The sequence below is a fragment of the Hemiscyllium ocellatum genome, chromosome 44 (assembly GCF_020745735.1).
Source record: "Hemiscyllium ocellatum isolate sHemOce1 chromosome 44, sHemOce1.pat.X.cur, whole genome shotgun sequence".
NCBI lineage: Eukaryota > Metazoa > Chordata > Chondrichthyes > Orectolobiformes > Hemiscylliidae > Hemiscyllium > Hemiscyllium ocellatum.
This window is the reverse complement of record NC_083444.1, coordinates 6,131,511-6,274,745: the sequence shown is the minus strand read 5'-3', so window position 1 is coordinate 6,274,745 and position 143,235 is coordinate 6,131,511. Positions and strand designations below refer to the sequence as shown.

Genomic DNA, 143,235 nt, shown 5'->3' with positions numbered 1-143,235 from the left:
CGCATATTCACATACTCACTCACACACTCACTCTCATACACACTCTCACACACTCACTCACACTCTCGCACACACTCTCACACACTCTCACACACTCACTCTCACACATTCACATACTCACTCACACACTCACTCACACACACTCTCTCACACACTCACTCACTAATGCACACTCACTTACACATTCACTCACATACACACTCAGACTCACGCACACTCACTCACACACACTCTAACACTCACTCACACTCACTCACTCATTTATACACACTCACTCATGCTCTCTCACTCACACTCACCCACACACACACACACTCACACACACTCTCACACATTCACTCACACACACTCACTCACACACTCACTCTCACACACACACACACTCACTCACACACACTCTCACACACTCACACGCTCACTCACACAGACCCATTCTCACACACTCACTCACACACTCACGCACACTCACAGACTCACACGCACTCACTCACACACACACTCACTCACACACACTCACACATACTCATTCACACACACACACACATACACACACTCTCGCACATTCACATACTCACTCACACACACACTCTCACACACTCTCACACAATCACTCTCACACTCACTCACACACTCACTCACGCACACACTCTCACAGACTCACACACACTCACTCACACACACTCACTCACACACACTCACTAATGCACACTCACTTACACATTCACTCACATACACACTCAGACTCACGCACACTCACTCACGCGCACTCTCACTAACACTCACTCACTCATTCACTTATACACACTCACTCATGCACTCATACTCACTCACTCACACTCACACACACACACACTCACACATACTCATTCACACACACACACACACACACACTCACTCTCGCACATTCACATACTCACTCACACTCTCACTCACTCTCACACAAACTCACACGCACTCACTCGCACACACTTATACACATTCACTCTCGCACATTCACATACTCACTCTCACACTCACTCACACACACTGTCACACACTCTCACGCACACTCTCACACACTCACACACACTCACTCACACACACACACTCACTCACACATACTCACACACACACACACACACACTCTCGCACATTCACATACTCACTCACACACTCACTCACTCCACACACACTCACACGCACTCACTCGCACACACTTATACACATTCACTCTCGCACATTCACATACTCACTCTCACACTCACTCACACACACTGTCACACACGCAGTCTCACACAGTCACACTCAAACACTCACTCTCACACACTCACTCTCACACACACTCACTCTCACACTCTCACTCACACACACTCTCACACACGCACTCTCACACACTCACACTCAAACACTCACTCTCACACACTCACTCTCACACACACTCACTCTCACACTCTCACACACTCACTCACACAGACCAATTTCAGACACTCACTCACACACACTCACTCACACACACTCTCACACACACTCACTCACACACACACACACACTCACACACTCACTCTCACATACTCATTCACTCACACAAACACTCATTCACTCACAAATACACACACTCACTCACACACACTCACTCTCACACACTCACTCACACATACTCACTCACTCACACAAACACACATACACACACTCACACACACTCTCACACACTCAAACGCTCACTCACACAGACCCATTCTCACACACTCACTCATACACACTCACTCACACGCTCACTCTCACACACTCACTCACTCACGCACACTCACACATGCTCACTCACACACACACACTCACACACACTCTCACACATTCACTCACACACACTCACTCACACACTCACTCTCACACACACACACTCACTCACACACACTCTCACACACTCACACGCTCACTCACACAGACCCATTCTCACACACTCACTCACACACTCACGCAAACTCACAGACTCACACGCACTCACTCACACACACTCACTCACACACACTCACACATACTCATTCACACACACACACTCACATAACTCACTCTCGCATATTCACATACTCACTCACACACTCACTCTCATACACACTCTCACACACTCACTCACACTCTCGCACACACTCTCACACACTCTCACACACTCACTCTCACACATTCACATACTCACTCACACACTCACTCACACACACTCTCTCACACACACTCACTCACTAATGCACACTCACTTACACATTCACTCACATACACACTCAGACTCACGCACACTCACTCACACACACTCTAACACTCACTCACACTCACTCACTCATTTATACACACTCACTCATGCTCTCTCACTCACACTCACTCACACACACACACACTCACACACACTCTCACACATTCACTCACACACACTCACTCACACACTCACTCTCAACACACACACACTCACTCACACACACTCTCACACACTCACACGCTCACTCACACAGACCCATTCTCACACACTCACTCACACACTCACGCACACTCACAGACTCACACGCACTCACTCACACACACTCACTCACACACACTCACACATACTCATTCACACACACACACACATACACACACTCTCGCACATTCACATACTCACTCACACACACACTCTCACACACTCTCACACAATCACTCTCACACTCACTCACACACTCACTCACGCACACACTCTCACAGACTCACACACACTCACTCACACACACTCACTCACACACACTCACTAATGCACACTCACTTACACATTCACTCACATACACACTCAGACTCACGCACACTCACTCACGCGCACTCTCACTAACACTCACTCACTCATTCACTTATACACACTCACTCATGCACTCATACTCACTCACTCACACTCACACACACACACACTCACACATACTCATTCACACACACACACACACACACACTCACTCTCGCACATTCACATACTCACTCACACTCTCACTCACTCTCACACAAACTCACACGCACACTCACTCGCACACACTTATACACATTCACTCTCGCACATTCACATACTCACTCTCACACTCACTCACACACACTGTCACACACTCTCACGCACACTCTCACACACTCACACACACTCACTCACACACACACACTCACTCACACATACTCATTCACACACACACACACACACTCTCGCACATTCACATACTCACTCACACACTCACTCACTCTCACACACACTCACACGCACTCACTCGCACACACTTATACACATTCACTCTCGCACATTCACATACTCACTCTCACACTCACTCACACACACTGTCACACACGCAGTCTCACACAGTCACACTCAAACACTCACTCTCACACACTCACTCTCACACACACTCACTCTCACACTCTCACTCACACACACTCTCACACACGCACTCTCACACACTCACACTCAAACACTCACTCTCACACACTCACTCTCACACACACTCACTCTCACACTCTCACACACTCACTCACACAGACCAATTTCAGACACTCACTCACACACACTCACTCACACACACTCTCACACACACTCACTCACACACACACACACACTCACACACTCACTCTCACATACTCACTCACTCACACAAACACTCATTCACTCACACATACACACACTCACTCACACACACTCACTCTCACACACTCACTCACACACTCACTCGCACATACTCACTCACTACACAAACACTCGCGCATACACACACTCACACACACTCTCACACACTCAAACGCTCACTCACACAGACCCATTCTCACACACTCACTCACTCATACACACTCACTCACACGCTCACTCTCACACACTCACTCACACTCACGCACTCACTCACGCACACTCACACATGCTCATTCACACACACACACACACACACACACACTCACACACACTCACATGCTCACTCACACACACTCACTCACTCACACACACTCTCACACACTCACTCACATACACTCACTCTCGCACATTCACAAACTCACACACTCACTCACGCACACTCACTCTCACAGACTCACACACACACACACACTCTCACACACTCACTCACACACACTCACTCTCACAGACTCCTTCACACACACACACACTCACAGACACTCACACTCACTCACTAATGCACACTCACTTACACATTCACTCACATACACACTCAGACTCATGCACACTCACTCACGCGCACTCTCACTAACACTCACTCACACTCACTCACTCATTTATACACACTCACTCATGCTCTCTCACTCACACTCACTCACACACACACTCACTCACACACACTCACACACTCACTCACACACTCTCACTCTCACACACACTCACTCACACACACACACTCACACACATTCACATACTCACTCACACACACACTCTCTCACACACTCATTCACTAATGCACACTCACTTACACATTCACTCACATACACACTCAGACTCACGCACACTCACTCACGCGCACTCTCACTAACACTCACTCACACTCACTCACTCATTTATACACACTCACTCATGCTCTCTCACTCACACTCACTCACACACACACACACTCTCACACACACTCTCACACATTCACTCACACACACTCACTCACACACTCACTCTCACACACACACACTCACTCACACACACTCTCACACACTCACACGCTCACTCACACAGACCCATTCTCACACACTCACTCACACACTCACGCACACTCACTCTCACAGACTCACACGCACTCACTCACACACACTCACTCACACACACTCACACATACTCATTCACACACACACACACATACACACACTCTCGCACATTCACATACTCACTCACACACACACTCTCACACACTCTCACACAATCACTCTCACACTCACTCACACACTCACTCACGCACACACTCTCACAGACTCACACACACTCACACACATTCACTCACACACACTCACACACACACACTCACTAATGCACACTCACTTACACATTCACTCACATACACACTCAGACTCACGCACACTCACTCACGCGCACTCTCACTAACACTCACTCACTCATTCACTTATACACACTCATTCATGCACTCATACTCACTCACTCACACTCACACACACACACACTCACACATACTCATTCACACACACACACACTCACTCTCGCACATTCACATACTCACTCACACTCTCACTCACTCTCACACACACACACACACTCACTCGCACTCACTTATACACATTCACTCTCGCACATTCACATACTCACTCTCACACTCACTCACACACACTGTCACACACTCTCACACACACTCTCACACACTCACACACACTCACTCACACACACACACACTCACTCACACATACTCATTCACACACACACACACACTCACATACACACTCTCGCACATTCACATACTCACTCACACACTCACTCACTCTCACACACTCACACACACTCACTCGCACACACTTATACACATTCACTCTCGCACATTCACATACTCACTCTCACACTCACTCACACACACTGTCACACACGCAGTCTCACACAGTCACTCTCAAACACTCACTCTCACACACTCACTCTCACACACACTCACTCTCACACTCTCACTCACACACACTCTCACACACGCACTCTCACACACTCACACTCAAACACTCACTCTCACACACTCACTCTCACACACACTCACTCTCACACTCTCACACACTCACTCACACAGACCAATTTCAGACACTCACTCACACACACTCACTCACACACTCACACACACTCTCACACACACTCACTCACACACTCACACACACACACTCACACACTCACTCTCACATACTCACTCACTCACACACAAACACTCATTCACTCACACATACACACACTCACTCACACACACTCACTCTCACACTCACGCAAACTCACTCTCACAGACTCACACTCACTCACTCACTCACACACACTCACACACACTCTCCACACACTCTCACACAATCACTCACACACTCACTCACGCACACACTCTCACACAGACACACACACTCACTCACTAATGCACACTCACTTACACATTCACTCACATACACCCTCAGACTCACGCACACTCACTCACGCCCACTCTCACTAACACTCACTCACACTCACTCACTCACTTATACACGCTCACTCATGCACTCATACTCACTCTCACACACTCACTCACACACACACACACTCACTCACACATACTCATTCACACACACACACACACACACTCACATACACACTCTCGCACATTCACATACTCACTCACACACTCACTCACTCTCACACACACTCACACACACTCACTCGCACACACTTATACACATTCACTCTCGCACATTCACATACTCTCACACTCACTCACACACACTGTCACACACGCACTCTCACAAGTCACACTCAAACACTCACTCTCACACACTCACTCTCACACACACTCACTCTCACACTCTCACTCACACACACTCTCACACACGCACTCTCACACACTCACACTCAAACACTCACTCTCACACACTCACTCTCACACACACTCACTCTCACACTCTCACACACTCACTCACACAGACCAATTTCAGACACTCACTCACACACACTCACTCACACACTCACACACACTCTCACACACACTCACTCACACACTCACACACACACACACCACACACTCACTCTCACATACTCACTCACACAAACACTCATTCACTCACACATACACACACTCACTCACACACACTCACTCTCACACACTCACTCACACACTCACTCTCACATACTCACTCACTACACAAACACTCGCGCATACACACACTCACACACACTCTCACACACTCAAACGCTCACTCACACAGACCCATTCTCACACACTCACTCATACACACTCACTCACACGCTCACTCTCACACACTCACTCACACTCACGCACTCACTCACGCACACTCACACATGCTCATTCACACACACACACACACACTCACACACACTCACATGCTCACTCACACACACTCACTCACTCACACACACTCTCACACACTCACTCACACACACTCACTCTCACAGACTCCTTCACACACACACACTCACAGACACTCACACTCACTCACTAATGCACACTCACTTACACATTCACTCACATACACACTCAGACTCACGCACACTCACTCACGCGTACTCTCACTAACACTCACTCACACTCACTCACTCATTTATACACACTCACTCATGCACTCATGCTCTCTCACTCACACTCACTCACACACACACTCACTCACACACTCACACACTCACTCACACACTCTCACTCTCACACACACTCACTCACACACACACTCACTCACACACATTCACATACTCACTCACACACTCACTCACACACTCTCTCACACACTCATTCACTAATGCACACTCACTTACACATTCACTCACATACACACTCAGACTCACGCACACTCACTCACGCGCACTCTCACTAACACTCACTCACACTCACTCACTCATTTATACACACTCACTCATGCTCTCTCACTCACACTCACTCACACACACACACACTCACACACACACACTCTCACACATTCACTCACACACACTCACTCACACACTCACTCTCACACACACACACTCACTCACACACACTCTCACACACTCACACGCTCACTCACACAGACCCATTCTCACACACTCACTCACACACTCACGCACACTCACTCTCACAGACTCACACGCACTCACTCACACACACTCACTCACACACACTCACACATACTCATTCACACACACACACACATACACACACTCTCGCACATTCACATACTCACTCACACACACACTCTCACACACTCTCACACAATCACTCTCACGCTCACTCACACACTCACTCACGCACACACTCTCACAGACTCACACACACTCACTCACACACATTCACTCACACACACTCACTCACACACACTCACTAATGTACACTCACTTACACATTCACTCACATACACACTCAGACTCACGCACACTCACTCACGCGCACTCTCACTAACACTCACTCACTCATTCACTTATACACACTCACTCATGCACTCATACTCACTCACTCACACTCACACACACACACTCACACATACTCATTCACACACACACACACACACACACACTCACTCTCGCACATTCACATACTCACTCACACTCTCACTCACTCTCACACAAACTCACACACACTCACTCGCACTCACTTATACACATTCACTCTCGCACATTCACATACTCACTCTCACACTCACTCACACACACTGTCACACACTCTCACACACACTCTCACACACTCACACACACTCACTCACACACACTCTCACACACTCACTCTCACACACTCACACTCAAACACTCACTCTCACACACTCACTCTCACACAATCACTCTCACACACACTCACTCTCACACTCTCACACAATCACTCACACAGACCAATTTCAGACACTCACTCACACACACTCACTCACAAACTCACACACACTCACTCACTCACACACACACACACTCACTCACTCACACACACACACACTCACTCACTTACTCACTCACTCACTCACACACTCACACACACACACTCACTCTCACATACTCATTCACTCACACAAACACTCATTCACTCACATATACACACACTCACTCACACACACTCACTCTCACACACTCACTCACACATACTCACTCACTCACACAAACACACATACACACACTCACACACACTCTCACACACTCAAACGCTCACTCACACAGACCCATTCTCACACACTCACTCATACACACTCACTCACACGCTCACTCTCACACACTCACTCACTCACGCACACTCACACATGCTCATTCACACACACACACACTCACATACACTCACTCTCGCACATTCACAAACTCACACACTCACTCTCCTACACACTCTCACACACACACACACACTCTCGCACACACATTCACATATTCACTCACACACTCACTCACTCACACACCTCTCACACTTTCACACACTCACTCACTCTCAAACACTCACACACACTCACTCTCGCACATTCACATACTCGCTCACACACTCACTCTCAAACACACACTCACTCACACACTCACTAATGCACACTCACTTACGCATTCACTCACATACACACTCAGACTCACGCACACTCACTCACGCGCACTCTCACTAACACTCACTCACACTCACTCACTCACTTATACACACTCAGTCATGGACTCATGCTCTCTCACTCACACTCACACACACCACACACTCACTCACACACACTCACACACTCACTCACACACACTCACTCTCACACACACTCACTCTTACTCACACACACACTCACACACACACTCACACACACACTCACTCACTCACACATACTCATTCACACACACACACACTCACATACACTCACTCTCGCACATTCACATACTCACACACACACTCTTGCGCACACTCTCACACACACTCTCACATACTCACACTCACTCACTAATGCACACTCACTTACACATTCACTCACATACACACTCAGACTCACGCACACTCACACACGCGCACTCTCACTAACACTCACTCACACTCACTCACTCATTTATACACACTCACTCATGCACTCATGCTCTCTCACTCACACTCACTCACACACACACTCACTCACACACACTCACACACTCACTCACACACACTCACTCACACACTCACTCTCACACACACTCACACACTCACTCCACACACACTCACTCACTCACACATACTCATTCACACACACACACTCACATACACTCACTCTCGCACATTCACATACTCACTCACACACTCACACACACTCTCACGCACACTCTCACACACACTCTCACATACTCACACACACTCACTCACTAATACACACTCACTTACACATTCACTCACATACACACTCAGACTCACGCACACTCACACACGTGCACTCTCACTAACACTCACTCACACTCACTCACTCACTTATACACACTCACTCATGCACTCATACTCACTCACTCACACTCTCACACACACACACTCACTCACACACACACACTCACTCACACACACTCACACACACTCAGTCTCACACACACACACACTCACTCACACACACTCACTCACTCACACACTCACACATACTCATTCACACACACACTCACATACACTCACTCTCGCACATTCACATACTCACTCACACACTCACTCACTCTCACACACACTCTCACACACTCTCACACACACACATACACTCACATACACTCACTCTCGCAGATTCACATACTCACTCTCACACTCATTCACTCACACACACTCTCACACACTCACTCACACACTCACTCACACACACTCACTCACTCACACAAGCTCTCACTCAAACACTCACTCTCACACACACTCTCTCACACACACACTCACACACTCACACTCACTAACGCACACTCACTTACACATTCACTCACTTACACACTCAGACTCACGCACAAACACACACACACACACTCACTAACACTCATTATTACTCTCTCACACTCACTTACACACACACACTCATGCACACTCACACACTCACTTACACTCATTTGCACACTCACTCACACACAATCACTCTCACACTCACTGACTCACCCACAGACCCTACCTGGGTGAAGGATTCCCTCAGGGTCCGGGCACTGTCCGTGTTCACCTCCTCGAGCTGAAACCGGGAGAAGAGGTGACAGTGAGGGGCCCGGGGACACCAATCACCCCTCACCCCCTCACCCTCTCACCCTCTCACCCTCTCACCCTCACCCCCCCCCACCCCCTCACCCTCTCACCCTCTCACCCTCACCCTCTCACCCTCACCCCCTCACCCTCTCACCCTCACCCCCCTCACCCTCACCCCCTCACCCTCAACCCCTCACCCTCAACCTCTCACCCTCACCCCCTCACCCTCAACCCCTCACCCTCTCACCCTCACACCCCCTCACCCTCACCCCCCTCACCCCCTCACCCTCAACCCCTCACCCCCTCACCCCCTCTCACCCTCAACCCCTCACCCTCACCCTCTCACCCTCTCACCCTCAACCCCTCACCCTCTCACCCTCAACCCCTCACCCTCTCACCCTCTCACCCTCTCACCCTCAACCCCTCACCCTCTCACCCTCTCACCCTCAACCCCTCACCCTCTCACCCTCTCACCCTCTCACCCTCAACCCCTCACCCTCTCACCCTCTCACCCTCAACCCCTCAACCCCTCACCCTCTCACCCTCAACCCCTCACCCTCTCACCCTCTCACCCTCAACCCCTCACCTTCTCACCCTCTCACCCTCTCACCCTCAACCCCTCACCCTCTCACCCTCAACCCCTCACCCTCACCCCCTCACCCCCTCACCCTCTCACCCTCAACCCCTCACCCTCACCCCCTCACCCCCTCACCCTCTCACCCTCAACCCTCTCACCCTCAACCCTTCACCGTCTCACCCTCAACCCCTCACCCTCTCACCCTCACCCCCTCACCCTCACCCCCTCACCCTCACCCCCTCTCACCCTCAACCCCTCACCCTCACCCTCTCACCCACAACCCCTCACCCTCACCCTCACACCCTCACACCCTCACCCCATCCCCCACCCCCCTCCCCCCTCACCCTCGCACACTCACCCCCTCACCCTCACACCCACACCCTCACCCCTTCACCCTCACTCCCCCACACTCACCCTCACCCCCCCTCGCCCTCACCCCTCACCCTCACCCCCTCACCCTCACCCCCGCACCCCCCCACCACCTCATCCCCTCCCCCCACCCTCACCCTCACGCTCACCCCCTCACCCTCCCCTTTATCCCTTCACCCCCTCACCATCATCCCCTCACCTCTTCATCCTCACCCTTACACCCTCACCCTCACACCCTCACTTTCACCTTCACCCTCTCACCTCCTCACCTTCCCCCTCACCCTCACCCTCACCCCCTCACCCTCACCCTCACCTTCTGACCCCCCACCCTCACCCCTGACCTCTCACCTCTTCGTTCTCACCCCCCACCCTCACGCTCACCCGCTCACCCTCACCCTCTGACCCTCACCCTCACACCCTCACCCCCCTGGGGGTGGGCTGAGGAGGATTGAACCCCCACCTCGATGAAGACCGGGTACATCACGGTGTAGAGAGCCATGGAAACCGTCGGCATGGCAACCGCTGCCATCCCCACGGTAACTGTTGCTGGGGAGGGAGAGGAAGTGATGGTTAAGAGTTGCATTCAGGTAGCGCCAGTGAGCGAGGGTGGGGTGGCCCACTTGCCATCTGGCCCCCCCCCCCCCCCCCCCACACCAGCTCCCCCCCTCCAGAAAACCCCGGCATCCGACGGGACGTACAGCAAGATCCCACGAGAGCGGCGATGCGCCCAGACGTCTGGGGCGCACCCCCTTGAGGGGTGGTGGTGAGGGAGAAGGGGGGTGGGTTTGACCTTCAGCCTCCCCCTCCCCCAGACCTCACCACCCTCCCATCCACGCCCCCTCACCCCCCGGGGAAGGACGGCAGTGCTGCACTCCCTCTGCGCCGCGCCCTTACCCCACCTTCCTCCGATCTCTCTCTCTCTCTTGCTGCGGGGGAGGGGGTGAAATCCTTTAACCCCTCCCCAGTCTGCCCCCACCCACCCATGACCCAACACGCCCACAACCCCCTCAATTCCACGATGGGGGGAGGGGGGAGGCGATGGGGAGTGACTGATAACCCGAGTTGGCGCCAGGGGTCAAAGGTTGGCGCGTGATCCCATCGGTAAACGCCATCTTGGGATGGACGCCACACTCCCCCCCCCACCCCCCCCACCAAAAAGAAACAGAAGCCCTCAACCCCCCAATTACCCTGCGGCCGTGCCCCTCCCCCCCTGCAAGGGGGAGGGTAACGTCATCGTGGGAGGGGTGACAGAGGGAGAGGGGGCGCGGAGTTGGAGAGGAGCTGCTTTGGGAGCGGTCGGCCTCTTTAATTTCCTGATGGCAGAGGGGGCAGGGCGGGTAATGAGAGCAGGATGGGGTGGGGGCACACCCCCCTTTCCCCACATCAGCCACCCCCCCCAAGACCCCCTTCACACCACCCCCCCCCCCCCCCCCCCCCCCCCCCCCCCACAGGAATAACACCCACCATCGATCTGGGATCAACTCAGGGAGAACTAGTGGCATCGGAGATTCCTGAGGTAATGGTGACTCCCGTCTGGCTCCTCCCCCTCACCCCAGGGGGAGAGGGGCTCCCACCTCCCGGGGCGTTAGGGTCGATGGAGGCTGGTTACCCTCCCCCTTCCCCCCACTCACCTTCCCTGGGGATTGATTCAGGAGCACGGTGCTGGCAGGGTGTAGGGAGGGAGGTGGGTGTGGGGCGGGGAGGGGGGTTAATCATTAACCCTTCGGACTTCGACCCCGCTGCCCAGGGAGAGGATTGCTCTCGGGAGCCGAGCCGCAGGGGTGTGGTGGGTAAACCCCGGGCGCCTCCTGGAGGGGCCAATCAGCTTCAGGGACACTACCCCCACACCCCCCCTCCCCATCTCCTCTCCGGACACTCACCACGTCTCAGATACACCAGGCCAGCTCTCACAAACCCGTCAGCTCAGGGCTCACTCTCCCTCCCCCCTCACTCCCTCTCTCTCCCTCTCTCTCTCTCTGCCTCACTCCCTCTCTCTCTCCCTCTCCCTCTCGCTCTCTCCTTCCTTCACCCTCTCTCTCCCTCCCTCTCTCCCTCTCTCCCTCCCTCTCCCTCTCTCTCCCCCTCTCTCACTTTCTCCCTCTCTCCCTCCCTCGTGCTCTCTCTCCCTCTCTCTCCACGTCCCTCCCTTCCTCCCCCCTCTCTCCCCCCTCCCTCTCCCGCTCCCTCCCTCTCTCCCCCCTCGCCCCCTCTCTCCCTCCCTCTCCCTCCTTCAATCTCTCTCTCTCTCTCTCCCTCCCCCTCTCACTTCCTCTCCCTGTCTCCCCCTCTCCCACACTCTCCCTCCCTCTCTCCCTCCCCCTCTCTCTCCCTCTCCCCCTCCCCTCCCCTCTCTCCCTCTCCCTCTCCCTCCCCCTCCCTCCCTCTCCCTCTCCCTCCCTCCCTCTGCCCTGATCCCTGTGGACCCTTCCCCCACTCCACCCCCCCCCCCCCCCCCCCCTCCCCCCGGTGCATGGTGACGGTGATCCCTCTCTCAGCCTTGCTGCACGTTTCCCTTCACAACGCCCAGGTGTAGCCGGGGTGGGGAGAGAGGGGGGCGTGACAGAGGGCCACAGGAGGCACGGGGAGGTACAGCAGGGAAGCGGGAAGGGTCGCGGAACGATGGCCTTCACTTCCATGGAGATTGGAGTCTCAAAGTCTTCCCGGGACAGGGTGAGGTTCTGGAGTTCCCCTCACTCCATTCCATTTCATCGGAGGAAGGCCGGACCAGGATACTCCCGAGGGTGGGGGGATGGGTGGTGTGGTGGGGGAGGTGGGGAGGGAGTCTCTCATGTACAAAGGCTGAGCAGATTGGGACCCTTCGGCCCAACCCGTCCATGCCGACCAGATATCCCAACCCAATCTAGTCCCACCCTCCAGCACCCGGCCCATATCCCTCCAAACCCTTCCTATTCATATCCCCATCCAGATGCCTCTTAAATGCTGTAATTGTACCAGCCTCCACCACTTCCTCTGGCAGCTCATTCCATACACGGACCACCCTCTGTGTATTTCCTTAGAATTAAACAGTAGATGGTCTCCCTAAACTCTCAAAGTGAGAGTGAGGGGATTGACCATCTGATCTCTGACACTGTATTGGCTCACTCACTCCACGGTCAATATCAGGATTGGGTCAAAAAGTTTTATTTATTGCCTAGATGTACTTCCTGTTTGGCTCCGTGTTACCAAGGGGCTGCTGGGGGAACCCAAGGGAGCGCTGGCCGCACAGACTTTTATCACCCCGCCCCCAGTTGCTCCCACCCCCGGGGAAAGGTGGGGGAGGTGAGCTGCCTTCCTGAACCGCCGCACTCCCATGATGCACCCACACAGGGCCAAACAGCAAGGGATGCTGGGTAGATTGGCGGCTCCTGAGGTACACCCGGGAGGAGCCCGGCTGAGATAAATCCCTCGGGGGAACGGCCTGCCGCTGTTAAACTCTCCCTCACTGGAGTCATCACGGCCGGTTCTCAGGGATTCCCCCACCTTCCCCTCCATCTTGGAAGGCAATGTCAGCCCATTGGTATCCACCCCCACCCCAGGACCCCCTATTCTGCTAACGCCGCATTTGGGGCATGACTCAGTGGTTAGCGCTGCTGCCTCACAGCGCCAGGACCCGGGTTCAATCCCACCCTCGGGTGACTGTCTGTGTGGAGTTTGCACATTCTCCCCGTGTCTGCGTGGGTTTCCTCCGGGAGCTGCGGTTTCCTCCCACAGTTCAGTGATGTGCAGGTTAGGGTGGATTGACCGTGATAAATTGTCCCTTAGTGCCCAGGGATGTGCAGGTTAGGGTGGATTGGCCGTGCTAAATTGTCCCATAGTGCCCAGGGATGTGCAGGTTAGGGTGGGTTGGCCGTGCTAAATTGTCCCATAGTGCCCAGAGATGTGCAGGTTAGGGTGGATTGGCCATGCTAAATTGTCCCATAGTGCCCAGGGATGTGCAGGTTAGGGTGGATTGGCCGTGCTAAATTGTCCCATAGTGCCCAGGGATGTGCAGGTTAGGGTGGATTGGCCGTGCTAAATTGTCCCATAGTGCCCAGGGATGTGCAGGGTGGGTCGTGCTATTATGAAATATTATAAACTAATTCTACTGAGAATCCCGAGCCTATATCTGGAACACCAACCCTTTTTTTGAGGATTGGGATTTTGATCCTGTATACCTGCTGAGGCCCTCACATCTCCTGATTGTCCCCAGCCTTAATTTAAACCACCCACTTATTCCAAACCTTTCTGTTAATGAACCATCCAGTCTTTGTGGCCGATAACATTGGATTCTGCCGCTGTCAACCATGTCCCATCTTGCAGTTGTTTGCGTGTTTTCTTGTGATTCAGAACGTTTCCCAGGAAATATCATTGGATGAACCTCTTGGCAATCATATCACCATCTTACAGTCGATTGGTCTTACTTGTAATTAAGTGTGCGCTCTAGAAATAATTTTAAATGATGTGTCATTTTCTAATGTAATTGCAGAGTTTTGCCAGAGAGCACAGAATCTTTAAGTTCTGTGTTGCAGGACAAATCTACACCTTTCATCATTAAACTTTATTAACATTGCTTGGAACAGACAGTTCTCAGGGTGAATGTTTTGACTAATTTTGAACCAACTCACCCCTTCTGGAGAGCTCCATTTCTTCAGAGAAGATCTGGACCACCCACCCCCACCTCCTCTCTCTCTCTCTCTCTCTCTCTCTAAAGGAACCCCTTGATTAGAGATCGACCCTTTTCAGGCTGGACTAGGTCAGGAGGCAACAAGGGGTCACTTCGGCAACTCGAATGTGAGGAAAACCAAACAGATAAAAAAATATATTCATGTCCGGCCGGCCGAATTCCTCAACACTCAGGAGTGAAGGGCTCTGACGCTGCTGTCCATGATCTGTCTGGACTGAGACAAGGGTCACGGCACCATTGCCCCAGCCTGTTCAGCCTCGCCCTGTAGCACAAACCCTCCAACCCTAGCAACATCCTTGTCAATCCTTTCTGAACCCTTTGAAGTTTCACAGCATCCTCCCGAAAGGGGCTGTTTTCCCTGGAGCGTTGGAGGCTGAGGGGTGAACTTATATGGCTTAATAAAATCATGAGGGGCAAGGTCTTTTCACTGGGGTCGGGGAGTCCACAACTAGAGGGGCATAGGTTTAGGGTGAGAGGGGAAAGATATAAAAGGGACGTAAGGGACAACATTTACACACAGAGAGTGGTACGAGTTCAGGGTGGTTTATATACAGAATAACAGATACCCGGGAGTGTGTTACAGACTGGAATCTAATCGAGGGGTTCAGGGTGGTTTATATACAGAATAACAGGTACCCGGGAGGGAGTTACAGACTGGAATCTAATCGAGGGGTTCGGGTGGTTTATATACAGAATAACAGATACCCGGGAGGGAGTTACAGACTGGAATCTAATCGAGGGGTTCAGGATGGTTTATATACAGAATAACAGATACCCAGGAGTGTGTTACAGACTGGAATCTAATCGAGGGGTTCAGGGTGGTTTATATACAGAATAACAGATACCCGGGAGGGAGTTACAGACTGGAATCTAATCGAGGGGTTCAGGATGGTTTATATACAGAATAACAGATACCCGGGAGTGAGTTACAGACTGGAATCTAATCGAGGGGTTCGGGGTGGTTTATATACAGAATAACAGATACCCAGGAGGGAGTTACAGACTGGAATCTAATCGAGGGGTTCGGGTGGTTTATATACAGAATAACAGATACCCGGGAGTGAGTTACAGACTGGAATCTAATCGAGGGGTTCAGGGTGGTTTATATACAGAATAACAGATACCCGGGAGTGTGTTACAGACTGGAATCTAATCGAGGGGTTCAGGGTGGTTTATATACAGGATAACAGATACCTGGGAGTGAGTTACAGACTGGAATCTAATCGAGGGGTTCAGGGTGGTTTATATACAGAATAACAGCTCCCCGGGAGTGAGTTACAGAGTGGAATCTAATCGAGGGGTTCAGGATGGTTTATATACAGAATAACAGATACCCGGGAGTGTGTTACAGACTGGAATCTAATCGAGGGGTTCGGGGTGGTTTATATACAGAATAACAGATACCCGGGAGTGTGTTACAGACTGGAATCTAATCGAGGGGTTCAGGGTGGTTTATATACAGAATAACAGATACCCGGGAGTGAGTTACAGACTGGAATCTAATCGAGGGGTTCAGGGTGGTTTATATACAGAATAACAGATACCCGGGAGTGAGTTACAGACTGGAATCTAATCGAGGGGTTCAGGGTGGTTTATATACAGAATAACAGCTCCCCGGGAGTGAGTTACAGAGTGGAATCTAATCGAGGGGTTCAGGATGGTTTATATACAGAATAACAGCTCCCCGGGAGTGAGTTACAGAGTGGAATCTAATCGAGGGGTTCAGGGTGGTTTATATACAGAATAACAGATACCCGGGAGTGTGTTACAGACTGGAATCTAATCGAGGGGTTCAGGGTGGTTTATATACAGAATAACAGATACCCGGGAGTGTGTTACAGACTGGAATCTAATCGAGGGGTTCAGGGTGGTTTATATACAGAATAACAGATACCCGGGAGTGAGTTACAGACTGGAATCTAATCGAGGGGTTCAGGGTGGTTTATATACAGAATAACAGATACCCGGGAGTGAGTTACAGACTGGAATCTAATCGAGGGGTTCAGGGTGGTTTATATACAGAATAACAGCTCCCCGGGAGTGAGTTACAGAGTGGAATCTAATCGAGGGGTTCAGGATGGTTTATATACAGAATAACAGCTCCCCGGGAGTGAGTTACAGAGTGGAATCTAATCGAGGGGTTCAGGGTGGTTTATATACAGAATAACAGATACCCGGGAGTGTGTTACAGACTGGAATCTAATCGAGGGGTTCAGGGTGGTTTATATACAGGATAACAGATACCTGGGAGTGAGTTACAGACTGGAATCTAATCGAGGGGTTCGGGGTGGTTTATATACAGAATAACAGATACCCGGGAGGGAGTTACAGACTGGAATCTAATCGAGGGGTTCGGGGTGGTTTATATACAGAATAACAGATACCCGGGAGGGAGTTACAGACTGGAATCTAATCGAGGGGTTCAGGATGGTTTATATACAGAATAACAGATACCCAGGAGTGTGTTACAGACTGGAATCTAATCGAGGGGTTCGGGGTGGTTTATATACAGAATAACAGATACCTGGGAGTGAGTTACAGACTGGAATCTAATCGAGGGGTTCGGGGTGGTTTATATACAGAATAACAGCTCCCCGGGAGTGAGTTACAGAGTGGAATCTAATCGAGGGGTTCAGGATGGTTTATATACAGAATAACAGATACCCGGGAGTGTGTTACAGACTGGAATCTAATCGAGGGGTTCGGGGTGTTTTATATACAGAATAACAGATACCCGGGAGTGAGTTACAGACTGGAATCTAATCGAGGGGTTCGGGGTGGTTTATATACAGAATAACTGCTCCCCGGGAGTGAGTTACAGAGAGGAATCTAATCGAGGGGTTCAGGATGGTTTATATACAGAATAACAGATACCCGGGAGTGTGTTACAGACTGGAATCTAATCGAGGGGTTCAGGGTGGTTTATATACAGGATAACAGATACCTGGGAGTGAGTTACAGACTGGAATCTAATCGAGGGGTTCAGGGTGGTTTATATACAGAATAACAGATACCCGGGAGTGTGTTACAGACTGGAATCTAATCGAGGGGTTCAGGGTGGTTTATATACAGGATAACAGATACCTGGGAGTGAGTTACAGACTGGAATCTAATCGAGGGGTTCAGGGTGGTTTATATACAGAATAACAGCTCCCCGGGAGTGAGTTACAGAGTGGAATCTAATCGAGGGGTTCAGGATGGTTTATATACAGAATAACAGATACCCGGGAGTGTGTTACAGACTGGAATCTAATCGAGGGGTTCGGGGTGGTTTATATACAGAATAACAGATACCCGGGAGTGTGTTACAGACTGGAATCTAATCGAGGGGTTCAGGGTGGTTTATATACAGAATAACAGATACCCGGGAGTGAGTTACAGACTGGAATCTAATCGAGGGGTTCAGGGTGGTTTATATACAGAATAACAGATACCCGGGAGTGAGTTACAGACTGGAATCTAATCGAGGGGTTCAGGGTGGTTTATATACAGGATAACAGATACCCGGGAGTGAGTTACAGACTGGAATCTAATCGAGGGGTTCAGGGTGGTTTATATACAGAATAACAGCTCCCCGGGAGGGAGTTACAGACTGGAATCTAATCGAGGGGTTCAGGATGGTTTATATACAGAATAACAGATACCCGGGAGTGTGTTACAGACTGGAATCTAATCGAGGGGTTCAGGGTGGTTTATATACAGGATAACAGATACCTGGGAGTGAGTTACAGACTGGAATCTAATCGAGGGGTTCAGGGTGGTTTATATACAGAATAACAGATACCCGGGAGTGTGTTACAGACTGGAATCTAATCGAGGGGTTCAGGGTGGTTTATATACAGGATAACAGATACCTGGGAGTGAGTTACAGACTGGAATCTAATCGAGGGGTTCAGGGTGGTTTATATACAGAATAACAGATACCCGGGAGTGTGTTACAGACTGGAATCTAATCGAGGTGTTCAGGGTGGTTTATATACAGGATAACAGATACCCGGCAGTGAGTTACAGACTGGAATCTAATCGAGGGTTCAGGGTGGTTTATATACAGAATAACAGATACCCGGGAGTGAGTTACAGACTGGAATCTAATCGAGGGGTTCAGGGTGGTTTATATACAGAATAACAGATACCCGGGAGTGAGTTACAGACTGGAATCTAATCGAGGGGTTCAGGGTGGTTTATATACAGAATAACAGATACCCGGGAGGGAGTTACAGACTGGAATCTAATCGAGGGGTTCAGGGTGGTTTATATACAGGATAACAGATACCTGGGAGTGAGTTACAGACTGGAATCTAATCGAGGGGTTCAGGGTGGTTTATATACAGGATAACAGATACCTGGGAGTGAGTTACAGAGTGGAATCTAATCGAGGGGTTCAGGGTGGTTTATATACAGGATAACAGATACCCGGGAGTGTGTTACAGACTGGAATCTAATCGAGGGGTTCAGGGTGGTTTATATACAGGATAACAGATACCTGGGAGTGAGTTACAGACTGGAATCTAATCGAGGGGTTCAGGGTGGTTTATATACAGAATAACAGATACCCGGGAGGGAGTTACAGACTGGAATCTAATCGAGGGGTTCAGGGTGGTTTATATACAGGATAACAGATACCTGGGAGTGAGTTACAGACTGGAATCTAATCGAGGGGTTCAGGGTGGTTTATATACAGAATAACAGATACCCGGGAGTGAGTTACAGACTGGAATCTAATCGAGGGGTTCAGGGTGGTTTATATACAGAATAACAGATACCCGGGAGTGAGTTACAGCCTGGAATCTAATCGAGGGGTTCAAGGTGGTTTTTATACAGAATAACAGCTCCCCGGGAGTGAGTTACAGACTGGAATCTAATCGAGGGGTTCAGGGCGGTTTATATACAGAATAACAGATACACAGGTGGGAGTTACAGACTGGAATCTCATCTACTTGTGCTCTCTGTCCCTTTGTCCCCCAACACTCACTGGGACCTTACCATTTCCTGTATAACTCCTACCTCGGTTTGAATTTGCAGCCTAGAACGCCTCACACTGACCTGTGTTGAATTGCATTCATCAATCCGCAGCCCACATCTCCATCCGATCTGTACTTTCTGATAACATCCCTCTCTATCAGCAATACCTCCTAATCCTGCATCAGCTGCAATCCCTCATGCTTTTACATCCACACCAAGATCACTGATCGAAATAATAAAGCTGCCAGCGCCGGCCCCTGTGGCACACCACTGCTCACACGCTCCCAGTCTGAGATAGAACCTCCCAACACCACCCTCTGCATCCTGCCCTCCAGCCCCAGCTTAAAAACGTGGATAAATGTACGGTTATCCATTTTGGTGGCAAGAACAGGAAGGCAGATTACTACCTCAATGGAATCAATTTAGGTAAAGGGGTAGTACAGAGAGATCTGGGTGTTCTTGTACACCAGTCAATGAAGGTAAGCATGCAGGTACAGCAGGTAGTGAAGAAGGCTAATAGCATGCTGGCCTTCATAACAAGAGGGATTGAGTATAGAAGCAAAGAGGTTCTTCTGCAGCTGTACAGGGCCCTGGTGAGACCACACCTGGAGTACTGTGTGCAGTTCTGGTCTCCAAATTTGAGGAAAGACATTCTGGCTATTGAGGGAGTGCAGCGTAGGTTCACGAGGTCAATTCCTGAAATGGCGGGACTACCTTACACTGAAAGACTGGAGCGACTGGGCTTGTATACCCTTGAGTTTAGAAGACTGAGAGGGGATCTGATTGAGACATATAAGATTATGAAAGGTTTGGACACTCTGGAGGCAGGAAACACGTTTCCGCTGATGAGTGAGTGCCGAACCAGAGGACACAGCTTAAAAATACGGGGTAGACCATTTAGGACAGAGATGAGGAGAACCTTCTTCACCCAGAGAGTGGTGGCTGTGTGGAATTCTCTGCCCCAGAGGGCAGTGGAGGCCCAGTCTCTGGATTCGTTTAAGAAAGAGTTGGATAGAGCTCTCAAGGATTGTGGAATCAAGGGTTATGGAGATAAGGCAGGAACAGGATACTGATTAAGGATGATCAGCCATGATGATATTGAATGGTGGTGCAGGCTCGAAGGGCAGAATGGCCTACTCCTGCACCTATTGTCTACTGGATCCAATCAGCTCGCTCTCCCTGGATCCCATGTAACCCAATCTTCATGACGAGTCTGGTGTACTCCCAGAAGGGAGGGTCTGTCTGATTGGTTCCCAAAACAATACTTTTCACTGTCTCTCGGTACAGGGGACAGTAAAAAATCACACAAACAATTCACACTTAGGTTTCTTTGGCAATAGTAACTCGATTGTAATACACTTAACTCCAACAGGAGCAACAAAAAGGAAGAATAAGCAACTTCAACTCTAACCCTTCAAAACCCCAAACTCTCACACACACACACACACACACACACACTCATACAAGCACACTTTCACATGCACACACACTGAGTCTTTCTCACACTCAAATGCACACACACACACTCTCACATGCACACACACATACTCTTTCTCATTCTCTCACACACACACTCAAATACACACACACTCTTTCTCACATTCACACACTCAAATACACACACACACACTTTCTCACACTCACACTCAAATACACACACACACACTTTCTCACACTCACTCAAATACACACGCACACACTGTCACACACGTACACACTCACACAAGCACACTCACTCTCATGTGTGCACACTCACATACACACTCTCAAATTCACATGCGCATACGCGCGCGCGCACACACTCACACACACACACACACTCTCACAATCACAACTAAGACTGACAAATGACAGGCACAGACACTACAAGTGGATAAAGAATCGAGACAGGATTAACACAAGTGCAAAGCCCAAAGCTGGAGACCGTGAGGTAGGATGCTCGTTTCCACATCCTGCTATCAGTCTCTGCAACAGCAAAGTCACGAGTGTTTGCAGAGCGATGGTCCCCCTTCAGTCTGACAGGCCATCAGGTAAACGTCGTCTTTTATCTTACTCATTCCTTCCAGTCAGCATTCCGGGTTGTTCCCACCTTTCGGACCCTGAGAGATGCGTGTGGTTTCTCTCTCTCTTTCTGCAGTCTCTTCAGTTATCTATGTCCTCTCTCTTAAAAACCCTCCACAGCTCAACCAATCAGTTGACTGTCGTCAGGCAGAATTTCCTGAACTCAGAAAGATTCCCATTGACTCGAATTCTCTATTGCTCTGTCTTCAAAATGCAACACCGCGCTGCACATCTCAACAACGTGCGATGTAGGCGGAGAGATTTTACGTATTTTATATCACTTCTTGTAAGTTTGGGGTTTTTTTTGTGTTCGGAACTGTGTATGTTACGAATTATGGTGTAAGTAGCCATGGTGATTTCTTTTCAGGGTGCTCGAGAGAGCTACTTGTACACCAATAACAGACTTATGTCTGCCCGAGACGGTTTTGCAACCCTTGCTCTTACAATTTCCATATGGTCTTTCATTTATTTGCTGGTCTCTTTTAAGCGTCTTTTATCATGCTTTCAGATCCTGAGTTCAAACCTCACTGCGGACATTGGCGAAACGTAAAAGTTTAATTAATTTAAAATCAGGATAACATTTCCCTCAGTGAGCAAACGTCGTCACTGGAAACCCATCTGGTTCACCAACGCCCTTTGAGGAGGGACATCTGTACCTGGTCTGACTCCATGGCTAATGCCCTGCTGAGCAGACAAACAGATGATAAAGGGGTCGCACTACTGGGGGGGTAAGGGGATAGAGACCCTCTGTTAGGGGCATTGGGGAAGGGGGGAAGGTAAGGCCCTACTTTTACACCCCAATAAGTTGGGGTGGGGGTGATCACAGCGACAGGGAGGGAATAAAGAAGGTATAGATTCCAAACAAGGTTTAATGGGGCACTCGAGATCGATAGTTCAGTTTGCCTCCATGTTAGCCTCCCACTGATGGTGGTTCCAGGAGGGGGTGGAGCAGGGGACGGAGAGGGGCTGATCGACTGCAGTGGGCCTTGCGCGGTCACAGGGCGGTCAGGTCGTCGCTGGAGGAGATCTCGACGAGCAGGGAGCCCGCCGGGGGCGAGCAGTCCGAGCGCGTCTGCAGCTGCAGGACGTAGCTGGACGCCATCTCGTTCTGGTCAGCAGCAACGGTGACCTCGCCCAGGAGGAGGTCACGGAGAAACCGCCTAGACCAGACCTGGGGGTGGGGGAGGGGAACGGGGGTGGGGGGGGAGAGAGGGAGAGAGAGGGGGAGCAGGGGGTGGGGGAGAGGGGGGGGGAGCAGGGGATGGTGGAGAGAGCGAGAGGGGGGGAGCAGGGGGTGGGGGAGAGAGGGGGGGGAACGGGGGGGGTGGGGGAGAGAGAGGGGAGCAGGGGGTGGGGGGAGAGAGAGGGGAGAGGGAGGGGGACGGGGTGGGGGAGAGAGAGGGGAGAGGGTGGGGGAGAGAGAGAGGGAGAGAGAGGGGGTGGGGGAGAGAGAGGGGAGAGAGAGGGGGAGCAGGGGGATGGTGGAGAGAGAGGGGAGAGAGGGGGAGCAGGGGGTGGGGGAGAGGGGAGAGCAGGGGATGGTGGAGAGAGCGAGAGGGGGGGAGCAGGGGGTGGGGGAGAGAGGGGGGGAACGGGGGGGTGGGGGAGAGAGAGGGGAGAGAGAGGGGGGGAGCAGGGAGATGGTGGAGAGAGGGAGAGAGGGAGGGAGGAGGGGGTGGGGGAGAGAGAGGGGGAGCAGGGGGATGGTGGAGAGAGGGAGAGAGGGAGGGAGGAGGGGTGGGGGAGAGAGGGGGGGAACGGGGGGGGGGGGGGGGGAGAGAGAGGGGAGAGAGAGGGGGAGCAGGGAGATGGTGGAGAGAGGGAGAGAGGGAGGGAGGAGGGGGTGGGGGAGAGAGAGGGGGAGCAGGGGGATGGTGGAGAGAGGGAGAGAGGGAGGGAGGAGGGGTGGGGGAGAGAGGGGGGAACGGGGGGGGTGGGGGGAGAGAGAGGGGGAGCAGGGGGTGGGGGGAGAGAGGGAGAGAGGAGGGGAAGTAGGGGGATTAGGGAGAGTGAGAGTGGAGCGGGGGGGGGGGGGGTGGGGGAGAGAGAGAGAGAGAGAAGGTTAAGGTTTAACAGCACACACTCCAGAGCCTCATTAATCTCAAACTGCTGCCTTCAAACTGGTGACTCAGTGAGAGACAGTGCCCAGTGTCCACACTGTACCCCAGTGAGAGACAGTGCCCAGTGCCCACACTGTACCCCAGTGAGAGACAGTGCCCAGTGTCCACACTGTACCCCAGTGAGAGACAGTGCCCAGTGTCCACACTGTACCCCAGTGAGAGACAGTGCCCAGTGTCCACACTGTACCCCAGTGAGAGACAGTGCCCAGTGTCCACACTGTACCCCAGTGAGAGACAGTGCCCAGTGTCCACACTGTACCCCAGTGAGAGACAGTGCCCAGTGCCCACACTGTACCCCAGTGAGAGACAGTGCCCAGTGCCCACACTGTACCCCAGTGAGAGACAGTGCCCAGTGCCCACAGACACTGTTCCCCAGTGAGACACAGTGCCTGGTGCCCACACTGTACCCCAGTGAGAGACAGTGCCCAGTGCACACAGACACTGTTCCCCAGTGAGAGACCGTGCCCAGTGCACACAGACACTGTTCCCCAGTGAGAGACAGTGCCTAGTGCACACACTGTACCCCAGTGAGAGACAGTGCCCAGTGCCCACACTGTACCTCAGTGAGAGACAGTGCCCAGTGCACACAGACACTGTACCCCAGTGAGAGACAGTGCCCACACTGTACCCCAGTGACAGTGCCCAGTGCCCACAGACACTGTTCCCCAGTGAGAGACCGTGCCCAGTGCCCACAGACACTCTTCCCCAGTGAGAGACAGTGCCCAGTGCCCACACTGTACCCCAGTGAGAGACAGTGCGCAGTGCCCATAGACACTGTTCCCCAGTGAGAGACAGTGCCCAGTGCCCACAAACACTGCACCCCAGTGAGAGACAGTGCCCAGTGCCCACACTGTTCCCCAGTGAGAGACAGCGCACAGTGCCCACACAGTACCCGAGTTAGAGACAGTGCACAGTGCCCAGACATGTACCCCAGTGAGAGACAGTACCCAGTGCACACAGACACTGTTCCCCAGTGAGAGACAGTGCCCAGTGCCCACAGACACTATACCCAAGTGAGAGACAGTGCCCAGTGCCCAGACACTGTACCCCAGTGAGAAACAGTGCCCGGTGCCTACAGACACAGTTCCCCAGTGAGAGACAGTGCGCAGTGCCCATAGACACTGTTCCCCAGTGAGAGACAGTGCCCAGTGCCCACAAACACTGCACCCCAGTGAGAGACAGTGCCCAGTGCCCACACTGTTCCCCAGTGAGAGACAGCGCACAGTGCCCACACAGTACCCGAGTTAGAGACAGTGCACAGTGCCCAGACATGTACCCCAGTGAGAGACAGTGCCCAGTGCCCACACTGTACCCCAGTGAGAGACAGTGCACAGTGCCCACACTGTACCCCAGTGAGAGACAGTGCCCAGTGCCCACAGACACTGTTCCCCAGTGAGAGACAGTGCCCAGTGCACACAGACACTGTACCCCAGTGAGAGGCAGTGCACAGTGCCCACACTGTACCCCAGTGAGAGACAGTGCACAGTGCCCACACTGTACCCCAGTGAGAGACAGTGCCCAGTGCCCAGACACTGTACCCCAGTGAGAGACAGTGCCCAGTGCCCAGACACTGTTCCCCAGTTAGAGACAGTGCCCAGTGCCCAGACACTGTTCCCCAGTTAGAGACAGTGCCCGGTGCCCACACTGTACCCCAGTGAGAGACAGTGCCCAGTGCCCACACTGTACCCCAGTGAGAGACAGTGCCCAGTGCCCAGACACTATTCCCCAGTGAGAGACAGTGCCCAGTGCCCACAGACACTGTACCCCAGTGAGAGACAGTGCCCAGTGCCCACAGACACTGTACCCCAGTGAGAGACAGTGCCTAGTGCACACACTGTACCCCAGTGAGAGACAGTGCCCAGTGCCCACACTGTACCCCAGTGAGAGACGGTGCCCAGTTCACACAGACACTGTACCCCCAGTGAGAGACAGTGCCCGGTGCACACAGACACTGTACCTCAGTGAGAGACAGTGCCCAGTGCACACAGACACTGTACCCCAGTGAGAGACAGTGCCCACACTGTACCCCAGTGACAGTGCCCAGTGCCCACAGACACTGTTCCCCAGTGAGAGACCGTGCCCAGTGCCCACAGACACTCTTCCCCAGTGAGAGACAGTGCCCAGTGCCCACACTGTACCCCAGTGAGAGACAGTGCGCAGTGCCCATAGACACTGTTCCCCAGTGAGAGACAGTGCCCAGTGCCCACAAACACTGCACCCCAGTGAGAGACAGTGCCCAGTGCCCACACTGTTCCCCAGTGAGAGACAGCGCACAGTGCCCACACAGTACCCGAGTTAGAGACAGTGCACAGTGCCCAGACATGTACCCCAGTGAGAGACAGTACCCAGTGCACACAGACACTGTTCCCCAGTGAGAGACAGTGCCCAGTGCCCACAGACACTATACCCAAGTGAGAGACAGTGCCCAGTGCCCACAAACACTGTACCCCAGTGAGAGACAGTGCCCGGTGCCTACAGACACTGTTCCCCAGTGAGAGACAGTGCCCAGTGCCCACAGACACTGTACCCCAGTGAGAGACAGTGCCCAGTGCACACAGACACTGTACCCCAGTGAGAGACAGTGCCCGGTGCCAACACTGTTCCCCAGTGAGGGACAGTGCCCAGTGCCCACATTGTTCCCCAGTGAGAGACAGTGCCCGGTGCCTACAGACACTTTTCCCAGTGAGAGACAGTGCCCAGTGCCCAGACACTGTACCCCAGTGAGAGACAGTGCCCAGTGCACACAGACACTGTACCCCAGTGAGAGACAGTGCCCAGTGCCCACACTGTACCCCAGTGAGAGACAGTGCCCAGTGCCCACACTGTACCCCAGTGAGAGACAGTGCCCAGTGCACACAGGCACTGTACCCCAGTGAGAGACAGTGCCCGGTGCCAACACTGTTCCCCAGTGAGAGACAGCGCCCAGTGCACACAGACACTGTACCCCAGTGAGAGACAGTGCCCAGTGCCCACAGACACTGTACCCCAGTGAGAGACAGTGCCCAGTGCACACACTGTTCCCCAGTGAGAGACAGTGCCCAGTGCCCACAGACACTGTACCCCAGTGAGAGACAGTGCCCAGTGCCCACAGACACTGTACCCCAGTGAGAGACAGTGCCCAGTACACACACTGTACCCCAGTGAGAGACAGTGCCCAGTGCACACACTGTACCCCATTGAGAGACAGTGCCCAGTTCACACAGACACTGTACCCCAGTGAGAGACCGTGCCCAGTGCACACAGACACTCTTCCCCAGTGAGAGACAGTGCCCAGTGCCCACACTGTACCCCAGTGAGAGACAGTGCACAGTGCCCACACTGTACCCCAGTGAGAGACAGTGCCCAGTGCACACACTGTACCCCATTGAGAGACAGTGCCCAGTTCACACAGACACTGTACCCCAGTGAGAGACAGTGCACAGTGCCCACAGACACTCTTCCCCAGTGAGAGACAGTGCCCATTGTCCACAGACACTGTACCCCAGTGAGAGACAGTGCCCAGTGCACACACTGTACCCCAGTGAGAGACAGTGCCCAGTGCACACACTGTTCCCCAGTGAGAGACAGTGCCCAGTGCCCACAGACACTGTACCCCAGTGAGAGACAGTGCCCAGTGCACACACTGTACCCCAGTGAGAGACAGTGCCCAGTGCCCACACTGTACCCCAGTGAGAGACAGTGCCCAGTGCCCACAGACACTGTTCCCCAGTGAGAGACAGTGCCCAGTTCACACAGACACTGTACCCCCAGTGAGAGACAGTGCCCGGTGCACACAGACACTGTACCTCAGTGAGAGACAGTGCCCAGTGCACACAGACACTGTACCCCAGTGAGAGACAGTGCCCAGTGCCCAGACACTGTACCCCAGTGAGAGACAGTGCCCAGTGCCCACAGACACTGTTCCCCAGTGAGAGACCGTGCCCAGTGCACACAGACACTGTTCCCCAGTGAGAGACAGTGCCCAGTGCCCACACTGTACCCCAGTGAGAGACAGTGCACAGTGCCCACACTGTACCCCAGTGAGACACAGTGCACAGTGCCCACACTGTACCCCAGTGAGAGACAGCGCACAGTGCCCACACTGTTCCCCAGTGAGAGACAGTGCCCAGTGCCCACAGACACTCTTCCCCAGTGAGAGACAGTGCCCAGTGCCCAGACACTGTTCCCCAGTGAGAGACAGTGCCCAGTGCCCAGACACTGTTCCCCAGTGAGAGACAGTGCCCAGTGCCCACTCTGTACCCCAGTGAGAGACAGTGCCCAGTGCACACAGACACTGTACCCCAGTGAGAGACAGTGCCCAGTGTCCACACTGTACCCCAGTGAGAGACAGTGCACAGTGCCCACACTGTACCCCAGTGAGAGACAGTGCCCAGTGCCCACAGACACTGTTCCCCAGTGAGAGACAGTGCCCAGTGCCCACAGACACTGTACCCCAGTGAGAGGTAGTGCACAGTGCCCACACTGTACCCCAGTGAGAGACAGTGCCCAGTGCCCACACTGTACCCCAGTGAGAGACAGTGCCCAGTGCCCAGACACTGTACCCCAGTGAGAGACAGTGCCCAGTGCCCACACTGTACCCCAGTGAGAGACAGTGCCCAGTGCACACAGACACTGTACCCCAGTGAGAGACAGTGCCCAGTGTCCACACTGTACCCCAGTGAGAGACAGTGCACAGTGCCCACACTGTACCCCAGTGAGAGACAGTGCCCAGTGCCCACAGACACTGTTCCCCAGTGAGAGACAGTGCCCAGTGCCCACAGACACTGTACCCCAGTGAGAGGTAGTGCACAGTGCCCACACTGTACCCCAGTGAGAGACAGTGCCCAGTGCCCACACTGTACCCCTGTGAGAGACAGTGCCCAGTGCCCAGACACTGTACCCCAGTGAGAGACAGTGCACAGTGCCCACACTGTACCCCAGTGAGAGACAGTGCCCAGTGCCCACACTGTACACCAGTGAGAGACAGTGCCCAGTGCCCACACTGTACCCCAGTGAGAGACAGTGCACAGTGCCCACACTGTACCCCAGTGAGAGACAGTGCCCAGTGCCCACAGACACTGTTCCCCAGTGAGAGACAGTGCCCAGTGCACACAGACACTGTACCCCAGTGAGAGGCAGTGCACAGTGCCCACACTGTACCCCAGTGAGAGACAGTGCACAGTGCCCACACTGTACCCCAGTGAGAGACAGTGCCCAGTGCCCAGACACTGTACCCCAGTGAGAGACAGTGCCCAGTGCCCAGACACTGTTCCCCAGGTAGAGACAGTGCCCAGTGCCCAGACACTGTTCCCCAGTTAGAGACAGTGCCCGGTGCCCACACTGTACCCCAGTGAGACAGTGCCCAGTGCCCACACTGTACCCCAGTGAGAGACAGTGCCCAGTGCCCAGACACTATTCCCCAGTGAGAGACAGTGCCCAGTGCCCACAGACACTGTACCCCAGTGAGAGACAGTGCCCAGTGCCCACAGACACTGTACCCCAGTGAGAGACAGTGCCTAGTGCACACACTGTACCCCAGTGAGAGACAGTGCCCAGTGCCCACACTGTACCCCAGTGAGAGACGGTGCCCAGTTCACACAGACACTGTACCCCCAGTGAGAGACAGTGCCCGGTGCACACAGACACTGTACCTCAGTGAGAGACAGTGCACAGTGCCCACACTGTACCCCAGTGAGACACAGTGCACAGTGCCCACACTGTACCCCAGTGAGAGACAGCGCACAGTGCCCACACTGTTCCCCAGTGAGAGACAGTGCCCAGTGCCCACAGACACTCTTCCCCAGTGAGAGACAGTGCCCAGTGCCCAGACACTGTTCCCCAGTGAGAGACAGTGCCCAGTGCCCAGACACTGTTCCCCAGTGAGAGACAGTGCCCAGTGCCCACTCTGTACCCCAGTGAGAGACAGTGCCCAGTGCCCACAGACACTGTACCCCAGTGAGAGACAGTGCCCAGTGTCCACACTGTACCCCAGTGAGAGACAGTGCACAGTGCCCACACTGTACCCCAGTGAGAGACAGTGCCCAGTGCCCACAGACACTGTTCCCCAGTGAGAGACAGTGCCCAGTGCCCACACTGTACCCCAGTGAGAGACAGTGCCCAGTGCCCAGACACTGTACCCCAGTGAGAGACAGTGCCCAGTGCCCACACTGTACCCCAGTGAGAGACAGTGCCCAGTGCCCAGACACTGTACCCCAGTGAGAGACAGTGCCCAGTGCCCACACTGTACCCCAGTGAGAGACAGTGCCCAGTGCACACAGACACTGTACCCCAGTGAGAGACAGTGCCCAGTGTCCACACTGTACCCCAGTGAGAGACAGTGCACAGTGCCCACACTGTACCCCAGTGAGAGACAGTGCCCAGTGCCCACAGACACTGTTCCCCAGTGAGAGACAGTGCCCAGTGCCCACAGACACTGTACCCCAGTGAGAGGTAGTGCACAGTGCCCACACTGTACCCCAGTGAGAGACAGTGCCCAGTGCCCACACTGTACCCCTGTGAGAGACAGTGCCCAGTGCCCAGACACTGTACCCCAGTGAGAGACAGTGCACAGTGCCCACACTGTACCCCAGTGAGAGACAGTGCCCAGTGCCCACACTGTACACCAGTGAGAGACAGTGCCCAGTGCCCACACTGTACCCCAGTGAGAGACAGTGCACAGTGCCCACACTGTACCCCAGTGAGAGACAGTGCCCAGTGCCCACAGACACTGTTCCCCAGTGAGAGACAGTGCCCAGTGCACACAGACACTGTACCCCAGTGAGAGGCAGTGCACAGTGCCCACACTGTACCCCAGTGAGAGACAGTGCACAGTGCCCACACTGTACCCCAGTGAGAGACAGTGCCCAGTGCCCAGACACTGTACCCCAGTGAGAGACAGTGCCCAGTGCCCAGACACTGTTCCCCAGGTAGAGACAGTGCCCAGTGCCCAGACACTGTTCCCCAGTTAGAGACAGTGCCCGGTGCCCACACTGTACCCCAGTGAGACAGTGCCCAGTGCCCACACTGTACCCCAGTGAGAGACAGTGCCCAGTGCCCAGACACTATTCCCCAGTGAGAGACAGTGCCCAGTGCCCACAGACACTGTACCCCAGTGAGAGACAGTGCCCAGTGCCCACAGACACTGTACCCCAGTGAGAGACAGTGCCTAGTGCACACACTGTACCCCAGTGAGAGACAGTGCCCAGTGCCCACACTGTACCCCAGTGAGAGACGGTGCCCAGTTCACACAGACACTGTACCCCCAGTGAGAGACAGTGCCCGGTGCACACAGACACTGTACCTCAGTGAGAGACAGTGCACAGTGCCCACACTGTACCCCAGTGAGACACAGTGCACAGTGCCCACACTGTACCCCAGTGAGAGACAGCGCACAGTGCCCACACTGTTCCCCAGTGAGAGACAGTGCCCAGTGCCCACAGACACTCTTCCCCAGTGAGAGACAGTGCCCAGTGCCCAGACACTGTTCCCCAGTGAGAGACAGTGCCCAGTGCCCAGACACTGTTCCCCAGTGAGAGACAGTGCCCAGTGCCCACTCTGTACCCCAGTGAGAGACAGTGCCCAGTGCCCACAGACACTGTACCCCAGTGAGAGACAGTGCCCAGTGTCCACACTGTACCCCAGTGAGAGACAGTGCACAGTGCCCACACTGTACCCCAGTGAGAGACAGTGCCCAGTGCCCACAGACACTGTTCCCCAGTGAGAGACAGTGCCCAGTGCCCACACTGTACCCCAGTGAGAGACAGTGCCCAGTGCCCAGACACTGTACCCCAGTGAGAGACAGTGCCCAGTGCCCACACTGTTCCCCAGTGAGAGACAGCGCACAGTGCCCACACAGTACCCGAGTTAGAGACAGTGCACAGTGCCCAGACATGTACCCCAGTGAGAGACAGTGCCCAGTGCCCACACTGTACCCCAGTGAGAGACAGTGCACAGTGCCCACACTGTACCCCAGTGAGAGACAGTGCCCAGTGCCCACAGACACTGTTCCCCAGTGAGAGACAGTGCCCAGTGCACACAGACACTGTACCCCAGTGAGAGGCAGTGCACAGTGCCCACACTGTACCCCAGTGAGAGACAGTGCACAGTGCCCACACTGTACCCCAGTGAGAGACAGTGCCCAGTGCCCAGACACTGTACCCCAGTGAGAGACAGTGCCCAGTGCCCAGACACTGTTCCCCAGTTAGAGACAGTGCCCAGTGCCCAGACACTGTTCCCCAGTTAGAGACAGTGCCCGGTGCCCACACTGTACCCCAGTGAGAGACAGTGCCCAGTGCCCACACTGTACCCCAGTGAGAGACAGTGCCCAGTGCCCAGACACTATTCCCCAGTGAGAGACAGTGCCCAGTGCCCACAGACACTGTACCCCAGTGAGAGACAGTGCCCAGTGCCCACAGACACTGTACCCCAGTGAGAGACAGTGCCTAGTGCACACACTGTACCCCAGTGAGAGACAGTGCCCAGTGCCCACACTGTACCCCAGTGAGAGACGGTGCCCAGTTCACACAGACACTGTACCCCCAGTGAGAGACAGTGCCCGGTGCACACAGACACTGTACCTCAGTGAGAGACAGTGCCCAGTGCACACAGACACTGTACCCCAGTGAGAGACAGTGCCCACACTGTACCCCAGTGACAGTGCCCAGTGCCCACAGACACTGTTCCCCAGTGAGAGACCGTGCCCAGTGCCCACAGACACTCTTCCCCAGTGAGAGACAGTGCCCAGTGCCCACACTGTACCCCAGTGAGAGACAGTGCGCAGTGCCCATAGACACTGTTCCCCAGTGAGAGACAGTGCCCAGTGCCCACAAACACTGCACCCCAGTGAGAGACAGTGCCCAGTGCCCACACTGTTCCCCAGTGAGAGACAGCGCACAGTGCCCACACAGTACCCGAGTTAGAGACAGTGCACAGTGCCCAGACATGTACCCCAGTGAGAGACAGTACCCAGTGCACACAGACACTGTTCCCCAGTGAGAGACAGTACCCAGTGCACACAGACACTGTTCCCCAGTGAGAGACAGTGCACAGTGCCCACACTGTACCCCAGTGAGACACAGTGCACAGTGCCCACACTGTACCCCAGTGAGAGAAAGCGCACAGTGCCCACACTGTTCCCCAGTGAGAGACAGTGCCCATTGCCCACAGACACTCTTCCCCATTGAGAGACAGTGCCCATTGCCCACACTGTACCCCAGTGAGAGACAGTGCCCAGTGCACACAGACACTGTACCCCAGTGAGAGACAGTCCCCAGTGCCCACACTGTACCCCAGTGAGAGACAGTGCACAGTGCCCACACTGTACCCCAGTGAGAGACAGTGCACAGTGCCCACACTGTACCCCAGTGAGACACAGTGCACAGTGCCCACACTGTTCCCCAGTGAGAGACAGTGCCCAGTGCCCACACTGTACCCCAGTGAGAGACAGTGCACAGTGCCCACACTGTACCCCAGTGAGAGACAGTGCACAGTGCCCACACTGTACCCCAGTGAGAGACAGTGCCCAGTGCCCAGACACTGTACCCCAGTGAGAGACAGTGCACAGTGCCCACACTGTACCCCAGTGAGAGACAGTGCACAGTGCCCACACTGTACCCCAGTGAGAGACAGTGCACAGTGCCCACACTGTACCCCAGTGAGAGACAGTGCCCATTGCCCACACTGTACCCCAGTGAGAGACAGTGCCCAGTGCCCACAGACACTGTTCCCCAGTGAGAGACAGTGCCCAGTGCACACAGACACTGTACCCTAGTGAGAGGCAGTGCACAGTGCCCACACTGTACCCCAGTGAGAGACAGTGCCCAGTGCCCAGACACTGTTCCCCAGTGAGAGACAGTGCCCAGTGCCCAGACACTGTTCCCCAGTGAGAGACAGTGCCCAGTGCCCAGACACTGTTCCCCAGTGAGAGACAGTGCCCAGTGCCCACACTGTACCCCAGTGAGAGACAGTGCCCAGTGCCCAGACACTGTACCCCAGTGAGAGACAGTGCCCAGTGCCCACACTGTACCCCAGTGAGAGACAGTGCCCAGTGCACACAGACACTGTACCCCAGTGAGAGACAGTGCCCAGTGCACACAGACACTGTACCCCAGTGAGAGACAGTGCCCAGTGCACACAGACACTGTTCCCCAGTGAGAGACAGTGCCCAGTGCCCACAGTCACCTACCTGGATTTTGATTGGTTTCTTCTCGTGTTTCCGGTAGAACAGTCCTTTCAGGTCGAAGTCCGGGTTCGATTCCGCCTCATGGACCTTTGACTTGACACTTACCCCCTCACTCTGGATCACCGCGTAGGCATCCGGCACTGGGCATGGGGGAGGGGGGGAACAGAGAAACAGAGCGGGCACCACACCCAGTGAAGACCCTCACGTACACGGGATACTCCCCCTCCTCACACTTCACCATCACCCCACCGTCACACCTAACCCACCAACACCCAACACTCCCCACACACACCCCCTCCCCCACACGGCCCACACTCTCCACCCCACCCCCACAGGGCCCACACTCTCCACCCACCCCCACACGGCCCACACTCCCCCCCCACCCCCACACGGCCCACACTCTCCACCCCACCCCCACACGGCCCACACTCCCCCCCACCCTCACACGGCCCACACTCCCCACCCCACCCCCACACGGCCCACACTCCCCCCCCACCCCCACACAGCCCACACTCCCCACCCCACCCCCACACGGCCCACACTCCCCCCCACCCTCACACGGCCCACACTCCCCCTCCCCCACCCCCACACGGCCCACACTCCCCCTCCCCCACCCCCCACACGGCCCACACTCCCCCTCCCCCTTCCCCACACGGCCCACACTCCCCCTCCCCCTTCCCCACACGGCCCACACTCACCCCCCACCCCCACACGGCCCACACTCTCCCCCCCACCCCCACACGGCCCACACTCCCCCCCCACCCCCACACGGCCCACACTCCCCACCCCACCCCCACACGGCCCACACTCCCCCCCACCCCCACACGGCCCACATTCCCCCCCCCACCCCCACACGGCCCACACTCCCCCCCAACCCCCACACGGCCCACACTCCCCCCCACCCCCACACGGCCCACACTCCCCACCCCACCCCCACAGGGCCCACATTCCCCACCCCACCCCCACACGGCCCACATTCCCCACCCCACCCCCACACGGCCCACATTCCCCACCCCACCCCCACAGGGCCCACATTCCCCCCCCCACCCCCACACGGCCCACACTCTCCCCCATACCCCCACACGGCCCCCACTGCTCCCACCCCCACACGGCCCACACTCCCCACCCCACCCCCACACGGCCCACACTCCCCCCCCACCCCCACACGGCCCACACTCCCCACCCCACCCCCACACGGCCCACATTCCCCACCCCACCCCCACACGGCCCACATTCCCCCCCCACCCCCACACGGCCCACACTCCCCCCCCACACTCCCCCCCCCCACCCCCACACGGCCCACATTCCCCCCCCCACCCCCACACGGCCCACACTCTCCCCCACACTCCCCCCCCACCCCCACAAGGCCCACACTCTCCCCCCCCCCACACGGCCCACACTCCCCACCCCACACGGCCCACTACCCCCCCTCACACACACCCACTCCCCATTCCCGGTGGAGACCATCCCCCGTTCCTGTTCCCATTCCCGGGATCTTACGGCTGGGAGAGTCTGGAAGGCGTAACCCTGCGGCGCTGTGCACGTGGACGGAGGTCACACGCTTCGGGTAACCAAGGCAACAGCTCCAGAACGAGGGCTTCGGTTGGTCCAGAGTCAACTCCCTGTCAGTGTGAGTGTGCGTGTGAGTGTGACAGTGAGTGTGAGTGAGTGTGACAGTGAGTGTGAGTGAGTGTGACAGTGAGAGTGTGTGTAGACGGGGAGAGAAACAGAGACACTTATTAACCAATAGTGTTTGATCAAGAGAGGGGTTGGCGATGGGGGAGTGAGGGGTTGGGATGGGGGAGTGGGGGGTTGGGATGGGGGAATGGGGGGTTGGCGATGGGGGAGTGAGGGGTTGGTGATGGGGGAGTGAGGGGTTGGGATGGGGGAATGGGGGGTTGGCGATGGGGGAGTGAGGGGTTGGCGATGGGGGAGTGAGGGGTTGGGATGGGGGAGTGGGGGTTGGCGATGGGGGGTGGGGGGTTGGGATGGGGGAATGGGGGGTTGGCGATGGGGGAGTGAGGGGTTGGGATGGGGGAGTGGGGGGTTGGCGATGGGGGGTGGGGGGTTGGGATGGGGGAATGGGGGTTGGCGATGGGGGAGTGAGGGGTTGGCGATGGGGGAGTGAGGGGTTGGCGATGGGGGAGTGAGGGGTTGGGATGGGGGAATGGGGGGTTGGCGATGGGGGAGTGAGGGGTTGGCGATGGGGGAGTGAGGGGTTGGCGATGGGGGAGTGAGGGGTTGGGATGGGGGAATGGGGAGTTGGCGATGGGGGAGTGAGGGGTTGGGATGGGGGAATGGGGGGTTGGCGATGGGTGAGTGAGTGGTTGGGATGGGGGAGTGGGGGGTTGGCGATGGGGGAGTGGGGGGTTGGCGATGGGTGAGTGAGGGGTTGGCGATGGGGGAGTGGGGGGTTGGCGATGGGGGAGTGGGGGGTTGGCGATGGGGGAGTGGGGGGTTGGCGATGGGGGAGTGGGAGGGTTGGCGATGGGGGAGTGGGAGGGTTGGCGATGGGGGAGTGAGGGGGTTGGCGATGGGGGAGTGGGGGGTTGGCGATGGGGGAGTGGGGGGTTGGCGATGGGGGAGTGAGGGGGTTGGCGATGGGGGAGTGGGGGGTTGGCGATGGGGGAGTGGGGGGTTGGCGATGGGGGAGTGGGGGTTTGGCGATGGGGGGTGGGGGGTTGGCGATGGGGGAGTGAGGGGTTGGCGATGGGGGAGTGAGGGGGCTTGGCGATGGGGGAACGGTTCGGAAGCCGGGTCAAGGGTCAGGGATCTTCCGAACCCACCTGAGCCTGGAGGTTGTCTCCGTGAAAAGCCGGAGGAGGAATTTTCCGGACTGGCCGGGGTCGAAGGTGCTGGGAATGACCACGTATCGTCCCTGCTTCAGCTCCGACCGGAGAAACACGCTCCGAGAGTTGGAGTAGGTCGTCCCGGTGGCTTGCTGCTGCAGAGCGTGCATCCGGTATTTCCGGTTCTCCTCCACCTGTGGGAATGCCGAGGAGAGTCCGGGGATCACTCACCAGCCATGATAATAAATAAGATTGGGATATGTGGTCGGCATGGACAGGTTGGGCCGAAGGGTCTGTTTCTGTGCTGTACATCACTATGACTCTATTAGCAACAATACGCTCACTCATTCACTCTCCCACTCCCTCACAGTCCACTGGCGGAGGGTCAGTGCTGAGGGAGTGCCGTACTGTCGGAGGGTCAGTGCTGAGGGAGTGGGCACTGCTGGAGGGTCAGTGCTGAGGGAGTGGGCACTGTCGAAGGGTCAGTGCTGAGGGAGTGGGCATTGTCAGAGGGTCAGTGCTGAGGGAGTGGGCACTGTCGGAAGGTCAGTGCTGAGGGAGCGGGCACTGTCGAAGGGTCAGTGCTGAGGGGGTGGGCACTGTCGGAGGGTCAGTGCTGAGGGAGTGGATACTGTCGGAGGGTCAGTGCTGAGGGAGTGGGCACTGTCGGAGGGTCAGTGCTGAGGGAGTGGGCACTGTCGGAGGGTCAGTGCTGATGGAGCGGGCACTGTCAGAGGGTCAGTACTGAGGGAGTGGGCACTGTCAGAGGGTCAGTACTGAGGGAGTGGGCACTGTCGGAGGGTCAGTGCTGAGGGAGTGGGCACTGTCGGAGGGTCAGTGCTGAGGGAGTGGACACTGTCGGAGGGTCAGTGCTGAGGGAGTGGGCACTGTCGGAGGGTCAGTGCTGAGGGAGTGCCGCACTGTCGGAGGGTCAGTGCTGAGGGAGTGGGCACTGTCGGAGGGTCAGTGCTGAGTGAGTGGGCACTATCGGAGGGTCAGTGCTGAGGGAGTGGGCACTGTCGAAGGGTCAGTGTTGAGGGAGTGGGCACTGTCGAAGGGTCAGTGCTGAGGGAGTGGGCACTGTCGGAGGGTCAGTGCTGAGGGAGTGCCGCACTGTCATAGGGTCAGTGCTGAGGGAGTGGGCACTGTCGGAAGGTCAGTGCTGAGGGAGCGGGCACTGTCGAAGGGTCAGTGCTGAGGGGGTGGGCACTGTCGGAGGGTCAGTGCTGAGGGAGTGGATACTGTCGGAGGGTCAGTGCTGAGGGAGTGGGCACTGTCGGAGGGTCAGTGCTGAGGGAGTGGGCACTGTCGGAGGGTCAGTGCTGATGGAGCGGGCACTGTCAGAGGGTCAGTACTGAGGGAGTGGGCACTGTCAGAGGGTCAGTACTGAGGGAGTGGGCACTGTCGGAGGGTCAGTGCTGAGGGAGTGGGCACTGTCGGAGGGTCAGTGCTGAGGGAGTGGACACTGTCGGAGGGTCAGTGCTGAGGGAGTGGGCACTGTCGGAGGGTCAGTGCTGAGGGAGTGCCGCACTGTCGGAGGGTCAGTGCTGAGGGAGTGGGCACTGTCGGAGGGTCAGTGCTGAGTGAGTGGGCACTATCGGAGGGTCAGTGCTGAGGGAGTGGGCACTGTCGAAGGGTCAGTGTTGAGGGAGTGGGCACTGTCGAAGGGTCAGTGCTGAGGGAGTGGGCACTGTCGGAGGGTCAGTGCTGAGGCAGTGCCGCACTGTCATAGGGTCAGTGCTGAGGGAGTGCCGCACTGTCGGAGGGTCAGTGCTGAGGGAGAGGGCACTGTCGGAGGGTCAGTGCTGAGGGAGCGGGCACTGTGGGAGGGTCAGTACTGAGGGAGTGCCGCACTGTCGGAGGGTCAGTGCTGAGTGAGTGGGCACTGCTGGAGGGTCAGTGCTGAGGGAGTGGGCACTGTCGAAGGGTCAGTGCTGAGGGAGTGCCGCACTGTCAGAGGGTCAGTGCTGAGGGAGTGCCGCACTGTCGGAAGGTCAGTGCTGAGGGAGTGGGTACTGTCAGAGGGTCAGTGCTGAGGGAGTGAGCACTGTCGGAGGGTCAGTGCTGAGGGAGTGCCGCATTGTCAGAGGGTCAGTGCTGAGGGAGTGCCGCACTGTCAGAGGGTCAGTGCTGAGGGAGTGCCGCACTGTCGGAGGGTCAGTGCTGAGGGAGTGGGCACTGTCGGAGGGTCAGTGCTGAGGGAGTGGACACTGTCGGAGGGTCAGTGCTGAGGGAGTGGGCACTGTCGGAGGGTCAGTGCTGAGGGAGTGCCGCACTGTCGGAGGGTCAGTGCTGAGGGAGTGGGCACTGTCGAAGGGTCAGTGCTGAGGGAGTGCCGCACTGTCAGAGGGTCAGTGCTGAGGGAGTGCCGCACTGTCGGAAGGTCAGTGCTGAGGGAGTGGGTACTGTCAGAGGGTCAGTGCTGAGGGAGTGAGCACTGTCGGAGGGTCAGTGCTGAGGGAGTGCCGCATTGTCAGAGGGTCAGTGCTGAGGGAGTGCCGCACTGTCAGAGGGTCAGTGCTGAGGGAGTGCCGCACTGTCGGAGGGTCAGTGCTGAGGGAGTGGGCACTGTCGGAGGGTCAGTGCTGAGGGAGTGGACACTGTCAGAGGGTCAGTGCTGAGGGAGTGGGCACTGTCGGAGGGTCAGTGCTGAGGGAGTGCCGCACTGTCGGAGGGTCAGTGCTGAGGGAGTGGGCACTGTCGGAGGGTCAGTGCTGAGTGAGTGGGCACTATCGGAGGGTCAGTGCTGAGGGAGTGGGCACTGTCGAAGGGTCAGTGCTGAGGGAGTGGGCACTGTCGAAGGGTCAGTGTTGAGGGAGTGGGCACTGTCGAAGGGTCAGTGCTGAGTGAGTGGGCACTGTCGGAGGGTCAGTGCTGAGGGAGTGCCGCACTGTCATAGGGTCAGTGCTGAGGGAGTGCCGCACTGTCGGAGGGTCAGTGCTTAGGGAGAGGGCACTGTCGGAGGGTCAGTGCTGAGGGAGCGGGCACTGTGGGAGGGTCAGTACTGAGGGAGTGCCGCACTGTCGGAGGGTCAGTGCTGAGTGAGTGGGCACTGCTGGAGGGTCAGTGCTGAGGGAGTGGGCACTGTCGAAGGGTCAGTGCTGAGGGAGTGCCGCACTGTCAGAGGGTCAGTGCTGAGGGAGTGGGTACTGTCAGAGGGTCAGTGCTGAGGGAGTGAGCACTGTCGGAGGGTCAGGGCTGAGGGAGTGCCGCATTGTCAGAGGGTCAGTGCTGAGGGAGTGCCGCACTGTCAGAGGGTCAGTGCTGAGGGAGTGCCGCACTGTCATAGGGTCAGTGCTGAGGGAGTGCCGCACTGTCATAGGGTCAGTGCTGAGGGAGAGGGCACTGTCGGAGGGTCAGTGCTGAGGGAGCGGGCACTGTGGGAGGGTCAGTGCTGAGGGAGTGCCGCACTGTCGGAGGGTCAGTGCTGAGTGAGTGGGCACTGCTGGAGGGTCAGTGCTGAGGGAGTGGGCACTGTCGGAGGGTCAGTGCTGAGGGAGTGCCGCACTGTCATAGGGTCAGTGCTGAGGGAGTGCCGCACTGTCGGAGGGTCAGTGCTGAGGGAGAGGGCACTGTCGGAGGGTCAGTGCTGAGGGAGTGGGCACTGTGGGAGGGTCAGTACTGAGGGAGTGCCGCACTGTCGGAGGGTCAGTGCTGAGTGAGTGGGCACTGCTGGAGGGTCAGTGCTGAGGGAGTGGGCACTGTCGAAGGGTCAGTGCTGAGGGAGTGCCGCACTGTCAGAGGGTCAGTGCTGAGGGAGTGCCGCACTGTCGGAAGGTCAGTGCTGAGGGAGTGGGTACTGTCAGAGGGTCAGTGCTGAGGGAGTGGGCACTGTCGGAGGGTCAGTGCTGAGGGAGTGCCGCATTGTCAGAGGGTCAGTGCTGAGGGAGTGCTGCACTGTCAGAGGGTCAGTGCTGAGGGAGTGCCGCACTGTCAGAGGGTCAGTGCTGAGGGAGTGGGCACTGTCGGAGGGTCAGTGCTGAGGGAGTGGACACTGTCGGAGGGTCAGTGCTGAGGGAGTGGGCACTGTCGGAGGGTCAGTGCTGAGGGAGTGGGCACTGTCGGAGGGTCAGTGCTGAGGGAGTGCCGCACTGTCGGAGGGTCAGTGCTGAGGGAGTGGGCACTGTCAGAGGGTCAGTGCTGAGTGAGTGGGCACTATCGGAGGGTCAGTGCTGAGTGAGTGGGCACTGTCGAAGGGTCAGTGCTGAGGGAGTGGGCACTGTCGAAGGGTCAGTGTTGAGGGAGTGGGCACTGTCGAAGGGTCAGTGCTGAGGGAGTGGGCACTGTCGGAGGGTCAGTGCTGAGGGAGTGCCGCACTGTCATAGGGTCAGTGCTGAGGGAGTGCCGCACTGTCGGAGGGTCAGTGCTGAGGGAGTGGGCACTGTCGGAGGGTCAGTGCTGAGTGAGTGGGCACTATCGGAGGGTCAGTGCTGAGGGAGTGGGCACTGTCGAAGAGTCAGTGCTGAGGGAGTGGGCACTGTCGAAGGGTCAGTGTTGAGGGAGTGGGCACTGTCGAAGGGTCAGTGCTGAGGGAGTGGACACTGTCGGAGGGTCAGTGCTGAGGGAGTGCCGCACTGTCATAGGGTCAGTGCTGAGGGAGTGCCGCACTGTCGGAGGGTCAGTGCTGAGGGAGAGGGCACTGTCGGAGGGTCAGTGCTGAGGGAGCGGGCACTGTGGGAGGGTCAGTACTGAGGGAGTGCCGCACTGTCGGAGGGTCAGTGCTGAGGGAGTGGGCACTGTCGAAGGGTCAGTGCTGAGGGAGTGCCGCACTGTCAGAGGGTCAGTGCTGAGGGAGTGCCGCACTGTCGGAAGGTCAGTGCTGAGGGAGTGGGTACTGTCAGAGGGTCAGTGCTGAGGGAGTGGGCACTGTCGGAGGGTCAGTGCTGAGGGAGTGCCGCATTGTCGGAGGGTCAGTGCTGAGGGAGTGCTGCACTGTCAGAGGGTCAGTGCTGAGGGAGTGCCGCACTGTCAGAGGGTCAGTGCTGAGGGAGTGGGCACTGTCGGAGGGTCAGTGCTGAGGGAGTGGACACTGTCGGAGGGTCAGTGCTGAGGGAGTGGGCACTGTCGGAGGGTCAGTGCTGAGGGAGTGGGCACTGTCGGAGGGTCAGTGCTGAGGGAGTGCCGCACTGTCGGAGGGTCAGTGCTGAGGGAGTGGGCACTGTCAGAGGGTCAGTGCTGAGTGAGTGGGCACTATCGGAGGGTCAGTGCTGAGTGAGTGGGCACTGTCGAAGGGTCAGTGCTGAGGGAGTGGGCACTGTCGAAGGGTCAGTGTTGAGGGAGTGGGCACTGTCGAAGGGTCAGTGCTGAGGGAGTGGGCACTGTCGGAGGGTCAGTGCTGAGGGAGTGCCGCACTGTCATAGGGTCAGTGCTGAGGGAGTGCCGCACTGTCGGAGGGTCAGTGCTGAGGGAGTGGGCACTGTCGGAGGGTCAGTGCTGAGTGAGTGGGCACTATCGGAGGGTCAGTGCTGAGGGAGTGGGCACTGTCGAAGAGTCAGTGCTGAGGGAGTGGGCACTGTCGAAGGGTCAGTGTTGAGGGAGTGGGCACTGTCGAAGGGTCAGTGCTGAGGGAGTGGACACTGTCGGAGGGTCAGTGCTGAGGGAGTGCCGCACTGTCATAGGGTCAGTGCTGAGGGAGTGCCGCACTGTCGGAGGGTCAGTGCTGAGGGAGAGGGCACTGTCGGAGGGTCAGTGCTGAGGGAGCGGGCACTGTGGGAGGGTCAGTACTGAGGGAGTGCCGCACTGTCGGAGGGTCAGTGCTGAGTGAGTGGGCACTGCTGGAGGGTCAGTGCTGAGGGAGTGGGCACTGTCGAAGGGTCAGTGCTGAGGGAGTGGGCACTGTCGAAGGGTCAGTGCTGAGGGAGTGCCGCACTGTCAAAGGGTCAGTGCTGAGGGAGTGCCGCACTGTCGGAAGGTCAGTGCTGAGGGAGTGGGTACTGTCAGAGGGTCAGTGCTGAGGGAGTGAGCACTGTCGGAGGGTCAGGGCTGAGGGAGTGCCGCATTGTCAGAGGGTCAGTGCTGAGGGAGTGCCGCACTGTCAGAGGGTCAGTGCTGAGGGAGTGCCGCACTGTCATAGGGTCAGTGCTGAGGGAGTGCCGCACTGTCATAGGGTCAGTGCTGAGGGAGAGGGCACTGTCGGAGGGTCAGTGCTGAGGGAGTGCCGCACTGTCATAGGGTCAGTGCTGAGGGAGTGCCGCACTGTCGGAGGGTCAGTGCTGAGGGAGAGGGCACTGTCAGAGGGTCAGTGCTGAGGGAGTGGGCACTGTCGGAGGGTCAGTGCTGAGGGAGTGGGCACTGTCGAAGGGTCAGTGTTGAGGGAGTGGGCACTGTCGAAGGGTCAGTGCTGAGGGAGTGGGCACTGTCGGAGGGTCAGTGCTGAGGGAGTGCCGCACTGTCATAGGGTCAGTGCTGAGGGAGTGCCGCACTGTCGGAGGGTCAGTGCTGAGGGAGTGGGCACTGTCGAAGGGTCAGTGCTGAGGGAGAGGGCACTGTCGGAGGGTCAGTGCTGAGGGAGCGGGCACTGTGGGAGGGTCAGTACTGAGGGAGTGCCGCACTGTCGGAGGGTCAGTGCTGAGTGAGTGGGCACTGCTGGAGGGTCAGTGCTGAGGGAGTGGGCACTGTCGAAGGGTCAGTGCTGAGGGAGTGCCGCACTGTCAGAGGGTCAGTGCTGAGGGAGTGCCGCACTGTCGGAAGGTCAGTGCTGAGGGAGTGGGTACTGTCAGAGGGTCAGTGCTGAGGGAGTGAGCACTGTCGGAGGGTCAGTGCTGAGGGAGTGCCGCACTGTCAGAGGGTCAGTGCTGAGGGAGTGCCGCACTGTCAGAGGGTCAGTGCTGAGGGAGTGCCGCACTGTCATAGGGTCAGTGCTGAGGGAGTGCCGCACTGTCATAGGGTCAGTGCTGAGGGAGAGGGCACTGTCGGAGGGTCAGTGCTGAGGGAGCGGGCACTGTGGGAGGGTCAGTGCTGAGGGAGTGCCGCACTGTCGGAGGGTCAGTGCTGAGTGAGTGGGCACTGCTGGAGGGTCAGTGCTGAGGGAGTGGGCACTGTCGAAGGGTCAGTGCTGAGGGAGTGGGCATTGTCAGAGGGTCAGTGCTGAGGGAGTGGGCACTGTCGGAAGGTCAGTGCTGAGGGAGCGGGCACTGTCGAAGGGTCAGTGCTGAGGGAGTGGGCACTGTCGGAGGGTCAGTGCTGATGGAGCGGGCACTGTCAGAGGGTCAGTGCTGAGGGAGTGGGCACTGTCGGAGGGTCAGTGCTGATAGAGCGGGCACTGTCAGAGGGTCAGTACTGAGGGAGTGGGCACTGTCGGAGGGTCAGTGCTGAGGGAGTGGACACTGTCGGAGGGTCAGTGCTGAGGGAGTGGGCACTGTCGGAGGGTCAGTGCTGAGGGAGTGCCGCACTGTCGGAGGGTCAGTGCTGAGGGAGTGGGCACTGTCGGTGGGTCAGTGCTGAGTGAGTGGGCACTATCGGAGGGTCAGTGCTGAGGGAGTGGGCACTGTCGAAGGGTCAGTGCTGAGGGAGTGGGCACTGTCGACGGGTCAGTGTTGAGGGAGTGGGCACTGTCGAAGGGTCAGTGCTGAGGGAGTGGGCACTGTCGGAGGGTCAGTGCTGAGGGAGTGGGCACTGTCGGAGGGTCAGTGCTGAGGGAGTGCCGCACTGTCATAGGGTCAGTGCTGAGGGAGTGCCACACTGTCGGAGGGTCAGTGCTGAGGGAGAGGGCACTGTCGGAGGGTCAGTGCTGAGGGAGCGGGCACTGTGGGAGGGTCAGTGCTGAGGGAGTGGGCACTGTCGGAGGGTCAGTGCTGAGTGAGTGGGCACTGCTGGAGGGTCAGTGCTGAGGGAGTGGGCACTGTCGAAGGGTCAGTGCTGAGGGAGTGGGCATTGTCAGAGGGTCAGTGCTGCGGGAGTGGGCACTGTCGGAGGGTCAGTGCTGAGGGAGTGGGCACTGTCAGAGGGTCAGTGCTGAGGGAGTGGGCACTGTCGAAGGGTCAGTGCTGAGGGAGTGGGCACTGTCGGAGGGTCAGTGCTGAGGGAGTGGGCACTGTCGGAGGGTCAGTGCTGAGGGAGTGCCGCACTGTCATAGGGTCAGTGCTGAGGGAGTGCCACACTGTCGGAGGGTCAGTGCTGAGGGAGTGGGCACTGTCGGAGGGTCAGTGCTGAGGGAGCGGGCACTGTGGGAGGGTCAGTGCTGAGGGAGTGGGCACTGTCGGAGGGTCAGTGCTGAGTGAGTGGGCACTGCTGGAGGGTCAGTGCTGAGGGAGTGGGCACTGTCGAAGGGTCAGTGCTGAGGGAGTGGGCATTGTCAGAGGGTCAGTGCTGCGGGAGTGGGCACTGTCGGAGGGTCAGTGCTGAGGGAGTGGGCACTGTCAGAGGGTCAGTGCTGAGGGAGTGGGCACTGTCGGAGGGTCAGTGCTGAGGGAGTGGGCACTGTCAGAGGGTCAGTGCTGAGGAAGTGGGCACTGTCAGAGTGTCAGTACTGAGGGAGTGGGCACTGTCGGAGGGTCAGTACTGAGGGAGTGGGCACTGTCGGAGGGTCAGTGCTGAGGGAGTGGGCACTGTCGGAGGGTCAGTGCTGAGGGAGTGGGCACTGTCAGAGGGTCAGTGCTGAGGGAGTGGGCACTGTCGGAGGGTCAGTGCTGAGGGAGTGGGCACTGTCAGAGGGTCAGTGCTGAGGAAGTGGGCACTGTCAGAGTGTCAGTACTGAGGGAGTGGGCACTGTCGGAGTGTCAGTACTGAGGGAGCGGGCACTGTCGGAGGGTCAGTACTGAGGGAGTGGGCACTGTCGGAGGGTCAGTGCTGAGGGAGCGGGCACTGTCAGAGTGTCAGTACTGAGGGAGCGGGCACTGTCGGAGGGTCAGTACTGAGGGAGTGGGCACTGTCGGAGGGTCAGTGCTGAGGGAGCGGGCACTGTCAGAGTGTCAGTACTGAGGGAGTGGGCACTGTCGGAGGGTCAGTGCTGAGGGAGCGGGCACTGTCAGAGGGTCAGTGCTGATGGAGCGGGCACTGTCAGAGGGTCAGTACTGAGGGAGTGGGCACTGTCGGAGGGTCAGTGCTGAGGGAGTGCCGCACTGTCGGAGGGTCAGTGCTGAGGGAGTGGGCACTGTCGGAGGGTCAGTGCTGAGTGAGTGGGCACTATCGGAGGGTCAGTGCTGAGGGAGTGGGCACTGTCGAAGGGTCAGTGCTGAGGGAGTGGGCACTGTCGGAGGGTCAGTGCTGAGGGAGTGGGCACTGTCGAAGGGTCAGTGCTGAGGGAGTGGGCACTGTCGAAGGGTCAGTGCTGAGGGAGTGGGCACTGTCGGAGGGTCAGTGCTGAGGGAGTGCCGCACTGTCGGAGGGTCAGTGCTGAGGGAGTGGGCACTGTCGAAGGGTCAGTGCTGAGGGAGTGGGCACTGTCGGAGGGTCAGTGCTGAGGGAGTGCCGCACTGTCGGAGGGTCAGTGCTGAGGGAGTGGGCACTGTCGGAGGGTCAGTGCTGAGGGAGTGGGCACTGTCGGAGGGTCAGTGCTGAGGGAGTGGGCACTGTCGGAGGGTCAGTGCTGAGGGAGTGGGCGCTGTCGGAGGGTCAGTGCTGAGGGAGTGGGCGCTGTCGGAGGGTCAGTGCTGAGGGAGTGGGCGCTGTCGGAGGGTCAGTGCTGAAGGAGTGGGCGCTGTCGGAGGGTCAGTGCTGAGGGAGTGGGCACTGTCGGAGGGTCAGTGCTGAGGGAGTGGGCACTGTCGGAGGGTCAGTGCTGAAGGAGTGGGCACTGTCGGAGGGTCAGTGCTGAGGGAGTGGGCACTGTCGGAGGGTCAGTGCTGAGGGAGTGGGCACTGTCGGAGGGTCAGTGCTGAGGGAGTGGGCACTGTCAGAGGGTCAGTGCTGAAGGAAGGGAGAGACAGAGAGAGAGATTCTGCCTGGTCACTCACCCGGAAGATTTCGAAGCCGATGGAGAGATTATTCCCAGATCCGTCTTTGCGATACAGTCGCCTGTCTTCCTGCTGGAGTGACATCAGTGCGGAGTCGTCTCTCGGGATTTGGAACACAAACTGGCACAGGGAGAGAGTGCACAGTGAGATCCCAGTGCTGGAGTGACGTGGGAAAATGTTGGAAAGGTAGCAGGGATTTACAACAACAGGGTTAATTCACCGAAATGTTACCGGGACTGACCAGGAGTGTGGGCATGAGAAAGGTCGGATCATCTGGGAATGGGGTAGCAGGATCGATGGGCCGAACAGTCTGCTTCCGTCCCTGTTTCTTCAGTGAAGAAGACAATCTGTATTCCCTAGAATTAGCAAGGTGCAGAGATAATTTCATCCCTCGAGGATAATGCCCAGGGATGTGCAGGTTAGGATGGATTGGCCGTGCTAAATTGTCCCATAGTGCCCAGGGATGTGCAGGTTAGGATGGATTGGCCGTGCTAAATTGTCCCATAGTGCCCAGGGGTGTGTGGGTTAGGGTGGATTGGCCGTGCTAAATTGTCCCATAGTGCCCAGGGATGTGCAGGTTAGGGTGGATTGGCCGTGCTAAATTGTCCCATAGTGCCCAGGGGTGTGTGGGTTAGAGTGGATTGGCTGTGGTAGATGCAGGGAAGGGTGTGATGCTTTTCAAAGGGTCAGTGTAAATTTGATGGGCTGAATGGCCTCTGACATGATTCTACATCACGTTAGGCCAAGATCTGTCCCTCGAGAGAGTTTGGATGACACTCCAACATCGGTCCAAGTTTGGAAGTCTTGTCTGTAGCTGATATCTGAGGGTGGGTTAATTCATATAGACAGCGGGGGTGGAGAGGTTTAGGAGGAAACTCAACATCAACCACGATCTGATGGGAGTCCGAGTACCGGGTAAGAGGGCTGAACAAAATATCCCAGCATTCCTCACAGAAGGGTTAGGAGATAACATTGGAGGCACCGACTGAGGTATCAAGGAGACAGGATAGGGGCTGGAGGGGGTTACAGAGATAGGGAGGGGGTGTAGGGGCTGGAGGGGGTTACAGAGATAGGGAGGGGGTGTGGGGTCTGGAGGGGGTTACAGAGATAGGGAGGGGGTGTAGGGGCTGGAGGAGGTTACAGAGATAGGGAGGGGGTGTAGGGGGTTACAGAGATAGGGAGGGGTGTAGGGACTGGAGGGGGTTACAGAGATAGGGAGGGGGTGTAGGGGCTGGAGGGGGTTACAGAGATAGGGAGGGGGTGTAGGTGCTGGAGGGGGGTACAGAGATAGGGAGGGGGTGTAGGGGCTGGAGGGGGTTACAGAGATAGGGAGGGGGTGTGGGGTCTGGAGGGGGTTACAGAGATAGGGAGGGGGTTACAGAGATAGGGAGGGGGTGTAGGGGCTGGAGGGGGTTACAGAGATGGGGGGGTGTAGGGGGTTACAGAGATAGGGAGGGGGTGTAGGGGCTGGAGGAGGTTACAGAGATAGGGAGGGGGTATAGGGGGTTACAGAGATAGGGAGGGGTGTAGGGACTGGAGGGGGTTACAGAGATAGGGAGGGGGTATAGGGGCTGGAGGAGGGTTACAGAGACAGGGAGGGGCTGTAGGGGTGGAGGGGGGTGATGGGACAGTGAGCGGACTCCCCCACGTACCTGTGGGTTCTGCAGGAAGGTGGTGCGGTTGTTCAGGCAGCCCCCACTCCGGTTCTGAAGGGGATAGGAGCAGACCGTCCATTCACCGAAGAGACTGGCCTCCGCCCAGGTCTTGTGGAAACTGAACAGCGAGGTGTTAATCTGCCGACACACCACCAGGTCGGTGAAATTCCTCACAAAATCCTCAAAGTCCATCCTGGGTCGTCCGGGAGAGGGAAGAAAGGAGAGGGCCTGGGATTAATTCGGCCATTCCTGCTGTCCGGCTTCACACTATGGCAGGCCATTCGGCCCCTTTACCCCCTTGCGTTCCTAAAACACTCCATCCACCACCCCTCACCAGGAACCTTTCTTCCAGAGAGAGACCAACACTGAAGAGGGGAGTATTCCCACACCCTCCTGACTTGTGGATGGCGGGACAGGCTTTGGGGGGGTGAGTCAGGAGGGGGGTTATTCGCTGCAGGATTCCCAGCCTCTGACCTGCTCTTGGAGCGGCTGGGTTTATACGATGAGTTCAGTTGAGTTTCTGGTCAATGGTAACCCCCAGGATGGTGATAGTGGGGGGGAATTCAGTGATGGCAGCACCATGGAATGTCAAGGGATGGTGGTTATTGGTGATGGTCATAGCTTGGCATCTGTGTGGCACAAATGTTACTTGCCACTTGTAGGCCCGAGCCTGGATATTGTCCAGATCTTGCAGCCACATGGACAAGGACTGTTTCAGTATCTGGGGAACGGTGTAATCATCAGGGAGCATCCCCAATTCTGACCTTATGGTGGAGGGAAGGACATTGATGGATGGTTGGGCCTAGGACACTACCTTGAGGGACTCCTGCAGAGATGTCCTGGGGCTGAGATGACTGACCTCCAACAACCACCACCATCTTCCTCTGTGCCAGGTATGACTCTAACCAGTGGAGACTTCACCCTCGATACCCATGGGCTCCAGTGGTGCCACACTCAGTCGGATGCGGCCTTGATGCCAAGGGCGATCTCCAGCTCAGTTAGGGTTCAATGGGTCAACCAGGTAAAACCTCAATTTCCAACAACCCTGCATTTGTCCAGCACCTTTATTATCCCCCTGGGTGGGTGTGTGTGTGGGGGGGAGGTGGAGATAAAGAGGGTGGTGGGGACGGGGTGGGGATCGGTGAGGACTGGGAGAGGGTACGACCTGGGTCGGTCAATGGGGGGAATGGTTCCGGTTGGAGGTGGGGGAAGGGGGAAGGGAAGGGGAGAGGGGCTGGGAAAGGATCCGTGGGATGGAGGTGGAGGCAACTTGAAATTGGAGGGCCCAACGTCGAGTCCTCCAGGCTGTAGGCCGCTCAGGGAGAAGGGGGGAGGTGTTGTTCCTTCAAGTTGTGGTTTGGTTCGTCAGAGAGCTAGAGCAGGGATGTCCTGCTGAGATTCCGGGCAGACTGCGTTTGGAATACCGTGAGCAGTTTCGGGCCCTGTATCCAGGCAGGGATGGGCTGGCCTTTGGAGGTGGGGTCCAGAGGGGGGTTTACAAGAACGATCCCGGGGGGTGAAGGGCTTGTCACATGGGGAGCGGTCGAGGACTCCGGGTTCTGTACCCGATGGGGTTGAGAACGATGATGGGGGTTGGGGGAATCAGATTGAAACGTACAGAATACCGAGAGGCCTGGGACAGAATGGGGAGGGGAGGGTGGGGGAAGGTGTTTCCACCGCTCAGAGAGACGAGGAACCCCAAGGCACAGCCTCAGGGTGAGGGGAGGGACTGAGGGGGGGAGGAATTTCTCCAGTCGGGGGGTGGGGTCTCTGTGGGACTCACAGGGGGGGGGGTGGAGGGGAAGACATGGAGTCTTCAAGGACAGAGAGAGAGAGAGAGAGAGAGATAGGTTCCTGATTAGTGAGGGGGGGGGAGGGTTACGGGGCTGAGAAACAGGTCGGCCATGATGGAATGGCGGAGCAGACTCAATGGGCCGAATGGCCCTCATTCTGCACCTGTATTGTACGGTCTCAAGGTCTAAAACGTTTTAAGGGAGATGGGGGGAGAGACGGAGGGAAAACCCCAGAATCTTGGAACGTACGCTCCCCCAGCGGCGATGGGAATGGGAGGGCACAGAGGGTGGGATTACAGAAGAGGTCAGAGTTGGAAAGGGGGAGGGGAGAGCTCAGGTCGGAGGGGCCGATTGACCAAGGGGGTATGAGAAACCTTACCAGAACTCTCCATCATCTCGGACGGTCACTCCTATATTTTCCCTCTCCGCCTTGCTGATCTTCTGCCACTCTTCAGACCTACAGAGACCATCAGAGGGTTAGAGGTCCCTGGTTCGAGGGCACTTGGCCGCGTCTGAGGGCAGGGTGTGGTCCAGCAGCAGATATCCGCCATGTTCTCCCCAAACCCCACCCTCCCCCCACTCCCACGGCCAATCGCTTGGCAATGACATTGAGACCCAGGGCCACATTGGGTTGGGCATTCCAACATGGCTGTCATGGCTATCCCACAATCCCCTGGGGTTTTGTTGCCCATCATCCCCTCCCCCAGGCCCTCCCTGACTCCACCTCAAACTTATTGGCTAAGCTATGACCTTTCAACTCTTTGGCCTTCTCAGGGATGGGGGAGACAGTGTAGAGGGAGCTTTACTCTGTACCTACCCCGCCCACCCTGGGATGGGGGAGATAGTGTAGAGGGAGCTTTACTCTGTACCTACCCCGCCTGTCCTGGGATAGGGGAGACAGTGTAGAGGGAGCTTTACTATGTATCTACACCGCCCATCCTGGGATGGGGGAGACAGTGTAGAGGGAGCTTTACTCTGTATGTAACCCTGTGCTGTCCCTGTCCTGGGATGGGGACAGTGTAGAGGGAGCTTTACTCTGTACCTAACCCTGTGATGTCCCTGTCCTGGGGAGTATTTGATGGGGGACAGTGTAGAGGGAGCTTTACTCTGTATCTAACCCCATGCTGTCCCTGTCCTGGGATGGGGACAGTGTAAAGGGAGCTTTACTCTGTATCTAACCCCGTGCTGTCCCTGTGCCTGGGAGTGTTTGATGGGGACAGTGTAGAGGGAGCTTTACTCTGTATCTAACCCTGTGCTGTCCCTGTGCCTGGGAGTGTTTGGTGGGGACAGTGTAGAGGGAGCTTTACTCTGTATCTAACCCCGTGCTGTCCCTGTGCCTGGGAGTGTTTGATGGGGGATTCAGAGTTGTGGCCCTCACTGAACACCTCCCCCGCCAACCCAATGGAACGGTCCGTCCCTCCATCCGCACTGACCCGTCGCTCCACGGGCCGTTCCATTCGGTGCTGCCCCACGGGTTCCGCATCCGGATCATGTAGAGTTTCTCCTGCTTGAAGAAGGCCATGAGCCCTTGGCCGACACGGACCTTGCGGACGTCGGTCACCCCGTAGGCGTGGCCCTTCACCAGGCCGCAGTCCATCTGGGCTTCCAGCTGCTCGCCGGGATCCGGCTGGACACGGTACGAGAGAAAACAAACATGGCCGTGGGGTGGGGGAGGGGAGGGGAGGGGACGGGCGCGGGGGGAAGACGTCAATGGAGGCGTTTCACGTCAACCCCCCCCCCTCACCACCTTCTCCCTTCCCTCCCTCTGTCCCCCCCACCCCCCTCACCGTCGGGAATGTCTATCACGCACCGGCTCTCGTCGCCAGCCAACAACAACCCGCATTCCTGTAGGGCCGGGCAGCCAACTCCCTCGGCCGCCTTTGCACGACAAAGCAAGGTCCCGGGGAGCACGGGAGGGAATTCTCACCGCCCTCCCAACGGCAGCTGGGGGCGCGCCGGAGAGTTTTCCCCCCGCCGAAGGGAACGTTCGGCCCGTCTAGCACATCCCCGCCCCTGCATTCCTCGCCGCGATCAGAGTAAGACCGGGGATCGAATCTGTCGAGGGAGTCGCTCCTCCGTTATTCCTGGTCCGTTTCGGGTTGGGGGTGGGAGGGGGTGAGGTCTCTGGGCAAGGATGGCCTCTGCTGCCCGTCCCTAATTGCCCCCTTCGTGACGATTGGGGCGGGGTTATCTCGGAGGCTACAGGTCTGGGGACATGTCTATCCACCAGCTCGGATAAGGAGGACCGTTTTCCCTGGAGCGTCGGAGGCTGAGGGGTGACCTTATAGAGGTTTATAAAATCATGAGGGGGGTATGGGTAGGGCAAATAGACAAAGTCTTGTCCCTGGGGTAGGGGGAGTCCAGAACTAGAGGGGCAGATGGAGGGAGGGGCTGTTCCATTGGGTCAGCGGGTGGAAGGGGGAGGTGTTGTTCAGTGAGGGTCAGGACTCTATCCCCTTCAACACAATCCCAACTCAGGGACAGCACAGGGTTAGATAGAGAGTAAAGCTCCCTCTACACTGTCCCCATCAAACACCTCCAGGACAGGGACAGCAGAAGGTTAGATAGAGAGTAAAGCTCCCTCTACACTGTCCCCCATCAAACACCTCCAGGACAGGGACAGCAGAAGGTTAGATACAGAGTAAAGCTCCCTCTACACTGTCCCCCATCAAACACCTCCAGGACAGGGACAGCAGAAGGTTAGATACAGAGTAAAGCTCCCTCTACACAGTCCCCATCCAACACTCCCAGGGCAGGGAGAGCACGGGGTTAGATACAGAGTAAAACTCCCTCTACACTGTCCTCCATCCCAGGACAGGGACAGCACAGGGTGAGATACAGAGTAAAGCGTCCTCTACATTGTCCGCACATCAAACACTCCCCAGGACAGGGACAGCATAGGGTTAGATATAGAGTAAAGCTCTCTCTACACTGTCCCCCATTGCAAGACAGGGACCTTATGGGTTTAGGGTGAGAGGGGAAAGATATAAAAGAGACCTAAGGGGCAACATTTTCACGCAGAGGGTGGTACGTGTATGGAATGAGGTGCCAGAGGAAGTGGTGGAGGCTGGTACAATGACAACATTTAAGAGGCATCTGGATGGGTACATGAACAGGAAGGGTTTGGAGGGATATGGGCCGGGTGCTGGCAGGTGGGACTAGACGACTTGGGGATTTCTGGGCAGCATGGACGGGTTGGGCCGAAGGGTCTGTTTCCGTGCTGTACATCTCTAAGAGTCGAGTCTAGTGGAATGGTAGAGTAGCCCCGAGGGGCAGAATGGCCTGTAGGAGGTCTGTAAGCCCCTCCCTCCTGCCTGTCCAGGGTGGAGGGTGACCCACTCAGTCCCATTACCCCCCACCCCACCACTGTCTGTGGGTGAGGGAAGGTTTGGGGAGGGGGAGGGGGGGGGCCTGGTTTAGTTTGGGATTAAGGCCAGCACAGAAAGGTTGGGCCGAAGGGTCCGTCTGACGAGCACAGACTAAACGGTACACAGATCCCACCGCGGGTGCGGACTCGGCGTGTCGGCGCAGACCGGGCTGCATTGATGTAGCGCCTGGTGAATGAGTCGTTACCCGGATGGAGCAGCTGATGAGCGAGCTCCTGGAGTGGGCCTTCAGGAGGTTGTGGTAGAGTCTGTTCCTCTTGTCCAGGTCTCCGCTGTAATCCCCCTGGGTCAGGGCCACGGGCTCGGACACCCCCCCAGTGAAATCTACCAGCGCGTCCCCGGTGTTGCCTCCATCCAGGGCCTCGTAACATCCATTCAACCTGGGGAGGGCGAGCAGGAAAATCACACCCACATCGGCACAGGAAGATCCCATTCCAACCCTTCCCTCCCCCACCCCCACACCAATCCCCACCCCCACCCCAACTCCCAACCCCTCCCCACAACCTCATCCCCACGCCCAACCCCAGCCCAACACCCAACCCTCACCCCAACCCCACCCCAACCCCAACACCCAACCCCACCCTCCATGCCAACCCCCATCCCAACACCCAACCCCACCCCCCATGCCAAGCCACACCCCCACCCCAACCCTACCCCACCCCCTCACCGCCACCCCCAGCCCCACTCCCATCCCCACCCCCAACCCTGACCCCAACCCCCACCCCCTCACCCCAACGCCAACCCCCATCCCCACCCTCACCCCAAATACAACCCCAACCCTCACCCCAACCCCCACCCAACCCTCACCCCAATCCCAACCCTCACTCCAACCCCAACTCCCATCCCTACCCCCACCCACACGCTCACTCCCACCTCAACCCCAAGCCCAACCCCAACCCTCACCCCAACACCAACCCCCACCCCAACCCCACCCCCCACCCTCACCCCAACCCCCACCCAACCCCACCAACTCCCACCCTCACCCCAACCCCACCCAACCCTCACCCCAATGCCAACCCCCATCCCCACCCTCACCCCAAATACAACCCCAACCCTCACCCCAACCCCCACCCAACTCTCACCCCAACCCCCCCAACCCCCACCCAACCCCAACTCCCATCCCTACCCCCACCCACACGCTCACTCCCACCTCAACCCCAATCTCAACCCCAACCCTCACCCCAACACCAACCCCCACCCCAACCCCACCCCTACCCCCACCCCAACCCCAACCCCCACCCTCACCCCAACCCCCACCCAACCCCCACCAACTCCCACCCTCACCCCAACCCCCACCCAACCCTCACCCCAATGCCAACCCCAACCCTCACCCCAAACCCAACCCCAACTCTCACCCCAACCCCCCAACCCCCACCCAACCCTCACCCAACCCCAACTCTCACCCCAATCCCAACCCTCACTCCAACCCCAACTCCCATCCCTACCCCCACCCACACGCTCACTCCCACCTCAACCCCAATCCCAACCCCAACCCTCACCCCAACACCAACCCCCACCCCTACCCCTACCCCAACCCCAACCTCAACCCCCACCCAACCCCCACCCCAACTCCCACCCTCACCCCAACCCCCACCCAACCCCCACCCTAACTCCCACCCTCACCCCAACCCCCACCCCAACCCAAACTCTTACCCCCACCCCAACCCAGTTTGTCAGTCCCAGTGACGGTCCGAACTCGGTCAGCTCCCTCTACTGCTTTAAACAGAAACTACACCCACCCAGGGCAGGGACAACATGGGGTTAGATACAGAGTAAAGCTCCCTCTACACTGTCCCCCATCAAACACTCCCCAAGACGGGGAAAGGATAGGGTTAGATACAGAGTAAAGCTCCCTCTACATTGTTCCCCCATCAAACACTCCCAAGACAGGGACAACACAGGGTTAGATACAGAGTAAAGCTCCCTCTACACTGACCCCCATCCCAGGGCAGGCAGAACACAGGGTTAGATACTGAGTAAAGCTCCCTCTACAGAGATCTCAATTCAAGCCCGACTGATGGGGAGGATGAACAGCCCGTCCAGTCAGGGATGGGGAAGATGGATGGCCTGTCCAATCAGGAGCAGGGAAAGTGGATGGCCTGTCCATTTAGGAATGGGGAAGGTGGATGGCCTGTCCAATCAGAGATGAGGAAGGAGGAGAGACTGTCCAATCAGAAACAGGGATGGTGAATGACCTGTCCAATCAGGAATGGGGAAGGTGGATGGACTGTCCAATCAAGGATGGGGGTGGTGGATGCCCTGTCCAATCAGGGAACAGGGAAGGTGAATGGCCTGACTAATCAGGGACACAGATGGTGGAAGGCCTGTCCAATCAGGGACAAGGAAGGTGGATGGTCTGTCCAATCAGGAACGGGATGATGGACTGTCTGTCCAATCAGGTATGGGGAAGGTGGATGGTCTGTCCAATCAGAGATTGGGATGGTGGATAGCTTAACCAATCAAGGATGGGGAAGGTGGGTGCCTTGTCCAATCAGAGATGGAGAAAGTTCATGGCCTGTCCAATCAGGGATGAGGAAGGTGAATGGCCTGTCCAATTAGGGATGGGAAGGTGGATGCCTTGTCCAATCAGAGATGGAGAAAGTGCATGGCCTGTCCAATCAGGGATGGGGAAGGTGGATGGCCTGTTCAATCAGGGATGAGGAAGGTAGATGGCCTGGCCAATCAGGGATGGGGAAGGTCGGTGCCCTGTCCAATCAGAGATGGGGAAGGTGGATGCCCTGTCCAATCAGGCACGTGAAGGGGGATGGCCTGTCCAATCAGGGATGGGGATGGGTTGACTTACTTGGCGTAGGCCTTCTCGAGGAGAGAGCACCAGAATTCCCGGTGGTCAGCAGAGTGACAGAAGATGAGCTGACCGTTCATGGTGGGCAGGCGGTCATCGATCACCACGTCTAACCAGGCTCCGAACCGGCAGAAACGGAAATGGAAGATCCCAGCGTAGTCCCCCGGTCGCTTCGGATTCCACTCCTGACTCCCATGATCCGGGATCACCTGCGGGAATAATTCCAGACGGTCAACCCCAGCCACCCCCCTGGAAACCTACACCCAGAGATCCGGTCCCCACCCCCTGGGTGATCGTCACGGCTCCCACACGGGATCCCGAACCCGACGGATCCTGAAACCTGGATCGCCTGTGTTCCCATGGACCACACCCCTGCTGGGAGTGTTTGATGGGGACAGTGTAGAGGGAGCTTTACTCTGTATCTAACCCCGTGCTGACCCTGTCCTGGGAGTGTTTGATGGGGGACAGGGTAGAGGGAGCTTTACTCTGTATCTAACCCCGTGCTGTCCCTGTCCTGGGGAGTGTTGGACGGGGGGACAGTGTAGAGGGAGCTTTACTCTGTATCTAACCCCGTGCTATCCCTGTCCTGGGAGTGTTTGACGGGGGACATGGTAGAGGGAGCTTTACTCTGTATCTAACCCCGTGCTGTCCCTGTCCTCGGGAGTGTTTGATGGGGGACAGGGTAGAGGGAGCTTTACTCTGTATCTAACCCCGTGCTGACCCTGTCCTGGGAGTGTTTGATGGGGGACAGGGTAGAGGGAGCTTTACTCTGTATCTAACCCCGTGCTGACCCTGTCCTGGGAGTGTTTGATGGGGGACATGGTAGAGGGAGCTTTACTCTGTATCTAACCCCGTGCTGTCCCTGTCCTCGGGAGTGTTTGATGGGGCTAATTTGTCGTATTAGGGTATATGTCCGTAACCTTACCCTCCCCCACGCCCTTACCCCCCCCAGTGGAGGGGAAGAATGACACGGAAAGTTCCGGACCTTTTTCCATAGCGAGGGCTCCGTTGCCAGGCAGGAACAGGCCGCCACAAACCAGCAGTTTCCCAGGCTCCCCTGGTTCAGATCCCGTGAGCTGATCCCATCCACGAACAACCGGGGATCCTCGCAGAGTTCCTGTGGGGAAGAACGGGGTCAGAGGTCACGGGGTTCAGGTGGTCAATGAGAGCGGTAGGCCCCAGGCTTCGAGCAATGAAGCCTTTCCCGTTAGGCCCGCTCCGGTCAGGACGCGATTGCAAGAGTGCCAAAACACGAACACGCAGAGCGAACGAGCTCTGTAAGACAGTCGGCAAAAGCTGATTGGCCTTTGCGTTGCCGGGGAGAACACGGGGGATCTCCCGTCACCAACGACAGCAAATTTAAAACAAAACTTCCCGGCGGCCTCTTCCTCAGGCAGAGAACCCGCATTTCTGTAGTGCCTTCCCTGCCACCTCACTTTGACAGCCCGACAGAGCGTCATGGGCAGCTATCCGAATTCGGCGCCAGCGGGGCAAGTTGTCGCTGACAGGAGTTGGAGGGGCGGGTCACAAAATGGCTCCCAGGTTTTGGTGATCGGGGTGGAGGGAGGGTGTTAACTACCCTTCCCCCTTTCAGAGAACCATCCGAGGGACCTTTACCCTGCCTGGGTATGGCACCATCGGCAGTGTGGCACCAACCCTCGACCGGCCTAGTAGAAATGGTGGCAAACGGTAGTTTGATAGCGGGATGAGAGAGAGAGAGAGAGAGAGAGAGAGCTGCTCTTCTGCCCTCTGCTCGTCAGGACCGCACGCAAGAATGCCAAATTCCCAACCCGCCATATTGTGACAGGATGAAAGGGTTCCGATTGGTTGGCTAATGGTCTCTGATTGGCCGAGGCGTCGCCATGGAGAACACAACTATGGGCCCAGTTCTCCTGTGACTCAGGAGGCAAACGCAGGCCCCTTGCGAAAGAAACACTGCTCCTTGAAAGTGGAGTCGCAGGTAGATAGGATAGTGAAGGCGGCGTTTGGTATGCTTTCCTTTATTGGTCAGAGTATTGAGTACAGGAGTTGGGAGGTCATGTTGTGGCTGTACAGGACATTGGTTAGGCCACTGTTGGAATATTGTGTGCAATTCTGGTCTCCTTCCTATCGGAAAGATGTTGTGAAACTTGAAAGGGTTCAGAAAAGATTTACAAGGATGTTGCCAGGGTTGGAGGGTGTGAGCTACAGGGAGAGGCTGAACAGGCTGGGGTTGTTTTCCCTGGAGCGTCGGAGGCTGAGGGGTGACCTTATAGAGGTTTATAAAATTATGAGGGACATGGATAGGGTAAATAGGCAAAGTCTTTTCCCTGGGGTGGGGGAGCCCAGAACTAGAGGGCATGGGTTTAGGGTGAGAGGGGAAAGATATAAAAGAGACCTAAGGGGCAACGTTTTCACACAGAGGGTGGTACGTGTATGGAATGAGCTGCCAGAGGAAGTGGTGGAGGCTGGTACAATTCCAGCATTTAAGAGGCATCTGGATGGGTATATGAATAGGAAGGGTTTGGAGGGATATGGGCCGGGTGCTGGCAGGTGGGACTAGATTGGGTTGGGATATCTGGTCGGCATGGACGGGTTGGGCCGAAGGGTCTGTTTCCGTGCTGGACATCTCTATGACTCTATAACTATGTGAGGGACATGGATAGGGTGAATAGACAAGGTCTACACTGTCCCCCATCAAACACTCCCAGGACAGGGACAGCACGGGGTTAGATACAGAGTAAAGCTCCCTCTACACTGTCCACCCATCAATGCAGGAACAGATTTGAGAGAGTAGGGCGTGGGCCGAATGGCCTCCAATCGTTTTCCCGAAAGGTGGAAGGATGAGCGATGGTTTGCGGCCTTACCCCAGGACGTTTCCACTCTATGGTGCCGGGCGGCGATTTGGTGTAGTAGATGGAATCGTTGGTGACGGGGAAGTGAGGGTCCTCGAACAGGCTCCTCTGGCGTTGACAGGAGCGACGCAGTGCCCGGTAATCCTGCCCCTTGTATCGCCGCACCCGCTGAGGCATGGCGCTAACTTCAGCCTACAGCCTAACCACCTGCACCGGGCCTGCAGGGAAATCCACCGGGAAACCAGGCCTGAGGGGAGAGAGAGAGCCGTGGGTTAGCCACACCATCCCGGGATCGACTGAGGGTGGGGATCGACTGAGAGTAGGGATCGACTGAGGGTGGGGATCGACTGAGAGTAGGGATCGACTGAGGGTGAGGAATCAACTGAGGGTGGGGATCGACTGAGGGCCAAAGGCTGCACTAGGCCCGACCAGCAGGACCCTAGCATCATCGTCAGCTTTCCCTCAGCAAATACAGCAGCAAGAGTTGGAGGGGAGTGGGGAATGTGTCAATATTTACAGGGGGGTCCCCAGGGGGAGGGTATCAGTATTTACAGGGGGGTCCCCGAGGGGAGAGGGGAATGTGTCAGTATTTACAGGGAAGTCCCTGAGGGGAGGGGGGAGTGTGTCAGTATTTACAGGGGAGTCCCCGAGGGGAGGGGTGAGTGTGTCAGTATTTACAGGGGAGTCCCCGAGGGGAGGGGTGAGTGTGTCAGTATTTACAGGGGGTCCCCGGGGGGAGGGGGGAGTGTGTCAGTATTTACAGGGGGGTCCCTGAGGGGACAGAGAGAGAGGGAATGTGTGTGTGTGCGAGTGTGTGTGAGAGTGAGTGTGTGTCTGACTGTGAGAGTGAGCGTGTGTGTGAGGGAGTGAGTGAGTGTGAGAGAGCGTGTGTGAGTGTGAGAGAGCGTATGTGAGTGTGACAGCGTGTCTGAGTGTGAGAGAGCATATGTGAGTGTGAGGGAGCGTATGTGAGTGTGAGGGAGTATGTGTGAGTGTGAGAGTGAGTGTGAGAGAGAGTGTGAGAGAGCGTATGTGAGTGTGTGAGTGTGAGAACATGTGTGAGTGTGAGAACATGTGTGAGTGTGAGAGTGAGTTTGAGAGAGCGTGTGTGAGTTGAGAGAACGTGTGAGTGTGAGAACATGTGTGTGAGTGTGAGAGCGCGTGTGCGATTATGTGACTGTGTGTGAGAGAGCGTATATGAGTGTGAGAGCATGTGTGAGAGTGAAAGAGCGTGTGTGAGTATGAGAGAGCGTGTGTGAGTGTGAGAGCATGTGTGAGAACATATGAGTGTGAGACAGCATGTGCGAGTGTAAGAGAGAGCGTGTGTGTGTGTGTGTGAGAGAGCGTGTGTGAGTGTGAGGGAGTGTGAGAGCGTGTGTGAGAATGTATATGAGTGTGAGAAAGCGTGTGAGTGTGAGTGAGCATGTGTGTGAGAGAGCGTGTTTGAGTGTGAGAGAGTATGTGTGAGTATGTGAGAGAGCGTGTGAGAAAGTGTGTGTGAGTGTGAGTGTGAGAGAACGTGTGAGTGTGAGAGAGCATGTATGAGTGTAAGAGAACATCTATGAGTGTGAGAGAGTGTGTGTGTGAACATGTGTGAGTGTGTGAGAGTTTGTGTGAGTGTGAGAGCATGTGTGAGAGTGAGAGAGCATCTGTGAGTCTGAGAGTGAGTGAGAGATTGTGTGTGAGTGTGAGAGCGTGTGTGTGAGTGTGAGAGCGTGTGTGTGAGTGTGAGAGCATGTGTGAGTGTGAGAGAACATGCGTGAGTGTGAGAGAACATGCGTGAGTGTGAGAGAGCGTGTGTGAGTGTAAGAGAGCGTGTGTGTGTGTGTGAACATGTGTGAGTGTGTGAGCGTGTGAGAGGGTGAGAGCATGTGTGAGAGTAAGAGAGCATCTGTGAGTGTGAGAGTGAGTGGAGAGAGTGTGTGAGAGTGTGAGAGAACATGTGTGAGTGCGTGTGTGTGAGAGAGCGCGTGTGCAAGTGTGTGTGTGTGAGAGCATATGAGTGTGAGAGAAAGTTTGTGTGTGTCTGAAAGAGCATGTGTCTGAGAAAATGTGTGTGAGTGTGAGAGAGCATGTGTGTGTGAGAGAGTGTGTGTGTGAGTGAGAGCATGTGTGCGTGTGAGAGTGTGTGAGTGTGAGTGTGAGAGAACATGCGTGAGTGTGAGAGAGTGTGTGTGAGTGTAAGAGAGCATGTGTGAGTGTGAGAGAGTGTGTGTGTGAGAGAGCGTGTGTGAGTGTAAGAGAGCGTGTGTGAGTGTGAGAGAGTGTGTGTGAGTGTGAGAGCGAGCGTGAGTGTCTGAGAGAACGTGTGTGAGTGTAAGAGAGAGTGTGTGTGAGTGTGAGAGAGCGTGTGTGAGTGTAAGAGAGAGTGTGTGTGAGTGTGAGAGTGTGTGTGTGAGTGTGAGAGAGAGCGTGTGTGAGTGTGAGAGCTCTATGTTCGGGGGTGTGTAGGTTAGGTGTGTTAGTCAGGGGTAAATGTAGAGTATTGGGGCAGTCCAGGCCCTTCGGCCCTCGATGTTGTGCCGACCTGTGGAACCAAACTGAAGCCCATCTAACCCACACGATTCCATTCTCATCCATATGTCGATCCAATCAACATATAAATGCCCTTAAAGTTGGCGAGTCTACTGCTGCAGGCACGGCGTTCCACACCCCTACAACCCTCTGATTAAAGACCCTACCCCCGATATCTGTCCGATATCTATCACCCCTCAGGTTAAAGCTATATCCCCTCATGTTAGCCATCACAATCTGAGGAAGAAGGCTCTCACTGTCCAGCCTCTCTAACCCACTGATTATCGTGTGTAATCACGGGGAGAATGTGCAAACTCCACACAGACAGTCGCCCGAGGGTGGACGTGAACCTGGCACTCTGGGCAAATGAGGCAACAGTGCCAACCACTGAGTCACCACATTATAAAGAGAGGCTTGACAGGCTGGGACCACATTTTCCTCAGAGAGTAGGAGGTTAAGGGGTTAATATATCGAGGTTTATAACATCATCACTTAAACGTTCTCCGAGTGTCTGTGTGGGTTTCCTCCAGGTGCTCCAGTTTCCTCCCACATTCCAAAGATGTGCAGGTTAGGGTGGATTGGCCGTGCTAAATTGTCCCATAGTGCCCAGGGATGTGCAGGTGAGGGTGGATTGGCCGTGCTAAGTTGTCCCATAGTGCCCAGGGATGTGCAGGTTAGGGTGGATTGGCCGTGCTAAATTGTCCCATAGTGCCCAGGGATGTGCAGGTTAGGGTGGATTGGCCGTGCTAAATTGTCCCATAGTGCCCAGGGATGTGCAGGTTAGGGTGGATTGGCCGTGGGAAATGCAGGTTTATTGGGATCGTTGTAGGGGAGTGGGACGGTCTTTGCAGGGGCCGGCCTGGACATGATGGGTCGAATGGCCTGCATCTGCACTGTCAGGATTCTATGAAGGGCATGGATAGCGTGAATAGTTAAGGTCGTTTCTGTGGAGCGGGGTTCAAGGTGCGAGGGGAAGGGGACCTGAGTGCGATCACTGTCACACAGAGGGTGGTACGTGTATGGAATGAGCTGCCAGAGGAAGTGGTGGAGGCTGGTACAATTACAGCATTTAAGAGGCATCTGGATGGGGATATGAATAGGAAGGGTTTGGAGGGATATGGGCCGGGTGCTGGCAGGTGGGACTAGATTGGGTTGGGATGGTTGTTGGGTTGGGCCGAAGTGTCTCTGTACGTGCTGTTTGACTGTCATGCTGGGTGGGGTGGGGTGAGGTGGGCAAAACGAGGACAGGAACCATTCCCCCACCCCCAGGGTCATTGGCATTCTCTCCCTCGTCTGCCCAGGGTGACACATTTGGTTACTTTCGAGGGTGAGTGGTAAGTTTTGTTTTGATGAATTTGGGGGTGGGGTGTGGGGAGGTCTTGACTGATTGGAAGGGGAGAGGGCACAGGGAGTGAGGGAGGCTTCAATCTGATGGTTTTATGGAACTGGGGGTGGGTAGCAGCCCTCAATGGGCTGAACAGCCTGCTCGCGATCTTCTCGCTGGGACTTTCCCTTCCTCCTAATCCTTTCCAAGTTGGAGAGGTGACTATTGCCCCAGGGTTGCAGGACGGAGAGCTGCCTTACTGCTTTAACAAGGGTCCGACCGCACGAGAGAATGATATCCCCGGCATCGGATTCGAGCGACTCAAGTTGGTATCGCCTCTCCACCTGCCCACACCCGGACCCGTTCCTGGGTCTCCCGCTCTCCTGCAGAATTTCTCTGACCCTCCCTCTCAAGCCCTCCCTCCGAAACAGTCTGCCTACAAAGGGGGGCATTCCTGGAATAAAAGAAAACATAGAACACACCAGACCTGGCGGGGGGCTAGGAACCAACTTGGGATTTGAACTTTCCCCTCAGGTCGCAATCCCTCCTGCCTCCCTGAAGCTGCAGTCACTCAATGAGAGCTCAGGTGAACTCAGACTGACCTGTCACAGAATCCGAGAGTATTTCCTCTCTCTCTCTCTCCCCTCCTCTCTAACAGGGCAGCGCTGACGGTCTCTCTCTCTCTCTCTCTCTCTATCGATCGTTCCCCCTCTCTGGAGCAATCTCCCACAAACTGTGTTTATTCAGAGCCAAGCCTGGTTCCCCAACCAATCAGTCCCAGCTTCCTGGTGTACATTCCAAACACACCAAACTCAATTGAGCTGAGCCGGATTGTTAACCCTTTAAGAACACTTTCATCAGTGTCATCAAATCAATCAGTGGTTAGCACAGCTGCCCCCTCGCACAGTACGATTCCACCCCAGGGCGACTGTCTGTGGGGGGTTTGCACATTCTCCCTGTGTCTGCTCCAGGGATGTGCAGGTTAGGGTGGATTGGCCGTGCTAAATTGTCCCACAGTGCCCAGGGATGGGCAGGTTAGGGTGGGTTGGCCGTGCTAAATTGTCCCACAGTGCCCAGGGATGGGCAGGTTAGGGTGGATTGGCTGTGCTAAATTGTCCCATAGTGCCCAGACATGTGCAGGTTAGGGTGGATTGGCCGTGCTAAATTGTCCCATAGTGCCCAGACATGTGCAGGTTAGGGTGGATTGGCCGTGCTAAATTGTCCCATAGTGCCCAGGGATGTACAGGTTAGGGTGGGTTGGCCGTGCTAAATTGTCCCATAGTGCCCAGGGATGTGCAGGTTAGGGTGGGTTGGCCGTGGGAAATGCCACTTCGACATACCCCCGTGTTCCCTGGCCAACATCTCTGCTGCTTCGGGTTTGTTCCAGTGAAGCTCAGTACAAGCTGGAAGAACTGCACCTCATTTTCCACTTGGGGGTCCCAGCAGCCCTCAGGACCCAATATCAGGATCAATCATTTAAGGACCTGAGCACCTTCTCCCACACTCTCACCCCAACCCCCACACACCAGGTCAGGCAGCATCCAAGGAGCAGGAGAATCGATGTTTCGGGCATGAGCCCTTCTTCAGGAATGAGGAAAGTGTGTCCGGCAGGCTTATTCTTTCCTCATTCCTGATGAAGGGCTCATGCCCGAAACGTCGATTCTCCTGTTCCTTGGATGCTGCCTGACCTGCTGCGCTTTTCCAGCAACACATTTTCAGCTCTGATCTCCAGCATCTGCAGAGCTCGCTTTCTCCTCCCACACACCAGGCCTTGTTATCACCTATTCCTGACTTATACCTGCTCCTCGGATGTGCTTTTCCAGCACCACTCTCTGGCCTTGTTATCACATCATCTGCACACAGCTCATTGTTCACCACAGTCACCAGTAAGTCACCCTCCCAGCCAGACCGTTATCCACTCCATCGACTGTCCCAGCGTTGCTCTTTCTCTGGGGGGCCTCTATTCTCACCTATCATTTATTCCTTACCTCATCCCCCTGACCCCACCCCCACCTTCAACACTGTCCCATCTGCCATCAGTTCTGAGGACCTGAAACGTTAACCCTGCTTTCTCTCGGCGGAGCTGCTGAGTTTTTCCAGCAACCTCTGTAGCTTTGAATGACCTCAGTCACAGAGCTTGATAAGGATGGCGTGACCAGGAGGCAGAGGTGATTGGGAAGGGGCATTGGGGGCCATGAGGGGCTGAATGGTCTCCTCTTGCAACAGGTTTGGACACTTACCTACCTGCTCCTCCTCAACTGCATTGATTCATCTCCAGTAGCAGCCCTCCCAGTGGAACTCAATGGAAGGCAGGTGCGTGCCTGACCTGAAGGATGTAGTGTAGCTCGTTCTGATGTGGAGGAGCACACAACACCGGGTCATCGTCCAACAGGTTTATTTGGAAGCACTAGCTTTCGGAGCGACGCTCCTTCATCAGGGGGTTGTGGAACAGGACTATAAGGCACAGAATTAACAGCAATCCAGGGTTTGTTCAATATATCATTTCAGTTGCACGATGCTGTAATCGTTTGCGTTAAATTCTGTGCCTTACGATCTCGAAGGAGCGTCGCTCCGAAAGCTAGTGCTTCCAAATAAACCGGGTTGGATTATAACCCGGTGTCGGGCTATTGTTAACCCAGCTCATTCACGATTCGCATTCATGTAGCGCCGCCTCAGCAAGCGCTCCCCCGGGCTGTCGAGAAGCGATTGCAAAGGTTATTCACGCACAGCAAGATCCCACGAGCAGCGATGCTCGTTTGATGAGGTTTTCACTCCCCCCTGCTGTTTAAAAACCAGACTTCGGTTGTAGGAGAATGTTTGGATGGGTCACACCGGGGGAGAGATGCCCTGCGTTTATAGATTCCACGGTGGGTGGGGGGTGCTGTAGATCACTCAATATCGCAACGCAAGGTCTGAGCTGGTTTCTTCTGTTCACGGGATGCGGGTCCAGCAGTTATTGCCTGTCCCTAGTTGCTCCTTGAGGTGGCGTTGGGGAGATACCTTAGAGACAATACAGCATGGAAACAGACCCTCCACTCCACATCGTCTACGCTGACTTGGTATCCTAACCGAATCTAGTCCCATTTGCCAACATTTGGCCCATAAGCCTTCCTATTCATTAACCCAGCCACATGCCTTTTAAATATTGTCATTGGACCAGCCTCCATCACTTCCTCATCCCATACACGCTCCACCCTCTTGTGAGAAAACCTTGCCCCTTTTAAATCTTTCCCCCCCTCTCACCTGAAACCTACGCCCCCTCTAGTTTCGGACTCCCCCCACCCCAGGGAAAAGACCTTTGTCTATTTACCCTGTGCCTCACAGGTTGACAAACCCCGATAAAGGTCACCTCTCAGCCTCTGACACTCCAGGGGCAACTGCCCCAGCCTGTCCCTCAACTATTTTCATTGAAATAGTGCCTGTGGCATCGTTCACCTGAGGTGGGGGGGCAGGTTGATGGCACATCCAAAAGGTGGCATCTCCAGGTGTTCTATCGGGAGCAGCATGAAATGATTTTTGTTTTCTTCTGTCACTGGGGGGGAAGTGGGGGTTCGAACTCAGGGGTTTTTGCTTTCAGAGAGAGTTTGTCAGCTGGGTGAGGAGGGAGCTATTCAGTCAGTCCATCAGAAATAGCTCAGGTAGGAGTTCACCGGGCACTCCCCGATTCTGAAAGACTTGATTACTTGCCTGCCTGGAATACCTCCAGCGAAGTGTAAATACCGACACACCCTTAGAGTACTTCTCTGGGATGAGGCACCTAGAAGCCACAGGCAATAGCTCAGTTGGGAAGGGGGATAGGTTTTGGTGGGGGGAAGTTCTTCCAGGAATCACGGTGAGTGCTCAACTTGACAATTATTAACCAGAGCAAACGGAACTACCCAGTCACGGACGCCTCACCAAAGACTTGGGCTTGTTTGGGGAGGGAGTAAAGTCTCCCCGAGTCCGTGCTGGTTCTCTGGGAGATGCTGCCATCTCTGCGTAGCGTCTGAAAGGCGACGTTCATAAGACGGGAGGCGAGACCGCGCATTTTAATGCTTAGCCACAATTAAATCTCACATTGCCCTCAGGACAATCAGTGTGGCTGACTCATTCCTTCGTCAGGAAGGGTAGGAATGTCGGCATTTGGACGGAGGTGGATGGAGCAATTCAGCTCCTCACACCCGCAGTCGGGTTGGCTTGACACACTCTATTGGGCTCCAGGAGCAAAGGGCACGGGAGATTTACCAGAGGCTCCTCGGAGTCCGTCCAGCTTCTCCTTGTTGGGTTTCAGCTCTTCCGTCTTCCCAAGTTTCCTCCACTAAAGTGCCAGAGATGGGAGGTCAGGAGGCAATATCTTAACATGGATACAGGGTTGGGGAGCTGAGCAGGTCAAGCAACTCCATGAGACTAGGCCCGTGGGAACTAAGTTTGCCAGGAGCCTCGAGCCCAGTTGGAGGGCAAACTGTCAGAGGGGGAGAAATGGAACAAGTTTGGCCAATCCTCTTCAGTTTAGAGGAATCGGAGATTGAATCGAGATCTTTAAAAGGTGCTAATTGCCAAAGTAGACGCAGACAGGGCGTTCCCCCCACACTCTAGAATGGTTTTAGGACAAGGGGCGGCAAACTTAAAAACAGAGATGGAATTACCTCCCTCAAAGGCTGGGGGAGTCGGTGGAACTCACTCCCCGAGAGTGCGCTGGATGCTGAGACACTGAGTCAATCTAAGGGGGAGACCATTTTCAAATCAGTAACAGGCTGAAGGGGCGAGGCAGGAGAGTGGAGATGAGGCTGAGAGGAGATCAGCGTGTTAAACAGTGGAGCGGGCTAGAGGGGCTGAATGGCCCCGAACTCCTCGTTCGTAGGGAGAGAATTTCCCAAAACGGGTAGGCGTACCGAGGGGGGGGCGAGTGAACATTCAGGTAAACGCTGGCAAACACCAACTAATCCACTTCGGCAGGAAAAACAGAAAAAGCTGAGAGAAAGGGGGGGGAGACAGAAAGGGGGGAGAGAGAAGGGGGGGAGAGAAGGGGGGAGAGAGAGAGAGAGAGAGAGAAAGGGGGGAGAGAGAGAGAGAGAGAGAAAGGGGGGGAGAGAGAGAGAGAAAAAGGGGGGTCGAGAGAGAAGGGGGGAGAGAGAGAGAGAAAGGGGGGAGAGAGAAAAAAAGGGGGAGAGAGAGGGGGAGAGAGAGAAAGGGGGCAGAGAGAGAGAAAGGGGGGAGAGAGAGAGAGAAGGAGGGAGAGAGAGAAAAGGGGGGAGAGAGAGAAAAGGGGGACAGAGAGAGAAAAGGGGGACAGAGAGAGAAGGGGGGACAGAGAGAGAAGGGGGGACAGAGAGAGAAGGGGGAGAGAGAGAGAAGGGGGAGAGAGAGAGAAGGGGGAGAGAGAGAGAAGGGGGGAGAGAGAGAGAAGGGGGGAGAGAGAGAGAAGGGGGGAGAGAGAGAAAAAGGGGGAGAGAGAGGGGGAGAGAGAGAAAGGGGGCAGAGAGAGAGAAAGGGGGGAGAGAGAGAGAAGGGGGAGAGAGAGAGAAGGGGGAGAGAGAGAGAAGGGGGGACAGAGAGAGAAGGGGGGACAGAGAGAGAAGGGGGAGAGAGAGAGAAGGGGGAGAGAGAGAGAAGGGGGGAGAGAGAGAGAAGGGGGGAGAGAGAGAGAAGGGGGGAGAGAGAAAAAAAGGGGGAGAGAGAGGGGGAGAGAGAGAAAGGGGGCAGAGAGAGAGAAAGGGGGGAGAGAGAGAGAGAAGGGGGGAGAGAGAGAGAGAAAGGGGGGAGAGAGAGAGAGAAGGGGGAGAGAGAGAGAGAAGGGGGGAGAGAGAGAGAGAGGGGAGAGAGAGAGAGAGAGGGGGAGAGAGAGAGAGAAAGGGGGGAGAGAGAGAGAAAGGGGGGAGAGAGAAAGGGGGGAGAGAGAAAGGGGGGGAGAGAGAGAGAAAGGGGGGGAAGAGAGAGAGAAAGGGGGGAAGAGAGAGAGAAAGGAGAGAGAGAGAGAGAGAGAAAGGGGGGGGGTAAGAGAGAGAGAAAGGAGAGAGAGAGAGATTGCAGAACTCCATTGTACAGGGTGGTCTGCTGTGTGAGGCAGGAACAGCGGGTGATTAGGGAGACAACTGAAAGGGTGCCTCTTGCTGGAGTTGAATATAAAAGTATGGTGGGTTTGCCGAGAGGTGAATCCACACCAGGAGGTGTGGGCGCGTTCCCTCGAGAAGACATTTTCAATGCACCGAGGGAGTCAAGGAGCACGGTGTGCACTGACAGTAAAGTCAGGGTGGAAACTGTAACCACATCTCCATCAACACAGTCATTCAAACCTCCCACATCCTAAAGCCCCTCTACGACCTTCCTCGTTCCTTCATTTGTCCCAAAACCTCTCCCACGGGTCTTGGAGCAACTATCCTCAACTTGCCTGTCATTCCTGCCAGCCAGGGATTTGGACCGGAGAGAGAGGATGGAGGTGGCTGGGTGAGGAGACAGGACAGTACAGTCAGCCAGCGGGGAAACAGTCTGTGCTGACACAGATTCCTGAACTAAACCAGTGCCTGCTCCTGGCACGTATCCCTCCAACCCTGCCCTGTTCATGAACTTACCCAAATGTCTTTTAAATGGTATATAACCGTAGCCACATCCAACACTTCCTCAGGAAGTTCATCCCACACACTCCAAGTAAAAAAAAATTGCCCCTCCGTCTTCAAATCTTTCATCCTGAAATCCCCACCCCCCCATCTGAGGGAAAAGACACCCGCTATTCACCTTATCCATGCCCCCTCATGATTTTATAAACCTCCAGGAGGTCACCTCTCCCAAGCTGCAGTAAAACAAATCCCAGCCTCTCCTAATAACCCAAACCTGGCTCTGCCCTGGTCACTCTCCAGTCTCACCGTCACCGTATTCTCTCTCACCTCCAACTCAGCCAGATCTCTGGCACCACGTGAATTCAGGAGTTTGCACCCCCTCCCTATTTTCTAGGTCTCTGAAATCTATCTTCAATAGGTTCTGACAACCCCATCCCTTTGACGAGAGGAGTGGGTGGGTGTTTCAGTTCCTCACGAGGTAGCCTCTGTCAGATTCTCCAGGTCAGCATCCCCACACACCACCAGGTGTTCAGCAAACCCCCGAGGGGTTTATATCGGTCTCGCCTTGGCATTTCCCCCCGATGCCCTCCTCAGTTAGAATGGCATAAACACAGAAGCCGATCTCAGGATGGTGCCAGACAACAGTCACATCACTACAGCAGCTGCAAATGCCAAGGGGCACATTAAACACTTCAGTGAAGAGGGATTTGATGCAGAGACATTTATTCTTACAAATTAAAACTTAAACCAGGAGTAAGGTTTGTGTGATTCGAGCAATGGGAGAGTATCTAGCCAGAGGCCATGGTCACTGTGCCAGTCTGTACACAGGTAACACTGCCCCCAAACCCCTCCAAAATCAAACCCCATGACCTGTGTCCCCCCTCCCACCCTCCCCCCACCCCAGTCTGTACACAGCACAGCGGGGGCAGCGTCAGCAATGTTCAGTCATTGCCAATCCGGGCTGCGGGAAATAATCTACCGGACGTCATTCATCACCGGCCACCTACCTCCCAATCTATACCTCCTGCCCCTCTCTCTCACACAGGCAGGCAGGCAGACATACACGGGTTCAAACACAGGCACCCGCACACAAGCAGACAGGCGTGCACACATAGACGCGCGAGTGCACACTGGCAGACAGACAGGCACACACACACAGGCAGACAGGCGCGCACGCACACAGGCAGACAGGCGCCCGCGCGCGTGCAACACAGGCAGACAGCCGCGCACGCGCACACAGGCAGACAGGTGCGCTCACACATACAGGCACGCACACACACAGGCAGACAGGCGCGCGTGCACACACACAGGCAGACAGGCGCGCGCGCACACACACAGGCGCGTACACATACACACAGGCAGACAGGCGAACACATACAGGCAGACAGGTGCACACACACAGGCAGACAGGCAGGAAGAGTGGGTAACTGGGATGGGCAGCTTCATTTACCTCCCAGTGTGGGCCCCGCTCCCCTCAGCCCCACGCGCAGCTCGGAGACTCCCTCACTGCTCCCACCGGCATTGCCGCCCACTCCCCGTCAGTCAGCGCTGGGGGAGGGGAGAGAGAGAAGCTGCCGGGGGGAGCAGACCGAGGCGAGTCTGTCACGGCAGGGGGGAGCCAGGCAAACCATTGCTTCGTTGCCTTCTTCCCCCGTCTCCCCGAAAACACTCCCTCCCTCCCTCCCTCACTTGGGCGAGTGCTGTTGTAAGGAGCTGTTACTGGACTGGCTCTTGCTTTCGGAGGTGGAGGGCAGCGAGACCACGATATATTTCTGGGTGCTGCCAGTCACGGTGCTGCTGGGCGCAGTCTGAGAGGTAGACACCAACTTGACAATCGGCTGAATGCTGGCCACTGTGGTGGTGACCGGTGACGTACTGCCTGACCCACATGGAGTTGTCCTCAGTGTGATCACCTGAGGGGAGGGGGGGAAAGCAAGGAGACAGAAAGGTAAACCCACTTGTTGCTCCTGTATTAGGCTGCACCGACCAGGGGGAGACAGAAACCCTTTCACAGCTGCTTTGACATCTTCAACAGGCCGGGGCCAGGACAGCACGAGTCCACGTTAAGCAAGCGAAACTCTGCCATCTCCAACACCCACTGAGACCCTCCCTACACACCTTCCAAATCAGAGAACGTGTCAGCCCAAAGGACAAGGGCAGCAGACACCTGGGAACACCACTCCCCCACTCCCCCCTCCGACTCGGAAAGGTACCGCTGGGACAGAATCCTGGGACTCCCGATTTCAAAGTCCGTCGTAAATTCCTTCGTTTGACAGAATTTGATCCTTTTCTCTTCCCCCCTCCGAACCCCAGACTCTGATTCCAGGGAAGTGGGTGGATATTTCCCAGCCTGAACTCCCCCTCTCGAGGAGGTGGGGGGGGGGAGCTGGCTTCCTGACTACGGTCGGTTCTGACAATAACGCCACGGTTCTGTTCCCCGCGCCATCCCAAAAATCGCGGGAGAGCCGCGCCGTTTAAACGGGGGGGGGGGGTGGAATCGTGTCAGAGTCGACACAAGGGAGGGAAACCTCACACTCGGCACAGAACATTTTAACCTCTTCAATCGCGTTAAAACCAACACGCGCGCGCTACGGCAGCATCTGAGTGGCTTGTTCAGCCTTCCTGAGGGCAGTTAAGAGTCCACCCCGCCCTCCCCCCTGGTGGCTGGTGGGTCAGGACCAGGTCAGGTCCTGCCCCTGAGGAACACCAGGATGGCGAGTGACGCCAAGTGCTAACGGCCACTCCCAGGGTCACTGCCCGCTCCCCCCCCCCCCCACCCCAGGGTTGACTCACCTGCTGAGTGCTGGGGGAGGTCGAGCTGGAGGACATCACAATGTAGTTGGTTGGAGACGGGGACGACTGGGTTGGGGTGGAGGGCCGGGTGAGCAGGGTCTGCATTGGCAGCGTGATGGAGCTGGGGACCTTGAAGATGCTGGGGCTGGTGGAGGGCTGTGACGACTGGGGGCTCTGGGAGATCGTCAGCGTGGGTCTGGGCTGTAATAATACACACACACACAAAACCGGCAACATTAACAACATGGCCGCGCAGGGAACGCGGGGCGGACCGGAAATGCCGCACAATAGGAATCTGACAACAGTCCCGGCTGGGTCAGGGGACAGAGTTTTCGATCCACCAGCAGCACGTCCCCAGATCACAGACCTCCCCAAAGTACAGGCGGCTGTAACACAAACGGACGAGAGCAGTTCCCGAAGCGCAAACTTCTAAAACATGCGTTGGCCCGAGGCGCCATCGCATCGTCAAAATCGTGTCCACTGAGCAACTTTTACACAGAGTCATAGAGATGTACAGCATGGAAACAGACCCTTCGGCCCAACCCGTCCATGCCGACCAGATATCCCAACCCAATCCAGTCCCACCTGCCAGCACCCGGCCCATATCCCTCCAAACCCTTCCTATTCATATACCCATCCAGATGCCTCTTAAATGTTGCAGCCGCCACCACTTCCTCTGGCAGCTCATTCCATACACGTACCACCCTGAGGGACATGGATAGGATAAATAGACAAAGTCTTTTCCCTGGGGTCGGGGAGTCCAGAACTAGAGGGCATAGGTTTAAGGTGAGAGGGGAAAGAGATAAAAGAAACCAAAAGGGCACCTTTTCTCGCAGTGCGGGGTCCGCACAAGAACGCAGCTATCGCGTTCTGGCAGAACGGCCGGGACAGAGGGATATTCCACACAGATCCACCCTATACTATCCCTGCAATATCAGCATTTCCCACGGCCAATCCACCCTCACCTACACATCCCTGGGCACTATGGGACAATTTAGCACGGCCAATCCACCCTAACCTGCACATCCCTGGGCACATTGGGACAATTTAGCATGGCCAATCCACCCCAACCTGCACATCCCTGGGCACATTGGGACAATTTAGCACGGCCAATCCATCCTAACCTGCACATCCCTGGGCACATTGGGACAATTTAGCATGGCCAATCCACCCCAACCTGCACATCCCTGGGCACATTGGGACAATTTAGCACGGCCAATCCACCCTAACCTGCACATCCCAGGGCACTATGGGACAATTTAGCATGGCCAATCCACCCTAACCTGCACATCCCTGGGCACATTGGGACAATTTAGCATGGCCAATCCACCCTAACCCGCACATCCCTGAGCACTATGGGACAATTTAGCACGGCCAATCCACCCTAACCTGCACATCCCTGGGCACAGTGGGACAAATTAGCACGGCCAATCCATCTTTGGACTGTGGGAGGAAACCCACACAGACACAGGGAGAACGTGCAAACTCCCCAGTCAGTTACCCGAGGGTGGGTTTGAACCCAGGTCCCTGGCGCCGTGAGGCAGCAGCGCTAATCACTGAGACATCGCGCTGCCCCCACCCGACGCAATCCCGATTCACGTCCCTGTCGGAAACCACGTTGCGGGCCAGCGCTTTGCAATCTGGAAGGAAGACTTCAGCCAAGGTTATCCCGCCCCTCCTCCCCACCACCTTCCCGGACGGAGAGGGGGAGGGGGGGATCGGAGCCGCCTACCTGCTGCGTGCTGGACGAGCCGGACGCCGAAGACATCATGATGAACTTGGTGGCTGGGGGCGATGCCTGGGTCGGGGTGGACGGCCGGGCAGAGACTAGGGTCTGCATGGGCAGCGTGATGGAGCTGGGCACCTTGATGATGCTGGGAGCCCGCGACGTTTGCGGGGACTGCGAGATGGTCAGCGTGGACCGAGGCTGCAACAACATCATCACGCACCCGAGTCAACAAAGAGAGAAAAACCCAGCACCGCCCTCGATCGCAGGCCGCCAGAACGCCCGGCCCTTGGTTTTTATAAACCACCCCTCCCTGCTTTTGGTGAGATAAAGCGTGCTTAAACCATTACGACAGAGAGACAGTGCGATTGCAAAACACACCCACAAGCAAAGCACACCCAATCAAAATCTTGCAATAAGGGCGAGAGCATTTTATAGCTAACAACTCAAATCTTCTCTGGAAGAAGAAATGCAGATAAATCTCCGTCCGTGCAGATTCGTTTCCCACGTCCGCCAAAGCAGGTTAAAACATAAAGGTAAACCCACAGCAATTAATGGAATAAACTGCACTCTGCTGTTCACCTCAACGCTCCTCCACGACAACATAAACATGACTTGCATTGAGATAGCGCCTCCAAACATGGTGTCTCCACAAATACATTGTTTCCACCAGTCAATGGGCTGAAGGGTGGCAAATGGAGCTCAATTTGCATGAGTGAGAGTTACTGCATTTTGGTAAAACACATCAGGGCAGGACGGTTACAGGTAACAGGTAGCATTGGAGAACACTGACACCTAGGGGTTCAGGTACATCGTCCTTTTAAGCTTGCATCACATACAGACAGGGTGGTACAGAAGGTGTTATGTCTTGCCTTCACAGCTCAGACCTTTTGAGCATCGGAGAGAGTGAGGACGGCAGATGCTGGAGATCAGAGTCAAGTGTGGTGCTGGAAAAACACAGCAGGTCAAGCAGCATCCGAGGAGCAGGAGAATCGACGTTTCAGACAACAGCCCTTCATCCTAGTGAAAAGCGAATGCCTGAAACGTCGATTCTCCTGCTCCTTGGATGCTGCCTGACCTGCTGCGCTTTTCCAGCACCACACTCTCGACTTTTGAGTACAGGAGTTGTGGCGTTATGTTGAGGTTGTACAGGACATTGTGAGGCCTGTTCTGGAGAACTGTGTCCAGTTCTGGTCTCCCTGTTATAGGAAGGTGATTATTAAACTGGAGAGGGTTCAGGCGAGATTTACCAGGATGTGCCGAGTCTGGAAGAGAGGCTGGATAGGCCGAGGCTGTTTTCCCTGGAGTGTAGGAGGCTGAGGGGTGACTTAATAGAGGTTTATAAAATCATGAGGGGCATGGATTAGATGAATGGCAGGTGTCTTTTCCCTGGGGTGGGGGATTTCAAAACACAGAGGGCATACTTTTAAAGGTGAGAGGAGAGTGATTTAAAAAAAGGCATGAGGACCTTTTGTTACAGAGGGTGGTCTGTGTGTGGAGTGAAGGAAGAGGTGGAGGTGGGTACAGTTACAACGTTTAAAGACATTTGTATAAGTTCATGAATGGGAAAGGTTTGGAGGGATACGGGCCAGGAGCAGGCAGGTGGGACTAGTTAAGTTTGGGATTACGGTCGGCATGGACTGGATGGACCGAAAGGTCAGTTGGATGACTCTCAGTTGTGTAGTCACTGCCTGAAAGGGGATTGGTGCGCAGTAAGATTTACCCGAAAACAGCAATGATGAGGTGGCACCTGGATGATGCCAACTGGGACTGAAACTGGCCAGGGATCCTTTACTAAAGGACTGAACACTCTGGAGGTAGGAAACATGTTTCTACTGATGGGTGAGTTTAAAAATAAGGGGGAGGCCATTTAGGACAGGGATGAGGAGGGACATCTTCACCCAGAGAGTGGTAGCTGTGTGGAATGCTCTGCCCCAGAGGGCAGTGGAGTCCCAGTCTCTGGATACTTTTAAGAAAGAGTTGGATAGAGCTTTTAGGGATAGTGGGATCGAGGGTTATGGGGATAAGGCAGGAACAGGATACTGACTGTGGATGGTCAGCCATGATCATAATGAATGGTGGTGCTGGCTCGAAGGGCCGAATAGCCAACTCCTGCACCTATTGTCTATTGAAGTGGTGGGGGGAGCTGCTTACCCATGTCATAGGGGCTGCTGACTGTCCAGCTGTACTGGCATGGCCTCGGTTTAATCTCTCAGGGGAAGGGGGTGTTCACACGTCAGAGCAGTGCAACAACACCAGGAGTGCCAGCTCTGCCTGCTGCAAAGCCTCTGGAACGCAGCCCGCCCCTGGACTCAAACGAGGGAGTTCCTCACTTCAGGTCTAATTAGATTATTTACAGTGTGGAAACAGGCCCTTCGGCCCAACAAGTCCATACCGACCCACGGAAGCGCAACCCACCCATTCCCCTACATTTACCCCTTTACCTAACACCACAGGCAATTTAGCGCGGCCAATCCACCCTAACCTGCACATCCCTGGGCACTATGGGACAATTTAGCACGGCCAATCCACCCTAACCTGCACATCCCTGGGCACTATGGGACAATTTAGCACGGCCAATCCACCCTAACCTGCACATCCCTGGGCACTATGGGACAATTTAGCATGGCCAATCCACCCTAACCTGCACATCCCTGGGCACTATGGGACAATTTAGCACGGCCAATCCACCCTAACCTGCACATCCCTGGGCACTATGGGACAATTTAGCACGGCCAATCCACCCTAACCTGCACATCCCTGGGCACTATGGGACAATTTAGCACGGCCAATCCACCCTAACCCGCACATCCCTGGGCACTATGGGACAATTTAGCACGGCCAATCCACCCTAACCCGCACATCCCTGGGCACTATGGGGCAATTTAGCACGGCCAATCCACCCTAACCCGCACATCCCTGGGCACTATGGGACAATTTAGCACGGCCAATCCACCCTAACCCGCACATCCCTGGGCACTATGGGACAATTTAGCACGGCCAATCCACCCTAACCTGCACATCCCTGGGCACTATGGGACAATTTAGCACGGCCAATCCACCCTAACCTGCACATCCCTGGGCACTATGGGACAATTTAGCACGGCCAATCCACCCTAACCTGCACATCCCTGGGCACTATGGGACAATTTAGCATGGCCAATCCACCCTAACCCGCACATCCCTGGGCACTATGGGGCAATTTAGCACGGCCAATTCACCCTAACCTGCACATCCCTGGGCACTATGGGACAATTTAGCACGGCCAATCCACCCTAACCTGCACATCCCTGGGCACTATGGGACAATTTAGCACGGCCAATTCACCTGACCCGCACATCCCTGGGCACTATGGGACAATTTAGCACGGCCAATCCACCCTAACCTGCACATCCCTGGGCACTATGCGACAATTTAGCGTGGCCAATTCACCCTAACCTGCACATCCCTGGGCACTATGCGACAATTTAGCGTGGCCAATTCACCCTAACCTGCACATCCCTGGGCACTATGGGACAATTTAGCACGGCCAATCCACCCTAACCTGCACATCCCTGGGCACTATGGGACAATTTAGCATGGCCAATCCACCCTAACCTGCACATCCCTGGGCACTATGGGACAATTTAGCACGGCCAATCCACCCTAACCTGCACATCCCTGGGCACTATGGGACAATTTAGCACGGCCAATCCACCCTAACCTGCACATCCCTGGGCACTATGGGACAATTTAGCACGGCCAATCCACCCTAACCCGCACATCCCTGGGCACTATGGGACAATTTAGCACGGCCAATCCACCCTAACCCGCACATCCCTGGGCACTATGGGGCAATTTAGCACGGCCAATCCACCCTAACCCGCACATCCCTGGGCACTATGGGACAATTTAGCACGGCCAATCCACCCTAACCCGCACATCCCTGGGCACTATGGGACAATTTAGCACGGCCAATCCACCCTAACCTGCACATCCCTGGGCACTATGGGACAATTTAGCACGGCCAATCCACCCTAACCTGCACATCCCTGGGCACTATGGGACAATTTAGCACGGCCAATCCACCCTAACCTGCACATCCCTGGGCACTATGGGACAATTTAGCATGGCCAATCCACCCTAACCCGCACATCCCTGGGCACTATGGGGCAATTTAGCACGGCCAATTCACCCTAACCTGCACATCCCTGGGCACTATGGGACAATTTAGCACGGCCAATCCACCCTAACCTGCACATCCCTGGGCACTATGGGACAATTTAGCACGGCCAATTCACCTGACCCGCACATCCCTGGGCACTATGGGACAATTTAGCACGGCCAATCCACCCTAACCTGCACATCCCTGGGCACTATGCGACAATTTAGCGTGGCCAATTCACCCTAACCTGCACATCCCTGGGCACTATGGGACAATTTAGCACGGCCAATCCACCCTAACCTGCACATCCCTGGGCACTAAGGGACAATTTAGCACGGCCAATCCACCCTAACCTGCACATCCCTGGGCACTATGGGACAATTTAGCACGGCCAATCCACCCTAACCTGCACATCCCTGGGCACTATGGGACAATTTAGCACGGCCAATCCACCCTAACCTGCACATCCCTGGGCACTATGGGACAATTTAGCACGGCCAATTCACCCTAACCTGCACATCCCTGGGCACTATGGGACAATTTAGCACGGCCAATTCACCCTAACCTGCACATCTTTGTGACTGTGGGAGTAAACCGGAGCACCCGGAGGAAACCCATGCAGACACGGGGAGAAAGTGCAAACTCCACACAGTCAGTCAGTCGCCTGAGGCGGGAACTGAACCCGGGTCTCTGGCGCTGTGAGGCAGCAGTGCTAACCACCGTGCCGTCCACATTTGCGCGTGGGGGCGAGGGGCAGGGTCTGCGCTGATTAAGCAGCCGCCCCGCTGGCCGGAGCGAACCAGGGGCTGGGAAAGAAGATAGAAACAAAAGCCAACTTGAGTAACCCCTCCCCACCGAGCGGCGCCAGAGCGACGCGGGCCGGCCCTGCCGCGCGCCCTCTCTCACCTGCGTGATGGTCAGGGTGGTCCGGTTCACTTGCTGGGCCTGCATCGCTGCCTGGGCACGGGCCTTCACTACGTGGGTACACAGCATGGGGCCCAGGTACCCGTAGTCCATCTTGTAGGACTCCTGGTTGTCCGGAGGAGACCGGATCTTCGCCACGACCGGCGCGCAGTGTTTCTGGAGGAGGAAATCGTCGCAGCTTTACAAAAAAAGGGGAACAAGGGGGCCAGAAACGGTTTCGGCAGCAAACGGAAATGGGGAAGAGGGTGGGAGGGGGATTGGTGGCAGGAGGCCGGCAGAGGGGGGAGAGCCTCCAACTGCAACTGCTCATGGGCAGACCCAGCCCGGGCTGTAGGACGGCACCTTCCGCATCGTCAGATTGGTGCCCGTTTCGGAGATCGGGCACTCTTGTGAAAACTGTCCTGACGAGCGCAAAATACTCCCGACAGCACTGTGCTTTTGAAAAACAGCGATGGCCTTAAAACTCTTCGCAAAATCGAGGGTGGTAGGCTTTCGGACTCATTGCTCAGGCCTCGGAGGGAGGGCGGGGTTCAGTTCCCGGCACTGTGACATTGCCGCGACAGTAAGAGGCGTGTGTTTTTTTTCCCCTGGTTGTTTTGGAGAAGGTTTGAGACCGATTCGCGGAGTTCTTGACTTGGGGAGCTAGTAAACAGCCTGAGGGACCTCGTGGCTGTTTTTTTTAAGAAAAAGGTTGGAACAATAGAAGCAGCCTGGTTAGACGATAAGACATAATGACAGAAATTAGGCCATTCAGCCCATCAAATCTGCTCCGCCATTCCATCATGGCTGGTAAGTTACCCAACCCCTTTCTCCCTGTAACCCTTGATACTCAATAACCTATCTATCGCAGTCTTAAGTTAAAAATCACACAACATCAGGTTATAGTCCAACAGGTTGAATTGGAAGCACTAGCTTTCGGAGCAACGCTCCTTCATTAGGTGATCAGGTTGTCAATCACCTGATGAAGGAGCATTGCTCCGAAAGCTAGTGCTTCCAATTCAACCTGTTGGACTATAACCTGGTGTTGTGTGATTTTTAACTTTGTACACCCCAGTCCAACACTGGCATCTCCAAGTCATATCTCAGTCTTAAAGACCCTCAGTGACCTGGCCTGCCCAGCGTTCTGTGGCAGTGATTCCCATCGATTCCCCGCTCTCTGGCTGAAGACGTTTCTCCTTCTTTCCAGTCCAAAAGCTCTGCCCTTTACTCGAAGACTGTGCCCTCAGGTCCTAGTCTCTCCGACCAATGGAAACACCTTCCCAACGGTCACTCTGTCCAGGTCATTCAGTATTCTGTAGCTTTCAATTAGATCCCCCCCCCCTCACCCTTCTAAACTTCATCGAATCCAGAGTCCTCAAACATTAAGCTTTTCATTGCTGGGACCATTCTCGTGAACGTCCTTCAAACCCGCTCCTGGGCCAGTACATTCCTCCTGAGCTACGGGGCCCAAAACTGTGCACAATGCCCACTGACCAGAGCCTTATACAGCCTCAGAAGTACATGCCTGCTTTCATATTCAAGTCCTCGCAATAAAAATGCCATCATTGCATTTGCCTTCCTAACTACTGACACAACCTGCAAGTCCACATTGAGAGAATCCTGGCTGGAACTCCGAGTCTCGTTGTGCTTCTGAATTTTCTCCCCGTTGAGAAACAGTCCAGGCCTCTGTTCTTCTTAGAGACGTGCATGGGCTCACACTTCCCCACATTGTGATCCATCTATCGTTTCTGTGCACACTCTCCCAACCCGTCCAAATCCTCCCGCAGCCTCCTCAATGCTACCTGCCTCTTTTCCTAGCTTTGTATCATCTGCAAGCTTGGCCAGAATGCCCTCAGTTCCTTCACCCAGATTGTTATAAAGTGAAAGGCTTTGGTCCCGACACTGAGCTTGTCTCCTGCTGCCATCCTGAGTAGGACCCTTTTATCCCCACTCTCTGCCAGGCAGCCAAGCTTCTATCCATGCTTGCACCTTGCCTCTAACACCATGGGGCCCTTATCTTACCCAGCAGCCTCCTGTGCAGCATCTTGTCAAAGGCCTTCTGGAAGTCCAGGTAGATAACATCCGTTAGCTCTCCTTAGTCTAACCTGCTCATGACTTCCTCAAAGATCTGTCAGGCATGACCTCCCCTCGATGAAGCTGAAAATGTGTTGCTGGAAAAGCGCAGCAGGTCAGGCAGCATCCAAGGAGCAGGAGATTCGACGTTTCGGGCATAAGCCCTTCTTCAGGTTTCCTGAAGAAGGGCTTATGCCCGAAACGTTGAATCTCCTGCTCCTTGGATGCTGCCTGACCTGCTGCGCTTTTCCAGCAACACATTTTCAGCTCTGATCTCCAGCACCTGCAGTCCTCACTTTTTCCTCCCCTGGATGAAACCGTGCTGACTTTGCCCTATTGTACCATACACCTCTAAGTATTCAGAAATCTCATCCTTCACAATGGATTCCAGGATCTGACCGAGGTTAGGCTTAATCGGTCCGTAATTTTCCATCTTTTGCCTAACCTCCTTTTTAAATAGGGGTGTCACTTCAGCGATTTTCCAGTCCCCTGGGACCCTCCCTGAAAGATCACCACTGACACCTCCACCATCTCTTCAGCTAGCTCTCTTCAGACTCTGGAGTGCAGTCCATCTGGTCCAGGTGATTTACCCACCTTCAGGCCATTCCGTTTTTCTAGCATCTTCTCCTTGGTGATAGCCACCATGTCCAGCTCTACCCCCTCACTCTCCTGAATTGTTGGGATATTACTCGAACCCTTCACTCTGAAGGCTGACACAGTAATTATTGAGTTCCTCAGCCATTTCGTTGTTCCCCACTAATACCTCTCATTTCCCAGTGGCCCAAGGTCCACTTTTGCCCTGTATGTATCTAAAGAAGCCCTTACAGTATATTACTGGCTAGCTGACCCTCATATTTAAGCTTCTCCCTCCTTATTTCTTTTCCTGTTGCCCTCTGTTGGTCTGTGTAAGCTTCCCAACCCTCTGTGTCTCCCACTGCCCTCTGCCACGTTACATGCTTTCTCCTTTGTTGTTATGCTGTCCCTGACTTCCCTGGCCGGCCTTGGCTGTCTCATCCTCCCTAGACAATGCTTCGTTTTCCCTCTGTGTCTCCAGAATTCCTCCTCGAGTCTCCTGCGATTGATGCCCCACTGCCTTTCCTGCTCAGCTCCTCTCCCAGTCGGTTCTCCTCCCTCATGCCTCTGGAGCTGCCTTTACTCTACTGTAATCCCGTTACCTCTGATTCTAGCTGCTCCCTCTCAACCTGCAGAGTAAATTCGATCATATTATGGTCACTGCCTCCTAAGTCGTTCCTTCGCTTTCAGCTCCCTTATCAAATTGGCTTCACTGCCACAACACTGAACCCAGTATCGCCTGCTTCCCAGTGGGCTCCACCACAAACTGCTCCAAAAAAAAAGCCATCTCATAGACATTCCACAAATTCCTTTTCTGGTAAACCACCACCAGCCGGATTTTCCCAGCCCACCTGCATACAGGAATCCCCCGTGATCACCGTAACTTTGTCTTTCCTAGACATCTTGTCTATCCCCTGGCATATCTTGCGCCCCAGCTCTTGACTAGTCCATAACTCCAGCTCTCTCTAACCTCCATGGTTCCTCAATTCTACCCTCACAGATTCTACACCAGCTGATCCTACTTCGTTCCTTATTATTAATTTCATTTCATTTCTTACCGGTTGTATCAGTTATTCTGTTAAGTTTTCCAGTAGAGTTAGGTTATTCCTAACCTAGGAATCCAGTGGACTTAAGGCGACTGGAAAATGACAGTGGAGAGGTATTAGTGGGGAACGACGAAATGGCTGTGGAAACAGGCCCTTCGGCCCAACAAGTCCACACCGACCCTCTGAAGAGTAACCCACCCAAGCCCATTCACTTACCACTACATTTTACCCGGGACCAATGCAATTAACCTACCCATCCCCAAACACTATGGGGCAATTGAGCATGGCTAATCCATCCTAAACTGCGCATCTGTGGAAGGAAACCCACGCAGACACGGGGAGAACGTGCAAACTCCACACAGACAGTCGCCCCGAGGTGGGAATCGAACTTGGGTCCATGGCGCTGTGAGGCAGCAGAGCTAACCACTGAGCCACAGCACCGTCTTTTGTTGTATTTAACCATAGCGGTTGAATGCATTGTGTTTTGCGAACGTCGAATTGCCTCTGGAACACAGCACTGTCTTTAAAATGAGAAAAGGTTAGGGTCTAGGCTACCTTCTGAAAATATTCTGGTCTGGCCTGGTCCGTAACAACGTCATGCCCTGGGAGAGGAGACCAGCTAGACTGGTGCCAGGAATGAGGGACTTCACGGTTCTGAAGCTGGGATTACTTCAGTCTTGAGCAGAGAGGGTGACGTGGATTCAACGAAGATGTTCCAAAATCACGAGGTGAGAGAGGTGATACCACTGTGGGTGCCACGGGGAATCACTAACCAGAGAAACACGTCTAAGATCCAACCAAATCAAAGGGGAAATTTAGAGAAATAAAATATTCGGTAGTGACTTCTAATAACGCACTACGGGAGAGGCGGAGGAGAGAGAAACTTGCAAGCATGGATTAATAAAGTCTAGATTAAGATTTAAGAGTAGATTCCCTACAGTGTGGAAACAGGCCCTTTGGCCCAACAAGACCCTCCGAAGAGCAACCCACCCAGACCCATTCCCCTACATTTACTCCTGACTAATGCACCTAACACTATGGGCAATTTAGCACGGCCAATCCACTCGAACCTGCACATCTTTAGACTGTGGGAGGAAACCCACGCAGACACGGGGAGAATGTGCAAACTCCACACAGACAGTTGCCCTGAGGTGGGAATCGAACCCGGGTCCCTGGCTTTGTGAGCCACCGTGCCCCACCCCTCAGTCTGTCATAACGCGCGTGTTGTCAATGCAACTGCGCTGTTACCCGAATGATGGACTGGGGACACAGTTTCTACAGCGTGAACCCTTAGAACGGGTGTTGGCTGTTACACTTTAAGCACCGTTGCTAACGTGCAATGTTTCTATCATGTGAGGTCGCATCAGAACGCAACCATGGTGTTACAGAAGACCTGACTGCAACTTAAAGAGAACTAAATTCAGGGGGAAATGGGATTGCATTGGAGCGATGGGTTGAATGGCCACCGGCAGTAAAACAAAGTTAGGCAGACAATCCGGCAGTGCCCCAGAGACACAAAGCTGACCTTCCACTCCCTGAGTCAAAGGCAGCTGCTGAAGGAAGTCTTCCCTGGGCCACCTACCAGTAAGAGACTCTGGACGTGATCCGCTCCGATCTTGTCGATGTTACTGACGACAGGTCCCTCGAGTACAGCTCGGATTCGCTCCCCTTCAACCTGCAGCCTCTGGATGATCAGGGTCTTTATCACCTGTTAGTGTTTGGTTAATGGAAATGCCGGGGTTTAGACAGAGGTTTTATACAATCTGCAACATGATTAGAATCCCCGACAGTGTGGAAACAGGTCCTTCGGCCCAACAAGCCCACACCGACCCTCCAAAGAGTAACCCACCCAGACCCATTCCCCTCTGACTAATGCATCCAAAATTATGGGACAGTCCAGCACGGCCAATCCACCCTAACCTGCACATCCCTGGGCACTATGGGACAATTTAGCACGGCCAATCCACCCTAACCTGCACATCCCTGGGCACTATGGGACAATTTAACACGGCCAATCCACCCTAACCTGCACATCCCTGGGCACTATGGGACAATTTAGCACGGCCAATCCACCCTAACCTGCACATCCCGGGGCACTATGGGACTATTTAGCACGGCCAATCCACCCTAACCTGCACATCCCTGGGCACTATGGGACAATTTAACACGGCCAATCCACCCTAACCTGCACATCCCTGGGCACTATGGGACAATTTAGCACGGCCAATCCACCCTAACCTGCACATCCCGGGGCACTATGGGACAATTTAGCACGGCCAATCCACCCTAACCTGCACATCCCTGGGCACTATGGGACAATTTAGCACGGCCAATCCACCCTAACCTGCACATCCCTGGGCACTATGGGACAATTTAGCACGGCCAATCCACCCTGACCTGCACATCTTTGGATTGTGGGAGGAAACTGGAGCACCCAGAGGAAACCCACGTAGACACAGGGAGAACGTGCAAACTCCACACAGACAGTCGCCGGAGGGTGGGATCGACCCCAGACCCCTGGTGCTGTGAGGCAGCCGTGAGGCAACCACTAATCCACCTGCCACCCCCTACAAACCTGCATCTCAGCAAGGCTCCTCTACTTCACAAACGTGTGGCCTCTACCCCCTACACCTCCCAACATACAAAGGCAACAGGTACATCGCAAGCTGCACCTGAGTCGCTCAGTACCCTGCCCCTGCTCGAAACCACGTCACCGCCCCTTTGCTGGGTTGGGACGGTGGCCGAGTGGTTACCACTGCTGCCTCTCAGTGCCGTGGTCCCAGTTTGATTCCAGCTTAGCAGTGACGGAGCACTGCAATGCCACGTCTGTCTGCACACGCGCGCTCACTGCTCCCACCGGGCGACGACAGTAAGGTCAAGCGCAGGCCCTGAAACAAACCAGCAGTTCGCCACCACCTTCTCTTGACTAATCAGGGATGGGGAACAACCGCAGGGCCCACATTCCCCCACCCCCAGCGCAAACCTTCAAGAACTTGAAATGAAAACCAGAAGCGCTGGAGAAACCCAGCAGGTCTGGTAACATCTGTGGAAAGAAAGCAGTTACCATTCCGAGTCTTATCGGGAGGAGGAAACTGACATTCGAGAGCATAAGATAAGACAGAAGGGAGATTAAAAAACAAGGCTGCGGTTTGAAATTAATGGTTTGTACCATAAATTTAAGATAGAGTGAATGCTGTTCGAAACTGAAGCCTCTGTGTATGTGACTAGATGGCAGTCCCAGAGTGTACTGGAAAATTGAAAATATCTGACATTTGGCTATGAAACGGATACCTGAGTTTTGGTTGCTAGTTTGACAGCAATTCGAATTTAAGCAGTTTAAATTATACCCCAGGATACTAAAATCAATCGAGTTTGAATTGATTAGTTTGTCATCCATGAGACGATCTGATGTTGGGGATATAAAAATGCAGGCATTTCGAAAATCAGACAGAGCAACTGCCAATAACGCAGACCCAAGACATTAAGAAACACTCTCTACCAAAGGTACTGCTTCATACTCTCAGTAAAAAGATAGATGATGACCCAGGGATGATTTGGAGGTGCCGGAGCTGGACTGTGGTATACAAAGTTAAAAATCGTATAAGACCAGGTTACAGTCCAACCGGTTTATCTGGAAGCACTAGCTTTCGGAGCGCTGCTCCTTCATCAGGTGATTGTGAGAACTCCACAACTACCTAATGAAGGAGCGACGCTCCGAAAGCTAGTGCTTCCAATTAAACCTGTTGGACTATAACCTGGTGTTGTGTGATTTTTAACTTTGTATGACCCAGGGAGATCCTCAGCAGGAAGACGACTGAAGACATCCGGCTCTAAAACGAATTTAATTAAATAATTTAATAAGTGTTTTATAGGAACAGCATATTGTTATAGAGTTGGAGGCAAGTAAACTGTTAAGAAAAACTTGGGGGAGGAGCTTAGAGTTGTTATTTCATGTTCACTTTTAGAGTTAAAGAATAGATTGAAGTTATTTTTTAAAGAGTGGGATTTGGGACTTCTCTGTCACTCACATTCTAACAGATTATGAGGTGGGGGGGAGCTGAGTTTTTCTGAGTGTTTGGTTTAATTAACAGAGGAGTTGACCGCCCTGTTGTAACAGTAGCTTCCAGCTTAAAAACGGGCTACAATGACCATTTAACATTTTGAGCTTTGGCTAACCCAGTCTCGTTGAAGGGACTCGCACAGCCAACAGCTTTCAAAGCAACACCCTTTCCAGACAGTGACGCGGGGAAGCGCCGAGTGCCAGGGTTTCGCTGGCCAGATATCAGGGGCTCGGGGGGGTGGGGTGGGAGGGGGAGCAGCACTCAAATACTCACGTCGTGGCTGAGCTCGGCTAATCCTGCGATGCAGCCGTACCTGGTCGTCCAGGGGGTCTTGTCATCCAGCCAACTCTGAAACAATAACCGAGAGAGAGAGCGCGTCACACGGGCAGCTCCCAGTGACAACACTCGGGCCCTGGCGCACACCACCTTCCGGTTAACACCTCCAGCTGTGCCCTGACCCAGGGCCGGCAAAAACTTCCCGATATCTCCACTCCTATCTTGCTTTAGAGATCACCACCCCGCGAACCCTTTCCAGATGCTACAATCTCTCAGCTCCGGCACAAGACTGTCCTCCCCCCACCAGGCTCCTGCAACCCTGCCCCGCTTTCTTTGCATTCTTATAGCTACCAGACACATTCCCCCGCTCCATCACTGGTAGCCAGCTCCCTTCAGGTTGCTTGAACCCTCACCTCCAACCTCCCTCCAAGACACCCGCAGACTCCTCTGTCCGTCCCCGACCCACCGTGACAGTTTGCCTGTTGAAGACCCCGCTCCATGAGGGGTAAGGGGTGTAGAGCGACCCCTCTCACTGATGGCGACGGGGCTGGCCTCACCTTGGTGAAGGTTTTGGTGATACGCGACTGGATGTTGTTGGTGGTGGTGCTGAAGTTCTTGCAGATCTGTGCCATGAGGCGGGCGGCAAAGTCCCGGAGCGCCCAGTGGTTGTCCACGTCCGGGCGCAGGCAGAGTTGGCGGCTGACGATGCAGGTCACCACTGCGGGGATCAGCTCGTGGAGCTGGGGGCGGGGGGGGGGGGAGAGAGAGAGAGAGAACAGGACACAGTCAGGGGGGACATAGTGACAGCACGGGAGGAAATGGTGCAGATCAAGACATGCTCCTCCACCCTCCCCCACCCACTAGACACACCCAACCCCCTCCCTCCCCGACACGCCCACCCCCACGTCACACCCCAACCCCCTCCCTCCCCGACACACCCACCCCCCACTACACACCCAGCCCCCTCCCTCCCCAATGTGCCCAGCGCCCCCGTTACCCGGGTGACACATCCAGCTCTCTCCCACGGGACACCTCCCTGTCACTCCCACCCCATCCCTGCAGCTTCCTACCACCCCCGGGTCTTTTCCTTCTTTTCAAAGTTCAGGAACAGGACGTGGGCATTTACTGCTGGCTTCAGGCTGGAGTCACGTGTAGGCCAGGACGGCGGTTTCCTTCTCAGAAGGATGTCAGTGACCCAGAGGGTTATTTCCGGGGATTGACGATGGTCATTGCTGTTCTCTATATTTCAGATCGTGGGGTTGTTTTTTTGCAGGAATTCCAAGGGGTCCCCGCGACATGGCCTGGGCCTAACTGAGCTGTGACAATGACACTGAGCCATCATCTCCCCCCTCCCCATCTCTGATCCCAGTGTCCTGCACCATTCCCCACCCAGTCCCAGCTTCCCCCACACATCTCCCACTCCCACTTTTAATTTCTGCACCAACAGCCAACTGGGGGCCCAGATCTTTCTCCTCAAACCCTCTCCACCCTCCCTCACGATGCTCCGTTAAAACCCCACCCTGGGTGAGCCACCATCCTGCTGCCACCTCCTAGTAGCCCCCTCCTCACTCTGCAGGGGGTGTTACATGCTGGCAAAACATCGCTGGAGCACCCTGCGACGACTTGGCTGTGCCAAAGGGCGCTACAGAAATGTAGCAGCTGATGAGAGCCACAGCACTGGGCGCTGTGTAGTTACGTTTCCCCACGTTGCCAGTGGGAGCCCTCTTCAAGAGCCGAGGCGCTTCACTGGCGACAAGGGACTTGGCCGACGGTGGCGAAAGGTGCTACAGAAATGCCGGCCCCCTCTCGGGAGCGGGGAAAACTCAACAGCACTCACGTATTTCTCCAGGTACAGGGTAGGATTGTCCATCAATGCCTTCACCATCCGCATCAGGTAGATCAGCAAGGCCAGGTTGTTTTGTACCACGTTCACCCGCACCTGAGCAGCAGGAACACACACAGACTGAGAGTCACCCAGTTTATACCCGTCTGTGCCAGGAAAACCCCACACTGGCTGGGCAAAGACATTGCTGCTGAATTCCCATGGGATTCCTTCATGACGGCGTTATATTGACGACTCCTAGCTCTGGTCTCACTCTTATGCAGAAACACCTTTAGCCGAGGTAAACTGCTTTCTTGTGTTGTAGATGGGCTCTGAACATTGTTCAGAACAGGACAGACGGGGGGGGGGGGGGCGGTGGAGAGAGAACAGACAGTCGGTGGCGGGGGGGGGGTCTTGGTGACAGTACGAGAGGAAATGGTTTCTCTTCTACTCAGCGTCATTTTCCTGCACTGTTTCTCATATCAAACTGTGACACGGCGGCTCAGTGGTTAGCGCCGCTGCCTCACAGCGCCAGGGGCCCGGATCCGATTCCCACCCTCGGGTGACTGTCTGTGTGGAGTTTGCACACTCTTCCTGCGTCTGTGTGGGTTTCCTCCGGGTACTCCAGTTTCCTCCCACAGTCCAAAAGGTATAGTTAGGGTGGATTGGCCGTGCTAAACTGTCCCACAGTGCCCAGGGATGTGCAGGTTAGGGTGGATTGGCCGTGCTAAATTGTCCCACAGTGCCCAGGGATGTGCAGGTTAGGGTGGATTGGCCGTGCTAAATTGTCCCATAGTGCCCAGGGATGTGCAGGTTAGGGTGGATTGGCCGTGCTGAATTGTCCCATAGTGCCCAGGGATGTGCAGGTTAGGGTGGATTGGCCGTGCTAAATTGTCCCATAGTGCCCAGGGATGTGCAGGTTAAGGTGGATTGGCCATGCTAAATTGTCCCATAGTGCCCAGGGATGTGCAGGTTAGGGTGGATTGGCCGTGCTAAATTGTCCCATAGTGCCCAGGGATGTGCAGGTTAGGGTGGATTGGCCGTGCTAAATTGTCCCATAGTGCCCAGGGATGTGCAGGTTAGGGTGGATTGGCCGTGCTAAATTGTCCTATAGTGTCCAGGGATGTGCAGGTTAGGGTGGATTAGTCAGTAGTAAATGTATAATGTTAGGGCAGGGAACGGGTCTGGGTGGGTTACTCTTTGGAGGGTCGGTGTGAACTTGTTGGGTGAATTGGCCTGTTTCCACACTGTAGAGATTTTATTTTTTTAAATCTCAATGACCCACCCCTCATCTAGAGACTGCCCCTCCCACCCCCTCCATGCGCAGCCACGTACCAAACCGAGAGAAATATCCTTTCTACATGTACGCTGCTGAGCCCTGGGTTACAATATGTACAAGGTCACTTGGGGGGGGGAAAGAGAGGGGGGTGGGAGAGGGGGGGGGTGGGAACGGGTGGGGGGGTGGGAGAGAGACACACATGAGAGGGAGACAGACGCACACACACGAGAGAGGGGGAGACAGACAGACAGACACCCACACACACAGAGGGAGACAGAGACACACACACAGAGGGAGACAGAGACACACACACACAGAGGGAGACAGAGACACACTCACAGAGAGGGAGACAGAGACACACACACACAGAGGGAGACAGAGACACAGAGAGGGAGACAGAGACACACACACACAGAGGGAGACAGAGACACAGAGAGGGAGACAGAGACACACACAGAGAGGGAGACAGACAGACAGACAGACAGACAGACACACACACACACACACACACACACACATACACAGGGAGACAGAGACACACACAGAGAGCATATAGGGAATAATGTTACTTGTTTTACCCCTTCCGATATGAAGGTGCTGAATCTGGGTAACATCTGGTACAGGCCTGGGTCAGTGGCTATGCTCTGCAGCGCCTCCTGTGTCAGTGAATGAGGACAGCAGTCAGCCACAAGGTCATGACAACTGGAACAGGCTGCTGTGTAAACCCCCACGGGCTGTGTTTCACACGCCAAGAAAAGATCTTACCGCACGCTTAGCCTCACAGGAGCCCACACAGGCCTCTGTTATCTCCTTGTAGTACAGCTGCTGCTCCACCGACAGCTCGTGTGTGGTCCTCGGTTTGAGTTTCAGTACGGCCCCATCCAGCAGAGACTTCTTTTTATCTTTACCTGAGAGAGTGAGAGAAAGACAGGGCAGAGCCTTATTAAACAGCAGAAACACAATAAAGCAGAGGGCCAACGAGTTGGGTGGGGAGGGCGAGCGGGGGTGGGGGTGGTGGGTGTCGTGAACAAGAGCGGGAGCGCGCGAGGGAGAAGACACCGTGAAGGCCAGGGCTTGGTCTGACTGACCTTTGCCATCCGTGGCTGAAGCCCCTTGACCTTTGCCCTTCCCTTGTCCTTCCTCCTCCTGGCCTGGCTTGATGACCTTCAAGGGTTCCGTCGACTCGACCTTCTGCTGCTCTTTCGGGGCTAAGGAGACAGAAGAGGAAAGCGACCCCAGTTAGCAGCTCAGGCCGAAGACCAGGGCCTTAACAAACGAGCAGCAGGTCAGGCAGCATCCAAGGAACAGGAGATTCGACGTTTCGGGCATAAGCCCTTCTTGAATCTCCTGCTCCTTGGATGCTGCCTGACCTGCTGCGCTTTTCCAGCAACACATTTTCAGCTCTGATCTCCAGTATCTGCAGACCTCACTTTCTCCTCCTTAACAAAAGAGCAAGCAGGTACAGAAACTGGGTTACGTTTGGAATTTATTCTGGAGATGGAAGGAACAGAGGAGACACATTCCCTGATTTAACAATCACTAGACAAACAGTCACACTTCAGTCACTGCACCACGCTCATATCAACCCTAACAAACTACCCCACGTAAGAAAATAATGCCCCTTCTATCTCTTGTTAAATCTTCACCTTAAAAAACAAGTCCCTATTCTTGAAATCCTCCATCCTCAGGAAAGGGCACAGGTCATTCACCTTATCTCTGCCATTCAAGATTTTATAACTTTTCGGTTACCCCTCAACATCCCACACTCCAGTGAAATAAGGTCCCAGTCTCTCTGTATAACCCAACCCCTCCATATCCTGGCAACATCCCGGTAAATCTTTTCTGAACCCTCTTCAGGAAGATCTTGCCGGAGGAAAAATCACAGAAGCGCTTCACAAGAGGCTCCCAAGCACTGAGGGTGTCACCTAGACAGGGGGACGAAACGTCTGCAACACAAACTCCCAGCTCGGTGAACAGAACCACAACAACGAGCACCCGGGCTACAAATCCGCTCCCAAACTTTGAACCCTCTTCAGTATAATAATATCCTCCCTACCGCACGGCTGGACAGAATTGGACTGGGTAAAAACAAGGACTGCAGATGCTGGAAACCAGGGTCTAGATTAGAGTGGTGCTGGAAAAGCACAGCAGGTCAGGCAGCATCCGAGGAGCAGGAAAATCGACGTTTCGGGCAAAAGCCCTTCATCAGGAATGGAGGCAGGGTTTTTGCCCGAAGTGTCGATTCTCCTGCTGCTCGGATGTTGCCTGACCTGCTGCGCTTTTCCAGCAACACATTTTCAGCTCTGGTCTCCAGCATCTGCAGTCCTCACTTTCTCCTCGAAGAATTGGATACACACCTATACTCAATAGGTCTGACAACACCAGGTCACAGTCCAACAGGTTTACTTGAAATCACAAGCTTTCGGAGCACTGCCCTTTCCTCAGGTGATTTGTTGGACTGTAGCCTGGCGTTATGAGACCTCTGGCCTTGTCCACCCCGGTCCAACACCACCATCTCAACAGGTCAGAGCAATGAAGGAAAATGTATTAAAACATCTCTGGAACCAGCTGGAGAAAGTTTTTTCTCTAGAGAGAGAAAGACAACTTCTTCAATGAGGCTTCACCCCCACCAACCCCACTGCCCTGTGGCTGAACCCTTCAACTCCCCCTCCCACTCGGTCAAGGACATGCAGGTCCTGGGCCTCCTCCACCACCAGACTCTTACCACCCGACGCCTGGAGGAGGAACGTCTCATATTCCACCTCGGGACCCCTCAACCACACGGGATCAATGTGGATTTCAACAGCTTCCTCATTTCCCCTCCCCCCACATTATCCCAGTCCCAACCCTCTGGACCCATCCATCACTGCCCCCTCTGACCTATCAATTCCTCCCTCACCTTCTGGATTTGGAGATGCCGATGTTGGACTGGGGTGTACACAGTTAAAAATCACAACAACACCAGGTTATAGTCCAACAGGTTTAATTGGAAGCACATTAGCTTTCGGAGTGACGCTCCTTCATCAGGTGATTCCCTCACCTTCATCCACCCATCGCTTTCTCAGCTACCTCCCATCGTACCCCACCCCCTCCCCATCGTACCTCAGCCCCCGGCCCAGAAGCCTCATTCCTGATGAAGGGAATATGCCCGAAACGTCAATCCTCCTGCTCCTCGGATGCTGCCTGACCTGCTGTGCTTTTCCAGCACCACACTCTTGACATTTTCTTAAGCAACGTCTACTATAACGTAAATTTCAAATAACTGTGTACCTCAATCCCCAGGTCTTTCTGTGTCCAACACTCCCCAGAACCCGACTTGTAATTGGGTAAGTTCTGCCCTTGTTTATTTGACCTCCCATTTATCCAAATTAAACTCCATTCGCCACTCCTCAGCCCATTAACCCAACTGATCAAGATGCTTTGTAATCCTGGATACTGTTCTTCCCTGTATCACCCAGCTGCAAACTTACTCACCACACCTTCTACGTTTTCATCTAGATCACTGATTACAGACAGAAGTGGAGACAGTATATATCCCTGTGGAACACCGTTGGGATCAGAAACGAGGCAGCAGACATTGCCAAAGCTTACCGGGTGGTGGATTCTCTGGGATCGCAGGTTGGATTCCCTCTATACTGAGCCAGTGAGCTGAGAAGCAAAGAGAGAGAGAGACAGTTACACTCAATTAAATTCCACCCTCCAACTGCACCCACACGCCAACACCCCACAACCTTGAGCTGCAAGGGCACCATTCGTTACCCACCCCTCACTCACCCACCCACCTCAAACGTCTATCGGAGAGCTCCCTACAGCGGAGCAGCTTACTAAGCTGCTATCTCAGCTTCCTGATGACCCGCTTATGCCTGGATTCTCCTGCTCCGCGGATACTGCCTGACCAGCTGAGCTTTTCCACCGCCACACTTGGAAGGGGGTCACAGGCACTCACGTTGGCCGTGGGTCTGGAGTCACATGCAGGGTTAGGACGGCAGATTCTTCGCCCCCCCAAGATGGGTACCAGAGAACAGCACAGATATTTTAATTGCAGCTGTTCATTCTCTATTAATAAATGGTTGCCATGGAGTTTCCTCTCACACCCACTGGGACAGACGCAAGAATGCCAAATCAGTCAGAATGATTGGATTCCCTACAGTGTGGAAACGGGCCCTTCGGCCCAATAAGTCCATACCGACCCTCCAAAGAGTGACCCACCAGACTCTTTGCTCATATTTACCCCCGGCTAATGCACCTCATGGGACAATTTAGCACGGCCAACCCACCCTAACCTGCACATCCCTGGGCACTATGGGACAATTTAGCACGGCCAATCCACCCTAACCTGCACATCCCTGGGCACTATGGGACAATTTAGCACGACCAATCCACCCTAACCTGCACATCCCTGGGCACTATGGGACAATTTAGCACGGCCAATCCACCCTAACCTGCACATCCCTGGGCACTATGGGACAATTTAGCGCGGCCAATCCACCCTAACCTGCACATCCCTGGGCACTATGGGACAATTTAGCACGGCCAATCCACCCTAACTTGCACATCTTTGGGCTGTGGGAGGAAACTAAGCAGACACGGGGAGAACGTGCAAACTCCACACAGACAGTCGCCCGAGGCTGGTGTTGAACCCGGGTCCCTGGCGCTGTGAGGCAGCAGTGCCAACCATGGTGCCACCCCAGGGACATTGCTGCAGAAAGTGCCCGGTAGAAGTACTGACCAAAAGGGGGATGATGTAATCTCGGTGACAATGCCCCAACCACCCAGAGTGTGGGCAGGGGAACTGTCCCGCACCGAGGGCTGTGTAAATCGATGTTCCCCGTGGGAAGTGGCATTCTTGTACCTATCCTGAAGCGTGCAAGACAAAACACATTTAACAGCAAGTCTCCTCTCTCGGCAACACCTTGGCGTTTGTCTTTTTAAATCAACGTACTTAGAAGAGCTCAAACACACCCTGACAGCAGGTGGAACCTGAAGCTAAGCCTCCCGGCTCAGGGATAGGGACACTACCACTGTGCCACGAAGAGCCCTCGTGACGCAAACTCCGCATTTACAAAGTGACGGATTTGACGCTGCAGCGTTAGCCTGGTCCTTTCCAGAGGGCCCGCAGGAGGAGGGGGGATGGGGGGTTGAGACGAGGGCTCGCTGTTTACCTTTGAGGCAGACGTCCAGCGGCACCCGCGGGAGGGGCGTGTTGATGATGTCGCTGAGGTCCACCTCCTTCTCCTCGTAGAAGTGGAGCTCGCGCCCGCCCCCGCTGGCGTACCGGAAGGGAATGAACTCCTGGGCGTGGAACCCGTACAGCGGCTGCAGAGAGGGGGCAGAGCAGAGGGAGGCAGCTGGTTAGAGGGCTAGAGTTAGGGTTCAGGGGGCCCTGTCCCCTCCACCCTTAATAAATGTGTTTGCCTTGGCTTCTCTAAGCCAGGGATTGTGGCAGATGACAAGCCTATGCCCTCTGTATGAAGGGGACAGCTTTATAAAGGACCTGAGGGGGAACTTTTTCACACAGAGGGTGGTACGTGTATGGAACGAGCTGCCAGAGGAAGAGGTGGAGGCTGGGTACAATTACAGCAGTTAGCAGGCAGCTGGATGGGGATATGATTAGATTAGATTCTCTACAGTGTGGAAACAGGCCCTTCAGCCCAAACCAACCCTCTGAAGATTAACCCATCCCAGCCCATTTCCCTCTGACTAACGCACCTAACACTATGGGCAATTTAGAATGGCTAAAGGGTTTAGGGAGATATGCATCTGCAGACCTCACTTTCTCTTTAGGGAGATATGGGCTAAATACTGGCAAATGGGACTGGATCAGCTTTGGCAACCTGGTTAGCATGGACGGGCTGGGCCGAAGGGTCTGTTTCCATACTGTATGTCTCTATGATGGACTCCAGTTGCTGTGGAGAGAACTGACAGGCTGGGATTATTCTTAAGAGCAGAACAATGGGAAAATTAATGGAGGAGCTTGTGCTTTCAGCTTGCTTGGAATTTCCACATCAATGGACTGGCCAGCGTTTATTTTGTTTTGACAGAGGGTGGGGGGGTGAGCTTCCCTCGGGAACCACCACAGTCCCATGCGGTGTAGGGATGCCCACACAGTGCTGTCAGGGAGGGGGTTTCAGGATCCTGACCCAGCCACACTGAGGGCACTGCTGTTATATTTCCAAGTCGGGACGGGGAGTGGGGAACGTGCAGGGGTTGACGTCCCCACATACTTGCTGCCCTGGTCCTTCTAGATGGCAGAGGTCGTGGGCTTGGAAGGTGCTGTCTGAGGAGCCCTGGCGTTCTGCTGCAGTGCATCTTGTAGATGGGACACAGTGCTGCGACTGCCCCTTGGTAACGGGGAGGGCGAGCTTTGAAAGTGGCAGATGTGCTGCCAATTAAGCAGGCCAGGCTTTGCCCCAGATCGTGTCAATCTTCCAGTGTTCCTGGAGCTGCACCTTTCCAGGGCAAATGGGCAGTATTCCGTGACACTTGTGACTTGTGCCTTACAGATAGTGGCATTCCCACAGATACGCAGAGTTTTAGAACCTTCTGTTTGACGGTGCGGAGGCACGGGACTGTTCTTTTAATTCGGAGATATCAGGATCTGGAACACGCCACCACAAACAGAGGTGGAGGAAGATTCCAGAGGGACATTCATGACCACAACTGGACAAAGACGATAGAATAGAATAGAATCCCCACAGTGTGGAAGTTGACCATTTGGTCCATTGAGTCGACTCTGACCTTCTGAAGACCATCCCATCCAGACCCACCGCCCTACCCAGCATTTCCCACGGCCAACCCACCCTAACCTGCACATCCCTGGGCACTATGGGATAATTTAGCACGGCCAATCCACCCTAACTTGTACATCCCTGGGCACTGTGGGACAATTTAGCACGGCCAATCCACCCTAACCTGCACATCCCTGGGGCACTATGGGACAATTTAGCACGGCCAATCCACCCTAACCTGCACATCCCTGGACACTATGGGACAATTTAGCATGGCCAATCCACCCTAACCTGCACATCCCTGGGCACTATGGGACAATTTAGCACAGCCAATCCACCCTAACCTGTGCATCCCTGGGCACTATGGGACAATTTAGCACGGCCAATCCACCCTAACCGGAAACCGGAGCATCTGGAGGAAACCCCTGCAGATACTGGGGAATCCATGCAGCCAGTCTCCCGAGGGTGGGATTGAACCCGGGTCCCGGGCGCTGCGAGGCAGCCGCGCTAACCACTGAGCCACTGTGACAAGGAAAAGAAAGGTCAAGACATAGCTCTCTCCAAACCGTGAGGCAGGCCGGAGGTATCAGACAGCTTCCTTCACAACTTTGGCTGAAACCTCTCCCTGTGGATCTTCATCCTATTTTCTACCCGGGGAGTGCTGATACGGCCAGTATTTGTCTGTATCCACGGAGTGGTGTGCCTGGGCTGCTTTGGGTCAGTGTGGAGCCCTGTGGAAGGCAGACTGGATAAAGATGGCAGGTTATCCCCTCACCCCCAAAAGGAGACCTGTTGGGGGGGGGGGGGGTGCTGCTTTTTGCTGGCAATCAGTGCTGGCCGGGAGGTGAGGTTTTAATTAGAGATTCAGTTGCGTTTGTGTCAATCCCTCCAGCAGCATTTGCAGCCTCGGTCACCAAGGCATTCCCGCAATGATGAGCATCAGCCTCACCATCCCACCCTGTCCCCACCTCCACTCTGAGATCAAAGGCCCTAATCCCTGGGTAAATCATTTCTCCTTAGTCTGGGGTGAGGGGGATGGGTAAGCAGTGGGAAGGGATGTAGGGGATTGACAAACCTCCACATTTTTCAGCTTCAGAGCACAGTCGATGTCCACTGTCGTTAGCTTCTTCCGCTTCCCATGGTACATGTACTTCAGAGCATCCTGAACGGGGAGACATCAAAGACACACATTCGATGAAAAGGTCCCTTTAACCGGCTCAGGAGGACTCCCGGTGCAGGTTATCCCATTGGGAGTAAGTGAGATGCTGGAGATTGGAGTCAGGAATGTGGTGCTGGAAAAGCACAGCAGGCCAGGCAGCATCCGAGGAGCAGCAGCTTCGTCAGGGAAGGGCTCCTGCCCGAAACGTCGATTCTCCTGCTCCCCGGATGCTGCCTGTCCTTCTGGGCTTTTCCAGCACCACACGTGATTTTCCTATCCTCCCACTAGCCCCCCCACCCCCGGTACAGAGTTAACATTGAAAACGGATGCAGGAGTCGGCCACTCAGCCCTTCCGGCCTGCCCCACCATGCAACCTCAGTATCCCACTCCCACTTTCTCTGTGTACCCCGCGATCCCTTTAGCCAGACCGGCCACGTCCAGCTCCCTGGTAATGTCCGTCTGAAACTGGAATGACAGAATGTGTGAAACGCAAAGTTAACTCAGACGCAGGATCCATCCCCCATCGACCAGCTTTAACATTCACCAACACTCAACAGCAGCACTGCAGGCCATCTATAAGATGTAAGAGCAGAAACTAGGCCATTCAGCCCATCGGGTCTGCCCCACCATTCAATCATAGTTGATACATTTCTCAACCCCATTCTCCCATATCCCTCCATCCCCTCGATACTCAGGAACCTATCTATCTCTGTCTTAAATATACCCAGGGACCTGGCCCCCACAGCCCTCAGTGGCAGTGAACTGCATCGATTCCCCACTCTCAGGCTGTAGATGTTTCTCTTTCTCTCTGTTCATTATTCCCAGGCTGTGCCCTCAGCTCCTTCGCTCCAAGGTGCACCTGCTGAAATTCACTGAGGCTCCTCTGTCTGCAGCTTCCCAAACCTGGGGCCTCTAGTACATAAAGAGAGGAGGGCAGCAGCTACACGGGGACACCAGCGCCCTGCACATTCCCCTCCAAGCCCCTCACCATCCCGACTTGGAAACGTATCAGCCGTTGCTTCAGCGAGTCAGAATCCAGGAACACCCTCTCTAATGGTGCTGAGTGGGTGTCCCTCCAGCACACGGGACTGCAGCAGGTCAAGGGCTGATGGAGAAAGCCTGTTCAGCAGCTGCACTGATCGCCAATCTGTCATCACCTACAGTTTAACGCTCACGCACACACACGCGCGCACACACACACACGCGCGCATACACACACGCACACACACACCCCCCAAGAGCGTGGACTCTCCCTTTCTATGTGACCTCCCACAGCAATGACCAAACTCCACTTGTTCTGGCCTCTCGATTCCTATCATTCCGCCTCTAACAGCATCACGCCTCCAGTGCCCCTCGTCTTTAAATGGGGCAAAGCCAAATTTTGTCAATTATGCTCCTTCGAGCGTTTCACTACGTTATTACAGGCGCTGTGCAAATGCAAGTTCTGGCTCCTCTGAGGTAAGAGACGCTTGTATTCCTTGTTATGTCAACCCTTCATCAGGAAAGGCTTATTCCCAGAACAGCGACTCGGATGCTGCCTGATTTGCTGTACTTTTCCAGCACCATTCTTGATCCTGCACAATCAGACAAGTGCAGGATGCTACATATACACCCACAAAAGACAGAGGCTGGACTTACAGTGAAAGACAGGTGGTTTACAGGGGAATTCAGGATAACCTTTCTCACCCAGAGGAGTCTGGAATGCACTGCCCTGAAGGGTAGCTGAGACAGGAAACCTCACAACAGTTTGAAATAAAACTACAGCGGATTTTTTTATTATCCAGCAACTATGGGAGCGGGAGTGGATAACCAAGGGTCCACGTGTAAAAACACTCACTAACTAACAGAAACATAGCGCAGGGGTGTACACATCACTGTTACACTTTGTTTACAGCATAGATCTCTGAAATAAGAATGCAACTTCACCTTAAATAAAACCTACTGACAGAGAGCCTTCTAACTCACACCCTCACCTGACTACTCAGATGGTGGCATTTGAGGAGAAAGTGACTCAAAATTAAATCAACTTGATTGAACGAGGACATTTACAGCAAGATAGATTAATTTTAAAAGGTGTAATAATTGGACTGAATAATACAGCGAACTTCATGATACGAGAGGTGTATGATTTTTGCCAGTTTTTCAAGGGTGCCTGTTCAAAAGATGCTAACAAAAACAAAGTTTTCCTGCAATGGGAGGGGCCGGGAGCGCGTCGTTGGGAAAGTACAGCAGATCAGGCAGCATCCGAGGAGCAGGAGAATCAACGTCTCGGGCATAAGCCCTTCATCAGGGATTAGGCTTGTGATGGGATGAGCACTGGGGGCGTGAGACAACATTCAAGGCTTTGGCGAAAGTGAGGACTGCAAACGCTGGAGATCAGAGTCAAGATGGAAAAAGCACAGCAGGTCAGGCAGCATCCGAGGAGCAGGAGAATCGACGTCTCGGGCAGGAGCCCTTCATGAGGAATGAGGAAGTGGGACTAGTGTAGATAGTGGGATGGAGACTCAAAGGGTCTCTTCTGTGTGATGCGGCAGCTGACTAAAACACGGGGAAAACACACACGTGCACAAACACGGCGCATGCGCGCTCGCAAACACAGGGTAGTGAAACAGAAATGCCCTTTAAACAGAGGGAGGCTCACCTGGGCCAGCTCTTTGATCCTGTAGCTGACCTCCTCAGTCAAGCTTTGGCAAGTATCCTCCGAAAGCTGGGAGATTCCTATGGACTCGGCGATGACTTTCATCGACTCGGTGGGAAGCAGCGTGTTGCTGATCTTCAGTTTCTTCTCATTGGCCATGCTCACCTCCCATCATACAGCCTACAGGAAGCAAGCAGACAGAAAGGGAGGGGAAAGACAATAAATCAAGGTGCTCTTCAGGGCCACCAACACATCCGCACCGTGCGGCGCGCACCGAGCGAGAACCTTTCCCGCTCCCAAAGAACCAGAGCTGATACTACGGCTCGGACAGAACAGCCAGCTCTCCGCGAAGCAGGGTGAAACGTTTCCGGGGAAGACAAACACTTGCCAGTTCCCCATCTCTCTCCACCGAGGCTGCCTGACCTGCTGGTCACTTCTCCCAGCTCCCGCAGTATTTCACTTTGAACAAGTGCCTTCGTACAGCCCAGCAGGGAGCACAAAACCAGACAATTCTTGATTCACACACGGGAAGTGGGCATTGGTGGCGAGAGGCCAGCATTTATTCCCTCACCCCCTTCAACTGAGCGGCTGACTCGACCATTTCAGTCAGGAGTCAGCCACAGCACTGCGTGTCTGGAGTCACGTGGAGGCCAGACTGGCTAAGAGCAGCAGATTTCCTTCCCTGTTGGGTTTTTGTGACAAAAACACTCAGAAGAAATTCTTTTCAACCCCCGTCTTCTATCTTTAAACGAGCACTCGATTCTTCCCCCAAGAAGGGGAGATACAACTCCAGCATTCACCACCGCCTGCCGCAAGGATTACAGATACAAAAGTCTCCTGTACATAAAACAGCCAAAGATTCGACAGTATGTCCCCCCTCCCACGAAAGGAGTCTATTAATTCACGGTTACCTCCACGTCACTCTCCCCAGATCCCCCCCCTCCCGTGACATGAGGGATAATTAGCTTGGGAGTGGAATGGAGAAAGAGGGGAATAGATGCTAACTCGGTTTCACTCTCTGCAACCACTGGCAGACTCTGCTGAGCTTCTCCAGCAATTTCTGTTTTCCGAAGTGCACAGCATTCGGCTTTTTTTATTATTACAGTGCTCGAGGAGGGAGAGCCGGGGGGAGGAGGATCTCAGCTGGCCGGGGGGAGGGGAGAAGGGGATCTTGGAAAAGATGGGTATCTCAGCAGAGGAGGGGAGCTGTTGGTGGGATAGGGTGGTGAGGAGCTTGGGTGCAGGGGAGGTATCGACAAAGATGACTGGGGTCATAAATTCCCTCCTGGCCTCTCCCTCACACTCACCCAGAGAAGCTGCTGCTGAGGGAGGTGGCCGAGAGGGAACAGTGGGCTCTCTCCCTCGACACAGTTTATGTCTCCCTCCCTCCCACCCACACACACACACACACCTATCTCTCCCTCCCTTACCCCTCGTCCCTCACTCCCCACTCCACTCACTACTCTCCGTCCCTCACCCTCTCCTGTCCTCCCTCCCTCTCTGCCACCCTCACCTCACTCCTCTCCTTCCCTCCCTCACTCACCCCCACCTTCACCCTCTCCCCTCCCTCCCTCACTCTCCCCCACCTTCACCCTCTCCCCTCCCTCCCTCCCTCACTCTCCCCCACCTTCACCCTCTCTCCTCCCTCCCTCACTCTCCCCCCCACCTCACCCTCTCTCCTCCCTCCCTCACTCTCCCCCACCTTCACCCTCTCCCCTCCCTCCCTCACTCTCCCCCACTTTCACCCTCTCCCCTCCCTCCCTCACTCTCCCCCACCTTCACCCTCTCCCCTCCCTCCCTCACTCTCCCCTCCCTCCCTCACTCTCCCCCTCCCCCACCCTCTCCCCTCCCTCCCTCACTCTCCCCCTCCCCCACCCTCTCCCCTCCCTCCCTCACTCTCCCCCTCCCCCACTACCCTCTCCTTCCCTCACCCTCTCCCCCCACCCCTCTCCTTCCCTCACCCTCCCCCACTCCCCTCACCTCCTCCCACCCTCACTCTCCCCTCCCTCCCTCTTCCCCCTTCCTATCCCCACCCACCCTCTCCCCCTCACCCCCACCCCCTCCCCCACTACCCTCACCCTCCCTCACACTCTCCCCCCTCACCCCCTCCCCTTTCCTTCCCTCACCCTCCCCACTCCCCTCACCTCCTCCCACCCTCCCTCCCTCTTCCCCCTCACCCCCTCCCCTTTCCTTCCCTCACCCTCCCCACTCCCCTCACCTCCTCCCACCCTCCCTCCCTCTTCCCCCTTCCTATCCCCCCACCCTCTCTTTCTCTCTCTCCCCCCTCACCCTCTCCCCCTCCCCCACTCACTCTCCCCCTCCCCCACTACCCTCTCCCCCCCTCCTTCCCTCACTCTCTCCCACTCACTCTCCCCCACCCTCTCTCTTCCCCCTTCTCTCTCCCTCTCCCCTCTGTGTGTGTGTGTGCCCTCCCGAGTCCGTGCTCCAGGCGGCGCCCCGCGCGGTCTGTGCCGGTGTGGCTCTCCCTCTCCCGCCTTCCCTGTCGGTCCGTGCCCGTGTCTCTCTCAGCCCTATCCCCTGGCTCTGCCTCCAGCTCCTCAGGACTGGGCCCCGACCCGGCACCACGTGACACACGCCCGCCCTCAGACAGCCGCCCTCCGATTGGCCGAGGTGCCAACGTCACCGACGCCCCCCGTCCCGATTGGCTCACGCGCGGCCAACACGTCACTCCCCGCACGTGGCCTACAGTCCCGTCGCCGATTGGCTGGTGAGCCGCGTGGCCCCGCCCCATGCACACGTGACCATTTAAATACCCTCACCCCGCCCTTCCCCCGCTCATTCCCGCTCCGACCGGCGCCGGGTGCGGATGGCAGGGAGCGGGTGAATGTTTGAATTTCATGAAATGGTCCTTGTTTAAATATAGATCTGCAAGTGGAAGGGCTTGGCGCATGAGCTTCCCCTGTACTCCCTCTCACCAAAACCTGCATCAAACACTAAAAAAACCCCACAGGAGGCAAAATATAGTCCCACAAACAGTCAGCCTTCGAAACAACAACCATGACAAGGCCTTTTAGCCCATCTCCAGGTTATTGCACCACTCCGGACAAACTCAGCTCAGCCACTTTCCTGTCCCGACCCCCCATCTCGCCCATTACTCATTAAAAAGCCACCTCGCTCCTCAGATTAGACGTCAGCCCCAGAGAGGTCTGGGTAGAATCCTGACAGTATGGTCATTCAGCCCGTCGGGTCCACCCTGACCGTCGGCAAAGCATCTCACCCAGACCCTATCCCGCTACCCCTGCATTTCCCGTGGCTGACCTGCACATCCCTGGGCACTGTGGGACAATTTAGCACGGCCAATCCACCCTAACCTGCACATTCTTGGACACTATGGGACAATTTAGCACAGCCAATCCACCCTAACCTGCGCATCTTTGGATTGGGATGGAAACCGGAGGAAACCCTTGCAGACGAGGGAAGAACATGCAAACTCCACACAGACAGTCGCCCAAGGCTGGAAACACAACTGGAACTCCAGCGCTGTGAGGCAGCAGTGCTAACCACTGAACGACAATGCCACCAATCTCGAAGAAGGTCATGGAGGGGGTTCCCAGGCCAGTCTCTTGTTTGGGCAGCAGCTACTAAATCTTGGGATGAGGGACTGGTGATGGGGTGATATGAAGGCTGGGTAACAGGAGGAGGAGAGATTATACCAGCAAGACCAGGAAGAGGTGGGCTGACTGACCCTAGACCCCTACCTCAGAGGAATAGAGTCACCATCGTACTGTACCACCAGCATCTCAGAACAGCCAAAGGCTCATCGCCCTGTTCCTGGGCCCACTAGAGAACTAAGTCGAGAGTGTGGTGCTGGAAAGGCACAGCAGGTCAGGCAGCATCCGAGGCGCAGGAGAATCAACGTTTCGGGCATAGCCCTCCATCAGGAACTGGAGACCTAACCGAGTGGGAAGCACTGCTGCAACCCACAGGCCACTGGCAGAAATTATTGATGATGCGGAGGTGCTGGTGTTGGACTGGAAGTTAAAAATCACACACCAGGTTCTGGTCTACCAGGCTTATTTGGAAGCACTGTGTTTCGGAGCTACCTGATGAAGCAGCATCGCTCAGGAAGCAGGAAATTATTGACTTTAACCTAATACACCATGTCAGAAACCAGCCGTTCAACCCACTGAGCCAACTGACACCACGAAGCTAAAGGGATGATGGAGGTTGTTGGTGCAATGAGAGGGAGAGTCAGCTGTGGTTATTATGAATGCTGGAGCAAGCACTTGTTTCTATGACGAGAGCATGAGGAATGAGGAGTTTTGGAAGGAGCCAGTTTTTAGATAATTCCTTATTGACTATCATGGAGGTGTTCTTGCCCTCTCTGCAGCAGCTGAGACGTGAACTCAAGCCCCTGGCCCAGAGGTAGGGTCACTACCACACGCAGGCACGGGCGGGAAGTTCAAATTATTGCAGCAGCCAATGGGGAGCCGAGAGGGGACACTGGGCGGTGCATATGCGGCGAGACGCCGGCGTGATTGGCTAGGATCTGGAGGGACGCGTCAGGGCGTGCCTCCATGATTGGCTGAAGTGGTGGAGTATCACGCGGGGGCGCGGCCCGCCTCCTAATTGGCTAAAGGGACCAGACATGGGGGCGGACGTCGCATCTGATTGGCTGGAACCGCCGCCACTCGACGGGGCGCGCTTGCTTGTTTAGTTAAAGGGGCGGGAGCGCCATGTGAGGACGTGGCGCTGTGATTAGCTGAAGGTCGGCTGGGGGCGGTGCCTCACGTGTGGCTATGATTGGCTGGGAGCGGTGCCCCACGTGTGGGTATGATTGGCTGGGGGCGGTGCCCCATATGTGGCTATGATTGGCTGGGGGCGGTGCTCTACGTCTCTCTATGATTGGCTGGGGGCGGCGCCCTCCGTCTGGCTATAATCGTCGGGGGGCGGTGCCCCATGTCTGGCTATGATCGGTTGGGGGCGGCGCCCCACGTCCGGCTATGATTGGCTGCGGGCGGCACCCCCACGTGGGGACGTGTCCCCGTGACAGGCCGCTGCGCCGCCCACGCGGGCCGGACCTTCGCCTGATTGGCCGAAGTGGGCGGCGCGCGGGGAGGCGGGTCCGCGTGATTGGCTGCTGCCCCGCACGCTCGAGCCGGGCTCCGCGGACGCTGGGGGAGTGATGCTGCGGCCGTTGCTCTTGCTCTTTGTCCCGCTGCTCGCCGGCAGTGCGGCAGCGGAGGAGGAGGGGGCGAGGCTGCCAACTGAGTGCGAAGGTAAAGGGGAGAGGCTGTCCTGACCCCACCCCGCGTCGTTGAGCACATCTTGGTATTTGGGGGACGGTCGAAAGTCTCTTAGGGGGGAGGGGGGGGGCTGTTGAAAAGGTCAGACCTGGTTGCCCATAGCAACTGGGCATCCAAGATGGCGGCGGTCCATGGGGACAAGAGGCTGGAGCCAAACCCCAAAGTTGGCCAACTGGTGTCTGCCTTTATCTGCCCCTCTTTCCCCCTCTCTCCCAACCTTGTGTGAGCTGGATTGGGCACGTTATCCCAAAGTAAAATATTACCCACTTCCTGGGGGACTCACTGGGGGCGGAGGGGATAGCATTGGACAATGGGCTGGCACTGCCATGATGGGACGAGTGGCCTGGGTTGCTTTTTATATCTCGCTCTTGTGAAGAAAAGCGGTGGCACGGCGTTTAGCCCTGCTGCCTCACCGCGCCAGAGACCCGGGTTCAAATCCCGCCTCGGGCATCTATCTGCGTGGAAAATTAAAAGTCTCACAACACCAGGTTATAGTCCAACAGGTTTAATTGGAAGCTGCTGAAAATGTGTTGCTGGAAAAGCGCAGCAGGTCAGGCAGCATCCAAGGAGCAGGAGAGTTGACGTTTTGGGGCATGAGCCCTTCTTCAGTCCTTACATCACTCTGTAAATTTTTGCTATAAATTCTGTGTTACGATCGAGCCCTCCACTTACCACCTGATGAAGGAGCGTCGCTCCGAAAGCTAGTGTGCTTCCAATTAAACCTGTTGCTCTATAACCTGGTGTTGTGTGATTTTTAACTTTGTCCACCCCAGTCCAACACCGGCGTCTCCAAATCATGTCTGTGTGGAGTTTGCACATTCTCCCCGTGTCTGCGTGGGTTTGCTCCAGTTTCCTCCCACAGTCTAAAAATGTGCTGGTTAGGGTGAATTGGCCAGGCTAAATTGCCCGTAGTGTTAGGTGAAAGGGTAAATGTAGGGTAATGGGTCTGGGTGGGTTGCACTTCAGAGGGTCGGTGTGGACGTGTTGGGCCGAAGGGCCTGTTTCCACACTAAGTAATCTAATTAAGCTCGGTGCAATGACAACATCTTTAAAAGGCATCTGAGTGGGTATGTGAAAAGGAAGGCATAATTTGGAGATGCTGGTGTTGGACTGGGGAGCACAAAGTTGAAAAAGCACACAACACCAGGTTATAGTCCAACAGGTTTAATTGAAAGCACTAGCTTTCGGAGCGACGCTCCTTCATCAGGTGATAGTGGAGGGCTCAATCCTAACATACAGAATTTTTAGCAAAAATTTACAGTGTGATGTAACTGAAATTATACATTGAAAAATTGATTGTCTGTTAAGCCTTTCATCTGTTAGAATACAGTGATAGTTCCACTTCTTTCATGTGTAAATCACAAAACCTTTCTTTTAAAGTTGCATTCTCGGGTTAGCTGTTAACAATGGGTGATAGCTAGACAATATGTTGAAGGTGTTGGCCCCCTGTGTTCTCTGTCTATACCATGGTGTTTAGATACTCCTACACACACACACTGACACTCCTATACACACGGACACACATATACACAGACACGCGCACACCCTTACAGACACACACTCACACATGCACCCCTCACAGACTTAAGACACTCTACACTCACTACACACACACATACACTTTCTCACACTCACAACCCCCAATCCAGACAGACAAAGACTCACATGCACACATATATTTTGTGGGGTGAATTTGTACTTGCAGGATTACATTGTACTTTGCTCAAAAACTGCATGAATTCATCCAAAACTCTGTTATCTCACTTTTTAGATTAGAATCAATCTAAACACCATGGCATAGACAGAGAACACAGGGGGCCAACACCTTCAACATATTGTCTAGCTATCACCATTATTAACAGCTAACCCGAGAATGCAACTTTTTTAAAAAAAAGATTTTGTGATTTACACATGAAAGAAGTGAAGCTATCACGGTATTCTAACAGATGAAAGACTTAACAGACAATCCCACTATGGGACAATTTAGTATGGCCCATCCACCCTAACCCGCACATCTTTGGATTGTGGGAGGAAACCAGAGCACCCGGAGGAAACCCACACAGACACAGAGAGAATGTGCAAACTCCACACAGACGTCTGAGGTTGAAGTCACACACTTCACAATGGACTCCTCGTCGAGTCCTTCCAGTTGCTTTGTGCACTTAAAAATGGAGGATAAGTGTATTCAAGTCCAAATATCGCTTTTCATATTGTTTTAGTCAACCTTTTCAGGGATGTTATCATATGCCTCAGATGCAAGTGAGACTTGAAATTGGGCCTCCTGCCCTAGAGGTAGGGACACTACCACTGCACCACCTTTGGCCCACTTTTCTTTACACCTTCCCATGTATCCGCAGGGGGTATCACAACGGCCCCTTCACCGCCTCCCTGCTCACCATCCAAGGGCCGAAACTGTCTCTCCAGGTGAAGCAGGGTGACAGAACGTCTGGAAATGAACCTTCACGTCAACTCTGAGTCAACGAGGCTCAATAGTAGCTTGCTGGATGCTGCCTGACCCGCTGTGATCTCCAGTGGTTGGTTTCCATGGCCTTTCTTTCTCTGCTTTTACACTGGTGGTGGTTGGCAGAATGTGGCATTGAAAGATGGTCTCGATGATGAAGCCAAAGGCCGTGCCACTGTTGTTACAAACCTACCTGGTTTACTCCTATCCTTCAGGGAAGGCAAGCTGTCATCATCGGCTGGTCTGGCTAACAGTAAATGGCCTGACAAGTCACTTCTTTCAGGGACAACGAATCCCTGGCCTTGTCTGTCAAGCCTACATTGCACTAAACCTTGACGTAGACGGAAAGCGAGCCTTCCAAGACAGGAGCGGGACCGTGTAGATTTTAACTGACCGTTGCCTCAAAGTGTTGGTTTGCAGGTGCAGCAGGTCATGTAGAAGGCAAAGGGAATATTGATCTTCATTGCTGGTGAAGGACCTACCAATGAGGGACCTTTGTTGAAAGCCTTACTAAAATCCATTATAGACAACATCCACTGCTCTACCCCCATCGATCAGCTTCGCCATCTCCTCGTGAAGATCTGGATCCGCAGGGTGGGGGTGGGTCTGTCTGTTCCATGATTGGTCAATAAACACTCGCAATTGGTCTGGTCCTTTAAGACTTAGGGTAAAAAATGAGGTCTGCAGATGCTGGAGATCACAGCTGAAAATGTGTTGCTGGTTAAAGCACAGCAGGTCAGGCAGCATCCAAGGAACAGGAAATTTGACGTTTCGGGCATGAGCCCTTCATCTGGAATGAGGAGAGGGTGCCAGGCAGGCTAAGATAAAAGGTAGGGAGGAGGGACTTGGGGGAGGGGCGATGGAGATGTGATAGGTGGAAGGAGGTCAAGGTGAGGGTGATAGGCCGGAGTGGGGTGGGGGCGGAGAGGTCAGGAAGGAGATTGCAGGTTAGGAGGGCGGTGCTGAGTTGAGGGAACCGACTGAGACAAGGTGGGGGGAGGGGAAATGAGGAAACTGGAGAAATCTGAGTTAATTCCTTGTGGTTGGAGGGTTCCCAGGCGGAAGATGAGGCGCTCCTCCTCCAGCCGTCGTGTTGTTATGTTCTGCCGGTGGAGGAGTCCAAGGACCTGCATGTCCCCGGTGGAGTGGGAGGGGGAGTTAAAGTGTTAAGCTTGTTTCTTCATACACCCAGGCACAGAGCATCCAGAAACACAGAGGCTGTACACTTTTGTATGCCTTGGAGGAGCTGCACACATGGCTTAAAACAAAAACATTTTTAGACCCTTCTTAAAGAAGGGTACAGGCCATGATCGCATAGTATATTCAAGCAGTTACCAATCAATGTGCTATATCGCTTTATTTGACAGTTATTCGGTTTAATGATATTTCCTGGGAGCTGAAAATGTGTTGCTGGAAAAGCACAGCAGGTCAGGCAGCATCCAAGGAGCAGGAGAATCGGCGTTTCAGGCATGAACCCTTCTTCAGGAATGAGGAGAGTGTGCCAAGCAGGCTAAGATAAAAGGTAGGGAGGTGGGACTTGGGGGAGGGGCGTTGGAGATGCAATAGGTGGAAGGAGGTCAAGGTGAGGGTGATAGGGTGGGGGCGGAGAGGTCAGGAAGAAGATTGCAGGTTAGGAAGGCGGTGCTGAGTTTGAGGGTTGGGACTGAGACAAGGTGGGGGAAGGGGAAATGAGGAAACTGGAGAAATCTGAGTTTCAGAGAACACCTCTGGGACACCCGGACCAACCAACCCAACCACCCCGTGGCTCAACACTTCAACTCCCCCTCCCACTCCACCAAGGACATGCAGGTCCTTGGACTCCTCCATCGCCAGAACATAACAACACGACGGCTGGAGGAAGAGCGCCTCATCTTCCGCCTGGGAACCCTCCAACCACAAGGGATGAACTCAGATTTTTCCAGTTTCCTCATTTCCCCTCCCCCCACCTTGTCTCAGTCCCAACCCTCGAACTCAGCACCACCTTCCTAACCTGCAATCTTCTTCCTGACCTCTCCGCCCCCACCCCACTCTGGCCTATCACCCTCACCTTGACCTCCTTCCACCTATCGCATCTCCATCGCCCCTCCCCCAAGTCCCTCCTCCCTACCTTTTATCTTAGCCTGCTGGACACACTTTCCTCATTCCTGATGAATCTCCTGCTCCTTGGATGCTGCCTGACCTGCTGCGCTTTTCCAGCAACACATTTTCAGCTCTGATCTCCAGCATCTGCAGACCTCACTTTCTCCTCGAAGATATTTCCTGGGAACCAACTTTATTTTCCAATATTCAGGCCACCCTTATCTCATTAACCATGCCATTACATCTGCATCTGAAGGTCAGTTAGGATGGCCAGTAATGTCTTGTCTCATTATTTCTGTGCTATAAAGGGAGCATTGTCTGCTAATCTCTATTGAAGCAGACTGTGGTTAGTCAATTGTGAAGCTATAGCAGAATTACAAGCCATTTTATGCAGCTTTTAGCAGATTGTCGAATTGCAGCCATGAAGCCATTTTGTCATGTTATTTGCATCGAGAAGCCATTTTATTGCCACCTAAGTTATTAAAAGCATCTGTTATGCGGTTGTTCGTGACAACAACTAGTTACCTCAGCCTGTATTCAACTTTCAGATCCTCACTGGAGGGATGGGGTTTATAAACCGGGAGGTTATGTTGCAGCTGTATGGGTGTTGGTGAGGCCACAGCTGGAGTACTGTGTGCAGTCCTGGGCTCCTTACTGAGAAATGATGTCCTGGCACTGGAGGGGATGCAGAGGAAGTTCACTCAGCCGATTCTGGAGTTGAGAGGGTTGGCTTAGGAGGAAAAGGCAACCGACATCATCAACGACCCCTCCCACCCTGGTTATACGCTCTCCCATCAGCCAGACGATACAAAAGCTTAGAAACACATAGCAGCAGATTCAGGAACAGCTGCTTCCCATTGGACTTTAGATTTGAAATTCACAATGTTGATCTTTTTGCCTACTGCCGATGCAGCCTCACTCTGTTCCATCACCCTATCATCTGTTTGTCCTTGTGTGTTATGATCTGTTTGTACTGCTCGCAGAATGTTTCACTGTACTGTGGCAACAGTAAATAAGCCTAAACTGATTGGAATTTAAAAGACTGAGGGGGCTAATCTTATAGAAACATGTAAAATGATGAAGGGGAGAGAGAAGAGAGAAGCAGGGAGGTTGTTTCCTCTGGCGGGTGAAACTAGAAATAGGAGGTGTCGTGGAAATTAAATCAACTCGACTCAACTGTTAGCAAGAGCAAAGAAAAGATCTTTATTCAGCTTCTGAAGAACCGACCCAATACATTCAGCCAGCTGCCTCATGTAAAGGGCACTTGGGCATAATTCAGACAATCTTCTTATACCATTCTTATCACGCTCTCAAAGGCAAAGACTGGGAAAACTTAAGTTGTTATTTTCTCATCCCCTGGTCGTGGACATAGCTGTTTTTTGATTAGATTAGACTTACAGTGTGGAAACAGGCCCTTCGGCCCAACAAGTCCACACCGACCCGCCGAAGCGAAACCCACCCATACCCCTACATTTACCCCTTACCTAACACTATGGGCAATTTAGCTTGGCCAATTCACCTGACCCGCACATCTTTGTGACTGTGGGAGGAAACCGGAGCACCCGGAGGAAACCCACGCAGACACGGGGAGAACGTGCAAACTCCACACAGTCAGTCGCCTGAGTCGGGAATTGAACCCGGGTCTACAGGCGCTGTGAGGCAGCAGTGCTAACCACTGTGCCACCGTGCCGCCCTTTCTTATGCTTTCCTCAGCTTTCACTGAATTTGACTGTCGCGAGGTCAAGTTGAATGTTTACAGAGTTCAAACAGAGACAAGCTGTCTCCTGGCTGCAACACTCAGCACAGCATTAAATTTAGAAGAGCATTCTCTTTCAGGTTTCACAGTAGATGTTAAATTTGTTAATTTTCCATTACAGGGGCATAGCCTCAAAATAAGTAGGGAGCAGATTTGGGACTGAGTTGAGGAGGAACGTCTTTCCCCCAGAGGATTGTGAATCTGTGGAATTCCCAGCCCAGGGAAGCAGTTGAGGCTACCCCGTTGAATGTTTCTAAGGCAAAGGACAGATTTTTTTGTTTTGGCCAGTGAAGGAATTATGGGTTAGGGTGAGCAGGCGGGTGAGTGGAGCTGAGGCCATGGAAAGATCAGCCATGCCCTTATTGAATGGCAGATGAGGTTCGAAGGTGCCTACAGCTGCTGTACTGGGTGCTGGGGAGGCCAGTGATGTTTCTGATGTTGGCAGAGGCACTGGTATGGCCCGGGGCAGCACTGGGTGCGCAGCTGGCGTGGATTTCTAAGCCATAAGCAAGACATTGGGAGGGGGAGAAAAATCAAACTGAAACCTTTCTATTGCGTGGCACCTAACTCTTTCACGTTGTCCTGTCTGTCCGTGTGTGTGTGTGTCTGGTGTGAAGTGTGCAAGTTTCTGACACTGGAGCTGCAGTCTGCTCTGGACAAGACGAAACATTCCAAGGAGGTGTGGGAGCTCGGAGAAGTGCTGGACAATGGGAAACGCAAGCGAAAGATCAAGTACAACATGTCGTAAGTGGTGTGCAAACATCCATTCGGTGGCCCACTCGTGGTTTCTGCTTTGTTTCCGGTTTCCCGCTAACAACCTCCCTTTACTGTCTGAATTCCCAGGAACACCCTCCCTAAGCTGCGGTTCATTCTCTGTCAGGTCCCTGGCCTCGACGAATGGATGCTTACTGCGGGCTGTGTGTGATCTCAAGCACAGGGAGCTGGGGGTTGTATTCTCAGGCTGCTGGACTGAGGAGGGTGGGTGGAGAAATCTCTTCAATATGCACAGGGCTTTGCTCAGTGCTACACCCAGGAGCTGCTCTGCTCTGTAATGAGACACAGGTCAGGAGTGTGAAGGAATGGACGCAGCCCCAACAACACTCGAGAAACTCAACACCATCCAGGGACAAAGCAGCCCCCGCACAATTGGCACCACATCCCCTCCCTCCCCTACCATCTACAAGATGCAACTCACCAAAGATCCTCAGGCAGCACCTTCCAAACCCACCACCACTTCCACCAAGAAAGACAAGAGCAGCAGATACATGGGAACACCACCCTCTTGCAAGTTCCCCTCCAAACCACTCGCCATCCAGCCTTGGAAATGTATCGACCGTTTCCTACAGTGTCGATGGGTCAGAATCCCTAAAGGCACTGTGGGGGTGTCCACACGGGTTAGTGATAGTTCAAGAAGGGAGCGCACACACACACACACACACACACACCCGCTGCCATCACCCACCTTCCCATGGGGCGATAAATGCTGTTTTTTCTTTCTGAGCTTTGTTAGTCTTGAGAGTTTGAGAAGAGACGTTTTGGGAGGTGGGGTGGGGAGGGGTGTAGAGAGAGAGTGTCAGACAGACAGAGAGAGAGAAAGACAGAGAACAGCTCAGAACAAGTTTTCCAGTTAGCCAAAGTCAGAGGGAAACAAAGATTGCCTTCTGGTTGCAGTCAGATGGCCCAGAGTTGTCAGCTTGAAGTGAATTTGCTCACTGCGACTGACTGACTCTGTCTCTTCTCTCACCCCACCCTCCCTTCTATTCCCTCCCCCCAACCTCATCCCCATCTGTTAGGGAGACCCGGCTAGCTGATGCCATGGATAACATCTGTGAGAGGATTCTGCAATACAACGTACATGCCGAGCGACCCGGGAGCTTGCGCTACGCAAAGGTAGGAGTGCCTTTTCACAGAGTTCACATGAAATCGAGCAGCAGCCTTCAGTTCGCCCCTGTGCCTGTCCCCGGTCTGAAGTTGGCTGCGCTGTTTTGTTAGCGCTGTTAGTCCCCCTAGGCAGAAAACCAAGGGTACTGGAAATCGCCAGAGAAATGCAACAAGTTCTGTGTACAGAGAGAGAGAAAGCAGAGTCAACGTTTGTTCCTTCTTTGGAACAGAAAATGTGTTGCTGGAAAAGCGCAGCAGGTCAGGCAGCATCCAAAGAGCAGGAGAATCCACGTTTCGGGCATGAGCCCTTCTTCAGGAATCCTGAAGAAGGGCTCATGCCTGAAACGTGGATTCTCCTGCTCCTTGGATGCTGCCTGACCTGCTGCGCTTTTCCAGCAACATATTTTCAGCTCTGATCTCCAGCATCTGCGGTCCTCACTTTCTCCTTCTTTGGAACAGCCTTGCTGTAGATTTGACTCTGAATCCTAGCCAGATCACACAGCTGTTTACAGCACAGGAGGAGGCCACTCAGCCCACACCGCCAGCTCAAACCCACTGTGCAGCGTTCGGCCTGTATCCTTACAGCTCGAGGCACCGGAGCAACATTCCCAAAATGGGTTGAGGATTTCCCCCTCCGCTAACCCTTTCAGGCAGCCTCTGTGGGGGGGAGAAAGAGAAGGTCTTCCTTTTGATCTTTCACCTGATCATTTGAAAACTATAGCCCATCCCCTGCTAGGGGGAACAGACCCATCCTAGCCCCTCTGTAACGTTGACACGGTGTGGCTGCTGCTGCTGCTGTTGTACACTCCTGTATTGTCCAGCTGATGGTGCCAATGTGCTTTAATGAGCTGGTACACTGGGTGCTGCTATAATGTGTTTCTTCAACATGGATTGGCTTTCATGTCACTGAAGAGTTTAAACCATTGTGTATAGAATGTGAGCTGTATTGGCTAAAATGCGATTCCACCCCCATTAGAATAGAATCCCTACAGTTTCTGGCCCTGTGCCTTTATTCCTGAAAAAACACTGTCTCCCGGACTTGTCCGACCTGCCTGTCTCCTTTTCCACCTAACCACTCCACCCTTTCCTCCCTGACCTATCACCTTCATCCCCTCCCCCACTCACCCATTGTACTCTCTGCTGCTTTCTCCCCACCCCCACCCCCCTCTAGCTTATCTCTCCACGCTTCAGGCTCACTGCCTTTATTCCTGATGAAGGGCTTTTGCCCGAAACGTCAATTTCGCTGCTTGTTGGATGCTGCCTGAACTGCTGTGCTCTTCCAGCACCACTGATCCAGCATCTGCAGTCATTGTTTTTACCAAACAGGCCCTTCGGCCCAACAAGTCCACACCACCCTCCGAAGAGTAACCTGCCCAGACCCATTCCCCCTACCCTATATTTCCTTCTGACGAATGCACTTAACTGGCACGTCCCTGAACACTGTGGGACAATTTAGCACGGCCAATCCGCCCTAACCTGCACATCCCTGGGCACAATGGGAGAATTTAGCACGGTCAATCCACCCTAACCTGCACATCCCTGGGCACTATGGGACAATTTAGCACGGCCAATCCACCCTAACCTGCACATCCCTGGGCACTATGGGAGAATTTAGCACGGCCAATCCACCCTAACCTGCACATCCCTGGGCACTATGGGAGAATTTAGCACGGTCAATCCACCCTAACCTGCACATCCCTGGGCACTATGGGAGAATTTAGCACGGCCAATCCACCCTAACCTGCACATCCCTGGGCACTATGGGACAATGTAGCATGGCCAATCCACCCTAACCTGCACATCCCTGGGCACTATGGGACAATGTAGCATGGACAATCCACCCTAACCTGCACATCCCTGGGCACTATGGGACAATGTAGCATGGACAATCCACCCTAACCTGCACATCCTTGGGCACTATGGGACAATGTAGCATGGACAATCCACCCTAACCTGCACATCCCTGGGCACTATGGGACAATGTAGCATGGACAATCCACCCTAACCTGCACATCCCTGGGCACTATGGGACAGTGTAGCATGGACAATTCACCCTAACCTGCACATCCCTGGGCACTATGGGACAATGTAGCATGGCCAATCCACCCTAACCTGCACATCCCTGGGCAGTGTGGGACAGTGTAGCACGGCCAATCCACCCTAACCTGCACATCCCTGGGCACTATGGGACAATTTAGCACGGCCAATCCACCCTAACCTGCACATCCCTGGGCACTATAGGACAATTTAGCACGGCCAATCCACCCTAACCTGCACATCCTGGGCACTATGGGACAATTTAGCACGGCGAATCCACCCTAACCTGCACATCCCTGGGCACTATGGGACAATTTAGCACGGCCAATCCACCCTAACCTGCACATCCCTGGGCTCTATGGGACAATTTAGCACGGCCAATCCACCCTAACCTGCACATCCCTGGGCACTATGGGACAATTTAGCACGGCCAATCCACCCTAGCCTGCCCATCCCTGGGCACTATGGGACAATTTAGCATGGCCAATCCACCCTAACCTGCACATCCCTGGGCACTATGGGACAATTTAGCACGGCCAATCCACCCTAACCCACACATCCCTGGGCACTATGGGACAATTTAGCACGGCCAATCCACCCTAACCTGCACATCCCTGGGCTCTATGGGACAATTTAGCACGGCCAATCCACCCTAAATTGCCCATCCCTGGGCACTATGGGACAATTTAGCACGGCCAATCCTCCCTAACCTGCACATCCCTGGGCACTATGGGACAATTTAGCATGGCCAATCCACCCTAACCTGCACATCCCTGGGCACTATGGGACAGTGTAGCATGGACAATCCACCCTAACCTGCATATCCCTGGGCACTGTGGGACCGTGTAGCATGGCAAATCCACCCTAACCTGCACATCCCTGGCCACTGTGGGACAATTTAGCACGGCCAATCCACCCTAACTTGCACATCCCTGGGCACTATGGGACAATTTAACACGGCCAATCCACCCTAACCTGCACATTTTTAGGCTGCAGGAACAAACCCACGCTGACACAGGGAGAACGTGCAAACTCCACATAGACAGTCGCCCGAGGCTGGTATTGAACCCGTGTCCCTGGCGCTGTGAGGCAGCAGGTGCGAACCACTGAGCCACCATGACACCACCCATTAGTTTAAATGGCATGGCTATTGCGTGGTTTTCTTATAATGCGAGATCTCACGAGAATGGGGCTATCACGTTATATCAGACCCGACTGCAACTACAGGTAGTTCAGCTGTAACGCAGCTTCCTTAATGCGAGTTGGGAATGCTTTTTCTAAACCACAAACATTTGAAGTGTGTGTTGGCTATCACGGGGTTACATCAGCACCACTTGGAGTATATTTGTATTGAGCGATTTTTGTACAGCGGGGGTCACCACAGGATCAGAACGACTCTACTCTGTCAGATTCTGAACCTGCATGGGAGAGGCGACGGCCTAGTGATTGCTGGACCGTTAATCCAGCGACCCAGGTAAACTCCTGCAGCACCTGGGTTCGACTCTCGCCACGGCACGAGGTGGAATTTGAATTCACAAAAAGAAATTCTGGGATCAAGAATCCAATGATGGACACTTGTTGTCAATTGTTGGAAAAACTCATCTGTTTCACTCACCCCCAGGAAACTGCCATCCTTACCTGGTCTGGCCTACACGTGACTCCAGACCCACCGCAACGTGGCTGGCTCTGCACAGCCCTCTGGGCAATTAGGGACGGCCAGCAACCCCGAGAAACGCAGCTGCTGGAGATCAGAGTCGAGAGTGTGGTGCTGGAAAAGCACAGCAGGTCAGGCAGCATCCGTGGAGCAGGAGAATCCACGTTCCGGGCATGAGCCCTTCTTCAGGAATCCCTTTCTGTCAATGAATTTTTTAAAAAGTCCTGTAACTTGGTGTGCTGTTGGTGAATGTGGACGTACTTTTACTGATGATAAAACCCATCACCTTCTCCATCAGTATGACTGAGTGCAGAATAAAGTCTTTTCCACCAGGGGTGGGGGAGTCCAGAAGTAGAGGCCTTGGTTTAAGGTGAGAGGGGAAAGGGACCTAAGGGGCAACTTTTTCACTCAGAGGGTGGTGCGTGTATGGAATGAGCTGCCAGAGGAAGTGATGGAGGCTGGTACAATGACAACATTTAAGAGGCATCTGGATGGGGATATGAATAGGAAGGGTTTGGAGGGATATGGGCCGGGTGCTGGCAGGTGGGACTAGATTGGGTTGGGATATCTGGTCGGCATGGACGGGTTGGGCGAAAGGGTCTGTTTCCGTGCTGTACATCTCTATGACTCTATCTGCAGTCCTCTCTTTCCCCCAATAATCATGGCCATCGTTATATTCTTAATTCCAGATTTTTATTGGATTCAATGTCCACAATTTGCCTTGGGGGTATTCGAACGTTCAGCTTTCTGAGCCTTAAGCTGTTGAAGCAACCCCTCTCCCCTATGTCTCTTCCCCTCTGCTACCCCTTCAAACCCACACCTCTCTGAGCTCTTGCTCACCTATTCCCTCCCTGTTGTAGAGCTGTTAGAGTGCCTGCTCTGGTTCTGTTCCCTAACACCGATCTCCTGCCTTCCCCCCTTGTCCAGCCCAGTGCTAACTTCTGTTTGATGCTGTGGGACATTTCACCTCACGTGGGATAAAACAAGGTCTGGGTTGGTCGTGTTAGTGTGGAAAGTAGTCATGGAGTCATGCCCACCGTAATCCCAAACTAAACCAATGCCACCTGCCTGCGCACGGCCCATCTCCCTCCAAACCTTTAAAACCATTTGGGTTTTAAACTGTCCCTATATCTGTCCCTAAACTGTCCTGATGAAGGGCTTATGCCCGAAACGTCGAATTTCCTGTTCCTTGGATGCTGCCTAACCTGCTGTGCTTTAACCAGCAACACATTTTCAGCTGTCCCTATATCCACCACTTGCTCAAAGTTTATTCCACACACACACACACACACACACACACACACACACTCTATGTAAAAAAAATGGTCGCCTCTCGTGTCTGTTCGCAATCTTTCTTCTCTCACTCTAAAAAGATGGGCCTTAGTCTTGAAATCCTCCACCCTGGGGAAAAGACGCCTTATCTATACCCCTCGTGATTTTATAAACCTCTGTGCAGTTCTGGTCGCCATACTATAGGAAGGACGTGGAGGCACTGGAACGGGTGCAGAGGAGGTTTACCAGGATGTTGCCTGGTATGGTAGGAAGATCGTATGAGGAAAGGCTGAGGCACTTGGGGCTGTTTTCATTGGAGAAAAGAAGGTTTAGGGTGACTTGATAGAGGTGTACAAGATGATTAGGGGTTTAGATAGGGTTGACCATGAGAACCTTTTTCCACGTATGGAGTCAGCTATTACGAGGGGGCATAGCTTTAAATTAAGGGGTGGTAGGTATAGGACCGATGTTAGGGGTAGATTCTTTACTCAGTGAGTCGTGAGTTCATGGAATGCCCTGCCAGTAGCAGTGGTGGACTCTCCCTCTTTATGGGCATTTAAATGGGCATTGGATAGGCATATGGAGGATAGTGGGCTAGTGTAGGTTAGGTGGGCTTGGATCGGCGCAACATCGAGGGCAGAAGGGCCTGTACAGCGCTGTATTGTTCTATGTTCTATGTTCTATAAAGCCACCCCTGAGCATCCTGCACTCCAGTGGATAAAGTCCCAGCCTGTCCAGCCTCCCCTTATAACCCAAACCTTCCAGACCCAGCAACATCCCGGTAAATCTCTCCTGAACCCTCTCCAGTTTAATAACATCCTTCCGATAACAGGGAGACCAGAACTGGGCAGAGGTCTCCAGAAGAGGCCTCAGCAGTCAGGAGCAGGAGGAGGTGGTGGTGGTGGCAGTCTCTGTGCTGAGACCCTGCAGTGTATCTTTGTTCTGTTTTGTCTTCTCTCAGGGTACCAGTGAGACAATGATGACCCTGAAGAATCTGGTGAACAAAGGAGTCAAGGTGGAGCTGGGACTCCCGTTCGAGATGTGGGATGAGCCCTCAGCTGAGGTGACGGATCTGAAAAAGCAGGTCAGCCTGGCCCCTCTGCCGGACTGCATCGTTTGTCCGCTTCTCTGTGTCTGTTATCGCCTGCCGTTCACTGAAGGTGTTAGTGGAGCCTGAAGCCGCTAACTGACCTTTACATGTGACCCTGCGCTTTCCCCCTCCCTCCCAGTGATCGGAGTCCTTCCCACCAGACGTAGGGTCAGAGTTAGGGACTTGGAACGTGTTTCCTGAGAGTATGCTGAGGTCTCAGAGGATCTGAAGAGACGTCTGGTGTGGGGGAGGGACATTGAGTGCAGGCTATGTGTGGGTGGGGGGACTTGGTGTAGCTCCTTCATAGGGCTAGCATAGACACGATAGGCCAAATGGCCGCTTTCTATACTTGAATCGTTCGCTGATTCCATATGGTACTGAGTGAGATCTAGCAAGGCTTGCCAGTGGGTAATAGATGGAAAACTCCAACCCCTCTCCCCCTTTGCAGCCCTCCCCCCTCATGCTCACCCTCACTCTCACTCGTGAGCCCTGCTCCCCTTCCCCTCGCCCCTCACTCACACTGGATTTACCAGCTCCTTTGGAGAGAGAGAGGCGAGGTAAGGTTTCAGAGCTGGGACCTTTGGTCAGAATCAGGAGAAGTTGGTGGTCTTTGCTTCAGCCAAGTGGGAGACGCTGGTTTTGTGTGTGTGTGTGTGTGCGGTGGGGGGGTGGCGTTTGCCCAAGGAAACGTGCGATCAGGTGGGGGCCGCGCTGGAGAGAGTTAGTGACTCAAAGGTTCAGGGAGTGAGGCAGGTCATGAAACACGCGGGGAGCCCAGAGGAAATGCGAATGGTGGGATCGATTGTGTCATGAAAGAGGGGGTGGGGATGTCGAGAGAAGAAAGCGAGTCATTGAGAAGGGGTGGGGGGGCAGGAAAACAAGGGCAGAGGTTTCAATCTCGGGAGGAAAAAAAAGGTCGAGCATTGCGTTTATACTGGAACACTGGTCCAGCCCAATCCTACCCAAGCCAGCCCAACATCTGTGGGTGTTCCTTCTCTCAGTGTGAGAAGATGCTGGAGCAGTACGAGGAGGTCGTGGAGGATTGGTACTTCCACCACCAGGACCTGGATCTGGAGAGGTTTCTCTGCATGTCCCACGTGCTAGAGACAAACAACCAAGGTTAGTCTGTGCCGCGGGCTCAGGTTACTTCTTAGTTTTGGGTTTTTAAAGCAGCCCGTCCTTCACCCCCCCCCTCAGTTCGGGCCCCGGAATCCTCCCTGTGATTCAGTTCTCGTCTGCGCAGGTCAGAGAGTCCGCTGCAAGTTGTAGCTGCCTCCTGCCCCGTCCCACTCAAAGGATTAAACCCCTTGGCTCAGACCGCCACTAGATACAGGGTCATGCTTGAGCCCAGCGCGGAGGGTGGGAGGGAGCGGGAGACGTAGACACAGACAATCCCCAGCCCCTTCTCCAGGCAATCAATGCCCCCACCCCCCATGTCACTTCCAACCAGCATCTCCTCTCCCTTACCCAATGTCTGCCCCTCGAAAACTCCCACAATCCGCCCAAAGATTGAACACAAGTATAACAATTGCTGGGACTGAGCCAGTAAGTCGGCCAAGGGTTTCGCATAACCCATGGCTTTTATGCTGTGCCTCTTCCTACTTATGGAAGCAGTGTACCCTCTGATGGTTAACACTACTCCCTCACAGCGCCAGGGACCCAGGGTGACTGTCTGTGTGGAGTTGGCACATTCTCCCCCGTGTCTCCTCAGGGAGCTGCAGTATCGTCCCACAGTCAAAAAGATGCACAGGTTAGGGTGGATTGGCCGTGCTATATTGTCCCATAGTGCCCAGGGATGTGCAGGTTAGAGTGGATTGGCCGTGCTGAATTGTCCCATAGTGCCCAGGGATGTGCAGGTTAGGGTGGATTGGCCGTGCTGAATTGTCCCATAGTGCCCAGGGATGTGCAGGTTAGGGTGGATTGGCCGTGCTAAATTGTCCCATAGTGCCCAGGGATGTGCAGGTTAGGGTGGATTGGCCGTGCTAAATTGCCCCATAGTGCCCAGGGATGTGCAGGTTAGGGTGGATTGGCCGTGCTAAATTGTCCCATAGTGCCCAGGGATGTGCAGGTTAGGGTGGATTGGCCGTGCTAAATTGTCCCATAGTGCCCAGGGATGTGCAGGTTAGGGTGATTAGTCAGGGATAAATGTAGAGTAATAGGGAGGAGAATGGGTTTGGGTGGGTTACTCTTCGGAGTGTCATATGGACTTGTTGGATCAAATGGCCTGTTTCCACACTGTAGGGACTCTATGTATTGGTAACCTTCAATTGATGGTGCTTCCAAGCCTCCTGGGAAACGTTTAATTGAGACCGCCGTTCTAGTGAGTGTAGGAGAGATGGTGCCATTATTATAACAACTGCGTCTGTTTTGATTTTTAAAAAAAAGATTCCAATCCCTTTTCTCCCCATCAGTACCTCTTTCCATAGTAATGGAAAGTGCTCTCGATTACTGTGACTCTCCCCACACACTTGTCAGGTTTGCACATGTCCCAGTTTAAAAAGTTACCTTGTAAAGTTGACAGTCCCACTCCCCAGGCTCCCTGTATTGCCCTGGAGTGCCCAGCAGTTACAAGATTCACGGCTAGGACGCTGTGGTGAACAATCCCGCCGCCCCAGAAGGCACTTCATCAGAGGCTTTAAAGTAATTTATTTTACAATGCAACGAAGAAAAGACTAGAATATTAAAAAGATCTGAGATTTGAAATGGAAATAGAGAGCGCTGGAAAAACTCAGCAGGTCTGTGGGAGGAAAGCAGAATTAAAGTATCAAGTCCAGTGATCCTTCAGAGTTGGGACGTGATGTTGGGGTTGTACAGGACATTGGTGAGGCCTCGTCTGGAGAACTGTGTCCAGTTCTGGTCACCCTGTTATAGGAAGGTGATTATTAAACTGGAGAGGGTTCCGAAGAGATTCACCAGGGAATGGAGGGTTTGGGTTATAAGGAGAGGCTGGATAGGCCAGGACTTTATCCACTGGAGAGTAGGAGGTTGGTGGGGGTGACCCTACGGAGAGTTAATGGTAGCTGTCTTCCCTAGGGTGGGGGGGGCTTCAAGACAAGGGGGGACATTTTTAAGGTGAGAGGAGAGAGATTTTGAAAGGACGTGGGGCAACTTTTTACACAGAGGGTGGTCTGTGTGTGGAATGACCTTTCCGAGGAAGTGGTGGATGTGGGGACAGCTATACACCATTTAAAAGACATTTGGATAAGTTTGTGAATAGGAAAGGTTCAGAGGGAATCGGAGGGAGGTGGGACTGGTTTAATTTGGGATTGTGGTTAGCACGGACTGGTTGGGCTGAAGGGTCTGTTTCCATGCTGGATGACTCTACAGCTGGACTCAAAACGTTAACTCCGCTTTCTCTCCGCAAGTGCTGCCAGACCTGCTGAGTTTCTCTTTGAGCAGGTGGAGGGGGAGACGTGCAGTTGCAGTCACACAGTTAAAACCTCCAGGAAGCTGTCAGCCTGTAGGGTGGCAGCTCTTCCCCCCCTTCCACCCCCTCCCCCCAACACACACGCACACACGCACACGCACACACACTAACACACACACACACACACACTAACACGCACACACACTAACACACACACACACACTAACACACACACTCTAACACACACACACACTCTAACACACACACACTCTAACACACACACACTCTAACACACACACACTCTAACACACACACACACACTAACACGCACACTCCAACACACACTAACACACACACACTAGCACACACACATAGTTGTGACGCTGAGGCCTCGAATCCCCCCTCCCCCCACTGTCTGCCGTAACCGTTCCCCCACTTGACCGTCCCCACCTCTCCCTCCCGGTCTGCAGAGTGCCTGACCGAAGTGTGGAAGGGCCGCAAGGGCGGCGCAGCCAAGAGCCAGGAGGAGGAGGAGCGGGGACCACAGGCAGACGGCAAACCCGGAGAAAGAGACAGGTCGGAGGGTGACAAGACCCATCAGGAAGCCCAGCATCATGACGCTGCTGAACTCTGACCTCACGCAGTGTTGCTAATCCCTCCCGGACCCCACCTGCAATTGGGAAAAGTGTGCCTGTGCCAAACTGGACTACGGTAATCGGAAGGGCTATCAGTTTTATACTCGGCAGTCTCCAGTATCTATTATTCCGAGGGTGTGGAAGCAAGGCATGGCTTTGAACCCTGACTCTCGGGCCTACAGAAGGTCAGGTATTGTTCTGTCTCTTTATAAGTCACACCAGGGCACTGGTCTTGAACGGATCAGATTCTAAACTTGCTACATAACCCATCTTTCTAATTCTTAAACACGATGCACGCTCCTTTTTTTATGGGGGACCCAGTCCTTTCCTCCTCCCTGGTAATACAGGTTAGGTGTGGAGTTTGAGAAGCTGCTAAAGGTGCTATAGCGTCCATTTTAATTCTGGCAGCTTGGTTTTCCTCACGCTCCCAGGTTGCTGGGTGTATCGATCCGCGAGGAGACCTGTACCAAATTCCCTCCTGGTTTCCTGCTGCTCCCCCAGACTGGGCAGAGCCTCCGTTCTGTGACGTGGGCAGGCTCTGAGACCAACTGTACTGTCGGACCAAACTGTTAAACCTCCCGCTGCTGGCCTTCACAAAAATCAGACAGCCTCTGGGAGCAGAAAGCCAAGTCCGCGTTTGGAGTCCGGTGACTCCACCCCAGAATTTGTCGTGTCTCTGTCTCGTCACACTCTGCCAGCGACTTCAGAGTTATCGTGTCAGTGATTGTCCCAGACACAATGCACCTCTGGCATCGCACGCCAACCTGTCCTATCTCTGCAGCTCCGTCTCTCTTGTCACCTGACGGCCTTCCTCACACTGAGGTGAGCGACCGTCTCCCCAGGGCTGGTACCCATGGATGGATTTCACTAGAAACACGCTCCCTCCCACCCCAGGAGCTGCCCATCACCCGATCTTCCTGCTACACATGCAGAGAAACGTCAGTGTCTGCCTCTCCTCTTCAGAGTACACCCAGAACGGCCTGGTGGCTCAGTGGTTAGCACTGCTGCCTCACGGCATCAGGCACACGGGTTCAGTTTCACTGTCAGGCAACTGTGTGGAGTTTGCACATTCTCCCTCAACCCGTTCCAGTTGCTGAACACTAACAAGAGGTCAGTCCTTATACCCTGTTCTCAATTGAACTCCGAATTAGCAGCAAGCACGCCCCCTCACTTGGGAATGGGGTGAAGAGGAGCTGCTGTCGACGGAACTTGCGACTTAACCTCTTTTCACCGATTCTTGCATGGGTGTGGTTGGAAAGGCCAGTATCTGTTGCTGTCCCTCATTTCTATGTCGCTGTGTGTCTGGAGTCATCGTCCCGAGACTCACTTTCAAATCTTGAAAGGGAATTGTGAGGGAAGAGAGGTTGGGCTGGTTGGATTTGAACCTGAGAGGGAGTCCTCAACAAGTGTGCAGCTCAGTGGTTCAGTGGTTAGTACTGCTGCCTCATAGCACCAGGGGCCAGGTTCGATTTCTGACTGTGTGGAGTTTGCACGTTCTCCCCGTGTCTGCGTGGGTTTCCTCTGGATGCTCCGGTTTCCTCCCACGGTCCAAAGATGTGCAGGTTAGGTGAACTGGCCACGCTAAATTGTCCCATAGTGCCCAGGGATGTGCAGGTTAGGGTGGATTGGCCGTGCTACATTGTCCCATAGTGCCCAGGGATGTGCAGGTTAGGGTGGATTGGCCACGCTAAATTGTCCCATAGTGCCCAGGGATGTGCAGGTTAGGGTGGATTGGCCGTGCTAAATTATCCCATAGTGCCCAGAGATGTGCAGCTGAGGGTGGATTGGCCGTGCTAAATTATCCCATAGTGCCCAGAGATGTGCAGGTTAGGGTGGATTGGCCGTGCTAAATTGTCCCATAGTGCCCAGGGATTTAGACTTAGACTTAGACTTACAGTGTGGAAACAGGCCCTTCGGCCCAACAAGTCCACACCGACCCGCCGAAGCGCAACCCACCCATACCCCTACATTTACCCCTTACCTATCACTACGGGCAATTTAGCTTGGCCAATTCACCTGACCCGCACATCTTTGGACTGTGGGAGGAAACCGGAGCACCCGGAGGAAACCCACGCAGACACGGGGAGAACGTGCAAACTCCACACAGTCAGTCGCCTGAGTCGGGAATTGAACCCAGGTCTGCAGGCGCTGTGAGGCAGCAGTGCTAACCACTGTGCCACCGTGCCGCCCAGGTTAGGGTGCAGGTTAGGGTGGATTGGCAGCGCTAAATTATCCCATAGTGCCAGGGATGTGCAGGTTAGGGCGGATTGGCCGTGCTATACTGTCCTATAGTGCCCAGGGATGGGGAGGGTGGGGTCTCGTTGGGATGCTTGTTGGTGTTTACTCAATGGGCCAAATGGCCTGCTTCCACTGAGTCAGGATTCTGTGGTTAATTCTCTGATTAAACTTCAAATCAGCAGGATGTCTATCCGCCTGCACTCATCGGTCAGATAACAGGAGCTCAGTCCTCAATCCCCATTTTCAATTGAACCTCATTCTCTCAAGCGCGCCCCCTCACACGGTGGAGAGTGGCTGCTGTCGACGGAACTTGCAAATTAACCATTTTTGTTTCGGAGATTCCTCCATGGGTGTGGTTGGAAAGGCCAGCATCTGTTGCCTGCCCTTCATTTCCATGTCGCAGTGGGTCTGGTGTCATGTGCAGGCTAGCAGTGGTAATAGGTGGCAATACTCGCTCCCCTGGAGGACCTAACAGAACGAGGTGAGAATCGCCGATGGTTGTCGTGTGGTCAGCGTCCCTGAGACTCACTTTCAGTTCCCAGAAGGGAATGGTGTGGGAGGTGGGCGGGGGGGGGGGGGGGGGGGAGTTGGATTTGAACCTGAGAGATTTAGCCCAGGGCTTCTCTGTGTCGGCCATCCCCCCTCTCCCCATTCCCCCCACCCCTCGCTGGGCTGTAGGCCTGACTCACTTCTCGTTAGCTGCAACGCACCACTCAAAGCGAGTGTGTTAATTTCTGACCAGCTGTACTCAAGTGGACACCACCAGCGAACGAAGCAGCCCACAAGTGCGATGGGCAAGGAAACCGTCACAACCAGGACTGTGAACAGGATTGGACTGGAATGACCAAAACCCCCCCAGCCCGAGTCTGTAAAGGGCTGGGGGAGAAGAGCGTGCAGTTTCCTGTTCTACTCGCATCGATGTCAGACCACAGCTGGTTTATCTTCTCTCTGATGAAATGATACAGTTGTTAGGAAGCTCTGTCGTGTTGCTGAAGAACCACCAGTTAGGAATCTGCCTTTTTCAACTTGCAGTTGTAGCTGCTGGTCAATTCAGTCATACAGCACAGAAACCGACCCTTCTGTCCAACTCGTCCATGCTGACCAGATGTCCGAAATTAATCCAGTCCCATTTGCCAGCACTTGATCAATTGTGAGGAATGAACGTCTGCTTAACTCACTCTCGGGATGTGAGCGTCACTGGCCGGGCCCGTGATTTATTGCCCTGTCCCTAGTTGCCCCCTTGAGAAGGTGGGGGGTGAGCTGCCTTCTTGACCCGCTGTGGGTTGACCCACAACATCAGGATTCTGACCCAGAGACGCTGAAAGAGCGGCCGATATATTTCCGGGTCAGGACGGTGAGTGGCGCAGAGGGGAACTTGCAGCAGGGTGGCGTTCCCGTGTAGCTGCTGCCCTCGTCCCTCTCGATGGAAGCGGCTGTGAGTTTGGGAGGTGCTACCTGAGGATCTTTGGTGAGTGAAGGGCTTTTGCCCAAAACGCCGATTTCGCTGCACTTTGGATGCTGCCTGAACTGCTGTGCTCTTCCAGCACCACTGATCCAGGACCTGGTTTCCAGCATCTGCAGTCATTGTTTTAATCTTGTAGATGGTACACACTGCTGCTACTGAGCGCCAGTGGGGGAGGGAGGGGGCTATGATGTCAATCAAGCAGGGGTTGCTTTGTCCATGGATTGTGTCAAGCTGCCCCCATCCAGGGGCAAATGGGGAGTATTCCCTCACTGACTTATACCTTCTTGATGGTGGGACAGGCTTCGGGGGATTCAGGAGGGGAGTTACTCGCTGCAGGATTCCCAGCCTCTGACCATCGATGACATGTTGCTCCTAGTCTCTGTCAGCAACCCTTTTGTCTTTGCGTTTTTCTGATTTTACCAAGTTGTACCATTTGACGTTGGCTGAGTGTTGAGATTAATGAACGTAGCAGTCAGCTGCATTGCAGCAGGTTTGTCTGTTAGCTTCAATGTCAGGTGGCTTAGCCTGTTGGGCACTCGCTCAAAAAACAAAAATCTCCTCTTTTTGGAAATGTCTACAGGGTTAGGGAGAAAGGGCTGCTCACTGACTCTACCTTCTGGGGGGAGATGGGGGAGAAAGATACTGAAACCTCCCTCCTCTCAGTTCATCCACACAACAGAAGCAGCGTTAGCGTTTTCAGCCCCCTTGAGCCTGCTCTGGGGTTCAGTCAGAGCCACGTCTGATCTGAATGTGGCCGTGACCTCGCTTTGCACTCTCAGCCCTGTCCGAACCACACGCTGACACTCGTTAACCCAACATCTCTCCAACATAGCCGTGAGTCCATTCACTCAGCCATCCTCCACTGCTCTCTGGGGGAGAGAGAGAATTCCAAACGCCCTCTGAGGGTCAAAGTTCCTCCTCCCCCTCCTCTCGGTCTTAAATAGAAGGCCCTGTGCTCCCCAGTTCTCCGTCACTTCCCGCGGCCGGAGTCGCCCACCCCACTCCTGCCATCACTCTGTCAAACCCGCTCAGTGTTTCAGGAAGATCACTCCCCTCATATTGCTAAAGCTCCGATTCCATCTGCCAGACCTCTCCTCCGAAGGTGATCCAACCCCCTTCGCCTCCGAGTTGACTGTTGAGCCTGTCTCTGATGGGGGGGACAACACCCCCCTGACCCTGCTCTGTCCGAAACCCGGGTCAGCCAGGAGCAGGAAGACACAATTACACTGTTCCATTCTCGCGATTGGAATGCATTTGTGGAAAGACTGCTCTCCCCTCATATACCTCGTTTGCCCAGGCTTTTTATCAAAATTCACAGCCCAGGAACAGCCCTCCAAGCCTGAACCGATCCAGGATTCTAAACACGGCCGAACCAAAGTCTTGTACAATTTTAACATGACCCGCCAGCTCTTGTACTCAATACCCCAATGAAGACAAGCATATTTTCTGCCTCCTTGACCACTCTATCCACCTGTTCAGCAACCTTCAGGATACAATGGACCTGCACTCCCAGATCTCTCTGCACAGCAACAACACCTACACCTCCACCACTCCACCGTCTCACCTGTACCTGACCCACCAACAACACCTACACCTCCAGCCCTCCACCGTCTCCCCTGTACCGGACCCAGCAACAACACCTACACCTCCAACCCTCCACCGTCTCACCTGTACCCGACCCAGCAACAACACCTACACCTCCAGCCCCCCACCGTCTCCCCTATACTGGACCCAGCAACAACACCTACACCTCCAACCCTCCACCGTCTCACCTGTACCTGACCCAGCAACAACACCTACACCTCCAGCCCCCCACCGTCTCCCCTATACTGGACCCAGCAACAACACCTACACCTCCAGCCCTCCACCGTCTCACCTGTACCAGACCCACCAACAACACCTACACCTCCAGCCCCCCACCGTCTCACCTGTACCCGAACCACCAACAACACCTACACCTCCAGCCCTCCACCGTCTCACCTGTACCAGACCCAGCAACAACACCTACACCTCCAGCCCTCCACCGTCTCACCTCTACTGGACCCACCAACAACACCTACACCTCCAGCCCCCCACCGTCTCACCTCTACTGGACCCACCAACAACACCTACACCTCCAGCCCCCCACCGTCTCACCTGTACCGGACCCAGCAACAACACCTACACCTCCAACCCTCCACCGTCTCACCTGTACCGGACCCACCAACAACACCTACACCTCCGGCCCCCACCGTCTCACCTGTACCGGACCCAGCAACAACACCTACACCTTCGGCCCCCACCGTCTCACCTGTACCGGACCCACCAACAACACCTACACCTCCAACCCTCCACCGTCTCACCTGTACCGGACCCACCAACCCGCTGCTCTCAGGTGCCCTCTCCCCACTGCTGGGCCCACTTTGCCGATGAGCATGACCAAGTGATTAAGTTCCCAACTGAAGCGGAGAGGAGCTCACTAACCCAGCCTGAGGGTGCTGCGTGGACATGGATTTCCCTGGTGCCCTACCCTGACTGTAAAGGAACATTGAAGATGGTGCTGTGTGGTCATTCCTGACCCTGAGCTCACTGTCCCGGGGAATCGGGTGTGTTCGCAAACGCCCCCTGACTTTTGTTTTCCTTGTATTCCGAGACACCCTCTTTCTGAGGGATCTTACAGCCACGCCCACACACACAGGTCTGCACGAAGGAGCGGCTAGGTCGGTAAGGGGCAAATATCTCGAATCTGGCAGTAACTGTGTCCTCCTCCCACATCCTGTCTTCAAAACAAAGTGCTCACATTGAGTTAACGTCGGCTGTGTTGCTCTAGTTAGTCACTGCCATGGTTTCTGCTACCTCCCATTCTCGATCCACATGTAAGTGCCTACTTTTATAGTCACCTGCCTCTATATACACCTGAATTTTATATTTGCTTCATTTCGAATGTGTTTTGTACTTCAATATGTAACAGAATAATAAAGGATCATTTTCAGACGACAGTGTGTCTTGAATCTGGGTTCCCTTTGGTTCAAATATTTCAAAGATTGGTTGGCTCAGTGGATCACACTGCTGCCTCACAGTGCCAGGGACCTGGGGTCGATTCCCTGAGTGTGTGTAATTCCATGGCTTTGAGAGAAAGAATTCCTCCTCCTCTATTTGAAATCTGCTGCCCCCTTTACTCTGATGCTATGACCTCTTGCTCAAAGAGCCATCCATTTATCATCCTCCTCTTCCCTCTGTCCCTCCTTCAAGTGTTTATCCAATTCCATTTTGAAAGCCAAGTGATGTTGTGACAACCCTACCCACTAACTGCCAAGTTGGTGGGCGGCACAGTGGCACTGCTGCCTCACAGCGCCTGAGACCCAGGTTCAATTCCCGACTCAGGTGACTGACTGTGTGGAGTTTGCACATTCTCCCCGTGTCTGCGTGGGTTTCCTCCGGGTGCTCCGGTTTCCTCCCACAGTCACAAAGATGTGCGGGCCAGGTGAATTGGCCATGCTAAATTGCCCGTAGTGTTAGGTAAGGGGTAAATGTAGGGGTATGGGTGGGTTGCGCTTCGGCGGGTCGGTGTGGACTTGTTGGGCCGAAGGGCCTGTTTCCACACTGTAAGTAATCTAATCTATACATTTGCTGCCCCAAGAGGTTTAGAGTCATCCAGCACAGAAACAGACCCTTCGGCCCAACCAGTCCATGTTGACCATAATCCCAAACCAATCCCACCTGCCTGCTCCTGGTCCATATCCCTCCAAGGTGAAAGATGGCAGATGCTGGAAACCAGAGTTTAGATTAGAGTGGTGCTGGAAAAGCACAGCAGGTCAGGCAGCATCCGAGGAGCAGGAAAATCGATGTTTCGGGCAAAAGCTCTTCATCAGGAATAGATCTCTATTCTTAACGAAGGGCTTTTGCCCGAAACGTCGATTTCCCCTGCTCCTCGGATGCTGCCTGACCTGCTGTGCTTTTCCAGCACCACTCTAACCTTGACCCACATCCCTCCAAACCGTTCCTATTCATGAACTTACTTAAATGTCTTTTAAATGTTGTAACCGTACCCGCATCCTCAGGAAGTTCGTTCCACGCACGAACCACTGGTGTTTTTAAAAAAAAGTTGCCCCTTGTCTCCTGTTTTAAATCTTTCTCCCCTCAAAAACGTGCTCCCTAATTTTGAACTTGCCCCACCCTAGGGGAAAAAGCCTGTGCTGTTCACCCTCTCTATTGGGGGCGGCACGGTGGTTAGCACTGCTGCCTCACAGCACCAGAGACCCGGGTTCTATTCCCGCCTCGGGCGACTGACTGTGTGGAGTTTGCACGTTCTCCCAGTGTCTGCGTGGGTTTCCTCCGGGTGCTCCGGTTTCCTCCCACAGTCCAAAGATGTGCGGGTCAGGTGAATTGGCCATGCTAAATTGCCCGTAGTGTTAGGCAGGGGGTAAATGTAGGGGTATGGGTCGGTTGCGCTTCAGCGGGTCGGTGTGGACTTGTTGGGCCGAAGGGCCTGTTTCCACACTGTAAGTAATCTAATCTATTTGGTTTGATTAATTTATTGTCGCGTGTATTTTGTATTGTACAGTGTCACTACTACTCTGGGCCCCATCTTAAAGTAAACCAAAGCGTAGAATATGAAAGCAGAACTGTGAAGTAATAGTGTCCAAGTTTACAGTCCTCCGTGTTAAATGTTCTGGCATGGGCGTGGTGACCAGGCATAGGTCCCCTGCCCTGTTGCGGCTGCTGTGAGCGAGTTCTGCCCCTCTTTGGCTGTATCGTGCCTCATCTGCTACCCACAAGTCCCTGCCAACGCAACCTGGCCCCAAACTCAACTCCGCTGCGTTTTTTAGATTACTTACAGTGTGGAAACAGGCCCTTCGGCCCAACAAGTCCACACCGACCCGCCGAAGCGCAACCCACCCATACCCCTACATTTACCCCTTACCTAACACTACGGGCAATTTAGCATGGCCAATTCACCTGACCGGCATATCTTTGGACTGTGGGAGGAAACCGGAGCACCCGGAGGAAACCCACGCAGACACGGGGAGAATGTGCAAACTCCACACAGACAGTCGCCCGGGTCTCTGGTACTGTGAGGCAGCGGTGCTAACCACTGTGCCACCGCGCCTCCCACACGTGTACAGGCCCTGAGTTTGATGGTGCTGAGTCCTGGAAAGTGGCAATAGAGAACAGCAGATCATTCAGTCCATTTTCTCTCCTGGCACTGGACAGGAATGATTGGCACTCCTTCCCCCCCCGCGCCCTGCACCATCTTCCAATTCAGTTGCTAATCCAATTCTCTCGAATTCGGTCTCCCTGTCTTCTCCACACTCAAGACGGTGCATTCCAAACCCCACATCACTGACAGAGCAAAGAAACCTTTCCCTGCACCCGCTATTGCCAATTCCTTTCAACTCTCTGGTTCTGATTTCCCCCCCTATCAATGTGGGGAGCGGTTTCTCTCCTCTCCCCTTTAGCCTAGTGATTCGAAACACCGTTACGAAACGTCTGGACAGAATACCTCAGACCCATTTACGGGGGGTGGTCCCTAAACCTGGGGGATCGCTGACACTGTGGGGAGCAGCGCACGGTCAGCGGAGGTCAGGTATCTGTGGAAAAACGCGTACCTTTTAAGCTTGCGATCAGACATGGCAGCTGCCCGTGCGCGATCAGGTTAATCCAGCATCGAGCACTCAACGTTCATCTTTCTCGCTGAGTGACTGCGGTTAGACCAATTCTCAAAGCAGCCTATAGCCGTTTGTATGTTCCTCTCGGATCGAGTCATTGAGATGTACAGCACAGAAACACACTCCTCGATCAAACAGGTCCGTGCCAACCAGATATCCTAAATTAATCTAGACCTATTTGCCAGCACTTGGTCCATTATCCCTCTAAGCCCTTCCTATTCATGAATTCATCCTTCTAAATGCTGTAATTGTACCAGCCTCCACCACTTCCTCTGGCAGCTCATTCCACACACGCACCACCCTCTGCCTGAAAAAGTTGCCCCTTAGGTCTCTTTTATATCTTTCCCCTCTTGCCTTAGACCTATGCTCCTCTAGTTCCTGGACTCCCCCACCCCAGGGAAAAGACTTTGTCAATTCACCCCATCCATTCCCTTCATGATTTTATAAACCCCTACAAGGTCACCCCTCAGCCTCTGACGCTCCAGGGAACATAACCACATCCTATTCAGAAACTGAAAACAGTTGAAGACTCGCCTGGAATCGAAATGTTAGCTTGCTCTCTGTCCACGGATGCTGCCTGAACTGCTGTGATCTCCAGTATTCTTTTAGAATTAGATTAGATTCTGTATAGTGTGGAAACAGGCCCTTCGGCCTAACATGTCCACACCAACCCTCCAAAGAATAACCCACCCAAACTAATGCCCCTAACAGTATGGGCAATTTAGCATGGCCAATTCACATAGAGTCATAGAGATATACAGCACGGAAACAGACCTTTGGAAAAGTTAACAGAATAACTTTGTAGCTAAGCCTGTAACTTAGCTCGCTGAGCTGGAGGTTAATTTTCGCAGTAGGTTAAAATCTTCGAGTAAAAAATGAGGTCTGCAGATGCTGGAGATCACAGCTGCAAATGTGTTGCTGGTCAAAGCACAGCAGGCCAGGCAGCATCTCAGGAATAGAGAATTCGACGTTTCGAGCATAAGCCCTTCATCAGGAATAAGAGAGAGAGAGCCAAGCAGGCTGAGATAAAAGGTAGGGAGGAGGGACTAGGGGGAGGGGCGATGGAGGTGGGATAGGTGGAAGGAGGTCAAGGTGAGGGTGATAGGCCGGAGTGGGGTGGGGGCGGAGAGGTCAGGAAGAGGATTGCAGGTTAGGAGGGCGGTGCTGAGTTGAGGGAACCGACTGAGACAAGGTGGGGGGAGGGGAAATGAGGAAGCTGGAGAAATCTGAATTCATACCTTGTGGTTGGAGGGTTCCCAGGCGGAAGATGAGGCGCTCCTCCTCCAGCCGTCGTGTAGTTGTGTTCTGCCGGTGGAGGAGTCCAAGGACCTGCATGTCCTCGGTGGAGTGGGAGGGGGAGTTAAAGTGTTGAGCCACGGGGTGATTGGGTTGGTTGGTTCGGGCGGCCCAGAGGTGTTCTCTGAAGCGTTCCGCAAGTAAGCGGCCTGTCTCACCAATATAGAGGAGGCCACATCGGGTGCAGCGGATGCAATAGATGATGTGTGTGGAGGTACAGGTGAACTTGTGGCGGATATGGAAGGATCCCTTGGGGCCTTGGAGGGAAGTGAGTGTGGAGGGTTAATTTTCAGATGTTTTGTCACCATGACGAGGTAACGTCACCAGTGAGTGAATCTCCGGTGAAGCCCTGGTGGTCTCTTAAGCTGTGTGATGTCATTCACACGGATGATCCCTGGAATGGTTGGTCTAACATACGAGGAACGGCTGAGGATCCTGGGATTGTATTCATTGGCGTTTAGAAGATTAAGGGGAGACTTAATAGAAACTTACAAGATAATACATGGCTTGGAAAGGGTGGACGCTAGGAAATGTTTTCCGTTAGGCGAGGAGACTAGGACCCGTGGACACAGCCTTAGAATTAGAGGGGGTAAAGTCAGAACAGAAATGCGGAGATATTTCTTCAGCCAGAGAGTGGTGGGCCTGTGGAATTCATTGCCGCAGAGTGCAGTGGAGGCGGGACGCTAAATGTCTTCAAGGCAGAGATTGATAAATTCTTGATGTCACGAGGAATTAAGGGGAGAATGCGGGTAAGTGGAGTTGAAATGCCCCATCAGCCATGATTGAATGGCGGAGTGGACTCGATGGGCCGAATGGCCTTACTTCCACTCCTATGTCTTATGGTCTTATTTCTGTTTGTTTTTTTACAAGAGAAGTAGATAGGGTCTAAATCGATGTGCTTATTGATGGAGTTCTGGTTAGAATGCCATGCCTCTAAGAATTCTCATTCATGTCTTTGTTTCGCCTGTCCTAGGATGTGTGTGTTGTCCTGGTGAAAGTGGTGTCCTTCTTTGTCAGTATAGTGGGTTGTGTCTGTTGTGGCCAGTTGGTGTTTGTGTCCCCTGCTGGCAAGTTTCTTATTTATTTGTCCAATTTAGTGTGTTTTTTTTACTGTTCTTGCGTGGCAATTTATAAATGATGTTAGTTTTGCTTGTAGTATCTAATAGATCCTTTAGGTTCATGAGTCGCTGTTTAAGTGTGTTGGTAGGTTTGTGGGCTGCCATGATGCATTGGGGTCTGATTTAATGACGAACCAGTAACTGTTCCAATAGAGTAACATCCCATAAATGCACCCTTGGCACTGGCAAATTCAGTCAAATAGATAGTCACACAGGCAATTCTCTAGTCCAGGAGGAAAACCATCAAGAGGAAACTCTGAGAGGGAGAGGGAGAGAAAGAGAGAGGAGCAGGGAGAGATGTGCTGCAGCTCCCAAACCTTCCAAGACCCCAGCAACTGCCACTGAAAAACTGAAGCTAAAATATCCAGGTTCTGGGAGAGCTTGACCCCACCCATTCAGGCTGCTTCTATTGTTCCAGCTTCTAAAAAACAAACTCCCAACGCCTCACAAGCTGTTTACTGGATTCAAGTAGACATCTCTGTCTTAAAACCTTTCTTCAAGAAAGAAGACAAAATAACCTCTTGAAGCCATAGTAGTTTCACACTGTGAAAGTAACAACAGCATCTCGAAGTTGATCTTTTTTCGATCAGTCTGTTCAGACACACCTCTGGAGCACCAAATGGACCTCGAACATAGGCCTCCTGGGCTGGAGACGAGGGACATTACTACCCCATGCCACAAGATGATCATCCAACTCAGTCCCCTATCCCAGCTTTCTCCCCTATACCCTTTAGCTCTGAGCGCTGTGTCAGCCCCCTTCTTGAAGTGTTTTGGTCTCACCCACTTTCTGTGGTAGAGAATTTTTATTTTAATTCATCCATGGGGTTTGGGGGTCCCGGGCCGGGCCCAGCATTTGTAGCCCTTTCCCCCATTGACCGGTGGGCTAAGGGTCAAATCACATTGGGTCAGGAGTTATGTGTAGGCCCGACCAGGTAAGGACGTCAGTGAACCAGATGGGGCTTTTCCAACAACTGATTCATGGTCATCCTTAGACTCTTAATTCCAGATTTTTTTACTGAATTCTACCATCTGCCCTGGCTGGATTTGAAACTGTGTCCCCCAGAACAATAAAATTTCCCACACTCTTCAGGTGAAGACATTTCTCCTCATCTCGGTCCCCACCCTCTCCCTGTTTCTGGACTCCCCTCAATCCGTCGGGAGCATCCTTTCTGCGTTTCCAGAAAGTAAAAACCGAGAGAGCTGTAGATGCTGTAAATCAGAGACAAAACCAGAAATCGCTGGAAAAGCTCAGCATTGTCTGGCTACGTCTGTGGAGAGAAATCAGAGTGAACGTTTCGGGTCAGGTTCCGAGGAAGGGTCACCGGACCCGAAACTTTAACTCTGTTCCCTCTCTCTCCACAGGCAACAAAACAAAATGGCCGAGCAGAGGCTGGTAGCTAAGTTCGGTACCGATGAGGAGGGCCTCAATCGGGACCTTGGGTTCATGTCACACCACAGGTGACCCCATTGCACTACATATTCTCTCTCTCTCTCTCTCTCATTCACACACACACAATCCTACAGACCCATAACACTCACGCCCGAAACGTCGATTCTCCTGCTCCTTGGATGCTGCCTGACCTGCTGCGCTTTTCCAGCGACACGTTTTCCAGCTCTGATCTCCAGCATCTGTAGTCCTCACTTTCTCCTCGAAGATTTTAACCTACTGCGAATCCTCTTGCAAGGATGCCTTCCTTGAAGAAGCTCTCTTCCTCCCTCTACAAGGATTTTAGTGAGTCCCTCTCTCGCTGCACACCCCCCCCAGGTCATCTCATTTCCAACGCCCCTCCCCCCTACCTTTTATCTTAGCCTGCTGGACACATTTTCCTCATTCCTGAAGAAGGGCTCATGCCCGAAACGTCGATTCTCCTGCTCCTTGGATGCTGCCTGACCTGCTGCGCTTTTCCAGCAACACATTTTCAGCTCTGATCTCCAGCATCTGCAGACCTCACTTTCTCCTCTCTCATACACATGCTCAAAGTCTCCTCTAACATTGGAGAGACAGGACGCCTTCTTGCGGATCATTTCAGAGACACCTGCCTCCACCAACCCCACAGCCTCCATGACTGTACACTTCAACTCCCACTCCCACTCCGTCAAGGATATGCAGGTCCTGGGCCTCCTCCTCCACCGCCAAACTGTTCCTACCCGATGCCTGGAGAAGGAACGCCTCATATTCCTGCAACCACACGGGATAAATGTGGGTTTCAGCAGCTTCCTCATTTCCCCTCCCCCCCACATTATCACAGTCCTAAGCCTCCAACTCGTCACCGCCCTCCGGGCCTGTCCATCACTGCCCCCTCTGACCTATCACCTTCTCCCTCACCTACCACTTCCCCAGCTACCTCCCCCCAACCCCACACCCCTCCCATTTAATTCTCAGCCCCAACCCACAAACCTTATTCCTGATGGAAGGCTTATGCCTGAAACGTCGATCCTCCTGCTCCTCGGATGCTGCCTGACCTGCTGTGCTTTTCCAGCAACACACTCTATACCTCTTTACACCCACACTCACACACATACACACATTCTCTCACAGACATTCAGATCCCCCCCCCCCCCCGACACACACACACATATAAATTTGTGGGTTGAATTTATATTGCAGAGTTACATTTTATTTTGCTCAAAGACTGCGTGAATCCATGTAAGATTCTGTAAATCCCTTTATCAGATTAGAATCAGTCTGACCATTGGGGCAGAGACAGCCTCACACAGGGAAGCTCACACCTTCAATACATTATCTGGGCCGACATGGCACCGACTGTTAAAGTTCACTTGAGAATGTTAATTTTAAGAAAGTTCTGGGAAAGAACTGAAACTCACATGGTCATTGTAAAAGATGAGAAATTTAACAAATAATCCAGGTCTCTTTCAATATATAATTTCAGTTACATCACACCTTAAACTTTTGCTGTGTTTTACAATCTTATTCTCCACAACCACCTGATGAAGGAGCGTCGCTCCGAAAGCTAGTGCTTCCAAATATAACTGTTGAACTTGTGAGAAACACTCACTGCAATAATTTCAGTCCGAGACAAGATCTGAATCAGTAGTGCCCTTTATTTCACACGTGCAAGTGGGTGTGATGTCCACAAGGCAGGGACAAAACACACTGAATTCAACAAATACTCGATATTTATATAATTTGGTTCCTACATATTTATTTCCCCCTCTGTTTACATCCTCCACTTCCCTAAGACCGGTACCCGTTACTCCTGTTTATCTCTTGTCTTATCCGGCCTTGTCTGTGACAAAATGCTTATTCCTGTTCTCACAAGGCCATTTGACCTCACCCTGCTGTGGGCACATCCTTGCCTTACCATTATCTACTCCCTCCATCTGTGCTGCCCCTCAGCATCTTATCACGAAGCCCTTTTCATTGGGGTTTGTTCCTGTGTTTCTGTAAAAGTGGGAAACAGATGTTTGTTCAAGGTTATTGAACGGAGAATTCACCACAAGGGTACACAGGAAAACAACACACACAGACCAAGTCCTAAACTATGAAAGTAACCACCCCAACACACACAAACGAAGCTGCATCAGGACACTATTCAAAAGAGCCACAACACACTGCAGTACACCAGAACTGCGAAAAGAGGAAGAGGAACACCTATACAAGGTATTCGCCAAAAACGGATACCCGCGCAACTTTATCAACAGATGCCTAAGAGATAGACCACGGAACGAGGACATGCCACAACCAAAAGGACTAGCCACACTACCATACAAAGGAGCGTTTCAGAACTGACAGCCAGACTACTGCGACCGTTAGGACTCATAACGGCACACAAGCCAACTTCCACACTCAGACAACAACTCACTAGAACAAAGGACCCAATAGCCAGCACGAGCCAAACTAACGTAGTTTACAAAATACCATGCAAGGACTGCACAAAACACTATATAGGACAAACAGGAAGACAGCTAACAATCCGTATACATGAACATCAACTAGTCACGAAACGACATGACCAGCTATCCCTAGTAGCCACACACTCAGACAACAAGCAACATGAATTCGACTGGGAAAACACTACCATCATAGGGCAAGCCAGACAGAGAACAGCCAGGGAATTCCTAGAGGCATGGCATTCATCCACAAACTCCATCAACAAACACATCGACCTGGACCCAATATACCAACCACTACAGCTGAAACTGACACCCGGAAGCGGCAAGGACAGACCACTATAAATACCGGAAGAAACATCAAAGAAGCGCTTCGCAGGAGGCTCCAGAGCACTGATGATGTCGCCTAGCCAGGGGACGAAACGTTTGCAACAAAAACTTCCAGCTCGGCGAACAGAACCACAACACAGATGTTTATACCTACTGTTTATACAGGCCTGGCCTCACAGCATCTTACCACTAAGCCTGTATTTTTTTAAACCATTGTTTTACAGTCCCGTTTCTTTCTTGCATACATTTTTAGCTAATATAAAAAAAATTATGCATTTCCTCCACATAGTTTCAATTCTTGTTGACTCAGCTCTTGACTGAAACAATTACACTCTGATGTGAGTTCATTCACCTTGTATCAGAAATTATAATTGCAGAAGTGACATTAATTTACCGATATCCCACAGACTATACTCTGGTGTGGTGGGATTTTTAATGTCTCTCTCACAGACCCTGCTGAACTTTTCCAGCAACTAGTTTTTGGCTGTTCCTGTGTCCCCCTGTTAACATTTTTAAAAAGGTTTTCTGCCCCCAACCCCATCCTGTCACCATTCTGGGGTTTCAGTGTTAGATTTGTGTCTCTGCACGGCTGGTAAATCAATCTGTGAAAAATTAATGCAATTCTTCCACTCAAACCCAAACTTTTGAAACAAAACACCCTGAAGTTTGGGCCATTGTCACTGGGCCGCGGTGGGGCGCTGCAACCTGATTATTTAACAGGGCGAGGTTTATTTCTTGGTTCAGCGCCCTCGGTCCCGGGGCTGAGTGAGGTGGTCGGGCAGATTTGTTTTGCAGCGCCATTTTGGAGCCGGAGCCGGAGGCTTGGGGCCTGCGCTTCAGGTCAGTCCGGGGAGGGGTCGGGGGTCAGGGGTCAGGGGTCTCACTGGGCATGGCCTTTGTTTCAGAGATTGGCTTCAGGCCTTTGGAGGAGGGAAGGGGGACATCAGGGAATAAACCCCACATTAACCCCAAAATAATCAGGGAATAAACCCCACATTAACCCCAAATTAACCCCATTAAACTGCATTAACCCCCAAAATAATCAGGGAATAAACCCCACATTAACCCCAAATTAACCCCATTAAACTGCATTAACCCCCAAAATAATCAGGGAATAAACCCCACATTAACCCCAAAATAATCAGGGAATAAACCCCACATTAACCCCAAATTAACCCCATTAAACTGCATTAACCCCCAAAATAAACCCCAAAATAATCAGGGAATAACCCCCAAAATAATCAGGGAATAAACCCCACATTAACCCCAAAATTAACCCCATTAAACTGCATTAACCCCCAAAATAAACCCCAAAATAATCAGGGAATAAACCCCAAATTAAACCCCAAATTAACCCCATTAAACTGCATTAACCCCCAAAATAAACC

General features: G+C 54.2%; 4 protein-coding genes across 6 annotated transcripts in view; 2 read left to right on the top strand and 2 right to left on the bottom strand.

Moving 5' to 3' along the window:
- Positions 1 to 22,641: 22,641 nt before the first annotated feature.
- LOC132835135 (calpain-5-like) lies at positions 22,642 to 65,405 on the bottom strand. Of its 2 annotated transcripts, none has more exons than XM_060854455.1 (13): positions 65,250 to 65,405; positions 60,822 to 61,056; positions 58,961 to 59,092; positions 57,976 to 58,184; positions 55,360 to 55,552; positions 53,220 to 53,413; positions 52,166 to 52,243; positions 49,991 to 50,186; positions 48,339 to 48,458; positions 38,443 to 38,639; positions 37,157 to 37,278; positions 35,660 to 35,796; positions 22,642 to 24,548 (listed from the first exon to the last, which is right to left on the bottom strand). In XM_060854455.1, the coding sequence occupies exons 2-13, from the start codon at positions 60,984 to 60,986 to the stop codon at positions 24,372 to 24,374; spliced, it is 1,920 nt and encodes a 639-aa protein (XP_060710438.1). In that variant the 5' UTR covers positions 60,987 to 61,056; positions 65,250 to 65,405; the 3' UTR covers positions 22,642 to 24,371. The 2 variants fall into 2 exon arrangements, with proteins under 2 accessions (XP_060710438.1, XP_060710439.1); XM_060854456.1 differs by lacking the exon at positions 65,250 to 65,405 and adding an exon at positions 65,135 to 65,212.
- Positions 65,406 to 72,086: 6,681 nt separating this feature from the next.
- Positions 72,087 to 103,784, bottom strand: taf6 (TAF6 RNA polymerase II, TATA box binding protein (TBP)-associated factor). Of its 2 annotated transcripts, none has more exons than XM_060854450.1 (16): positions 103,709 to 103,784; positions 102,405 to 102,581; positions 99,680 to 99,766; positions 97,039 to 97,192; positions 95,468 to 95,524; positions 92,965 to 93,084; positions 92,642 to 92,784; positions 92,446 to 92,532; positions 90,613 to 90,714; positions 89,333 to 89,515; positions 88,773 to 88,847; positions 86,021 to 86,146; positions 80,750 to 80,923; positions 75,706 to 75,900; positions 73,974 to 74,174; positions 72,087 to 73,093 (listed from the first exon to the last, which is right to left on the bottom strand). In XM_060854450.1, exons 2-16 carry the CDS (start codon positions 102,558 to 102,560, stop codon positions 72,866 to 72,868), a joined length of 2,088 nt encoding a protein of 695 aa, XP_060710433.1. In that variant the 5' UTR covers positions 102,561 to 102,581; positions 103,709 to 103,784; the 3' UTR covers positions 72,087 to 72,865. The 2 variants fall into 2 exon arrangements, with proteins under 2 accessions (XP_060710433.1, XP_060710434.1); XM_060854451.1 differs by having other exon boundaries at positions 92,455 to 92,532.
- A 3,683-nt stretch (positions 103,785 to 107,467) lies between these two features.
- Positions 107,468 to 127,938, top strand: cnpy4 (canopy FGF signaling regulator 4). The gene is made up of 6 exons (XM_060854539.1): positions 107,468 to 107,641; positions 114,582 to 114,708; positions 115,758 to 115,854; positions 121,770 to 121,892; positions 122,900 to 123,017; positions 125,736 to 127,938. Exons 1-6 carry the CDS (start codon positions 107,548 to 107,550, stop codon positions 125,897 to 125,899), a joined length of 723 nt encoding a protein of 240 aa, XP_060710522.1. The 5' UTR covers positions 107,468 to 107,547; the 3' UTR covers positions 125,900 to 127,938.
- A 14,685-nt stretch (positions 127,939 to 142,623) lies between these two features.
- Positions 142,624 to 143,235, top strand: part of mblac1 (metallo-beta-lactamase domain containing 1) — a 4,528-nt gene continuing 3,916 nt past the window's right edge. Inside the window, exon 1 of the mRNA XM_060854637.1 lies at positions 142,624 to 142,687. The gene's annotated coding sequence lies outside the window, so the exon portion shown is untranslated. The remainder of the gene's footprint in view (positions 142,688 to 143,235) is intronic.

Coding starts and splice junctions, on each gene's coding strand:
- LOC132835135 (XM_060854455.1), bottom strand. CDS start 60,986: ATGCCTCAGCGGGTGCGGCGATACAAGGGGCAGGATTACCGGGCACTG. Junction 59,093..60,821: donor TAGAGTGGAAACGTCCTGGG/GTAAGGCCGCAA, acceptor TCTTCCCCACAG/GAACTCTGCGAGGATCCCCG. Junction 37,279..38,442: donor GAGACAACCTCCAGGCTCAG/GTGGGTTCGGAA, acceptor TCACACTGACAG/GGAGTTGACTCTGGACCAAC.
- taf6 (XM_060854450.1), bottom strand. CDS start 102,560: ATGGCCAATGAGAAGAAACTGAAGATCAGCAACACGCTGCTTCCCACC. Junction 95,525..97,038: donor GCTGGACGTCTGCCTCAAAG/GTAAACAGCGAG, acceptor TTTGCTTCTCAG/CTCACTGGCTCAGTATAGAG. Junction 74,175..75,705: donor GCTCGTCCAGCACGCAGCAG/GTAGGCGGCTCC, acceptor GTATTATTACAG/CCCAGACCCACGCTGACGAT.
- cnpy4 (XM_060854539.1), top strand. CDS start 107,548: ATGCTGCGGCCGTTGCTCTTGCTCTTTGTCCCGCTGCTCGCCGGCAGT. Junction 114,709..115,757: donor AAGATCAAGTACAACATGTC/GTAAGTGGTGTG, acceptor CCCATCTGTTAG/GGAGACCCGGCTAGCTGATG. Junction 121,893..122,899: donor TGACGGATCTGAAAAAGCAG/GTCAGCCTGGCC, acceptor TCCTTCTCTCAG/TGTGAGAAGATGCTGGAGCA.